Source organism: Eulemur rufifrons, chromosome 16 (assembly GCF_041146395.1).
Source record: "Eulemur rufifrons isolate Redbay chromosome 16, OSU_ERuf_1, whole genome shotgun sequence".
Lineage (NCBI taxonomy): Eukaryota > Metazoa > Chordata > Mammalia > Primates > Lemuridae > Eulemur > Eulemur rufifrons.
Window position 1 is genome coordinate 90,658,335 of NC_090998.1, and position 144,179 is coordinate 90,802,513.

Consider the following 144,179-nt stretch of genomic DNA (forward strand, 5'->3'; position numbering starts at 1 on the left):
AGACCTAGAACAAACACGAGTGCCCTGGCTCAAGTATCATCAGCAAATCAAAAGGAGACAAAAGAATGAAAGGCAAAATGACGAAGCATATTTGCTGTCAGGAAAATATTATATTTTCCTCAAGATACATATTTTTCAAGTTTTGTGGTTTAGCTCTTGACACCTGAAATCTATCAATTTCATTTTAACTGTATCGATGTCAAGGAAAGACCAGAAGAAGAAGCCAATCAGCTCAGAAAGCCCTCATTTCTATGCAGGTCTGTTCAGCTGCCTGAGCATGGTCCCATGGCCAAGCCCACCCACACCTCCATCCTGGCAAAGTGAAATGAGAAATGGACCGCACTACTTGATGCAGCCATTAAAATGAAATTACTCTCCCATTTCTGCAGCCCCAAATTGACGAGCACACAAGAACTCATTTATAATTGCTTATTTCTACTTCACAACATTCCTTCTAGTATTCCTGCCCTCTAAAAAAGCCCATTGACATGGCATTATTTTTTAATAACCTTTAAAATTTATGTTGATTGGAAATATGTCCTCACATCAACTTAAGTAAATCTGACTGTCCCCCTAAACTGGCTGAGGTCCCCCCACCCCATGAGTGGCAGGGTGGAGTCCTGGGTTTTGCTTCGTTTGAAGCTCTGCTGCACAAGCAGCCTGGCCTTCCAGAGGCTGGGAAGGGACAGATCAGGCTTGAGGGCAGCCTCCTCTGCAGCACCAAAGCCACCTTTTGGAAGCCAGACTGGGAGAAAGAAGAGACGCATTCAGTTTATATTACACAAAAAAAGAAACAAGGTTAAAATGAAGTTTATTATTTTTTTGATTTTTTTGTTTTTTGTTTTTTTAAATAAAACTGTTTGTGAAACAGCTATTTTATCCCCATGGCAGAGTGACCCCTGAAAGATGCACTAACCCCTTCTTAAGGCCTTAAGATTTTTTTTGTACTTTTTTCTTCTTTTATTAAAACTCAGATATTTAAAAATTATACAATTTACAAAACAAAACAAAACAACATAAAGAATCATGTAGCATGGGGCTGCCTATGTGACAGGCCTTTTCCTTTATAAAAATAAAAGCAAAAAGGAAAAAGAGTTAAGTGGGTGTTCCTGGTCAGCTTAACCCACACTGATCACACTGACAGTCCCTCCCTGTCACTGCCCACTGCTCATACTGCCTATGCCGGCAGCAGAGGCCTGGGCCGCCTCCTATCCCCGTGGGTCCCTATGGTCAGGGCACAGCTGCCTGGAATGTGCTAAGGACAGAGGGCCCCACAGGCGGCCCCTTGATTTTGCCTGCTGCTGCAAGGCCACTGTGTACACTTGGTGGGACCCTTGGGGTCCTCCCCAGCCACAGTGACCCAGGACATAGCTATGACCTCAGGCATCTGCCAATTTCACCCCCCAAAAAGATAAAAAATAAAAAAAAGATAAAATAAATAGTGTTTCTGGAAATGAAAAAAATTTATTTTTTGTGTTTAGATATCATTCCCCCACTCTTGAAAACATGAACCGTCCCCGTTTCCCTCCCCCTAAAACCTTCCCCTTTTGAAACAAATTAATGACAAAAAGATGGTTCAGGTGTGGTTTGTCTGCTCTTTCAATCCTGGGTCTAGTGTTCTCTGAATTGGCGTGTGACAGGCTAAAGATCAAAGCCACACACACCCTGTCCTTTATGAGATGAGGGTTTGTTCACTTCAATTTCACATTTAATTTTCACTGTCACTGGAAATTTGGAATTCTTTAACTAGATAATTTTAAAATAGAATCAAAAGGGATAGCGCACCTTTCATTTAAACAAAGTCTTTCCAGACTAAAAATAGATTTATATATATATATTTTTATCCCTCCCTTTTAATTCCCCCCGCCCAAACCCATCCTCCCACCCCTCCCCCCTCCCCCCACATTGTCACTATGGAGATTGTGTCCATGGAAACAGCCATTCCGACGTCTTGGGTCTTTCTTTCCTGTGGTGTCACTGGTTTGAATGTGATGTGAGAGCTTAGGAAGGAAGTGCTGGCATGGGCGGGCACGCGGGGCGGGGCAGGGTGGGGCTGCAGGTAGGACCGTTTCCAACACGAGTGTCCACCACCTTCTTTCTCATCTCCACAGTCTCACCTGGAAGACAAGGAACAGACACTGAGGCCCAGGAATTTCCACATGGTATGCTGCCAACAGCCTGTTCCGTGGTGCCCCTGGGATAGGGCTTTCAGCAGGGACCCGGAGCTCAGACCCCTCTATAAATGTGCAGCTGACGAGGGACACATCAAGACCAATGTTGGTGCCACCATGTGGCTTTGGACCTAGAACATGGTTAAAGGGAGCAATGACCTTACTTACGGTGCTGGGGCTGAACTGAGGGCTCCTCAGAGCGTGTCTGCCTTCCCAGTACACAGAAGGAATTGAGACCAGGAGAGGATTCCCTGACCTCGAGTGGGGCAGCTCACGGAGCTTCACCAGAGCATGGTGAGCAGCGCTTGGGACTCCTGCGGTTGTGGTTCAGCACTTAGTGGCAGGGCGTGGTCCTTAGAGGTGGCTGAGAGCATCCAGCCAATGTGTGGAAGGACCTTCTCAAAGTCCAGCTTCTTAGGGCAATTGCCCATCTGCCTCCAGTTGATACAGCAGTTCTTTTACACTTAGCAAAGAATACTCTTCCCATGGCCTGGGACAGGGGAGGACAGGTCTCAGTTTGTTTCCAAGGCTGGCACGGAGCTGGAAGATATTAATCCTTCTGGCTCCCGAGGAACCCGAGGCCCCCCCACCCTGGCTGCCAGGCTTCTCTTGTCTTCCAGCCCAGGTCAGGAAGGTGATTCCAACAACCCATGTAAGGGAGATGGGTTATTCTAAGGGCCTCTGTGGAATGCTCCATGGGCCACCCCATGTGCAAAAGTCTCAAAAAGTTTCCAAGGAATTCAGTTCAGAAAAATTATACTAGGAGCCAGGAGCGGCGGCAGCCTGGCCCTTCACTTGCTTCTGCCAATCACAGTGCTTGTGAGACTGTCACTGGGGCTCACCTTGCTGCTTCCTCAAAGCCCTCTTTGGTGCCCTCTACTGATAAACAAACCCCAGGAAGCCACGCACCACCAACCCATGTCTGCTTCCATAAAGCTCACTCACATGTAGGCAGTTAAGGTGGCTGGGCCTGCGGGAGTGAGGAATGTGTTTTTTTGTTTTTGTTTTTTTCCTTTTTTTGAGACAGAGTCTTGCTCTGTTGCCTGGGCTAGAGTGCCGTGGCGTCAGCCTCGGTCACAGCAACCTCAAATTCCCAGGCTCAAGCAAACAGCCTCCCAAGTAGCTGGGACTACAGGCATGTGCCACCACGCCCGGCTAATTTTTTCTATATATTTTTAGTTGTCCAGATAATTTCTTTCTATTTTTTAGTAGAGACGGGTCTCGAACTCCTGACCTTGAGGGATCCTCCCGCCTCGGCCTCCCAGAGTGCTAGGATTACAGGTGTGAGCCACCGCACCCGGCCAGGAATGTGCTATTATCAAGCACACACACACACACCCTCGCCCAGGGAGGTTCCTGACTGCTTGGCAGAGAACACCAATGAGCAGGAAGACACTCCACAGAAACAGCGCACTGTCACCACACGCATGTAAAGACAGACCCCATAGCTGAGGCTATCCTGACATATTCCCAGTATGTCCATGGCCATGGTGTGGCCTCCCTAGGTCTGAAGGTGGCTGTGGGCCCCAGATGTCACCCATCCCTCACAATCCATGTGTTCTCCTCCTTGGTGGCACAGGGATTCTCCACTGCTCACTATGGTTTTCCCGAGACTAAGGCAGCCAGGAAAGTGAAGAGAAACAGTATTAAACATCAGTTCTTGTGTCATCTCTAATGCCACCCCAGGAACCAAGGGCCCTTTCCAGGGCTGAACTAATGGGCACCTCAACAAATGACCAGAATGGCATCATCTTGCTGGGGACTTGGGCTATCTGTGTGAACCAAGGCCAGATGCCCACGGGCACCCGGCCAGGCTCTGTTCGTGGAGGGAAGGACAGATCAGGGTTTGCTCTCCCTGCCAGCAAGTAGCAGTCTTGGGCCTGCACTCCAGTCTTGCTAATTACTCAGAACAGCAGGCCCCACACCAGCCCCCCACGTCAGAATGAAGCATGCCTGGGCACTTAGGGCCAAGCCTGGCCAGTCAGTTCTGTGCTGCTGACCGTGCACCCCTCTTGGGGGTGCCACACAGCCCAGGCAGTGGCAGTCCTTCAGCACCCCAGCCTGGGCTCTGCCCTCCAGCCTTCCCAACACGGGCTTTCCCCAGGGTCCGGTGACTTGATGACTAGACTGGCCCAAACACATGGTATCCTGAATGTGACAGGACCCCAACTTCTCAAGAGTGACTTTTTAAAAACTGTTTCTTCAGTAGGAAGAATAGAAATAGCCTGTGCCAGGCTCTGTGTTAGAAGCTTTATAGGTGGTATTTCATAATAGCATTGAGACCCTGACCCCTGTGTCTAAGATGAAAAGCTAAAGCCTGGAGAGGTGACACATGTGGCCCAAAGCCACATGACTGGTTAGAGGTAGGACTGGGGCTCATGAATTGCAAAGCTCTTCTGGCTGGGCTGCAGGGACTGTGCATCCCACTGCATGTGACGTGGCTGAGAGGAGAGGGCTGTGCTCCAGGCAGGGAGCCCAGGAGCAGCTGCAGTGGAGCACACTACCTGCCACTCCTGTGCTGAAGGCAGGTAACTCTCTTTAAACAAAGGCATCTTCATGCTCAGCTGCCTGTGTATAGGGCTTCACCCCCCATGCTCCCTAGCTCACTCCCTGCTTTTGACTATACCCCTCTATACTCGTGGTGTGATCCTGGGACACTGTCCTTGTGTCCTTCCACATCAGACTCTAAGCCTGCCTTTCCCAACTGCAGCAAGAATCCATCATCTCAACACCACCTGACCTGGCCAGGATTCACCCAGAGCCCATTTCCTCATCTCTAAAATAGACACGTAATTCCCACCCGGAGAGGGAGGGTGTGGAGGGAAATCTAATTCTGAATCTGTACTGACTTAGGGCATCTGCAATCAAGGTCCAAGAGTCCTTCCTTAGACTCTTGCATTCATCCCTTAACACAGACTCACTCAGCACTACTCTTGAGTCCTGCTCTGGGCCAGGCCAGCACGGTGCAGAGACAGATGCAGTCCCTGCCCTTGAGGGGCCCACAGCCTGGTGGAGAGACAGGCAGTCATCAAGTGAACAAGCTGAACTTGGGATGCTAGGAACAGGTTGCAGAGTGGGGAGAGTGGGGCAATAAAACTTCTCGGAGAAAGTGACACTCAAGCTGAGATGTGGAGATGAAATGGAGGCTGTGACATGGAGATGGGCAGGCAAAATGCTTCTGGCATGGGGAGCTGAGTATGCAAAAGCCAGAGGGAGGAAGCCCAGCCCCTGAGGAGCTGAAGGAGAGACCAGGAGCCTGGAGACCCTTGCCTGAGACTTTCAGAGGCTTTTGGGCCAAGGTTAGGAGTCTGGACTTCATCCTAAATGCGATGAGAACCTGTGAGGTAGAAAGGAGATGGGACAGCAGGGGGGCTTGGTGGAGGCTACGCTCGTTGCTGAGAGGCAGGGCTTTGAGCAGCAGCACGGTGTTGGAAGCAAGGTGCCCTGCAGGAAACTCACGTGCCTGGCCTGGGGATTCTCCTCTGGATATGTAATCCTGGGGCTTCCCCTGGCCCAACCTGGGGGAAGAGGGACTCTAGAAGTGACACTTGTTCTTACATGGATTGGCTATGTGACATCCAGCTCTAGGGGCAGGGAGGCTACTTCTCCCTTTCCTTATCTTGCTCAGCTTTCTTCCATGGCTGTTATGGGTAAGGTGAATGGTCAGGTACCATCTCTGTGCACTCAGGACAGAGCGTCAGCCTGGATGAAGGTTACTGCTTCCTGTCCTGGATCATAGGGCCTGGAAGGGGACGCTGGGGCCTTCTGTTTATGTGACAAGGGGAGCTGGGTATAGGGTCCCGTTGTCAAAGCCCTGCCCACCAGCCACACAGAAGCCATCAAGACAACAATAATCTCAGCACAAGCAAAGAGTGGCACCCACAGGTCTGCCACACCCGTCCTCAGCAATGGGCAGGTCTAAGGACCTTTCCTCTCTGGCATTCCTGACCTGGGAGGGACAAGCGCCAGGTACTCCACACGAGGTGTAGGGGTGGCATCTTTTAACCCCCAGCCTTGGGTATTTTCTGCTAAATGAGGCAGCTGCAGGGTCCAATCTGCAGCCCTGACCCCTCCAGCTCCTGCTAGTAGCAAGGCATAGCCAGGCGTGGCAGACCCGCAGGCTGTGAGGCAGTGTGCCCAGCGTGTCTCTGTGCTGGCATGTTAGACACATTTTCTAACAGAATGCTTCCAAGGCTGGCATTGTTATTCCTCTTTTTAGAAAAGAAACTGAGGCACAGAGACATTAAGTGGCCCGACCTTGGTCACATCGCACTTTCCACACCACTCTGCCTGAGAAGGTGGGGCACCAGGAGGCAGACATACACGCATGTCCACTATCCCCTCCCTGCCTTGTCGGGGCACCCCATAATGGTGACTCTCTGTGCCCAGCATGGACACCAAGACAAGCACTCCTTTAGGGTAGGGGTGTGTTTCTGTCCCCAATCACTGGGGCTCTTGCACAATCCTATGGTGCACCCTGGACCTGAAGGACAGTGACTATCCTCAATGCAACTCTGCTGAACTGAGGAACCAGGAAAGGCCCCCGCCTGGTGGAAACAACACAAGAAGAAAACAGCTTCAGGTGGACAAGACTAGACATAGCATGTCCATCCTTTCCCGCCAAGAGGCGAGTGGTCCAACGTCAACGGACTTGAGACTATCTCCATGATGGGTCTGGCCACTTAATCACTCTATGCTTCAACCTGGGGAGAAGCGGATGCTGAGCTCACTGTTCTGCTCAAGAGCTGAGGGCCCCAACAGGTGGGAGGGCCCATGAAGAAGCAGAGAGGAACAAGACCATGAACAGAATCCCCAAGAGATTTGCCCACCAGGCCTGGGGTCCAAATTTTCCCTTTTTCTCAAACACAAGTTGGAATTCCAGAACAAAACCCAAAAGCACTGAACCACAATGGTTCTTTCCACACCAAGTCTTTCAGTTCACATTCTAGGAACACTCATCGGTCCCTACAGAACTTGACTCCAATATCTGGGCCAGGCACAGAGGCATCGCTGTGAGATAGCAGAGCCTGCCCTGGCACAGCAACACATGCAAGCCAGGGACATGAAGAAGGGCCAACAGAGACGGTACTCTGAAGGTCCACAGGGCTCCACTTGCTCATTTGGTTCCTATGACCCAAGAACACACAGGATGGCACCCAGCCACCTGTCCAGCTTTGTTTTGACCCCACTGTTGTTGCCAAACCTACTCCTTGGAAGAGGACAAGAGCAAAGCAGCACTGCAGGGCACTCCCTGGCACCCCAGCAAGGCAGCACCGGGACCCACCTAAGAAACAAGTGTCTTCTCAGAGCAGGAAAACAGCCACATTCTGAGATGAGTTAGATTTTTTCTTCAAATTACTGCTGGGTATTCCAGAGAGAGGAAACCTCCCGGTTGTAAGGAGGGGGAGGGCACAGTATACAGAGGGCAGTCGGGTGTGGTGCTGCCCGAGGGACAGGTCTGGCGCAGCCAGAGCTGTGTAGGTCAGACGCTGCAGGAGTCCCTTCCTCTGAGAGAAATGATCCCTCAAGGGACATCTCTGAGACAGCTAGTCTCCCCACCCCAACCTGTAGTGCTAGAAGCTACATTTCGGTTTTTCTTCTCTTCGCAACCTATTTCCCCTCACACCTCAGTGACTCCTTGGCAGGCAGGGAGGGCAGAGGAGCAGGTGCACAGCAGTGGAGACCTCGGCTTCTACAGACCCAAGTCCTGTAACACTGTTTTCAGAGACACCTGCTGGACAGCCCCGACCATGACCCACACACTCACAAAAGCACAGCTCAATCTCTTGAGATTTTTTAAAGATAAAATTAAATCAGATGCTAAAGTCTACTAAATCTTTGAGAAGATTTTCCTTTCGTTTGTACTTCTATGAAAAGGAATCCTTCATAGTACTATGAAAAAAAGTATTTCAAATATCAAAACCTGGAGAATTTTGTGTTTTTCGAAGGAAATCATACTATAAGCTTTACAGAAATATAGTGAATTAAAAAGAAGAGACCTCTGGCTAGAACCCTGAGACAGGGAAGAGCAGGAGCTGCTGGCAGAAGCACCCTGCCCTAGAGGGTCCGTCCTAGGAGCTGGTGACATCTGTCTTTAGGAGAGCCACTCACGAGGACCCCTTGCCAGTTCTGTCCTGAACCCGTCAGCAGTGGGCAGTTTTGAAGTCCCCACCACCTTCCCACGGACATTCTGGGAGCTAAGTCACAAATGGGAAAACACTTTATCCACCTGGTGCTGGTAATCCATGTGACTAGACGCTGGTGGTGCAGCCTGGGGTGAGCAGGAGGGCAGAGGCACCAACACCCGCTGGGAGCAGGCAGGTGACGGTGGGAGCCGGGTGGCCCTGACTCACCTGTGCTTGCTGTCCTCTCCATTCCCACGAGCACACGCCCCCCTCACCCCCGCTCCGACTGCTCTGTGCTGAGGCTGCCTTTTGCGGTCTTGTTCTGCAACGGGGGGAGAGGGCACGGAAGGGGAGGCTGCCGCCGGCAAAGCCAAGAGGAGACAAGACAGGAGGGACAGAGGAGAACATGGAATCAGGGAGGGCAGAGGGGACAGGAACAGCACATGGAAAAGGAAAGAAAAGGCAGAGTCAGTACTGACCGACAAACCAGAGACATTCAGACAAGGCTCTCTGAGGCAAAATGTGGTCATTAAAACAGGGGAGCTCCAGAAGTAACAGTTAAATTCAGTGAAAATGAAGAGAATACTCTAACATCGTATGATCCGCTCCTGAAAATAACTTTTTAAGAGAAGCATAAGTAAGGATCTTTCAGGAGTGTTTTAAGAGCAGACCTCTCTCGACCCCTTTGTAGTCCTTGCTGGTCCTACTTGGAGACTAAAGACTGAGAGCGGCCAGTGACCACCAGGTGTCAGTGTGACCTCAGCCGGAGAGTGTGGCCATGGCAGGAAACATCAGGTGGCAGCTGTCTCCATTCAGGTCCTTTCTTGGGGGCCCCTCTCTGTATCCTCCCTTCCCCACACACGTGGTATCTCAAACAGGCTGTTCACCCCTCATCTTCTGCCCTCTCCTAAAAGAGGCAACCATGAGATCACCTCTTAAAGAAACTGGGAAGCGGCGCCGAGGCAGCCCATCCCCTGCGCACCAGCAGGTCACTTGTGCTGAATCACAATCTGGAAGAAAATGTGAGTTTCCCCAAAGCCCTGGAATCAACTCTATTTCTTTTAGTCTGGGAAAATAAATGTCTTTACTTATGTATCAAGGCCTAGAACCAATCTTACCAAATGCCAACCTTGCAACTGGGGTTCTATTAAACCAAAGTGGAAATTAGTAGTTTTACCGAGTTTGATTTCTCATTTCTCTTAGAATACACACAACCCCCATCCCAAAAACTCATTTCTCCCAGCCCCCTCATACGACTCAAGGTGCTGACCCTTTGCCACAGGTTTCCCTACAGCATCATGCTTTTCCATCTTCCCACGGCCAGGAGCAGGCTGGCATCCAAGGCACAAGTGGGGACAGGCATGGATGAGGTCTTCCAATGCCTGGTTTTTAGGTCTTTCAGCCACCCTCGACCCCAGCTCTGCTGGGAACACAGGCTCTTGGGGCCCAACTCACCTTGTGCTTGGGGCACCTCACCGAGAAGTTTTCTTCATGTAGCAAACAATCTGCAAGATAGAATGGACAGTCAGACGGAGACTTCTCGACCTGACACAGCTGGACATGGGGGTGGACATACTGGCTGGAATTGACAAGGTCAGACAGGGAGGTAAGAGGTCCCCATATTGTCATTTCTAATAGGAAAACATTAGACACACCCCAAATAAACTATGATACCTTGACACAATGGAATATCACCCACTTGTATAAATACACTAATTCTATTAAAATGTTTATACATATATATGTGTGTGTAAAAGACTGAAATGTAATTTACCAAAACATAAATAAGTGGTTCTCTTTGGGTAGTTAAGATTACAAGTGATTTTAATTTTTAAAATTTTTTCTGTATTTCCATGATATCATATTATTTTAACAATCAGAGATAATCTCTAATAAATGCTTTTTTTTTTTTTTTTTTTTTTTGAGACAGAGTCTCACTCTGTTGCCCGGGCTAGAGTGAGTGCCGTGGCGTCAGCTTAGCTCACAGCAACCTCAAACTCCTGAGCTCAAGCGATCCTCCTGTCTCAGCCTCCCGAGTAGCTGGGACTACAGGCATGCGCCACCATGCCCGGCTAATTTTTTCTATATATATTTTTAGCTGTCCATATAATTTCTTTCTATTTTTAGTAGAGATGGGGTCTCGCTCTTGCTCAGGCTGGTCTCGAACTCCTGAGCTCAAACGATCCGCCCACCTCGGCCTCCCAGAGTGCTAGGATTACAGGCGTGAGCCACCGCGCCCGGCCAAATGCTATTTTTTAAATCCTTGATTATAGGCTAACTCCATCCCCCAGGCTCAAGCCAAAGCCTCACTGTAAAAACATTTTAAAATCTGGAGGCACTTCTCCTCTGTACAGAGAGAGCCCAGGTGTCTGAGATAGAAAAGAGCCCAGGCCTGAGAGCCCGCCTGTCAACTTTGCCCTACAACTCATGGAGACACAGAAACCCCAGATACAAATCACATAATCCACACTAAACGCTTTGGAGCAAAGTACAATCCCATGAGGGTGCTTTTACTCCCTAGAGGAAAAATGATTCAATTCCAACTTTTAACATGGTGACAGCATCCTCGATGACAGCTAGGACACACTGCCTTCAGGTGAGTTGAGTTCTATGGTGCAAGGGTAGTGCATGGACTGGGGCAAGGAAATCTAATTAATGAGTTCACTCTTTACACCACAGCTCCTGGGGAATGAAAGCCAGGTCACTGGTGCAAGACGTGGTGGCAGAATGTTAATAAATATTGATCACACATCCTCAGAGCTCCCAGATACCATGACAGAAGGCAGCTATGGTACTTATCCTTGTTAAATTTAAACTGAGACCCAGATTAGCAGCCTGTGTACCCACAGATTTCAAATGCAATGGTAATAAGCAAGAAAACACACAAACAAAAACTCTTCAGGTCCCAGTGTCCTAAACAAATAAAAAATGTCCTATTTGGCCAACCTTGGAGTATTGCTCCCTGTCTTTGGCTGGAGTCCTTGAGTATCTAAGAAAGCGAGCGGCAGCCTTCTCTGCTCTGAGGGCCCAAGAGCTCAGCAAGTCATTGCTAACCTCCAACTCCTCCCCCAGCAGCAGCTAGTGGCAGTAAATGAAACACGTTAATTTAAAACGTACAAGTGCACAGGTGACCAAGACTCCTGCTGCTCCAATCATAGAGTCTATGAACAGCAGGACACAGATGACTAGAACTCAAGGGAAGCACATCCTCCTTCCCTGGGCCCTGTTTTGGGCCAAAGAAAAACAACACAGCATGTGTGGGGCTCAGCTACGCTTATGCCACATGGTTTATACACATGAGATCGAGGACCATGTGAGTGGCCAACGGTGCCACTGGAAAGGCACAGATGGCTCAGTTGCCCTCATAGCCATGGAACAGTGACCACCTGTGACAGACCATTGGTAAAATACATCTAAAATTAGGAAATGTATTCCCTCTGAGTTAAAAGCAGGAAAGATGTAAAACAATTTGAGTATCAACTAAAGGCAAACTTGGAACTACTGCCAGATACTTCTGGAAATGGAAGTCTCCTAAAGGAATCTGCCAGAGACAGTGTCCACCTTTGGCAAGGCCTCCTGTGCAGGAACACTTGCAGACAAATGCTCTTGTCTGTTCTTGGATATATCCACAGACTGTCAAGAACTGCAATTCACAATCCTGGCAGGGGTCAGAACCACAGCTTGAGAGCTCAGAAACCTAGAAGGGCACAGGGGAGCCTTTTCTCCAACCGGTCCCAGCTGGGGTGAGTGAAGAGCAAGAAGTGAGGACTCTGAGCAGGCGCCTGGCCCCCACTGACATGGCCAGTCATAGTTTCTCAATTTGTTTTCTTTAAGGCCTGGGCACTGCCCTACACCATCTGAAGGGCCCAGTCAGCATTTCTGCATGGTGAGGCCAAAGTAAACAGCTCACTGTATCATCAAGCAACCTCTGAAAGACAAGGTGGCCTAGTCAATAAGAGGCCTTCCAGACACAAACGTCAACCCCCTGGAAGAGAAGGCTACTTCCAAGGGCAGGCGGACTTGCTGAGCTCCTCACAAGCTCTGTAGCATTTTGGATATATATGGATCTATAGCACCAATGTACCCTCAGCCTGAGGATAGTGAGCTTGAGGAGGGTGCAGGAGAAACAACAAGAGAAGCGCCCAGTGTCTTCTGGATTTGCCAGGCACCAGACACTGTTTCCAGGTCATCTATGATCTGACTCAGCGCTGTCATTCCTAATATTGGCACAAGGCGGGCCTGGGACACAGGAGCCTGCCAGCCCCACACTGCCTTGCCGAGGGGCAGGCTCAGGCTCCTGGGGCATAGGGAGGGGGATAGCGGGGCTCCTGGCACTGAGACTGGTTTCTGTGACGCAGACAGCCGCCCTCTGGGGAGGAGCCAGACCAACAGCATTTCATAATGACCCATACAGGACTCTGACCCCACCACGGCAAGATCAAAGCCTGCAGTAGAGAGCAGCTCTAAAATGCTGCTGTGCAAGGGCAGCTGCATAAAGTGAAATTCTCAGCTGTGTTTCTTCGTGAGAGTAAAAGAAAAATCCCCTCCAGGCAAGATTCTTTACGCACAGTGGAATTATTAATGAGCTACCAAAGCCCTTTTTTCCTTCTGCCTTAACTGTCGTGGCTCATTGTATTAAATACATTCTCTCTCTTTTTTTTAACCAGAGCTCATGTTCTTATTACTGTGTCCCCCATCTGAAGCCAAACCCTGTGCCTGTGACATAACAAGCAGCATAAACAGCTACCGTGTGTCAGAAATGCAGGCAGCATCAGGTAGGGGAAGCTGTAGGAGCCACACAGCCTTGTGAAACAGAGATTCTGTTTCCATGGAGATGTCCCAGTAATAAAACTTTTCCCTGAAACATCAACAGCTCTTTAAAGATCTGGGTGGTTGACGACAAGACAGAGATGAAAATGTTAAACTGCTTCTTACTCCACAGAGAGATTAGGGACTCTTGAAACCAAGGACTTATTTTTGTTATGAACAAAAAGAAAAGTCAATCAATGAAAACCTTTCCTAGATATAAAGATACATCATATATAGAGCAGAATTCCTGATAAGACTGTGTGGAATAAATATGGGCATCCATCCCTGCAGAGTACAGGCCTCTGGGTCATTGTGACTTGGGTCATCAAAAAGACCACAGTGCCCGAGACGTGGCCATCTTGTGAAACTGACCTGGGGCCTCCCTTTCACTAGATACTTGGCCATCAACTTCTGTTAAATAGAGATGTTACCAGCTTAACTGGGCAGGCCACCAAGACAGGCTCAAAAAGAGAAAGTGACAGGTATCATTTACTTATAAACCCTGCTTCCCGGCTAATAAAGAAGGGTTTATAAGTAATAATAAAGAAGCTAATAAAGAAGGCCCTGCTTCGCTGCTGGTGGGGTGGTCTGGGCAAGCTTCCATCAGAGGAAAGGATGTCCCAGTGTCCCATGGCCCTTTTCCAAAGAATCCCAACTACACTGCCTGAACCTGATCAAGGTGACTTTACACCTGTGCTGTTCAGCTACTAGCTATACATGGCCGAACTTTAAATTTTAAAAAATTTTCATTTCCTCAGTCCCAGTAGACAAATTTCACATGCTCGATGGTCACATCTGGCTTGTCGTTACCATACTGGAGAGTGTAGATCTAGAGCATTTCTGTCATTGCAGAAAGTTCCCTTGAGAAGCTGTACCAGGCGGCAGGCTGTGAGCGGGAGCAGACAGCAGCCTCCAAGGTAGGCCCTTGCTGCTGTGAGCCTGTCACTGACAAGGCTGGTGCCCCAGTGTGCACACGGAGTGTGCCTGGGTGGAATGGGGTACCTGCCTGCCTACTCACCCTTATGTTTCTTAGCAGAGCCTCAGTGGGGAAGACTACTTCTTCCCCAACTGGGAGAGCCAGTATCCAGTATTTCCCATGTAAAACTAACAAACCATCAAAAACTTAATACTTAAAAATCCTCATTTAGAGCCAGGCCGGTAGTACCAGCTCCTTGGGAGGCAGAGGTGGGAGGATTGCTTGAGCCCAGAAATTCAAGTTCAGCCTAGGCAACATAGTGAGATCCTGTCTCTTTAAAAAAAAAGAAAAACAAACAAAAACCCCAAAAAACCTCTCGTTTAAAACCACGAAGCTTCAACTAGAAAAAGAAAATAAAACATTCAGATGCAACTAGGGGCAGTATAATGAAAATGAGAAGAGGCAACTGGTTGGCTCTTGAGAGAAAAGGATTTTACAGTTGTACTATAGAATATGCCAGACCATGACCTTAGGTAAATTACAGATTAGACTCAATATGGCAACATTTAGACAAAGGAAGAGAATGGAAGGGACAGACTAAAACCCAAATTCCCTGAACTGACATTTCAAGGCTCTCTACGTCTCACTCCCTGCTCATCCCTCTGGTCAGTGCCCTGGCCACCTAGCTGCTCTCCAGTGCTTGTGTGTGTGTGTGTGTGTGTGTGTGTGTGTGCGCGCGCTCACACACACACACACACACTTATGAGAATCCAACTTTGGCGTAAGCATTATCCTCTGTACCTCTCTTGTTCTTTTTAGCTGTTCTTTCCATAGAAACTTGGAGAGAAAAGAAGAGGGAAGGGGGAAGGAAGGGCAAAGAGAAGGCTGGGAAATGAATGGGGTTGCGCTTACGCAAAAGTTGGGGAGCTGAAGCAACTCCTGCACTGGAAGGAAGGCCGGGAAGGGTGGACCTGAGATCACCTCCATGCCCATGGGAGTGCCTGTTCCCCTCATCTGGTCAGCCATGCCTTGCCCCCTTCCCAGCCAAATCCAAATCAAAGCCCACCTCCTAGAGACAGCAAGGCTGCATCTGTGGACAGCTCTGTTCCTTTCCTCAGAACCCGGGCAGCACACTGATAACAAGCATCATGCTACTTGCTGCATTCTCATTTCTCCATTCTCTTTTCCTTCCAGCCTGACTGCAGGCATTATGGGGGCTGGCTGGGTTAAGGTCTTAGACATATCTAATGCTCAAAACGTAACTAGAGGACATTATGTTAAGTGAAATAAGCCAGGAAAGGAAAGTTAAAGACTGCATGTTCTCGTATGTGGAAGCTAAAAAAAAAAAAAAAGCTGATCTCATAGAAGTACAAAGTAAAACAGAGGATACTAGTGGCTGGGAAGGGTATGGGAAGGGAGAGTTAGGGAGGGATTTCTTTTTTTTTTTTTTTTTTTTGAGACAGAGTCTCACTCTGTTGCCCGGGCTAGAGTGACGTGGCATTTGCCTAGCTCACAGCAACCTCAAACTCTTGGGCTCAAGCAATCCTACTGCCTCAGCCTCCCGAGTAGCTGGGACTACAGGCATGCGCCACCATGCCTGGCTAATTTTTTTTATATATATATATATATATATATATATATGTATATTTTTTAGCTGTCCAAATCATTTCTTTCTATTTTTAGTAGAGATAGGGTCTCGCTCTTGCTCAGGCTGGTCTTGAACGCCTGACCTCGAGCGATCCTCCCGCCTTGGCCTCCCAGAGTGCTAGGATTACAGGCGTGAGCCACTGCGCCTGGCCAGATTTCTTAAAGAATACAAAATTACAGCTAGATAGGAGGCCTAAGTTCTATACCACTGTAGGATAACTATAGTTAATGACAAATTATGTAGTTTCAAATAGCTACAAGGAAGAAATTGAATGTTCCCAACACAAAGAAAGAATAAGTGAGAAGATGTATAGCTAATTACTCTGATCTGATCACTATATATATGGGTACCAAAACATCACTATGTACCCCATGAATACGCACAATTATTTGTCACTTAAAAAAATTAAAGAAAGAATAAACCAAACAAACTGAAATTAACACCCTCCCCCTAAAACAACTGGGAAAAACATCCACTGAAGAGACTGAGGGTGATTTTCCCAAGCTGTTGAAGCTCTGAGTCAGAACTCAAGTCTCCTGAATCACTCACTGGATGGAACTTCTTGGACAGGTTTCCCTTCTCTCAGGTTATCACACAGCAAAACATTGCCCATACCACCTCAACAGACAAAATGCAGCACCTCCTGTAATACTGTGATTAAGAAATACATATCTAGCACATTAATTGAACATGAGGAGGGATTCTTGGGAACCTCGATTGGTAGCTGGTCATTCAGAAGCACAGGTCACCACCTGGGCCTTGAGATTGGCATCTGAAGTGGGAAGCAGTCTTGTGGGGTTGAGTCCTTAATCTGTGGGGTCTGCACTAACTCTGGTTAGTATCAGAATTGAGTTAAACTGTAGGACACCTAATCGGTGTTCCTGGAGAAGTGTTTGGTGTATGTGGGGAAAACTCCTACACATCTGTGTCACAGAAGTGTGGAGTACTGTGTTGAGTGGTGTGAGAATAGAAAAAATAGTATGGTTTTTTTCTAACTCATACACAACCCTCCATGATAAAAACACTAAACAAACTAGGACCAGAAGGGAACTCCCTCAGCTGTATCAAGAACATCTATGAAATACCCATAGCTAATATTTAATGGATCAGGAACAAGACAAGGATGTCAGCTCTGGACACTTCTATCTAATATTTTGCTGGAGGTTCTAGCCAGGGCTATCAGGCAAGAAAAAGAAAAAAAGGCATCAGATTGGGCTGGGCATGGTGGCTCACACCTGTAATCCTAGGACTCTGGGAGGCCAAGGCGGGAGGATCGCTTGAGGTCAGGAGTTCGAGACTAGCCTGAGCAAGAGTGAGACCCCCGTCTCTACTAAAAATAGAAAGAAATTAGCTGGACGACTAAAAATATATAGAAAAAATTAGCCAGGCATGGTGGTGCATGTCTGTAGTCCCAGCTACTCGGGAGGCTGAGGCAGAAGGATTGCTTGAGCCTAGGAGTTTGAGGTTGCTGTGAGCTAGGCTGACACCATGGCACTCTAGCCCTGGCAACAGAGCGAGACTCTGTCTCAAAAAAAAGGGGATCAGATTGGAAACTGTGTATCTATTTGTAGATGACATGATCTTATATATAAAAATACGCTGTAAAACTATCAGAACCAATCAACAAGTTGCAGGATACATGATCAACATACAAAAATCAATTTTGTTTCTATATGCTCATGATGAACTATCCAAAAATTAAAACAAATTCCACTTAGCACTAAATATTAAAAATACTCAGGAATAAGTTTAACAAAAAAAAGGCAAAACTTACATCTGAAAACTACAAAACATTGTTAAAAGAAATTAAAGACCTAAATGCAAAGTCATCCCATGGAAGACATAATATTATTAAGATGACAATACCCCCTAAATTGATCTACAGACTCAATGCAATCTATCAAAATGTCAACAGCCTGTTTTTTTTTTCTTCCAGAAATGGATAAACTGATCCTAAAATTCATATGGGTATAGCAAGGGGCCCAGAATAGTCAAAACCATTTTGAAAAAAAGGAATAAAATTGGAAAACTTACACTTTCCAATTTCAAAACCTACTACAAAGCTACAGTAAACAAGACAGTGCAGTAGTGGAGAGTCCAGAAATAAGTCCATACAACCATGGTCGACTGATTTCTGACAAAGGTGCCAAGATTATCAATGAGGATAGAATGGTCATTTCTATAAATGGTGGTAGGACAACTGGATATCCAGATGCAAAAGAATGAATTTGGACTCCTACTTAACACCATGTACAAAAATTAATTTAAACTGGATGAAAGACCTAAAGGTAAGAGCTAAAATTATAAAAAACATAGGTGTAAATCTTTGTGACTTTGGATTAGGCAATGATTTCTTTGATATGACACCAAAAGCATAAACAATAAAAGAAAAAATAGATAAACTGGACCTTATAAAAATTAAACTTTTTTATTTCAAAGTATGCTATCAGGAAAGTAAAAAGACAACTCACAGAATGGAAGAAAAAAATATTTGCAAGCCATATATCCAGAATTACAAAGAATTCTTAAAACTCAACAATAAAAAGACAACTCAATATAACAATGGGCAAAGGATTTGAATAGCCATTTCTCCCAGGAAGATACACAAATGGCCAATAAACACATAAAAAGATGCTCAACATCATTAGCCATCAGGGAAATACAAATCAAAACCACAATGATATACCATTTTACACTCACTGGAATGACTATAATTAAAAAAAAAAAAAAAAAGACATAACAAGTGTCAGTGAGGATGTGGAGAAACTGGAATCCTCATACACTGCTTGTGGGAATGTAAAATGGTGCATGCAACTTTGGAAAACAGTCTGGCAGTTCCTCAAAAGGTTAAACAGAGTTACCACATAATCAGCAATTCTACTTCTAGGTACATACTCAAGAGAACTGGAAACGTAGCCACACAATGACTTGTATATAAATGTTATACATTACTCATAAAAGTCAAAAAGTCAAAACAACCCAAATGTCCATCAACCAATAAACAGACAGACAAAATATGGTATATTCTTTACAAAAAGATATTGTTTGGCAATAAATACGAAGTACTGATACATGCCACAATATGGATGGACCCTAAAAACATTACTTGAAGTGAAGGAAACTAGTCACAAAAGGCCACATGTTGTATGACTCCATTTATGTGAAATGTACAGAATAGTCAAATCCATAGAGACAGAAAGCAGATTAGTGGCTGCCAGGGGCTGGAGGGAAAGGAAGGAAGGTGACTGACTGCTAATGGGTAGGAGTTTTTTAATGAAGTGATGAAAATGTTCTAAAATCTATTGTGGTGATAGTTGCATAACTCTGTGACTATAGTAAAAACCACTGAATTGTACATTTAACACATTAACTGCCATGTCAGTTGTATTCAACTCATGCTAATTTTGAGCCTGGGGCCTCATGAAGCATACGTAACTCACACATTTCTTCACCTTGAGAGCCTCCAGAACTATTTGTCAAGTCGCATATAACTCACACACAGAAAACAATAAAAAGTAACAAATTTTTCATTAAATTAGAAAGGATCATTTTGTTTTCAAAGTTTTTATTATATTTCATAATAAAACATTGTGGCCCCAAGGAAAAAAATTCTTTTTCTCGTGTGGCAGTCAATGCGTTAATTAGGTGAATCATATGTAAATTAGATGAAACTGTTATCAAAATGCAGAAAGGATAATACAAACAGAACAGGGTCAAGAGAGACAAAACAAAACAAAACAAAACAAAAACTATAAAGAAGGCAAAAAAGGAAGAGAATCAAACTGTATGTCCTAGCCTTTTGGATTCTGTATGTCTTAACCCTTCGGATGCTCTGGACAAAGCTGTGGGGTCCCATCTTACCTGCATCAATGGCACACGGGTAATGGTATCGGAAGGAGCAGCCTTTGTTGTAGCAGCCCAAGGTGGCGCCTGCCTCCTGGCAGTGGGAACATTTCTGAAAGGAAGGAAAAAGTCAGGCATGTCGGTATCCCAGATTCACCCCTCTCCTCCAGGTCCCCATTGGTTAGACCTCAGCAGCACGTGTCTCTGTGGTTAGAGGAATTTGTGGTGGCAGGATAGACTGGTCAATTTCTAACCGCCACTCACTGACCACACCATGGGAAGGGATCCAACAACGATGTTTTAGGCCAGGCCTCACACATGTTGTCAAATCAAACAGAACAACATAGCAGGGTGAGAAAAGCAATCCTACAGTGCATGTGTGAACATGCCAGAAGGTGGGGCATCCAGCCCGGCTCCGGTGTCCCCACCGTCCACATGCTCTGCTGGTCATTTCCTCACTGCTATTGTGAGCTGCATGCAGATCTTCCCTGTTTACTTATGCTGTGAAAATGTGGGGTAGGAGGAAAGGGTAAGGTAGTAGAATTATATATAAATCTTTTAGAATTAAAAGTGGAATCTGGTTTCTAGTTCTTATATTTGTAAGAAGACTTTATTTTATTTTTGATCTACTTACCCCAAATGCCCAATACATTTCCCTTTCAGAAAATATGGGTTCCTGTGTGCAAATGTTATTTTTATACCCGAATCTTATTTTAAATGCACTAGAAGACCTGCCACGAATTTCTAGCTAAGTGAGACATTTTTCTGTAATCCTTATATAGGCAGGTTTTCTTAAAGTGGGGCACATCTCTGTCATCCCTGTGATGTGGCTGCTGTGAGTGCGCATCCTGTCAGTATAAGAAACATGTGTCCTATCAACGACAATCATATTTGTAAAACACAACCACATGTGGCCCTACTGAGGAAGGATGCAGACTCTTCAGGTGGCGGAGGCACACCCAGATAAGACTAACAGGAAGATACAGACACTTGTTTCTGCGCCCATGAAAAATAAAAGTGCTCCCTAAGCAGTTACACCCAAGCTGGCTCAAGTCTCCCTAACGCCGATGCAGACAAAAAAACTACACTAACGCAGGAACTACAGGAACACTGAAGACCAAGTGCTTACCAAGAGTGAGGAGGGCTGCAGCAACTGACCTGGATTAACTCAGCCAGTCCTCTGAACTACCCCACCGGGTAGGTGCTCCTAACATTACAGATGAGATACATGAGGCACCAGAGGGAAAGTAACTTGGTTCCAGGTCAGAGCTAGATTGAGGCTGACCACGCCTGGCACCCTCCAGAGACAAATGGGGGCAGGAACAGGGCTGCAAGTCCTTCAAGAGCTTTGCCCTCCCCTCAGAACACCAAGATCCTTCTGGGTGCTGATAATCAGTAAACGTTTACCATGTGTCCTCACATCCTCGTTAAGAAAGGAGAGATCACTTGGCTTAGAGTAAACCAGGGACAGTTTGCAGCATTTCTGGCAGCCCTAGACTTTATCTACTTTTATTAGTGCCACAAAGCACCTTCAGGAAAAAGAAGAGTTGCCATCAATCTGAGGGAACAAAGTGTGGCCCGTCTACCCCTTTCTTGTTCCGGGAGCCACGGCCACTCTCAGCCATTCACAGGGCGTGCATTCCCAATTCCCTCCACCCTGAGGGGTGAGTCTCATTTAGTGGTGGCCATTTAGGAATGGGTGAGTCAAGCATTTCTGGTAGGAAAGCCTTCAGAGAAAGGGGCTTCTGCAAAAGTTTAGTCCTCTTAAAAAAGGATAAGAAGTCAGCACAGTGGTGTGGGTGCCTATAGTCCTAGCTACTTGGGAGGCTGAGGTGGGAGGATCACTTGAGGCCAGGAGGTTGAGACTAGTCTAGGCAATATAGCGAGACCCTCATCTCTTAATAAAAAAAGGGGGTGGGGTGAAGGGACAAGAGGGACAAACAGAGCATCTTCTCACTCAGCCTCTGTGAGGACTGCATGGTGGGATCTGTAGCAGCCATTGTATCACCACAAGGGGACAGTCTTGAAGACAAAGCCAACATGCTGAGGATGGCAGAGTGACAAGGAGAGACTTGGACCCACCCTACACCACCAAGCACTAAATCACCTGACCCCAGGGCCACCCCATCTCCAGACTTGTTACAGGAAACTTATTAATAAAAAAAGCCCAATAAAACCCATTGCAGTTTAATTTTATAACCTGCAGTCAAATATCCTAATTGATATAGGAAGAGATCTACTATTTGAGACACTGCTGTATAAACATTGAGTACGTAGGCTCTGGAACTTAAATAACTGCCTGGTAAGTGACTCCACCACTTTCTAGCTATACTTTCTTGGCCAAATTCCCAACCTTTGTTTCTTCAACAAAGGGACTCACCTCACAGAAATGTTCTGAGGGTTAAATGCATCAATCCAGGCTTAGAACAGTAGCTGGATCAAAAGTGCCAAGTAAATTTGACTAAAGATGAACACATGCCAGACTCACACCAGACATTCTGCACAGATCATCTTATGAGGAACACCTGTGACCAGACCTTGCCACCACCCTATTTTATAGGAAGGAGGAAAGATATGGAGCTTGGAGCTGAACAACGTCCATTTCCTTCCCACCTCAACTCAGCAACCAAGAAATCACATCTATAATGATGGTTGCTTCTTTCCATTAAAAAGCACGACTAATTTACTATGTTGCTTCCAAAGAAGAAAAACCCTGCTAGGTGTATCAGGGCCTTAGAGGAAGAACCTTTAAGCAGTTTAGTTCAGTGGTTCTCAAAGTGTGGTCCCTGGACCAGCAACATCAGCCTCACCGGAGAACTTGGTAGCAATGCCGACTTTTGGGTCCCACCTCAATCTGTGTTGTAACAAGTCCTCCAGGCCATGCTGATGCAAAGTGCAGTTTGAGAACCACTGGTCTAATTCAACTCCCCAACTTTTTAGATGTGGGAAAGAGACCCAGAGAGATATTATATGATGACTGGCTGAGCTAGGATTCCAGTTTTCCTGAGAGCTATTTAGTGCTTTCTCCACTATACTTCCATCTCCTACAGAGCAATCTATAGATCATGGGGTGTGGTAGGAAGAATTATGGCTTCCCAAAGATGTTCATTCAAATGTCCAGAACCTGTGACCTTAAATGGCAAAATAAAGTCTTCACATGAGATTAAGTTAAGGACCTTGAGATGGAAAGAGCATGCTAGATCATCCAGGTGGGCCAAATCTAATCACACGGGTCCATGAAAGCGAAGAACCTCTCCCAGAGGGAGCCAGTGTCACAGGCCTTAGGAAGATGTGATGATGGGAACAGGGTAGGAGAGATGCAATGCTACTGGCTTCGAAGATTAAAGAAGGCCATGAGCCAAGGAATCACATTCTTCCCTAGGGCCTCCAAAAAGGAACACAGCTCAGCCCACACTTTAGCCCAGTGAGACACCTATGTTGGACTTCTAACCTTCAAAACTGTAAGATAAAACAAGTTTGTGGTAATGTGTTTTAATAATGATAGAAAACTAATACATGGGGATTTCTCAAGAATCTCATAAGAGAAGTGACTGTTCATTCTCCTTTTACATTCTTCAAGGTAACACATTTCTCTCTCATGGAAACACCTACAATTTCATTCACTTTTCTTTCTTTCTTTCTTTTTTTTTTTTTTTGAGAAAGGATCTCACTCATTCTGTTGCCCAGGCTGGAGTGCAGTGGTGTTATTATAGCTCACTGCAACCTCAAACTCCTGGGGCTCAAGCAATCTTCTAGCCTCAGCCTCCCAAGTAGCTGGGACTAGAGGCATGTGCCACCACACTGGGCTAATTTTAAAATTTCTTGTAGAGACAGGGTATTGCGATGTTGCCCAGGCTGGTCTTGAACTCCTGGCCTCAAGGATTCTCCTGCCTCAGCCTCCTGAAGTGCTGGCATTACAGGCGTGAGCCACTGCACCCAGTCTCACTTTTCATTAGGCAAATTTTGACATCACAAGATCACTGAAGAAGGGACTCTGGGTCTGTCTTCAATGTCCTTTTTTTCTAGTTGAAGAAATAGAGGCTAAAGCAAAGGTACCTGCAGAGGATCACATAGGTAGTAACAGAATTTAAAACTTCAGCTTTTTTCTTCTGAACCTCAAGTTCAACATTCTTCATAGCATACTCTGATCCCTTTTAGTCCCCTTCATTCCCTCAACTGCCCAACATTTGAAAAGTACTTCCTAAGTGCCAGGTGCTGAAGACAGACTATAAAAACTTATCTCTATAATATCTTCTCTGTTCTCCTCTTCTATCAAAAAAAATCAATACCTAGGCTAGTACCATTTCCAATTAGATTTTTATTCTTTCCTTTTTGCCTGAAGAAACTATTTATACTAACATTCTCCTATACTGCAAATAATATAATGAAGTCACTGCACAGCTAAATGTCTTTTGTTTTTAACTACACTGTTACTATAGGTTTAGCAATATTCACTCCTAGGAGAGCTAAGTCCACACAACACTACTCCCATGCAAAATGAGACACAGTGGGAGCTTCAAGCATGGTTTTTAAACTAAGATATATTTTTCAAACAAGCAACAGCCCGAACTTCTGATGACAGAATGATCTTTTAATAGTGAATTTTCCATTTATTAAGGAGGGGAATAAAAGCTATTTTTTAAGAAACTCAGACAAGAATCTTGTACTTCTTGGTACTATAAACTTGAGAAATAAATTATAAAATGTATTATTAGTTTTTGGGCATGTTTAAAGTGGCCAGACACCCAACCTGAACCTTTCACCAGTCCCTGTCTCAGAGGCAGGGCTTGATGACTTGAGGTGGCAAACTACAGGGGCTGAATCAACTAAGAGCCTTATTTGAGGGATGCTACAAGGGAGAAGTCTACATGCTTCTTTATTCACAGAAAGGCTCTTTCCTATGAGATGTAACAGGGACCTGAATAATCACTCTGTTTAACGAGCACCTCACAGCAGCCTCAGAGCGCCAAAGCATTTGGGTCAGAGTATTATTGTTGCATCGATGACGATGGGTTCTGTCCAAGCCTTGTAGATCACACACTTTGCCACTGCTGTGCCCTGGATGGCTTTTATCCACCACTGCACACACTTTTGCTCATGCTTACAGTATTTAGTTATTCATGTCCATCCATCTCCCCTAAACTGTGAGATTCATTCTTGCCTCCCCAGGGCCTGGCACACTATAAATGTGGGCTGATGGAATGAATGCAATGTCTGACAAATTTGAGAGCTTGGAGACAACTAATGAGGATACTTTTCAACATGAGTTAAAAAGCTGATGCTGGTAGAGCTTGGAGAATGTGGACAAGACATGTGTTAATTTTTGGCCACCAGCAAGAGATTTTTTTCCCTTTTAATTATGCCTCCTGTATCTAGGACAGAAGCCTCTGCCGTCCTAGCTATGTACGCCAACTATGTGGCAGCAATCAGGTCTATACACAAGGAGCTACTCTTTAAGGGCCTGGGAACGTCTTCCTTTTATGCAACGCTGCATCCTATCAATCTTCTTTCAAGTGCACTTCAAGGTGTTGGTCAAAGCAATACATGTTTTGATCTTTGCTTCCTTAAAGCTAGCCAATCTCCTTATGTTTCCCACGAAAGCTCCTGAAACTGGCTTCATCATTTTGCTGCTTGCCATTCTCACAAAGAATTGGGGGGCAGGCTCTGGCACCAGCCTCTGGGACCTGCACTAGATAGAGACTAGTACCACCGAGGCTTCTCAGCCAACCTCTGAGAGCCAGAGAGATGTCAGTTCTTTTCAGGTCCATTTCTTTCAATGCTACTCAAGGTGTATAGTGCACAGATTTCAAAGCTGCACTTATGTCCCACAGCTGCCCCAGTGCCAATTTTAGATACTAAAACCATGAAATATACATTTTAATAAATTCTGGTGATACCAGCATGAAACATCAGCCAGCCATTAACTAGCTAAAGCCTAATCATGTATACTTAAAGACTCAAGTTCCAGGTTTGACTGGTTTTCAGAATAAATGTGGATGGTCTACTATAAATATTATCCAAGTGTCATGTAGCACATGGCTAATGGGGAAAGAAACTGGGGGTGTCAACACATGCATGAAAGCCGAAAGTTACATCAATTTTATCATCTGTAAAATAGGTATAACAATATTTGCTTTGCCTTCCTCTTAATGTTGTTATATGAAATAACTGTGAAAGTGTTTCATAAACTAGAAAGTTGATTTATGAATTTTTTTTTCCCTCCTGGAATATTGCCTGAAACAAGCAGACCCTAGGTGGGCCTGTCACAGTTGTTTATAGTTCCCCTATGTTTCAATAGCAGTTCATCTCCAAGGGTGTGGATGGTCAGTTCTTGAACAAATCTCCGGACACTTCACCTCTTAGCTACTATTTACCAGTACTTGCACTATATTTTCCCTAGATTCTTCTATCCTTGACCAATGCAGATTAACAGGAACTATTTTTGAAGTTTTCTGACATATTTTGCATTGGGAGGGAAGGTGTTAAATGGGGACTAAAGCTACACATAACTGCATACAAATTAAACACTACCAGGAGTTCAAAAGCATTGAAAATCACTCAAAAAGAGGCATACTGAGCATAACTAGAATGAGAAAAAGTGCCCCAAAGGCTTGCCTACTGCACTCCACAGACACTGCCCTGTATGTTAGGTGGTGAGCAGACTTGGGCATGGTGACTCCTTTGCTGCCTGCAGCAGTCATCTGCCACGTGCTCCTAGCCACGGATCTCCCAACCTGTTCCCACTCACATTAGAATAATCTAAAATAATCGACTGCAGCTGACTCTGGACCCGCTACTGCCACATGGGTTTGAGACCCAGCTGATGGTACTGGTCTTCACAACACACCTAGAGCCTAATAGCACATCATCTTTGCCTCTTGGGACACAGTCATCTGTTTCCCACCGTACTCGCACAAACTTTCTTTAATCTGATCACCTTTCAGATATAATCTGAAATAAAATTGTCCATTTAGACCCCCTTTCTGCTCTCATAAAACCCCCAACCAAAAAGTAGTTCTGCTGTTGACCCTGAGAAGTATCTGTTTCTTGAAAGCCTTTCAAATCACATTATAAATATAACAAGTGTCTCTGTGGCTGAGTGGGGGATGGGTGGTGGCTGGTCCTGGAGAGGTGCAAAATGCACAGAAAGCATGACCAAGGTCAAAATCTCTGAGCACAGCTGCTTTGGCAGCCTCTCCCAGCTGGATCCCTGGCTTCTGTTTTGATCCATGAGGAAAGCCTGTTGCCTTAATTCCCTTCTTAGTGTCTTTGTACCCACAGGTGGGACCAGCCTGCCTTGTAGTTTACAGTGAAGTTATGATGCTCTGAATCAGGTTAGAAGGCTTGGGATTAAATGATTTTTTTCCTTCAGTAATAATGTCCTTCCTTCCTTGTCTTCCTATGCTTCATCTGCCAAACAGAGGACACCAGAATTTAGCCACAACCTTGAGCAGATAAAGAATATATTTAGAATACACATAGCTTTATACAATGGATTTGTTCATTTTATCATTCAGCAAACAAATAATGAAAGGTTAATATGTCTACGACGCAAATGGGAAAGGATTTTTCTCTAAAAGATTCTATTACATACACCTTTTTTATTGTTGCTGCTTTAAAAATTCAGATTTTCACACGTTAGGTATGTTGAAAGTAAGGTACATCTGTTGTACTGTGAAGGCAATCACTCACTAACAAAGGACAAAAAGCCAGGCTGGTGCTTATTTACAGAATCATGAAATCCAGTTCATTCTATTGAACATAAAGAAAGCGTTTTGACTTCCTAATGAGCTGTTTTATGGGACTTTTGATTTGCCTTATTAACATGTCCATTTTGGCTCCATAGCATAAAACTGCAATGTTTAGAAAGTGGAAACAGGGGTTGGACAAAAACTAACAAGAACTCGACCAGTCTGGTCTTTCTCAGCTCAGTTTTCTCCATGTGGGTTTCTCTAAAAGTTGTAAGAGACTGAATGATCAAGGTGCCTTTTATTCTCAATGGTCTTTCTTTTAATATTTAAGTTTTGTCATGAGTTGGTAGCATCAACTTCAGAGTATAATAATCTTTTCTTTTTATTCATTCAACAAATTATTATTGGATGCCTATGTGTAGGGCTGAAACGGGGAGTCAAAGTTCACCTAGTATCTGCCCTCAGGAAACTCACAGAATCTTATGACGGTAAAGCAAAACCTAAACCAAAACCTAAACTGTGATGTAAACAGTACTTCAGAGCTTAGAGGTGATGTCTCCAACCTAGTTACAGAGGTCAGGAAAGCATTCTTGAGGGAGTGTTGCTCTTACCAAGTTGTGAAGAATGAGAGCTACCCAGGGGAAAGGGGAACAAACTGCCTCGTGGAGGGATAAGCACGTGGGGTGCAGGAGACTGACAATGGAGCAGGATTCTGAAGAGGTGGGGAGCCCATGTGCAGGAACCTGGAGTCAACAAAGGCTGTTGTTGGGTTAGGGATGACGGGAAAAGTGTAGGTATTGGTGGATATGCAAACAAGAGGCTGCATTTAGATACTTTGGAGATAAAACTGACAGGACTTCATGACAGACTGCCGTATGATAGGCTGCAATGAGCCACAGTGTCTGGTGGTGTAAATGGGCACAGTGGAAGGGGAGCCCTCTGAGGAGTGGGGAACCTGCAGCCTCAAGGCCACATGTGGCCCTCCAGATCCCCAAGTGCGGCCCCTTGACCGAATCCAAACTTCACAGAACAAATCCCTTTATTAAAAGGATTTTTTGGGTAAAATTTGGATTCACTCAAAAGGCCGCACTCAAGGATCCAGAAGGCCACATGTAGCCCCAAGGCCGCAGGTTCCCCACCCCTGCCAGAGGCTTGGGGTACTAGCACAACAGGATTCTGATGAGGTAAGCACACGTGTCATCTGCTCTAAATGCAACTTTCCCTTAGAAACATTTTATTTGCAGAACAGAATGTTTTGGATTTACAGCAAAATCTGAACTGGCATGGTCAGGAATAAGTTTAATTTCAAATGACATTTTCTGGGTAACTGAAGGTAAAGCTAGAAACTATAAAACAGCTATCCTCCTGTTTCAGTAAATAGCTCAGCATTTTTAATTAAACAGATTATTTCCCATTGCCTTAGAGTTGATTCTATACTAAGAGTATCCTTGTAAGACACTAGAAGAGACTAGGCTTTATCAAAGTAACTCTAGCATACAACCTAGAACTTGCTTTTTACAATAAATCCCTGCTAGCAAGCTTTTCTCCATATCATTTTGTTTCTCCTAAAGCAGAGGGCAGAAAAAAAAATCCAGTCAATGAAGTGTTTGATTTAGTTTAACTGACATTTACTGTATGTGCCTTCTTTATATTCAGAGGGGTATCTTTCTTGGTTTCTACCCCAAAAACATAGGCAGGCTAAAAACAGACACGGACATGAAATGAGAAAAACGGAGAGAAAGCTGAGGTAGAAAGGAAGTTCTCGGAGTTCTTCACTGGAGCACAGCTGTCCATCATACAAGCTGCTGTGGAGGCAGAATAGCAGCAGAGTTGCTCCTGGAGACAGCAAGAGAACCATGCCTGGCTCTAACTAGCACTAGCCACAGGGGTTTGGGCAAGTTAGTTTCTTTTAGTCTTGATTTCCTCAACAGCACAAGGGAATTTAGGGAGTAGTGCTGGCGGGAAAAGGGCAGGGGATCTTTTGTTATTTAAGGATATACCTATGATTGCAAAAACCTGAACATGCTTAACAAAAAAGGAAAAGAGTATTTTTAAAAGGACATTTAGAACATTCCTAAGACACTATAAAAATAGAAGGGAAAAAAGAGTACCAGTAGCAATCCCTAGTCATTTTCTCTTACTTTCCACTCCCACGTGGAATGGACGGTCCCCTGAACTGTAGGCTCTCTGGGCTCATCTGTAAGGCTACAGGCAGCAGCAGAGACATCCAGGAGGAACTAACTTTTAAAACAATCTGCTACTGGTGATTAAACCAAACCCAGCTATGTTGCTGCTTACACTCCTTTTGGATATTTATCATTGTTTATTTAGAGCAATTTTACAGGTCAGGCACAGCATTTAATCATTTATCCCCCACCCTCAGCTATCTGTTTTCATATGCATACTTTACTGACGAAAATGTTCTATCAACATGTGAGAATGTGGCAGGGTACTAGTACTTGCTGTGGGTCTTAAATGTTCTATAATTCCCAAACTCTAATTCTCATGGGTTTTCAGCTTTCAGGTTCAGCAATAATAAATTTAGGGAGACAAAACAAACCAATATAAAGCAACTTAACAAATAAAAACGACCTCCTTGCCACAATTTAAAACTATTCTTCATCCCCCTTCTAGATTATTAAAGCAAAACTCAAGAAGGCTTGGTTTAATCATTTTTCCCTTGCACAAAATGTATACATATTGTTTGTTGTAATGTCAATACATATTCTCATAACTCAGAAAGACAACACAGGTTTCACTAATGATGTTTCTTTGGACTAAGCAGACTTGCTTTTTTTCTCTGAAACAGTGTGCATTTTATCTTATCCAGAGGTGTATACACTCCATTAAAATAATTCTAATCTGAGGGTTTCTTTTACAGCCCCAGAAGAAAACTGTGCGACTTTGCTGAAAACATTATGTATTTTGTCTAAGGAAGTTGTCCATTCTAAGAAGAAAAGGGACTTGTGCCCTTTAAGAAGAAAGGAAGAGTACAGAATGCTAGAGTCCAGGACCAGGTTTAAGCCAGTGATTAGCACTTTTCCTCTGAATAAGAGCAGAGAACCTGAGAAAAGGCTGAACCCAGCAGGAGCCTGAGCCCTGCAGCAGCCTGTGAAAAAGAAAGAGAACAGCTTTTCCTCTAAACACCGACAGATGAAAAATGCTTTATAGACAAGAGTTTAAAACATTGAAATTTAAGTTGCACAAGATCATGTACTGGCTTATTTTTATTTTACCCTTTGCTCAAACAGTGGATTAGCTTACAAAGAGAAATGATTACAATTTGTGCTTTCTGAATCTAAAGAGGCATCTTTTTAAAGAAATTACCCTCCTGGGAAGTGACTCTTGGTATAAGAGCTGCTTCTCTCCATGGCTCATCCTACCCAGGAGTTGGGTCTGTGCTTCCAGAAAGCCAATTACTGGAAGCTGCTTATTCACGAGGCACCCTTACTGAAATGTTTACAGTTTCAGCAGCAGAAATGACAAACTTGCTGCCACAATAGGATTCCTTTAACAAGATTTCAAATCTGTGAAGATCATACTGAAATGGAAATCTTCAAAGCTGTTCCAAATACTTGGCTGTGGAGGTCTTTCTACTGCCATTTGTAAGTTCCCCTTTCTTGCCTAGATCCTCACCAGCCTTCTCATCTGTCCCTCTTCCCAAATAGGTTGTCCAACTCTACTCCTGAGGGTGGTGAGTTTTTCAAGGGCAAGGGCAGCCTGACAAAAGAGATAGCATAGGCATATTTAGGAGGTACAGAAAGGAACTTTAAAAAACCAGGATGTTTTGGCATACTTAAGCTACTGCCAGTGCAACTGTCTACAGGGTCACTGGTCCCTATATCCTAAGACCGTGCCCCCAACACCTCAGCTAGGCTTCAGTGGGGGCCACTTAATGAGGTGATAATGTAGTAAGACACACCCTCACAGCACATGTCAGGTCACTCTCATTCTCATAGATCATGCTTAATCTGGGGCCTTTTCTTCCTGCACACCTTGTACTGGAAGGAAAAACTTGGTCCAAATCTAGAATGAAAATTTTGGCATCCAGATCTATGACTAGCTTATGAACCCTGAGTTTTCAGAGTTGATTTTAGCATTTCACAAAGTATGACTCTATGTCACCTGCACCAGCATCATCCAAAGCTTGTGTTAAAAATGCAGACGGAGGGCACCACTCTAGGAGAGGCTGTGTGGGCAGCATTCCAGGTGTTTCTTATCCTCAAGAAAGTTTAAGAACTATTGGTTCAAACCACCTTTATAGATATGAAAATCTTATTCTTCATTTCTGTCTTAGAAGATTACTGCCAGAGTAGGAAGATACTCAGCAAGAATTCAATCCTTACTTCAACAGAAAAGATAAGGGAGACTTGCAAGTAACATGACCAAGATTAGAAATCTGGAATAATTTCAGTATATCTCCTCCCCCACTTCCAATTTTGTTAGGACAGATCTGTTAGGACAGATCTCATTTATCCACCAACCTGACCAGGTAGTCAGTCAGTTATCATCCCCATTTTATAGGTTAAGAAATTGGGCTGAGAGGCTAAGTAACATTAAAGTTCTCCAAAAAGCCAATACCTACTAAGGTTTGAACAAAGGATAAAACGAGATCTACAAGATTCTGTAATCATTCCCCTTTGCTAACAATCTCAACAATCTCTAGTGTCATCAAAGACCGATGATTAGGTAAACCCAGGAGCCCCCTGTGCTCTCTCCTCATGGTCCTTGTCTCTGGGCAACATGGGCAGTGCATAGTGGTTATGTGATGAAAAGTGGTTCCATCACAGGGGTTTTCTTCCATGAGTGAGATTAGAAAGAAGCCAAAAGCAGAAGATGAGATTAGGGAAATTATCAAAATTGCCTGAAAACATATCAATGACTTTCGAGACCAGCCTGAACAGGAATGAGATCCCCATCTCTACTAAAAATAGAAAAAAATCAGCTGTATGTGGTGGCACGTGTCTGTAGTCCCAGCTACTCAGAAGGCTGAGGCAGGAGAGCCGCTTGAGCTCAGGAGTGTGAGGTTGCAGTGAACTATGATGATGCTACTGCACTCTAGCCTGGGCAACAGAGTAAGACTCTGTCTTGGGGTGGAGGAGGGGGGAAATAAATATATATATGAATATAAACAAATGACTAAGGGATTTCAGAGTTCCCAAGTCAAATTAAGGAGCAGAGGGCAACAATTGGTGTTTGCTGGTCACCCCAGAGCTCCCTGAGGGGCCATGGGGAAAGTGTGTGTGTGTGGCTGGACCATTTCCTGGAGTTTTCTAGAACTAATTTGGAAGGTCTTGAACGTAGGAATCTTCTAAAGCTGAGCAACAAGATCTTGTTAGCATATTCACTTTATATGGAACTCTCTTTTTACCCTAAAGGAGGGATAGGATGAGGTGGGTCTGGGAGAATAGAATGCTGGGTCAGCAATCAGTGAGATGCCACTGCTGCGAGATGATTCTCTTTAATAAGGAGAGTTTTGGCAGCACTGCTAATAGCCTTGTTGGCCAGGAGGTGAAGCTGAAGCACCAGTAGTTTCAGATACCTATCAACAACCATGGCACGCCATGGCTGCCCTGCACGATACCCCGTAGTCTCTACTGTAGATGCTTGACATATAACCACCTACCCTGATGTGCTGCAGTGAAGGATCAAGTCGTCTCTTGGAGGGTACCTGGTCCACAGTGAGTGGACTAAATGACTCTGCTTTCACCTGGAAGGGGTGCAGGGGGAGGGAGGTAGTGCCACTGAGAGAGCCAGGCGAAGGGGCTGTTCAGAGTAGAGAATTAAGAGTGTGCTCTTGGTGGATTTTGAGTTTTAGAGGGCATGGTGGAAGGGCTAAAGGAAGCTGGAAGGTGTGAATCTTGACATGTCATTCACTCTTCAAATCCCCCAAGGCAATCCAATAGTGGCAGATCCCAGTGCTTACACAGACCCACAGCATCCAGAGGCCATGGCCACACAATACTTATACAAGTGCTCATCTAGACTGAGCTAGAGCTGCTCTTAGATGCAAGAAACTACCCACTAGAAATTCGTTCATTCTGAAATGGTTATATTGCACTTGGATGTCTAGGAGGGAAGCATCTTAGACTTAACATGAACAAAATACAACTCCCGTTCTTCCTCTAGGATTTCCTGCCTCAAGAAATGGTACTACATTCATCCAGTGTCGACTCACATTTTTGTCCCAAAAGGCATACACTTAAAATACATGAACAACAAAACCTTGCACAGATGCCCTCTATAATGAAGACAGAACTTGTCCCCAGTATGCTATGCCTCACAAAGAACCACAAGGATAAGGAATTAAGATTATTGCTGGTTGTCCATCTCTCATCCTTTAATTTTTTCCCTCAAACTGTAAAGTTGCATATAGAAATAAATGCCACTCAATTTCATGACCAAAACACATTTTAACATCCCTTCAATTCTTTTACATAGATTAAAATTCTAATCAGCATTTTCACGAATTATTTCCAATATTATACACGTTTAAAAATACGTAATTTAAATGGCATCCAAAGCCCACCTACTACCAGACATTACATTGCTTATGTATCTCTTTAAGAGAGAGTCTACCAGCCACCCTATAGGTTCACCCTATACTGACCACCCCCATGCCAGGCACTAGGGTGAGCCCTTGGGGAGCTAATCTGGTGAGGAAGACCATCAGGTAAGTAGTCGCACTGAGAACAGGTCTAGCTTAGCTCAGATGAGCACCTGTACAAGAACTGAGAGGCCATGGTCTCTGGATGCTGTAGTTCTGTGTAAGCACCAAGAAGTTGCACTTACCTTGGGCAAGGCGAAGGATGAGTCAGTAAGGCCTCAGAGGCCTGCCCTGCCGGGTCATGAGGAAGTTGGACCTGCCACTATTGGAGTGACTTGGGGCACTTGAAGAGTGCATGCTAAGTGGTGTAACAGGTAAAATGGGAGTGCTGGAACAGCACTGGCTGCCTGGGGACAATGGGACAGGTGAGCTGGTTTTAAAATCAACGTGCTTTTCATCAATAATAGTGGATTAAATGCCCAGGCCTGCTGTGAGGAGAAGGGAGGTGCAAAGTCTTGTGCCAGCAAACAAATGCATTTCATTTTTCAAAGCATCAATATATTTTTATTCCTTAGGTAAGGAACTCTGCCTAGAAACAAGCAAAAAGAATCATTTGTCAATTATCCTACTGCTTATCCTAATTAACTACGATATTATCCTAGCAAACCAGCTGTAATTAGTTTTTGTATGGAAAAAACCAAAATAACTTCCAAGCAAACCAGAGGCCTTCTTTACCTGACCCAAATGAATCAAGATTTAAACTTCACAGTTTTCAAAGTCTGGAACCACCTGGCACCTCCAAGGAGCCAGCTACAATGAACATCCCCCTGAGATTTTTTTAAATGAACATGCATTGGCCGGGCGAGGTGGCTCATACCTGTAATCCTAGCACTCTGGGAGGCCGAGGCGGGTGGATCGCTTGAGGTCAGGAGTTTGAGACCAGCCTGAGCAAGAGTGAGACCCCATCTCTACTAAAAATAGAAATTATATGGACAACTAAAATATATATGTACAAAAAATTAGCCAGGCATGGTGGCACATGCCTAGTAGTCCCAGCTACTCGGGAGGCTGAGGCAGTAGGATCGCTTAAGCCCAGGAGTTTGAGGTTGCTGTGAGCTAGACTGACGCCACGGCACTCACTCTAGCCCGGGCAACAGAGTGAGACTCTGTCTCAAAAAAAAAATAAATAAATGAACATGCATTTTACTAGAAACCCTTCCATTAGCTGCTCAGTAAAACATGTAAGAGAGATGAAATGCCTCTAAAGCTCAACAATGTCACTGCAACCAGGTCCCATTCCCATCAGAAGGCACTAGCACCACTTCAGACTTGAGTTGGAAATTTGTTATTCTGTTGACCTTGGTCTTGTCCATCTGCTTACATGGCAGTTCTTCAGTTCTATTTTCATAAGGCACCTTAATTGACAGCAGTATGCTGCCAACATTTTCAAATTAAGTGTTAGCTCAAGTGCATATAGCAAAATGAGTCCACTGTACCTGGTTTACTGGGACAGGGTAATATAGTGCTGAATATTCTCTTCAGTTTGGTTTTTACCCAGTAAGCTTAGTGACAGGAATACATCTTTACTACACCAACATACGAGGACATTTTCTAAGGCTGACACCAGCCAAAATATTTATTTCCTTTAAGACTGTATCAACTCAAAAGCCTCTAGGAGTAGTTTAGTGCCCACCAAGGAGGCTACTTGGTTTCCAGCAGAGTTACTTTTATCCTTAACAGTCCTCTGTCATCGTCCAATCTATAGACAAAAAACTTTAAGAGCTCTACTAATCCTTCATTCAGGGGCACTCTGAAGAAAGGAGGTCTACACATCTGAATTTTCCAGACAAAGTTATTCAGATTAGGAAAAGTATGTACAGAAAAACACAAATTGAGGAGAAATAATTCCAAATTGGTAATTAATGGACATTAAACACAAAATTAACAGGGAATAATATCACTAATAAAAGAAATAAAATTAAAAGAAGAAACATTTAAAAAGAAGATCTAATGCCATCAAAGTTGCAGTAAAATGTAGGCTTCCATGTCCTTATGGATGAGCATACCTTGGTATGACCGTTTTTTGGTTAAACCACAAGACAATGCTTTATCAAAAACCGTAACAATGTTTGCACTTTTTGACCTAGCAGTTCAACAGCTGGAAAATTTTCTCTAAATAAAGGTCCAAGAATAGCCATGTTTAGTGCTGCATAAATAGTAAATTAACTGGAAACAACCTCAAAATTGAGAAGTATGACACTTGGATAAATTGCATTACACCCATATTAAACTAAAAAAAAAATCACAGAATATGAAAATTAAAATTACAAAATGAAGTGAAAGAAGCAACACACAGACTGTATCTATAGTGTAATTAATGATGGAGACTTACTAGGTTTGAGTCCTGGGCAAGTTCCTCTCTGGACCTGTCTCCTCATCTAGAGTGTGATGAGACCCACCACAGAGGGTTGTTTTGAGGTTTAAGTGTGATGATTCATGTACAGTGCTTAGAAAGCACTCAATGTGTGTTAGCAGTCATTAAAGTCATCCCTAGTATCCGTGGGGGATTGGTTCAAGGACCTCCCCTAATACCATACTCCATGGATACTCAAGTCTCTGATATAAAATGGCACAGTATTTGCATATAACCTGTACAACCCCCTGTATACTTTAATCTCTAGATTACCTATAATACTTAACACAAGGTAAATGCTATGCAAATAGCTGTCATATTGTATTGTTTGGGGAAGAGGAAAAAAGTCTGTACATGTTCAATACAGACATAGTATTTTTGATCCTCAGTTGGCTGAATCCACGAACGTGGCATCTATGGCTAGGGAGGGCTAACTGTATTATATAACTGTATCTAGTAAAATAATGATACGGACTAAATCTAGAAAAGAGGCAAATGTGTTGGGTTATCAGGATTGTGACTTTCTTTTACTAACAGTTCCATTAGTTTCACAATATGAATAATATTTTTATTTAATATGTAATTCCTTTATAAAAGATATTTCATCTTTTTTATGACTCAGGAGTACAACCATGAACCTCAACCACCATTACTGGGCCAGGCACCTCATCTAGACCCTACGGCCAAGATGTCTTTTCCCACCTTTCCTGTCACTTCCTGTGAATGGAGTGACAATCTGCACTTCAGAGCCATTTGACTAGAGAGTAAAATGCATGCGTTTTGTCAAGCTTCAATTCAAAGGCCTTAAGCTGCATTTGGAAATTCCGAGAAAATGGGGTGCTACTGTGAACAGTGTTTTTTTTTTTTTAGGCCCATAAAAATGTTTCATATCAGCTCTTTCTTGGTGTAATTAAATGCAGTCTTGGTTTTCTACTATGTTGTCGATATCTTGGGAAAATTAATTAAAGGCAAAACCAGCAAATTAACCCTTCTGTTTCCCCTTCTAATTGTATTTTAGGCAATCATTATAATAATAGCTTAATTTCTTTGATATTTTTTCAAGGTTTTCTGCATGTGATTTTTTAAAAAAACATGACACAAACTTCATGATTTTCTATTTTTCTCTCCATTTTCTTTCAATTTGGATTTAAAGTTTATCAGTTTTACATTTATTTGAAAAGCTGAATAAAAATCATCCAGTCTTTATTTAAAAAAATACTGTACTAGAATCTAGTGCTGACTGACTAAACATGTATATTAGACTGAACTACCTTTACACCTAATATTTTCTTCTGTCTACTACACATTAACTGCAAATCTAAATTTCTTCCTTCCTTCTCTTCCTCAATCCCCTTCTGTCATTGGTGTCTCAACCCCTCTACTCTATCCACTGACTTGCTTGCTGAGCTAGAAACCACAGCTTCATCCTTGACCTACTCCTCTTTTCTCTACCTGTACAACTGATCAGTGTTTAAATCCTGTCAACTATGAAGTCAAAAATAGTTACTCAAATCTGTCCCTCTTTCTGATTCCCTTTTCCATTAGGTACTCAGTCCTTTATCAACTCTTGTACAAATTAATCCCACAGCCTCTAGACTGATCTGCTTGCTTCTCATCTCTCCCTACTTCTTTCCTGAGTTTCCTTTATAAAACACAAATCTGTGTGATTTACATGCTTAGAAACGGCTGGTGGTTTTGCACTGCCCCTAAAGTAAAGACTAAATCCTTCAAATACAATAGAGCACTCTGGAGTTCACATATTCTTTGTATACTAACTATTTGGGGAGGGAAGTAGAGTGCTGTAGGAAAGTATTTGCTGTGGGTGTATAACACAAACTCAGAATTCTTAATTATTGTGGGTCTCCCCTGTAAGTGCAGACCTGTCAAAAAGTTTACTTAAAAAAAAAAAAAACACATTGTACCCCCACAATATGCTGAAGTAAGAATAAAAACACCAACTTTATTTATTTTGAGACAGAGTCTCATTGTGTTGCCCGGGCTAGAGTGAGTGCCGTGGTGTCAGCCTAGCTCACAGCAACCTCAAACTACTGGGCTTAAGCGATCCTACTGCCTCAGCCTCCCAAGTAGCTCTACAGGTATGGCCACCATGCCCAGCTAATTTTTTCTATATATATTTTTAGTTGTCCATATAATTTCTTTCTATTTTTAGTAGAGACGGGGGTCTCACTCTTGCTCAGGCTGGTCTCGAACTCCTGATCCTCCAGCGATCCACCCCCCTCGGCCTCCCAGAGTGCTAGGATTACAGGTGTGAGCCACCGCGCCTGGCCAAAACACCAACTTTATTATTAGGCAGACTCTTAACTTTGGCCTTAACTTTTGACCATCAAAAATTTACCAACTCACAAGACTTTTACTTTATGTGCAAGGCAAATTTTATTCCCTTCCCTTTGCCTTCTCTCCTTTGAATTCCTGAAAGTGTCCACGTTGGCTGATACTATTTCTTAAGACATAAACTAATACTGTACCTGAAATACTCTATACCCTGTCGCCCCTCCCAAACTTGAGTTTCCCACAAGAGTAAAAATAAGGAGAAAATATTTCATATGCAGAACAATTTTTCTATCAAAGAGAGTAAGTTCTGAAAACTCCCGGGAAGATCCACTAACTGCACTAGGATGGAACTATCATACAAGCTACAGCTTCCCGAGTGAGCTTACTAATAAGGAACACATCTTCACTAAGAACGTGTGAGGACACTGTCTGAGGGCAGACACCAGCCCACAGGATACATTTTCCTTTAAAACCACCTCCACTGCTGAAATGAGCCAAACATTTCTCTAAGCACTTTCCAAAGAGTAACTCATTTAATGCTCCTAACAACCCTCTTTACAGTAGGTGCTGTCAGTTTTCCTGTTTTGTAGATGAAGAAAATGAAGCACAGAGGTTAAGTGACTTGAGCAAGTGACCCAGCAAGGAAATGGCCAATGCTGGAATTCACACAAAGCAGTGTCACACCAGGCCTCTCACCCAGGCCTCCACACTGCATAGCTGTAGAACAAAATGGCAAAAAGCCACAGAGGTGAGGAAGACCTTTGAGGCCAAGTATTAAACTGACATGATTTTCCCTTATCATACTTCTTTGCAATAAACGGGAAGATGGGAAGAAATTGGCCTGCAGTTGCAGGCCTTCAGAGTCCCACAAAATTGGCCTTGGGCTGGGGTGAGGAGGAATTTCCATTTTTCTAACAGTATTAGATAAAGGAAGCTGTATCTCCTGGAAAAGTCAAAGCCCTTGCACAGGACCTGTGTTGGGCAAGGTGTTGCCTTCTACACGAATCAAGCAAACTTTCCCACACACAGTCCAGGAGCCTTGACATATGCCTCTCTAGCTACGCACCAGCTACGGGACCTACGGCTTATGCTGGCTCATCCAGGAAGTTCCCGCACAGCACTGTAACTCCAGAACTAGACTGCAGTAAAATTAGAGTCCTTCAATTTGTCATGGTTTATTTTGTAAGGTAATATATGCAAAAAATTCAAAACTTAAAATTTCACTTAAGATTCCTTAGAATTTGGAAAAACAAAATCCTAAAAGAAAAGAAACCCTTCTCTAGAAGTTTAACATTATTTTCATCATGTAGCAATACAAAACAAATACACACATGGTGTTAAGCAAAATAGGTAATGAGATAATTATACAACTTTCTCCCAAACGCTGAAAGTCATGGGAACAGAGTAAGTAAATTAAGGAGGATGCTGGCTTGTTAGATAGGGGAAATAAATAATTATAGTTTAAACTTGTATTAAAAATAAACCTTTTAAGTATAATCTTTAATACACTAATTCAAAAATTAAAAAACATTAACCTGAAACCAGTTCTTTAACATATACTGTCAGGTTAAAAAAAAAAAAAAAAAAAGACTAGCAGTGGCTCATATGTAATCCTAGCACTCCGGGAGGCCAAGCTGGGAAGATGCGTGGGGTTAGAAGTTTAAGACTAGTCTGAGCAAGAGCAAGACTCTGCCTCTAACAAAAATTAGAAAAATTAGCTAGGTGTGGTGGCACGTGCCTGTTGTCACAGCTACTGGGGAGGTTGAGGCAGGAGGATCCATTGAGCCCAGGAGTTTGAGGTTGCAGTGAGGTATGATGACACCACTGCACTCTAGCCCAGGTGACAGAGCAAGACTCTGCCTCAAAAAATAAAAAAATAAAAAGATTAAAAATTCTCTGAAGAGGCTGGCAAGAATGTATTTGGGAGGAGCACCTCCCTGTAGGCAGTGGATGAGGGAAGGGAACAGGCAAAGGCCAGCTTTCCCACCAGTAGGACAGCACTGGGCATGCTGCTTCAAGAGATCTATGGCCACCAGATCCTCATCTTCGGCCACAACCCTGCAAGCCTTCTCATTCCTCAATGTCTCAAATGTGACTTGTATATACCAAGTTATACCTATGCCTGTTGAGAGGCAATTACCTCTGTAACATCACTTACGTCAGAGGTCATTGTGGATTCACATACATGATTATACCCAGGCAAATAAACAGAGCTCAAAGAAGGACAAAAGCAAAGGGGAATGTGCAGAAATGAATGGATTCACATGTCCCACACTCAGAGAAGAAATCAAAGGCCTTTCCCCTCCCCTCCTTCTTTTGAGACAGGGTCTTGCTCTGTCTCCAGGGCTAGACTCCAGCAGTGTCATCATAGCTCACTGCAACTTCAAACTCCCAGGCTGAATGGATTCTCCTGCCTCAGCCTCCCAAGTAGCTGTGATTACAGGCACACACCATCACATGCAGCTAATTTTTCTATTTTTAGTAGAGATGGGGTCTCATTCTTGCTGAGGCTGGTCTTGAACTTCTGGCCTCGAGCAATCCTCCCCACTGGGCCTCCCAGAGCACTAGGATTGTAGGTGTGAGACACTGTGCCTGGCGGAAGGCCATTTTTTTTTTTTTTTTCCATTGGAGACTGGTTTTATTATTCACAAAATGAATAATGTTATGGCCTTCTTATTTCAAATGTCTTTTTTTTTTTTTTCTTCACACTTTTTTTTTTATTCATGATAAATTATTAAGTGAACAGTGCAAGTTAAAAACAATAGTTTCATATTTTTTCCCCACCCCCCGGAAGGCCATTTTTTAATATAGGAATGTTCTGTATTTGTTTTCAGCAATTTTCTGAGTAGTGTGACACTTAAAGGGAAAGGAGCTAGTGTCTCTTGAGAATTTCACATTATTTTGTTATAATATTATGCTTGTCAAAACACCTGATAAATACATAGACCAAAATGGATTTCTAATGAAATATATGTGGCCTTATCTTACATGATAGGATTGCAGGCATGCTCATTAAGCTAGACCAAAATTGAATGCATCTGCTAAAACCCAGGAAGATAAAACTAGACTCAAAGTAACCTTGACAAATTAAAACATCATCTATCAAATTAAATAAAAGAAGGCAAGTTAGTGTAATTTTAATTTGTTGAGTACATTACGAAAAAGAGAATAAAAGCTAGATAAATAAAACAAAAGGATCTTGTAGCCATAGTGAAACATCAGCTTCAAAGAGCCCATAAGTCTAACTTTTGAAATCATCTTTAAATTCAGCACATCACTGGGCTATACTAACTGAGCATATGTCACTAAAGCCAATAAGTCATTTTTTATTCTAAGGGTAATGGAATATGTTCTCCTTCCCTATCTCACTGAGTGGCTTATGAGAATAAAACACATGTACAAGTATTTTGGAAAAGTAAATTCAAAATATAAAGTTAGTATTCTAAGCTTAAAGAGGGGTGTAAAATAGAATAGGATACAGGGGAAAAAGGTTAAAAAAATTCTTAAGGGTATTCACACAGTGGGTACAATATAAGGAAATAAGTTTAAAGCTGCATATAAGATTTATTTAAGATTGGTCAACTGCTTGTGTTCTGAAACCTGTAAAGGAGATGGTGCAATCTACAGGCCCTGATGAGGCAGTGGCAAAGCCTCTACCATACAGCAACAGTGTAGGGTCAAACTTCCTGTTTTTATACCTTTTGGCTTTCAATGAAGCTCTCCATCTTTCATCCCTTAGAGAATATAACGAATTTAAAGCACTTTTGAAATAGCTGAGACAGCAACTAGTATCTTAAAAAACAAAAAATCCAGCCGAGCACCGTGGCTCACGCCTGTAATCCTAGCACTCTGGAAGACCAAGGCGGGAGGATTGCTCAAGGTCAGGAGTTCGAGACCAGCCTGAGCAAGAGCGAGACCCCCATCTCTATTAAAAAATAGAAAGAAATTATCTGGACAACTAAAAATATATAGAAAAAATTAGCCAGGCATGGTGCCGTATGCCTGTAGTCACAGCGACTCGGGAGGCTGAGGCAGAAGGATTGCTTAAGCCCGGGAGTTTGAGGTTGCTGTGAGCTAGGCTGACGCCACCGCACTCTAGCCAGGGCAAAAGAGCAAAACTCTGTCTCCAAAAAACAAAACAAAACAAAACAAAACAAAAACAACAACAAAAAAATCCTTTCAGCGTTCACTACCTGAAGTGTCCTATAGTATTGTGTCCTATGTTATTTTAACCATTCAGTCATTGAAAGCTGTGGCAGGTGGGAAGAGACTGATTTATCTTATTGAGTGTATCTGTTGCAATTATAACATTCCAGATTTTATTTTGGGACCAAATCCGACAAATAGTACACTGAACAGTCAGTTTCTGCAGACATATATTCCTGATTAGGCATTTTAAAAGGCAGGCCCGTGGTTCACCAACCTTTAAGGGGATGGAGTTAGCTGTGATTTAGGGTGGCTGCATCATTATAAGAGCCTTTGGCTTTCTCTGTACTAGACGTGGATTGAGACACAAGATCTAGGGATTTTCTGGGCAGGATTTACCCTAATTACTGGTTACCAATTATTGCTACAGAATGCCCAAAAGTTTACACATAAAAAATTAAATGCTAGGCCAGGCGCAGTGGCTCACGCCTGTAATCCTAGCACTCTGGGAGGCCGAGGCGGGAGGATGGTTTGAGCTCAGGAGTTCGAGACCAGCCTGAGCAAGAGCGAGACCCCGTCTCTACTAAAAATAGAAAGAAATTATCTGGACAGCTAAAATATATATATAAAAAAAATTAGCCGGGCATAGTGGTGCATTGCCTGTAGTCCCAGCTACTTGGGAGGCTGAGGCAGAAGGATCGCTTGAGCCTAGGAGTTTGAGGTTGCTGTGAGCTAGGCTAATGCCGGCAACAGAGTGAGACTCTTGTCTCAAAAAAATAAAAAATAAAAAAATAAAAAATAGAAAATAAAATAAAATGCTGACATAAAGAAAACACTGGCAGATGGTCACACATACACAAATAAGCAAGACAAAAAAAAAAAACTCACCAAATACTGTAACTCTCAGAGGAAAGTCGGGAAGCAGGCAGTCAACTTGGTCAATATGATGATTAATGAATTGTAATAAGTGCTTAGACTATTTAGAGAATTTTGTTCTTTAGGGTCTTCTGTTTTTTTTTTTTTGTTTGTTTGTTTTGTTTTTAAAGACAGAGTCTCACTGTGTTGCCCAGGCTGGAGTGCAATGGTATGATCATAGCTCACTGTAACCTCAAACTCCTGGGCTCAAGTGATCCTCTTGCCTCAGCCTCCTGAGTAGCTGGGACTACAGGCACATGCCACCTAGGATTTTCAATGTTATATCCTTATAGGATGTTTGCATTTTAAGATGTCATTGTTGGCCAGGCACAGTGGCTCACACCTGTAATCCTAGTACTCTGGGAGGCTGAGGAGGGAGGATCACTTGAGCTCAGGGGCTGGAGACCAGCCTTAGCAAGAGCAAGACCCCACCTCTACTAAAAATAGAAAAATTAGCTGAGCACAGCAGTGCATGCCTGTAGTCCCAGCTACTGGGAGGCTGAGATAGGAGGACTGCATGAACCCAGGCGTTTGAGGTTACAGTGAGCTATGATCATACCACTGCACTCTAGCCAGGGCAACAGAGTGAGACCCTGTCTCAAAAAAGTAAAAATAAAAATAAAAAAGTCATTGTGTCTAAATTTCTTACGGAAAGTAAATCTTCTATTTCAAACTTGAGGTTTCAGAGTGATGTTAATATGGAAAGAGGGAGAAACAAAAAACCATGTGGGGGGATCTAAAAGGGAAGGGCAAATTCCTTGTCTGACTGCATTAGAATGTTCTAATTTAAAAAATATATATACATATTCACATTAAATATATATGTATTTTTTTTTTCTTGAGACAAGAGTCTTGCTCTGTCACCTAGCTATAGTGCAGTGGCATCATCACAGCTCACTACAACCTCAAACTCCTGGGCTGAAGTGACCCTCCTGCCCCAGCCTTCCAAGTAGCTAAGACTACAGGCATGCGCCACCATGCCCCGCAAATTTTTCTATTTTTTGTAGAGATGTAGTCCCACTCTTGCTCAGGCTGGTCTTAAACTACTGACCTCAAGCGATCCTCCCACCTTGGCCTCCCAGAGTGCTAGGATTACAGGCACAAGCCATTGCGGCTGGCCCTGTATTTTTCATTATAGTCTATGAGTTCTTTTTTGCCAGACTGTTACAAATTTTAGGAATATACAATGATAAAATATAGTGTTTTGGGTGGAGGTGTGTGAGGAAGGGAGAGTCTAATATGAAGTGTCCAAGAATATCATGATCCTGACTGACAAAATCCTTATTAACTATGATCGAAAGTCATTTATATATTTTTAATATAAATTAATACAAAAACTCTCATCTGATTAAATACAGGAAACTACTGATTTATACATCTGGTCCCTTCCCACAAAAAAAGGGATAAACTTGCAAGATAAACTCATGAGAACATGAAGAATGAGAGAAGAGACAAACAACAGACTAGAGGTACTCAAATTCTGGTAGGTGGGAACAGAATGGATGAAGGTTAACAGTGATTCAGTGCACAGAGGAAGCAGAGAGTGATGAGCACAGTGGAGCAGCCACCAGAAAGCCAATCACCTTATGGCATAGAGCCTGGTTAGGCACCAGTACCTCAGGAAGGGGGAGTGCAAGAGAGGGCTGGAAAATGGAGCACCAGCTTCAAGCCTGAAAGAGGAGTTAAGATCCCTAAGCCCACCCAATTTAACCAAGTAAATGTCCCCATCAGAGGGGCATGCGGTACACTCAAAACAGATGGGAGGACATCAAAGACTACACACTGAATTATAAGACCATACCCCCACCCCAAAACCCTACCATCGCCTTCTCTACTTGGCTTTGAGGATGCTTGCAGCCAAGCTTTTACCTCTAGTTAGAATATGTTGAGATTTTTTTTCTGGGAAAACTGCACTCAGAGAAAAGACCTATAGATGCTAACTGGCCACCTTATCATGCTACAAAAAGGACCACAGGCCAACAAGCCTTACCCATACTATAAGACAGAGCTTCAAATCATTTTTTCGTTTTTAGCATCTGTCTCCTAAAAATATAAGTGGATGAACAAGGAAAACCAGGCATTTGAAGAACCTCTAACAAGAAAGAAGAAATAGGAAACAGACAAGAGGATTTTAAATTACAAAAAACCACATTATAATGTGTACAAAAAGAGAAACTTTACAGCTGTAAACCAGGCTTTAGTTATTTTTAAAAAATGAGTACATTCAGAGAAGAAAAAGCTTTTCAAAATATGAGGGAAAAAAGTAAGTAAAAGGTTAGGTGATATAGTTGAAGAAAGCTTGGAGATATTAGAACAAAAAGACAAAGAGACAGAATACAGAAGAAAAAAGATAAAAAGCCAGAGGATCAATCCAGGAGGTATAATACCTTATTAACAAGAATTACAAAACAGAGAGTAGAGAAAACAGAGGAAAGGAAATTATCAAAGAATTAACACATGACAAATTTCCTAAACTGAAAGATGTGAGCTTACAGATGGGAAGATCTCATAGAGTAGCTAGCACAATGAATGAAAAGAGACCTTCTCAAGACCTACCATTTTGATATCTCAGAGCCTGAGGGAAAACAAGAAGATCCTCAAACTTTCCAGAGGAGAAAAACAGGAAAGAAAGGACTAAAAAATCAGAACGGCTCCAGTCTTCTCAAACACAACACTAGAAGCTAGAAGACAAGCCAGGAGCAATGACTTCAAGACAGTGTGAGAAAATTATTTGAAATCTAGAATTCCATACCCAGCTGACTCCCAATGAAGCGTGAGGGTGGCATAAAGACATGTTCAGATATACAAGATCTCAACACTTTTACTCCCCAATGCACTCTTTCTCATGAAACCACTAAGGGATGATAAGCTCTCCTAAATGAAGGCCCACTTTAAGAAAGGGGAAGACACAGGACTCAGGACACATTCAATAGAGAGAAGAAAATGATGAGGACCACAAGCTGCCCAAAGGATAAAAGCTATCAAACAGACCTGAGGAATAAATAACCTAACCAGACGGAAAGTGTGGATCAGAAAGATGTGGCCCAAGAAACTAAAAAAGCAGTATGAAAACATGAATTACCGATCCTAGAGAAACAAAATGCTTTAAAAGAAATATTAATTACAGTATACTTCATGAGTATTACAGATTTCAAAAAATGAAAAATGATAAAAAGGTCAATAAATAATATAAATAGCAGTAAAAGCTTAAAAACAGAAGAAACTGGCAGGGGAAGCAACTTTTGCCTGTTGACAGTGAATGCCTCTTGGAAATGGAATCAGACTAGAGAAGAAGTAGGGCAGGGACCTTTGTTTTTTTTTAAAAGCTTTACAGATGGGTATGACTTTATAATCTGTGCACATGTATTATTGATGAAACTTAACAGTTAAACAAATGTTCCAAATTACCTACTGCATTTTCTGTCCATCATTTGGGACCAGAGACTTTAATTTGGAGGAATAATCATATAAGAATAAAAAGATGGAAGAAACGGAACCAAAATGAAGTAACAAAAATCCCAAGCTGGTAAGAGATTTCTCCTACTCACCATCTCTCTGGCTATTTCCAGCGCTTCCTGCAGGCCATAGAGCCTGCCACAAACCAGGTAGATTCCATTGGCCCAGAGAATACATCCCTCATGGACCCAAAATTCATTGCTGTCAAGAGGTAGTTCAGGGATTTGTAACTCCAGCTCAGGGCCACCTTCTGAAGTGGTTGGCACGGAGGGCTTTGAGTCCAAAGCAGTCTTTTCGCTGCTGCCCTCGGTGGCTGCTTTTTTACAAGGGAGCCCCCTGGACAGGGACCGAGGGCCTCCACCACAGTCTTCAGAGCGGTGGCGCCGCTTAAACCTGGGATGTGCGGCCAGGCTCCTCTGCTCCTTCTGCTGCTGCTCCTCTTCCTCCTCAGTGTCCGTCTTGGAGCCATTAGAAGCACTTTTGTGCCGTACCTTCACTTTGCTCTGCATTTCCGAGGCTCTCTTAGGAGGTGGATTCTTCGGGAGAGTGGCTGCATAATCCTGGGGATAAAAGGGTCCAAAGAGGTCACCCATGTTCCGGTAACTGGCCCACTTGCCACAGAGACAGCAAACCAGGTGCCCCACAACAGAAGACTCTGTCACAACAGGTCCCTGCAGCATGAAGGATGAAGCTGGGAGTGCCTTGCTTTCAGTGCTGCTGGGTGGAGGGGTCAGTGACCTCTGACCCTTCCGACCTCTCACTAATTTGGTCTGTTCTTCTTCTTCAGCATTGATGATTGTACAAACGGCTCCAAGTTCACACTTATTTACTACATGGATATAAGGGAAAAAAGACTTGTTCTTGGCATCAGTTTTATCCAGTGGCTGGGTGGCATACTTGAGTTTGATCTCAGGTTCTTGGGGTTCTACAATGGGAACTGCTTGTTTGGTTTTTCGCTTCCTTGGCTGGGCCCCAGGCTTTCTTCTCTCCCTCCTTTGCCTCTGTTTTTTTGGCTTTGGCTCTCCATCTGCAGAACCTTCTGGTATCTGAGGGGGCTGAGGGGGTGGAGGTGGTGGCTGCTGTTGTTTCTTTTGCTTATTCACACTACCAATGGGTCTACCCTTCTTCTTTCCTGATGGGAAATATCCTTTTGGAGGAAAACCCTCTTGTTTGGGTGAAACTGTAACCGTATCATTCTCTTTCTCTTCAGCCTTGGGATTTGCCTCAGGGGCCAGTATGCCCACTGGAGGTACATTCTTTGAGTCAGGAAAGATTAAAGGTGCTGTTCCACCCAGGGAACCATCTGGTCTCCCTTGGTTACTACCAGGCTTTTGTGAGGTTGCAGATATCATGACACCAGGGGGTTCCTTTCCGGTAGTAACCGTTTCTGGATGTGTCTCTGTCTTCACTTTGTCATCCCCACCACTACGCCACTCTTCTGAAGACCTTGGAAGAGGTTTCTCAATGTTCAACTCCTGGTTTGATGGACCTACTAGGTCAGATACTACCTCACCTTTTCTCTTCTCCATGTCGGCATCCTGAACAGCAACACTCCCACCTTCTGGAGGACCACTTTTCAAAGACAAGATGTCATCAAGCGTAACCGTGTCTCCCCCAGCCTCTGCACTGTTCGAGGATGCACTCCTCCTAATATTTGGGGACGTGATCTTCTGAACTATAGCTTCCAATTTCAATCCCCGTCCTTTACGTGGGGGCAGTATTTTGGTTTTAGCAGGGCTTGTGAGGGTAACAGCAGGGCAGTTTCTATTATCTGGATTTGGAAGGTCCTTGGAGGAATCTCTCTTAGGGACAGACTTGATGTCCTGACTGTGAGAAAGATGGGCATAGGAATTGAATGCTTTATCAGTGCCTTCTTTTGATGGGTGAAGGAGACGCCCCCTATCTTCAGTGTTGCTGTTCTTTACATCTTGTGACTGTCTCTTACTGGGAATGGGAGAGATAAAAGAACGGACACGCCTCCTCATGATTAAGGGGTTTTGAGAAGAATGATCCTCTTGGCCTGGAAGCCTTAGCATAACATTACTAGGTTTGGATGACTGTGTAGCCTCAGCTAGTCCATGTCCATCAGTCTCATGGGGTGGCCCATACCTTTTTTGACTGGACATTCCTGGAGGACCACTGCTTTTGGCTGGAGAAGTTTGCCGAGAAAGATCCCAACAAGATTCTTGTAACTTCTGGGAGCCATGCTTTAATTCCATGCCTTTGTTAGGCAGACCATCACTGGACATGAGGCAGCGCCCGGCCTCCTGAGCACTGGGGTCATGGTAAGTCCCTACTGGTGGGCCATACATCATACCATCTTTGTCATTTTTAAGAGGACTCCGTACTCTGTCAAGAAACTGCTGCTGCCGTGGGCTCTTCCGGGGCCCCTCCTGCCTGTGCTGTGCTGCAGCAATTACTCCCTGAGCAGAAGTGCTGCTCCAGTCTTTATATTCCTCTTGCTGCTGTTGGTACATCTGTCTCTTATAATGGAGCTGAGAATTCAAACCTGCATTAGGGTCCCCATAAGCATGAGCCCGAGTGTTTGTGTGATAGGCAGAGGCCAGGCTTTCTGAGTTGGGAGAAAATGGAGCATGTAAAGAACTCCTATTGGCCCTCTCTGAAAAGGTCATGTGTGGATTCATGTGATGAGGGTCTCCCCCTGGGCCTCTGCTCCTCCCAGGAGACATCTTCAATTTTTCTGCAAAGTCATGATACTGAGAAGGGGACCGACCTCTCATGCCCTCCCGACCACCAACTCTGCCAGGGACCCGCCGCATTGGTGTGGGTCTGCTGTCTTGTGGGCCATAGTCTGAAAGGGGATCATGGGTTGCTGCTCCGGGGCTGGCATTGCCACGGTAAGACTCGTGCTTGATGCTAGCAGGATGGCAGTGGTCTCCAGATTTCTTGTTGTTGAAACTAGCTTGGGATTTGGATTGTTCAAAGTCTTCTTCTTTTATCTGCCCGCTCTGGGATTTCAGCTTTGTTTCCATGGACACTAAACCACCTGGAAGAATGACCGACTGACTTAAACTTGGATTGAGACGTTCATTCCTCCCAATTCTGGTGTCGGCACCTATGTGTCCCAGTGAGTGAGCCCCCGGGTCCCTGACAATCTGTCTTAATGGAGAAATATCACAGATCACTGATCTTCGTTCAGAGAGGGAACCCCCAGGCTCATGGGCTGATGACTGAGGCTCTATTTCAAACTTTCTAGGAATTGGATAGTCAGCCAAATTGATCTGTTTCATTTCGGGAGCCGTGCTGCTTGATTTCCTTTCCCAGGGGCCCCAATGAGGGTTTTCTAATAGAGACCCAATGCTTTTGTTCAGAAGGCCCCTGCTAGCTAATTCATTGGTCTGACTCACTAAGACATTGGGCCTTGTGGTTCCTTCTAGGCCACTAGCCATCCCCTGATGCTCCTGAGCACTCCTAGAATATCTCCGGTCAGGGTGGTGGTGGTAGCCCTGAAGCACTTCCTGAAGGAGGCTCGGGAACTTCTCATTTCTACCCTTTCGTTCTCCATGGCCAGTGAAATCCCCCTTTTCTTGCCCTGTAGGATACTGAGGAAAGCCACTGACATTTCGTGGCACAGCTGACCCAAAACTATCTTTGTAACTATAGCGTAGGCTTCCAGGAGATTTGCTAGGCTCAGTTCTTCCTGTAAAACCAGGGCCCACCGTGGAGTGGCCACTCTGGCCATTTCCCTCTCCATTATGGTTGGAGTTGCTATCTCCATTCTTGTTTCCTTTGCTCCCTCCTCCTGGAGCCTCTGGCTGTGGAAGTGAGGCATGGCTGGTTTCCTTTGCCCCACCATTGCTAGGTGGCCTTTGAGTGGCTGCAGGATCATCCTCTTGGGAGCCTTTATCTTGTCCACCAGGCTTTTCTACCCGACTTGTCATGGCTTCCCGGGAGACAATCACCCCAACTGTTTTCTCATTGACTTTTGGGTTCCCCTCGGATGACGACGGTGTGTCCTTAGCACCTGGCGAGGTAGCCTCTTCTCTTGCTGCGGGGCTGGCACTGAGTCTGGGGGGTTCATTCTGAGCACCTGGTGCTGGTGAGGAGCCAGCTTTCTCTGAGGCTCCACCCTTGTAGGTGGTGTCAGAGCTAGTGCTCTGGCCACTCAATTGCCGTACTCTCTCACCTTGGTCTTCCGAACTGCTGGAGCAGCCCCCATCCAGTGACTCTGCCATAGGGGACTTCAGTTGTTCTTCAGGCTGTGAGGAACCTTCAGAGTTTGTGCAGCTATCTGCTTTCTTAGAAGATGAGGGCCTCTTGGAGGTCTTCTTCTGAGGTGTCAGGGCATCAGAAAGTAACATGTGTTGGACAGTATTAGGAAGATTAGCCACTTGAGTACTCAGGGCACTCAAACTACTTAAACCAGGATCTGTCAATCGCTTTTCTGGCACCCCTTCTAGTCCAAACCCTTTGAAGCCTGCAGCATGAGAATTAGGACTGGGCAGCATTGATGGAGTTGGACTGAGTTGAGGCATTAACTGTAAAATTCTGTTTCTGGAACCCATGGGCACACTGCCTTGCCCACACTGGAGATTCTCCCCACTCTGCATTAGAGGAGATGGGGTAGAGCTACAGCTTGGGGACTGTACCACAGAGGCAGCTGGAGAAGGGTTAGAAATAGGGCTGAAGTTCTGGTGAAACTGCATGGGGGACCTCACAGGAACTTCGGGCTGGCTGTACTGCCCCACCTGGCTTTGCAGGGGCAGCTTGGTGGCTGCGTTGGTATACTGCATCACATGCTGAGAGGGATGTTGTTGTTGTTGTTGCTGTTGCTGTTGCTGTTGCTGCTGCTGCTGCTGTTGCCCCTGCTGAGTCCCCTGTGGAATCTTTGCCTGTTCAAAATTCTTCATAGATTGAGGCTGATAGCTGTAATTTGATTGTGTGCCGTAAGCCTGTGCATTAGAACCCACATTATGTCCTTCATACTGGGAACCAGCATTCACACTGTAACTGCCATCATAGCTCTGTCCAGACTGGCTAAAACGCTGTGGTGAAGGGAAGGAGGAAGAGGTGGAGGAGGAAGCAGAAGACTGGTAGTGTTGGCCAAACTGACCTACTCTTAACTGGTAACCAGTGGCAGAGGATGGCAGAGTTGAAGGCCGCTGCATTGGCTGGAGATGAGACGAGCCAGACGCTGGCTGGCCAGCAGCTTGTGGCAGAGGCTGATGGGATTGGTAAAGCTGTTGTCTCAACTGCTGTACTTGCTGCTGCTGCTGTTGGCTGGAAGCCTGCTGTTGGTACTGAGCACTCCCTGGAGAGAAAGGCCCCGTGTAATCCTGCTGATAATGAGACACACCACCAAGAGCAGAGTGCTGTGCTTGAAACTGGCCCACATGACCCTCGTTCCCATACTGATTGCCAAAGCTGCTCCCTTGGGGGGGTCCATAGCTCTGCACAGGCCCAGAAGGCCTTCGCTGAGGAGGCTGTGGGGTTCCTGTAGCCACAGGGTCTTTGTTGCCTGCCATATAGTAAAAATCTCCAGCCTCTTTTCTGAAACTCTGGTAACCTTGATGGCCAGAGGTTTCACTAGTCATCGCTGCAGCAGCAGCTGCTGCTCCTCGTCGTCCACCACCACTGCCACTGCCACTGCCGCCACTACTGCCACCTGCACCCCCAAAATTCTGGAACATCTGGGCCTGACGAGGGCTGAACTCTTCTATCCTGGATGAGCCGTGTACCTCCTGTGGGTAGCTCTGCTGGTTTCCGTGGTAACTGCTTTGCTCCCGAAAGGACTGCATACTGTTCAGCAGCACAGCAGCAGGCCAGCAGCCCTCCTAGAAATAGAAGACAAGAAAGAAAAACATTAGACATGCACCTCAGCACAAATAAAATCAAGTCAAGATGATGGGGATAGTCTAGAGGGGATAAGATAATTCAGATACACAGATAAAGTTGAGTGGTTTGAATTTCATCTCTTTTTATTTTTTATCCTGTCCATTTCTGAAAATGCAAATATGCAGAGAAAAACGGCCCAAAGAGTGAAGCAGGAGAGTGTGGTAGAACGAAGAGAAACACTCTGGATGTTTACAAATTCAATATTGTGAAAACGTCATTTTCACAGATAAATAAGCCCCCAAAATTCAACTAGGTTAAAATATGGGGCTGTGTCATTACTGTCCATGAAAGATAGCATTTTTTTTTTTTTTTTTTTTTTTGAGACAGAGTCTCGCTCTGTTGCCCGGGCTAGAGTGCTGTGGCGTCAGCCTAGCTCACAGCAACCTCAAACTCCTGGGCTCAAGCGATCCTCCTGCCTCAGCCTCCCAAGTAGCTGGGACTAAAGGCATGCGCCACTATGCCCGGCTAATTTTTTCTATATATATTTTTTATATATATAATATAATCTATATATATATTTTTTTTCTATATAAATTTTGTCCAACTAATTTCTATTTTTTTTTTAGTAGAGACAGGGTCTCGCTCTTGCTCAGGCTGGTCTCGAACTCCTGACCTCGAACGATCCACCTGTCTCGGCCTCCCAGAGCGCTAGGATTATAGGCGTGAGCCACTGCGCCTAGCTGGAAGATAGCAATTTTTAGTGAGTCTTCCAGTTATGGTAGGGTAGGGGTGAGAAAAACCACTTTCATCTCTTTGCTTTCATGTATTAGACTGATCACTGAGCTGAGTCTCAAATAATGATGAAGCTGTCACTCCACAGGCTGCCCATCTCCAACCCCGACACTAAGAAACAGCTGGCCTGAGGATAGAAGCCAGTTCCTTATGCCCACATGCATATTATTGCAGGTTTACTGTAATCATCAATGACCTGTAATGACTGGTGACCCCAGGACACTCAACCCTTATCACTATATGGATTCCTTATGCTGCAGTCATCCACATAAACTTTGGAGTCAACCTCTTCTCTACACACAATTGTGTCCCAGGCACCCCTTTCAACCACGTACTCTCAATTACCAGGTCCAAAAGGCTAGACATAAGCCAGGGAGTAGCAGTGACTATTCTTCTAGATTCTTTTTGGAGATCTACAAGAAGTTCCCACACCTTTAAGCCCCATGTGGTTTTTTATTTGCCAATCTAGTATTCACAAAGTTATTACTGGCCGTTACTGTGAAAGAAGAAATGGAAACAATCACTTTGGAGTGTAGCAAGAACTAGAGAGGAAAATAAGAATTCATTAAACCCAGGACCCAGACTCTTCCCCAATTTATCCGATCGGGCCACTACTTCGCATTACCTTTGCTAATGAATCATCCTCTTAAACAATTAGTTGATTTTACTTTTCCTTTTTCCTGGGTCTGTCTCCTTCTCAGAGTCAGAGATGAACAGAACAAGGCCAAACCGCTCCAAATGACTTTAAAACCAATTGTTTAAAAAAGAAGTTATGGGCCAGGTGTGGTGGCTCACGCCTGTAATCCTAGCACTCTGGGAGGCTGAAGAGGGAGGATCGAGCAAGGTCCGGAGTTCGAGACCAGCCTAAGCAAGAGCGAGACCTTGTTTCTACTAAATATAGAAAAAAATTAGCTGGGCATGATGGTGCCCACCTGTAGTCCCAGCTACTTGGGAGGCTGAGGCAGGTGGATCACTTGAGCCCAGGAGTTGGAGGTTGCTGTGAGCTAGGCTGATGTCACTGTCCTCTAGCCCCAGTGACAGAGCGAGACTCTGTCTCAAAAAAATAAAAAAACAAAAAAATTAAAAAGGAAGTTATGAGGCCAGGTGCAGTGGCTCACGCCTGTAATCCTAGCACTCTGGGAGGCCGAGGTGTGTGGATCGCTCGAGGTCAGGAGTTTGAGGCCAGCCTGAACAACAGCGAGACCCCGTCTCTACTAAAAATAGAAAGAAATGATTTGGACAGCTAACAATATGTAGAGAAAAAAATTAGCCGGGCATGGTGGCACATGCCTGTAGTCCCAGCTACTCGGGAGGCTGAGACAGAAGGATTGCTTAAGCCCAGGAGTTTGAGGTTGCTGTGAGCTAGGCTGATACCACGGCACTCTAGCCAGGGTAACAGAGCGAGACCCTGTCTCAAACAAAAAAAAAAAAAGGAAGTTATGAAACACATATGAGCTAGGGTTAGGTACTAACAGATAGTTTTCCTACAATGGTTCATGAAGCTAGTTTCTTAGTTCCTCTCAAGGGGAGGTGAAAATGGAGTTGTCTGCAGGAAAGTTAGTGATCCTTTTAAACAGTAAATCGGATTCATGATCTCTAAGCTCAAAGTGCTCCTGTCTCATTCCTTGGGAAGCTGATCTCAGAAGCCCTGCCCCCACCCCATGACCTCTCTGACCTCCTCCCCTACCACCCTCTGCTCTAGCCCCACTGCCTCCTTGCTCCTGGTACAGGCCAACCATATTTCTACACAGGAACTCTGCTCTCACCTGCCCTGTTTTTCCCCCATAGCCACACAGCTTGCCCTTCTCACCTCCTTCCAGTCTCGGGGCAAATGTCACCTATTCCCTGACCATCCTACTAAAACCAGCTAATTCCACACCTCTATCCTGGCTCTCTATCTGTCCCCTGTTTATCTACCTCCCCCCCAATATATGCTACTTGTTTTTCTTTTCTTTTTTTTTTTTTTTTTGAGACAGAGTCTCACTGTGTTGCCTGGGCTAGAGTGAGTGCCATGGCGTCAGCCTAGCTCACAGCAACCTCAAACTCCTGAGCTCAAGCAATCCTACTGCCTCAGCCTCCCGAGTAGCTGGGACTACAGGCATGCACCACCATGCCCAGCTAATTTTTTCTCTATATATATATATTTTATTTGGCCAGATAATTTCTTTCTATTTTTAGTAGAGACGGGGTCTCACTCTTGCTCAGGCTGATCTCGAACTCCTGACCTCGAGAGATCCACCCACCTCGGCCTCCCAGAGTGCTAAGATTACAGGCGTGAACCACCACGCCCAGCCGATGCTACTTGTTTACTGCCTCTCCCCCCTAGAATGTAAACTCGTTAAAAAGCAGGCACTGCCTATTCTTTGCTGTAATCCATGTCATTGAAACACTATGGAACACACAGCAGGCATTCGGTGTGAATGATTAAATGGTATAAGAACTAAGCCTTAGAGAACTAGGCTAGAACTCACATATTCAGAGACTGTGGTCAGAGAATTGCAGGAAGAGAAAATAGAATATGATCAAGCTAAAAGCAGAGCTGGAGGATGCTGCAGACCTTGCCTGTAAAATCCTCAGGGTCTAGTTCTAAGGAAAAAGACTGAGCTTGGGTCTACATGAGAACTGTGACTTCAGAAAGTAAACATGGATCATGGCAGAAAATGGTAATCCCAAACTCTGAAAGCTTGACCCACTTCTTCTTCAGATATCTTAAGTCTAAAATAGCTAGACAAGAGTCTACTTCTTTGATATTAAATTTGATTATACAGTCACATGACCCAAGGCCATCTTAAACATTCACATATAAATAACGTGAGAATCTAAAGGAAACTGCTTCTCCTCCTATTCAAAACGCCTCTGCAGCAGACTGTTATTTCTGTGATCCAATGACTCTGTTGGGCAACAGGTAATAGTTATTTAAACATTACAATACATGACACTGTTCTAGCACTTGACATGCACTAACTCATTGAATCCTCACAACACCAATATCCTCATTTTACAGATGAGAAAATGGAAGCAGAGTTTACATTGCTCCTATGCAGCAGGAACAAGGGCCCAGCACGGCCACCCCCACGGGCCATATTCTTAACATGAGACTGCTCAGAGGATCTTCCACACAGTCAGTACAGATGCCACTAGTCCCACCAAAGGTGGGCCTTAAAAGTGCCTGGCCACCAACAATGCTTTTAGGTAAGTCCCTTTTCTGCTGCCCTCTCACAAGAACCTCCATGCTGTTCCAGCTGGTTCTTCATCATTTCTAGGACTCTGAAGAACAATTCTGTCCATGCATGTATTTTTCCTGTTTGTGATGTGCTTCTACTCTAGTTCTTGGTGTCAATGGCCTTCTCCAGATGATAAAACAAGGCTGAATGGGGGCTAAATTAAACAAAAAACACTAAATCTGGCAGTTTAAACTAATGAAAAGCTTCCTCAAGAGATGTTCTCTCTATAAATAAACACTTTACATGTTGTTTAATTAATCCTTCTGGAAATAAAATCAGGCTTCTGAGTGTATAAACAATGCTGCCGCTTGTACCATATTTTTCCTAAATAGGAGCCACCAAGAGCTAAAGACCACTTTAAACATCAGCACATCCGGCCTCAGGCTGTCTGCCTACTGAGAGAACCCTGTCTCCAAACAGGGAAACAGATATGGGAACATTTCCTTCTCAGACCTGTTCTCAGTCCTTTCCTGTAGATTCCTTGTCCTGTATGATGCCCTTCTCCCTATTGTTATTATTTTATGGACCAGAAGGAAAAAAAAAATCCACAGCCAAATACCTCCTACAGGGTACCAGTCAAGCTAAATATTTTTAGTATTGAAGTATTTGAGTACCAAGTGGTTGCAAGTTTCTTTTTTAGGAGCTCCAAGTAAACCAATTAGGAAAACCAAGTATTAATAGTACATTACCAGCAATATAAAATGTAAACCTAGACTTTGTAATTTTACCATTAGCATATAAAATAAGCTAACAATAGAGATCATTCCAATACTATCCTATTGTTTTAGAAAAAGCATCAGTGTAATCAGTTATAATTAAAAAAATTTTTTTTTCATTTTTTATTTTGTAGAGATGGGACTTACCACATTGCCTAGACTGCTCTTGAACTTCTGGCCTCAAGTGATCCTCCTGCCTAGGCCTCCCAAAGTGCTGTGATTACAGGTGTGAGCCACTATGTCTGGCCCTATAACTTTTTTTTTTTAATTTAGAGACACGGTCTCATTCTGTTATCCAGGCTTGAGTGCAGTGCCATGATCATAGCTGACCGCAGCCTCGAACTCCTGGGTTCAAGCAATCCTCCCACCTCAGCCTCGTGAGTAGCTAGGACTATAGGCACGTACCACCACACCTGGCCAATTGTTTTTTAAGTTTTCTTTTGTAGAGATGGGGTCTCACTATGTTGTCCAGGTTGGTCTTGAATTCCTGGCCTCAAGTGATCCTCTCGCCCTGGCCCCCCAACGTGCTGGGTTTACAGGTGTTAGCCACAGTGCCCAGCCAATGTAATCAGTTTTAAAGTGTTGTGATTGGTAGCTACAGATACCTGAATTCCCTTGTTTGAATGAATACAAATATGTTGTAAAGAAAATCTGATATCCCAAGGGAATTAAGTCACCCCCCCCCCCCAGGAACTTGCATACATACTCTGAAAAAGTTATTTACCAATGTACTTTCCATCCCGACTTTCCCTCTCCTGATTTTCCTATGTATTCCTAACTTTCTGAATGGTTTCAGAGGGGCTGTGGAGGTGTGCTAGCTAGGTCCAGAACTTCAGGCCTGTATGTTCCAGAGTCCTCATGTCGACCTCACTTACAACCACTGTCTCCCAGCTGCGGCTGCATTCTGCATCCTGTTGGAGGGTGGACAATCTTGCTTGCTGTCTTACAGAAAATCAACCTCAGCTTTCTTTGGCCTGCCTTCCTCCACATGTCCAACATCATCCCACTCCCCAGTCCATTCTCTTCTTCCCAAAGTTCTCCAAACTGTCTCCAAGACCGTTTCCTCTCATCTTTTCAAGTGCCTTAGTCCTCTTTCATTTCGGGTTTAACCACTGATTTTCTCCTTAATCCTTTCTTGCCTTTAAATCCTCAAGACACTGACATATACAAATCTAGTCAAAGCCCTGGTGTGGGGGATTATTGTTTGCCCCCAGGGTTACTCCTTAGCCATCTCCACCTTACTCTATGCCCTGGGAGGGGCATTGTAGGGACTATTGACAGGCCCTGCCACCCCTGACTTCTGGCCCAGTTTGGCTGGTAAGAGGCGGGAGGAAAGTAAGACAGAGGAACTGACTCTCCTGGCTCCCACCTGTGGTTACTAAGGCTGGCTGAGACTCTCCACCAATGGCTGCAGCTCCACTGGGCAACCTGAACATTTAGCCACTTTCTCCATGCTCCAGGAACCACTTCCTCCTCTGCCCTTTAGGACTAAGAGGTAAAAACTCCCTGCTACTGCCAGCCCACAAGACTACATGTTTCCTGTTGGTGTTCCCAAATCCTGCTCACTCTTTGTGAATGGTTCTGGGTACAGTTTGCAAAGAGAAACACAAGAGATATTTGGAAGGTAGAAGAAAGGAAAGATAGTTACAGCAGACATGGATTCAGAGCTCAGGGAGAGCCACCCTGTGATGCTTCAGCTGGAGATTGATTGGGAGCATCCTGCTTGACCTTTCCAATCCAGTTCTTCCAAAGGTTGGACAAAGCTTCAATTCCTGTATCAAAACCCTTCATACCTGGAATAGAAAGCTTCTCTTTTCCCAATTGAGTCAATTAAATGCTCCTCAAATTACTCAGTTTGAGTGTGCCATCTGTTTCCTACTGGGACCCTGACTGATACAGTTTTTCTTGTATTCTTACGATTTCAGAGTAGACTATTATCACTTGGGGAGTGAGAGGCTTCTGTTTTATGCAATATGGCATACAACAGGGACTAAAATTCCTCCCTCAACCAAACACCTAGAAATGTCAGACAAAATGCACAGTTAAGCTGCAGGAAAGTTAAGAAATGCCCAGGGTTAAAAACTGGATGGGATATTATAAATAGAGTAACAAGCAGGTGCTGGGTTCTGAACACCAGGGATGAGGTGGGGTCTCTGTAGGACTTACTAATCATACAGCAAAGGCTTTGATGACCATGCAGAGACAGACACAGAGACAAGGCCCCAGGCCCTCTCTAGTTGGTAGTAGGGAGATAGTCACTTCTGCACATAAGGACTCTGGCCAGTGTCACCTGTGGCTGAAATAATTTCTATAAAGATGACAACAAAACATTTATTCTTAGGCAGTCACCAATTCATTTTCAATGACAAAGATAATGCCATTCTTTCATCAATTGACCCAACTTTCTGTTGTCAAGGAAAACCACAATCATCCCAAGCAAGAAGCTTTAGAATAACTTCAAGCTCTATCTCTCACTTTAACGCTCCGATAACTCACGATGTCACCTAATCATGACACTGCTCTTCCCTGTATTTACCTTTTTCCACTCCATCCTCCTCACTGCTCTCATCTTTCTTGGGCTGGAATAACACCTCCAGAAATTCTCTTTCCCAGCACCTTCTTCCCCTGCCTTCTTATTGCCCTCTTCATGGGCCTTGAAGCCCTCTGGCATCTTCCCAACAGTTTCCGCTCCTCCCCACCCTCTCAAACAAGCCTTCCCAGTCCCCTCTGTGCTCTCTCACTTTCACCTTGGTCTCAACTTGGAGCTTTCTCTGAAGCATCCATACGTCTATAAATTCCTTCATGTCATGTCAGGTCATACGGCCCTCAGAATCTGAAGAGCTCTTGAAATCATCTTTTCTACAAATCTTCCTTAAAGCTGAGAATTTGTTGGCTTTACCTCGCTTAGTAAAAACAAACTTAGTAAAGTGCATTTACCTTTAACCAGTAACTAAGGTATGCACTATTAATGTAATAATTACCATTTATTAAGCAATTTCTATGTGTCTGCCACTGTGTGGTTTTACATATTATCTCAATTAATGAATGGGGGGGAAACCCAGATAAATTATGTAATTTTCCAAGTCACTCTTCTAGGATAAGCTGGAGCTGATTTTTTTTTTTTTTTTTTAAGAGACAGAGTCTCTGTTGCCCAGGCTGGAGTACAATGGCACGATCATAGATCACTGTAGCCTCAAATTCCTGGGCTCAAGTGATCCAAACTGATATTCTATAACTCTAATTCTTTTGACTGTAAAATCCATGATTGTTTCCTTCACTGCACCACAAACTGAGCAAGGAGCACCTAAATCCATGTTTTTGAAAATCCTGACACTTGCATCAGACCTATAATAGCTGTAGTTATTGCTTATTTAGTGCACGCTTAACACATGCCACACACTCTACCACCAGGTGTTTTACATAAATGTTAATGTATTTAATCCTCGCCATGACCTAAGAAGTGTTGGTACTTCTTTTTGTAAACCGAGACTCAGAGAAGTTAAATAAGCAAAACATTCAAAGTAAATAAAGAGGTAGAATATGGAATGCCCACCCCAGAACTTAGTCTATATTGTTGGCAGAAGCCTTCCTTGAACCAGCAGCAAGACAAGTTGCTACTCGCACAGATTGGGAAGCATTTTAGAAAGGACTCTTGAAGTTTTCTAGAATTGAATTGACTGCTTGTACCTGGATATATCTGAATCATTTCTTTTATGTGTGCACAAATGTGGGATCTTCCTAAGTATATCAGGCACACAGATCGACCCAGTGACTTGATCTGATATTTCATATTCTGTTTATACATGGGCATAGCCTAGATTTTTCTCAATATAATTAGGCCTTTAGAATCAGATGATGTGCTGAGAGTTCCGGCCTGTCCCCTATTTGGGAGCCCAGAATGGAGCCTGAAATCAACTTAAGGAAACAACTCAGTCAGAATTTGCAATATTGTCTAGAGGAAAAGAAACCCACCAGAATGCTGCAGATCTAAGTCTGCTCTCTGAGGGTCAAAACTCTTTTTATGTTAGCCATGTGAGCTGTTAAGAAATATCCACCTTCAACCATGACCAAATATACCTGCAAGGGAAAAGTGAGAGCACAAATTCATAACCATTAAATTTTCCAAAAAAATTTAGGAGATGATATCCAATCTGGTGAGATTAGGCTCAAGCTGGTATGAAAAATAACAAAACAGCATAAATTATCACGATTCTTTGGAAAAGCAAATTGGTAATAAAAATCTCAAAACAACCAACCAAACCAAACAAAATACCAAAAAATTCACTCCAGTGATATCTATTAGAAGGAAAAACTGGCAACAACCTCAATCATTTGAAAATGATTAAGCATATTATGGTATATCCACACAAAGAAATAGTACATAATCACTAAAAATAATTGCAAAGATTCTTGAACCATGGAAAATGCTTATTCTGTAACATCAAATACAGGAGCATATAAACTTATACCTGTGCTATGATTACAACTATCTTGAAACAAGGTATTCATTTAGTCCTGGGCCAAAGGGAATAATAAGGAAAAATGAAAACCTTCTGACTGTCCATGGTGGCAGGATTATAGATATATTTTCTCCCTTTTGATTTCTATAATATTTATGTTAATATTTGTGTAGAAATTAATCACTTAAAAAATTATACCCCTTACAACAGCTCAACAGTACCTATGCTATCTGTTCCTGCTGAGAGTAAAGTGCTGCTCTGCCCAAGGGCTGAAGAAAGGGAGGCACAGGAAATCCCACAGGCCCAGAGGCAGGAGGCAGAAGGAAGAACTTGCCAGACAGAACCTCTGCTCCAGGAAACCTGAAGCCAACACCACACAGAATATTGGATGCCAGGGTGCCCAAGCAAGTGTACATACAGAATCACTGGCTTGGAGTTATTTTTCAGAATCAGGCCTAAAACCAGCTGAATTTCACCCCATGGTGGGTAGGCCTATTTTTAGACATAATCTCAAACAGCCAAGACGCTGCAGCATCCGATCAACCAAATGCTTCTCTAACTCTGCAAGGAGGGCCATAAATCTGCTCTTGAACCAGACCAATGGAGTCTGGGCCCCATTCCACTTGATGGCTACCTGTCTTATATTCACAGGGACATCCCAAGATCACTTCAGATGACCTCATTTGTGATCAGGAAGGTCAAATAGTTTCCAAAAAGTGGGCAAGAGAAGGGTGGGCCAGTGGCATCTCTGGGGCTCTCTGAGGGTTTTTCTTAACTGCGGAGCTTAAGGGCTTTTGAGATGTCATTGAATATTTTTTCTCACTTAAAGGGTGTATGAATACATAATTTCTAAACCTTCAAGACAAAAGGATCACAGAAAGTAATTAGTGTTGCCACTTACAGGCAAAAAGGGCGTTCATTATCTAATTTATTCAAATATAATTTTGAATTAAAATTCCAAAGATACCAATGATCAATCCAAAGTAGAGTGGGCAAAACGTATATGACGAAAATTTTAAATTTTACTGAAGGATCCAAGAGCTTAAAGCAAAACAAAATAAACCAGAAGAACACACAGTGTAGCCAGACAACAAAGGCTAGTATTATAAAGAGGTTAAGTCTCCACATATTATTTTATAAAACTCTAACAGAGTTCCAATCAAAATATTGATAGGGCATTAAAAATTTTTTTCAAATTATTTCAAATGTTCAGGAAAGTGCAAGAATAGTTCAAAGTGCTCAGATATCCCTTTCAACAAGATTCCCCAACTGACATTGTTTTATATCATTTGCTTCACTACCTTTTCCTGACCCTTTGCGAGCAAGCTGCCCCTAAATATGCCAGTGAATATTTCCAAAAACAAGGACACTCTCCTACATAACCAGCATACAAGCCTCCACATCAGGAAATCAACATTGATACTACACTATCAATCCAATCCACAGACCTCATTTGAATTTTGTCAACTGTCCCAACAATGTCACTTTTCTTTGTGGTCCAGGATTCCAACCAGGAATGTCTCACCAGTGTCTGTCAATCTGGAATAGTTCCTCAGTCTTTCCTGACTTCCAAGTCCCTGCCAGAATATGGTCCTTTCATTTTGTAGGATGACCCTGAGCCTGAGTCTAGTCTATGCTTCCTCATGACCAGACTCAGGTCATGCTTTCTGGGCAGTAACTCCAGACACATGGTGCAGTGCTCTTCCCAGTGCATGGCATTGGAAGAGGACTAATGGAGACCAAGCCACCACTGATGATGTTAACTACATTCATCTGGTCAAGCCCATGTTTACCAGGTTTCTTCACTGTAATATTATCGTTTTCCTCTGTGTAACTGGTATTTTGTTGGAGAAATTCTGAGATTATACCAATATCCTGTTCTTTGTCAAACATCCACCCACCATCAGCATCCATCGATGACTCCCATGCAAATCAATCATCTCTACGATGATTGCCAAATGGTGACACTCTTTATCATTCTTCCAAATCTATTAGCAGGCAGAGCTTCTCCTCCTCACCCATTAATTAATTCATTTATTTGATGCTCACATTGTCCCAGATTTGGCCAGTGGGAACCTTCAAACTGGCTTCTGTGCCCTGTTGACACATTCCAGTCTTTGAGCATTCTCTTACTTCCTGGCACAAGATGCTTCAGATTCATCTTATACTTTCCCTGCCCCAACTCCTAAAACCAATCATTAACCAGCCATTTCTCCAAGAACACCTGATTCGTTTTAGAGGAGGATAATATTTACAAACAAAGATCCCGGTGCTAGGATCGCTCATTACTGCTAAGATGTCACTGCTTCTAGCTAGAAAATACACAAAACTTCCACACCTATAACTACTTCTGTATATATGGTGTATATGTTAAAGAACTATGAATTCACACTGATACCTCCAATTCTAGTCCAAAACCTCAGGGTTCCTGGCAGCCTTCCTCCTTTCCCTATCTGTAATTCCTTCCTCAGACAGGAAGAAACCTGGCTCCTGTTATCTCAATGTATGCTTACCTGCTTGCTAAATGTAACCAACCTCCTCAGCTCTTCAGTCACACCCCTCACACCCCTCACCATCACCTCCTCGGCCATGGGACTCACCACTTTCTCTGTGTGGCACGCGCCCATCAGGTTTTGATAAACTAATTCTAAAGTTCATCTAAACAAAATCTAAGGAAAATGTGTAAAACTAGTCAAAAAAACTTTGGAAAACTAAGAAAAGTCAGGAGATATTAGCCCTACTATATAGCGAACTTAAAATAAATCAAAGGGTGTTAGGATAACATGCTACCTTTCTGGGAGAAAAATATTTGTGTTAGATCCCACTTGACGATATCCATAAAGATAAACTTCCAGGTGAATTAAAGAACTAAACATCACCATAAAAAGCATAGTAATTTTAGAAGAAAACACAAAACACTTAATCCTAAGTACCAAGATGGCACTCAATTTTGGGTTTCTATATACCATTTTGTACTAAATAGAACATGGGCTTCTTGGAAAAATGGCTGGTCTTCCAAAGGGTAGGCAAAGTACAAGGTATAAGCCTGTAATACTTTACTGAGCCAGAAAGCCAGGATATGCTTCCAGTCTGATGGAGACAGAGCAAACCAGCCTGAGGGGGAAATTGTGATTTTGTAGGACCAGGTTTGTGTGTGTGGTGTTTCTTTTTTTAACTGTAATAGATTGAATTTATAATGGAAATTTTCCAAACCAGCTCTCTAGCTCTGTGTGCATGAAGAAGGATAAATCTTATAAACAATGTAAGTGAAAAAAACATGGTGTCTGGAAGAGTGGATCTGACCAGGAGGGGAGGAAGGTGTTTAGGAGGCTCTACCTGTGACATCTGTTAAATCTGGGTAACAGGTACATAAGTGCCATTAATCTCTGTGCTTTTCTGTATGTTTGACATATTTTGCAAAAAAAAAAAAAAACAAAAAAAAACCAAAAAACAAAATTCTGGCTCCCCATTTAACCAGTTTGAGAAAATACCAGCGGTCACAGCATGGAATTTAAGACCCCTCAGCTTCTGACACCAGCAGAATTTCCACCTTCACCTCTCATGACTTCACTTAATACCTCCTGCTCCAGTGACATCAAACTTCTCTCCGTTCCCCAAATGTGCTTCAGACCTCTAGATCTTTGCCCATGCTGTTACCCATGTGTGGCATGCTAGTGTACCGTGCCCACTCTCATCATATGATTAACCCAGACTCTTCTGTGAAGACCTACTCAAATGCCCCTTCTTTCGGGAGCCTTCTTCCAGTGAGTTAATCACTCCTGTCTCAGTCCTCAAGGCTCCCAGCAGCATGGAGTCGTGGAAAGGGTGTGCACAGACTTTGAACCCAGACACATTCAAAGTCCGAATTGGCTTTTGCAGCTCACTGCTAGGTGAGATCTTCAGCAAATTATTCAGTTTCCTCAACCATAAAAGAGAAATGCCTGTGTCGTTAAGGCTAATGATACATTGCACTGTTCTGCTGAGACTTCTCATGATCCTGGAAGCAAGCTCTATATTTTCTTCTGTTACTGGTAACTTTCAAAACAATGAGTAAATCCAGAAATGGATGGGAAGGATACATAACAAAACTTTAACTCAGAGTGGGATAACTTTTTACTTGTTTCATTTTGTAAAAATGAAACTGTAGTCATGTATTACCTATGTAAAATTTTTAAAAAGAAAAACTAAAGAAGATTTATACAAAGCCCCTAACAGAATAGCCTGACAAACAACAGCTAACAATCAGTGAGGGCTGCAGCAAAGAGGATGAAGGGGGCTGGGAAAGGACCAAAGTTAGGATTCAGGCTAAATATCTGAAATGCAAAAAAAAAAAAAAAGGAGCCCCCTGTCTAACAGGGAACACATCCATACACATGTAATTTGTCACTCAATATATTTTTGAGCAAATACTACATTCCAGGCACTGATTTTAGGTTCTGGGGATACAGTTGTGAACAAGACTGTCACAAAATTCCAATAGCCAGTTCTATGAAAATATAATAGCATTCAAATAGAGACAAAACAATTACCAAATAAACATACACTAGCGACTTAAGAAATGCTCAAAGAGAGACCTAAAGGAGGCTAACTGGACAGAGAGAGAGGTCAAGGTCACCAGCAAGTCACACATACGGTACTGCTTGAAAAGTATTGGTGAAGGGCCTTGTAAAAGTTAAGGGCCACATGGGAAGTCTGGATTTTATTAGAAGCCTTTGGAGGGTTTTGAGCCAGAGTGGCATGCTCTGGTTTCAGTTCTCAAATGGCTGCTCTGGCTGTTTTGTAGAAAACAGACTCAGGGCAGAACAGGGAGTGAGTGGAGAGCTATTTTGGTAGCCTGGGTAGAGGATGTTGGCTGCATGCGTGAATGGGGTGTTGTTGATAGAGGTGGTGATGTGTGGTCAATAAAGGACACATTTTGAAGTTAGAGCCAACATAAATTGCTAATGGATCAGAAGTGGATGCAAGGGACACAACAATGATGACAAACAGCAGCAGTCAACCCTAACTAGCTGAGTATAACACCAGCCACATGCCAGTCACCACTCCATGTCCGTTAGTGGTAGAAATTCATTCAATCTTCACAGTAATCCCATGAGGTAGATAGAGCTGACAACCCCATTTTATTAAAATGGAGACAATGAGGCAGAGAGCAGTTTAGTAATTGCCCAAGGCCTCAAAGCTGGTCATGGAATCTGAGGCCAGGCAGGGGGCTTCGGAGCTTGCACTCCAGCACCAATGCCTTGTGGAGCAGCTGAGAACATGGCATCATTTGTGAAGGGATGATGACAGTAAAGGAAATGGAGAGTGTTTTGCCGCACAGGCTAAATCTGAGACACCTACTGGACATCCAGGTGGAGACGTCAGGTAGACAGCTAGCGTGACTGGATCTCAGGGGAAAGGTGGGGTGGAGATAAAAAAAGGGAAGGTCATCAGCAAAGAGATAGTATTTAAAGCCAAAGGAGTAAATGAGATCACTTAGAGCACTTTTTCAAACTGCAGGCTATGAAATCAATTTAGTGGGTCATGAACAGCACTTAAAAAAAAAAGAAAGAAATAGAGCAGAATGGAAAATAACTGAGTACATGGCTCATAGTAAGATGAAATATAAGAACTGTTTTACGAAATTTTTGTTTCAGTTGTGTCTGTGTGCATATGCTGGTGTAATGTGTTTGTACTAGGCTGGCATTTGGTATAGCTGAAAAAAGGTTTAAAGTTACTGGTTTAGGGATTAAGTATAGGATTGATCCCCAAATCACTCCAACATTTAGAGATTGGGAAAGAGGAAAAGTAGCCAGAAGATGAGAAGGAAGAAAAGTTAGTGAGGAAGGAAGAAAGGCAATGTGGGGCCTTAGAGCCAGCCGAGTGAATGTGACATGCTGGTCAGAGTCATGCAGCATGACCACAAGAGAGCTGTACGTAATTATGGATGGCAAGAACACAGCTTGGGAGCAATGGGGAGGGTGACCTGTTTAAATTGAGCACAGAATGAAAAGGGGAAGGAGAAAGCTGAGATTAGGATTTTAATTTAGACCTAGGTTTGAGGGGGCAGCAGGATATCCAGTCTCTAACTTACATAAAAATCCAATCATTTGATATTTTTTAACATTTACTGTGTGCTGGGCCCTAAGACACTGTTCTGTCCTGAAAGACTCACACTCTGCAAAAGGCACACGGATTGCAATACAGTGAGATCAGGGTCACAAGACAGAGTGTGTAACAGGTTTGGCCAAGATACTGGTTACTTTTCTTTCCAACCATACTGCTCACTACTGGCCAACCCAAACCCACCTCTCCATACAGACCATGTACTCTTTTACACCTGCACTCCTACCTCTTGACCTGTCCTTGGCCCCTCCCAAAAATGTTCCCCAAGCTGAGTCATTCTTCAAGGCCATTTGGCCTCCTCTCTGAAGCCTCCAGGAAACTGCTCAGCTTGGTGATCTTGCCTTCCCTAAACAGCGTTTCTCATCCATACACCTACCTGGTGCCTTGTCCCCTTGTCCTTACTTCCCTTTGTATAAACGCTTCATCCTCCCAACTAGGCCATACGTTGAAGGTGCCCAACAAACATGTCTAACATCTACAAGGTTACCTCTAATGGTAGCCAAGCGAATACCTGTTTGCCCTCCCATAAGACTTATCCACAAACCAACTTACATTTTGGCACCTTACTGAAACCAGTCTGATGAATTCACCCCTTGACCATTTAAAACTGTCACTGGCTCCTAATTATTAGCACAGCACGCAGACTGCTCAAGCCTTATTTTCCAGGCATGCCACACAGCCTTCTCCCTTTCCCTGCCTCCCAAACTCTCTAAAGCTGGGGCAATGGCAATGAAAACAAACAGTCACGCACTGCTTAAAAACTTTTGGTCAACAATGGTCCAACTACACAATGGTGGTCACATAAGATTATAATGGTGCTGAAAAATTCTTAACACTCACTTAGTGACCTCATAACCATCATAATGCAACACATCATTACCATGTTTGTGGTGATGCTGATATAAACAAACCTACCATGCTGCCAGTGGTATAAAAGTCTAGCACATACAATTATGTATAGTACATAATACTTGATAATAAACAATATTACTGGTTTATGTACTCTATGTATTCTACATGGATTTCTATGTATTCTATGTTTACGTATACTATATATTCTACTTATAAAAAACAGTTAACTGAAGCTGGCACAGTAGCTGGTAGAGCATGCCTATAGTTCCAGCTACTCAGAGGAGGTAGAGACAGAAGGATTACTTGAGCCCAGGAGTTTGAGGCCAGCCTGGGCAACATAGCGAGACCCTATCTCTTTAAAAAAAAAAAAAAAAGGTTAATTGTAAAAGAGCCTCAGGCAGGTCTTTCAGGAGGTATTCCAGAAGAAAGCACTGTTATCATAGAAGATGACAGCTCCAGGCATGTACTGCCCTGAAGACAGTGAAATGTATATGTTTGTGTCTTTGTTTTCAACAAAAAACTTTAAAAAATAAAATAAAAAAGCTTATAGACTAATAGGATATAAAGAAAGAAAATATTTTTGTACAGCTGTACAATCTGTGGGTTAAGCTGTTATTACAAAAGAGTCAAATTTTAAAAAATAAAGAAGTTTATAAAGTAAAAAAAGTTACAGTAAGGTTAATTTATTATTGAAAACATAAGAAATTTTTAAATCTAGTATAGCCTAAGTATACAGTGTTTATAAAGTCTACAGTAGTGTACAGTAATGTCCTAATGTCCTAGACCTTCAAAGTCACTCACCATTCACTCACTGATTCATCCAGAGCAATCTCCAGGCCTGCAAGCTCCATTCATGTAAGTATCCTACACAGGTATATCATTTTTTTATCTTTTATACTAAATTTTTACTGTACCTTTTCTATATTTAGGTATATCTGGATACACAAATACCATTGTGTTATAACTGCCCACAGTTTTCAGTTGCCTAATATGCTGTACAGGTTTATAGTCTAAGAGCAATAGGCTATACCATATAGCTTAGGTGTGTAGCAGGCTATACTATCTAGGTGTGTGTAAGTCCACCATAAGACATTCAAACAATGACGAAACTGCCTAATGATGTATTTCTCAGAATGCGTCCTCGTTGTTAAGGCATAACTGAAACAAAAAAAATAAAGATGCATAGAGATGAAAATAAAAAAGAGACCGATATTCATTAATCTATTGACAACAGATGAATGTGCTCCTAACCTCCACTGTTCTTAGTAATGTTTTATGTATTTACCAGCATACCCAGCAGGCACTATTTGCAGCCTGTCCCTTGCTTGAGCTGGTCCTTCTATCTCTATCTGAATATTAGCTTTGCTGACATACCACTCGTCTTTCAAGTACAGTGCAATCCCACATTTCCCCTAACATCTGTCTCCCTGCAGCACAAACCATGGTCAGCATTATCAAGAGTTACTGACCCTTTTATTTCCACCACAGCGTGGGGCCTTGGTCCTTAGTTCTCCTACTGCCACGTATGTAGCAAACATTCAAACGCTGGATGAATGAGGTTGACAATACAAATTCTCCTTTTGACAAAAGTAAAGAAAACAGATGAAGACCAAAAGTTTTCATCTATGAGGGAAATTCATACCAAGAAAGGGTTTCTATAATCCCTCTCCCCTCATTCTCTGCTTTGAACCTTGCCTTTCATTAAAGCATAACCAGAGCCAAGTTAATTTTCACCTCTTCCACAAAGTGATCGAGCATAACAGATCACCACTTTCGATGAATAAAAGCTACTTAACTTGCTATTAAAAATGTAAATAATGTGAATCAAAAGGTTTCTTTAAGGCTTTTTAAAGAGTATCGAAAATTAGTTACTTTGCAAAGCCTCACCCTTGAAAGAAAGCATTTAACTTTAGTATGACAAAATATAAAAATACCAAAAGTTATTTTACATATACATAAACACAGAACCAGTGAAAGAGGTATGTTTAAAATTCAAAGAGCTCTTTTAACATCAACTGACCACATTTGAATTTATGAGCAAAAGTTGAATCAAAACAAATAACATACTATAAAACAAAAGTGCAGGCAACAACCTTAAAAAGGAAATACAGAATGGGACAAACACATTTTAATGCGTCTTTGGCCTTCTTGGGCAAAGCAATGAGAAAAGCAGTCAACCAAAGCATTTAGACTTGATTTTATTGGAAGTACCAACATCATAGGTCAACCTGTCAAATGAAGCAAAAGGCAGAACTGAGTTCTATGGGTACAGTCCACTTCAGATAAAAGCCAATGGACCTTTTTACAGTTTATAGGGTCCTCTCCGTATGGCTGGAGATGTAGGCATGGGAGGAATATTGTCTGGACGATTAAATCCTGTGAAATGAATATAGGAGTTAGGAAGATTGCAGGTGCGTGGACACTCTGCAACTTCCACTTGTTGCCTCAAACTCACCACAATTCCAAAATACTGAGAAACAACATGTTGGTTCTAGTTCTGTAGACAACATCCTATACGCTAAAAGTCCTTCTAAAGATTGAGCTGCCTGCTTAAAAAACAAAATAAAACCTAAAAAAGCAAAAGTCCACACCTATAAATAGTTCAAAGAATTGTTTCAAACATGTTACAAAATGAAAAATCCAACTCCAAACTAAGGAGAAATAGTCACCTCTAAGTATCCAAGAAGAGCATCAAGAATTAGCAAATTAATTTGGAGTCAGAAGATCTTAAAGAAACAAAAAGGCAGATCATTTAGTAGCATAAGATCTTTATGAATGGCCTTAGCTCTAGCTCTATTTTAGGTTCTCATTTCATTTTATTAAAGGGGGGGCTAGGAGGGAACAAGCCATAACTGTAACAAGAAGAGTGCCACGTATGAATACAACAGACACTGAGACAAAAGAAAACTACTCCTGACCACTGTCTCTTGTCTTTCCCAAGAGATTTGAGGAGCAATAACCACAAAACCTTCCTCCTCCCTCCTCAACTGGGGGCTCCTTCGATGTAATATAGTGCAGAGACTACTATATTGGTACCAACCATTACATAACATCTCTCTCCTTAAGGGACAGAAAGAGCATGGGCATTCCTGTTTTGCCTACAAACTAAATGACATGAAGAAAGAGACCAAGAAAAACATGTTTAAAAAATCATCTAGAAATAAAATTTTATTTTAGCAAGCAAAACGAGCAAAAATACAATTTTATTTTAGCATGGTACAATTGCTTCCCCTATTAAGCTTGTTTTCTATTGATTCTCCTGGGTGATTCATTGGAAAAGTACTATATTTAGAATCAGGAAACCTAAGTTTAAATACTAGTTTTACCACTTGTTCTGTGACTTAGGCAAGTCATTTAACCCACATGTCCCACTTTCCTCATTTGCAAAAATGGAGTTAACCATGCCACCTCACAGGAATGTTCCATGATAAATTTGTAAACTGCTAAGTACATATAAATTAAAATTATCATTATTAATATTACAACCCTCTTCCCCTCTCCCAGGTAAAAATCTGAACCAATGACAAATAGGCAAAAGACAAGAAACAAGGAGAAAAACTGAAAAAGAGACTGGCTACCAGTCAAACAAACAAAACAAAACAATAAACCCTAAAAAACACAATAAATAACTACTGATTGGTAGAACCACTCTGTGACAGGTAACTTTTATGTCATTCTCTAAGAAAGCTTACACACCCTAGGATCTATAGCCCATTCATAAAAATCACCGCAGGGTTAAATCCTCATTAACCCTCTAATTCATAATCAAGAATGCCGAGAGCACATTCTTTTTTTTTTTTTTTTTGTTGAGACAGAGTCTCACTTTGTTGCCCAGGCTAGAGTGAGTGCCGTGGCGTCAGCTTAGCTCACAGCAACCTCAGACTCCTCGGCTTAAGCGATCCTACTGCCTCAGCCTCCCGAGTAGCTGGCACTACAGGCATGCGCCACTATGCCCGGCTAATTTTTTCTATATAGATTTTTAGTTGTCCATATAATGTCTTTCTATTTTTTTAGTAGAGACGGGGTCTCGCTCTTGCTCAGGCTGGTCTCGAACTCCTGACCTCGAGCGATCCACCCGCCTCGGCCTCCCAGAGTGCTAGGATTACAGGCGTGAGCCACCGCGTCGGCCGAGAGCACATTCTTATTCTACATGGCAAGAGCCACAAGACCAATCCCCACCCTCCCCACAGAGGGACCACTGCCTGACTGCTGGAGCCCCACTTGGAGGCAGACAGCCTTTAAAGTGCAAGAGTTTCTCTTCCTTCCCCAACCACTAGCATGAATAATTAGCAAACACCCTAACTTCAGTCATTCTGAAATAAGCCCACAGAGAAGAGGTAGCTAATGAGAGGGTATCATCATCTGCAATCCTAAATTTCTAAAATAAAAGAGCCAAAAAAGACAAAAACATTTTATGGAAAATCAGCCACAGGCATACTCAAACCACCACAAGTCATACAAAATAGTTGAAATGACTCCTTCATTCATGGGCTACAGAAGAGATGTTCTGTTAGCAGGCATGAAAAAAACATTAATTTCTTTGTACATTCCCATTAGAGCACTTGAGTGATCAGGTGCATTGTCAGTGAGTGGTGATATTTTGAAAGAAATCTTTCTTGCTGAGCAGTAGGTCTCAACAGTGGGCTTAAAATACTCAGTAAACCATGTTGTAAAAAGATACGCTGTCATCCACGCTTTGCTGTTCCACTGACAGAGCACAAGCAGAGTAGATCTGACATAATTCTTAAGGGGCCCTAGGATTTTTGGAATGGCAAATGAGCATTAGCTTCAACTTAAAGGCACCAGGTGTTTAGTCCCTAACAAGAGAGTCTGCCTGTCCTTTGGAGCCAGACATTGACTCCCCGCCCCCAGCTATGAAAGTTCTAGATGGCATCTTCTTCCAATAGAAAGCTGTTTCACTTACACTGAAATCCGTTCTTTAGTGTAGTCACCTTCATTAATGATCTTAGCTAGAGATCTTCTGGATAACTTGCCACTTCACTTTGCACTTGTATGTTATGGAAATGACTTCTTTCCTTAAACTTCATGAACTAATCTGTGCTAGCTTCAAACTTTTCTTCTGCAGCTTTCTCACCTCTCCCAGCCTTCATAGAACTGAAGAGAGTTAAGGTCTGGCTTTGGCTTAAGGGAATGTTGTGGCACGTTTGATCTTCCATCTAGACCACTTAAACTTTGTCTGTAGCAGCAATAAGGCTGTTTTGCTTTCTTATCATTCACGTGTTCACTGGAGTGGTACTTTTAATTTCCTTCAAAAACTTTTCCTTTGCATTTACACCTTGGAAAACTGGTTCAAGAGGCCGAGCTTTTGACCTACTTCAGCTTTTGACATGCCTTCCTCACTAAGCTTAATCATTTCTAACTTTTGATTTAATGTAAGAGACATGTAACCCTTCCTTTCATTTGAACACTTGAGGCCACTGTAGGGTTATTAATTGGGTTGATTCTAATATTGTTGTGTCTCAGGGAATAGGGAGGCCCGAGTGGAGGGAGAGAGAGGGAACAGTGCAGTGAACAGTCAGAACACACAAAACATTAATCAGTTCACTGTCTTAGGCGGGCGTGGTTTGTGGCACCTCAAAACAATTACAAAAGTAACATCAAAGATCACTGATCTTCATAACAGATATAATAATGACAAAGTTTGAAATTGGGAGAATTAACAAAATGTGACACAGAAACATGTGAGTCGGTGTTATTGGAAAAATGGTGCCAATAGATGTGCTCAATGTTGATTGTCACAAATCTTTAATTTGTTTAAAGAAAAAAAAAAGGGGGGGGGAAAGGGGGGGGGGGGAAAGGGGGCCAGGCAAGGTTGCTAACGCCTATAATCCTAGCACTTTGGGTAGCTGAGGTGGGAGGATTGCTTGAGGCCAGCCTGAGCAACACAGCAAGACTTCGTCTCCATAAAAAAAAAAAAAAAAGAAAAGAAAAGAAAAGAAAATTAGCCGGGTGTGGTGGCGTGCACCTGTATGTAGTCCCAGCTACTCAGGAGGCTGAGGCAGAACTGCTTGAGCTCAGCGGTTCAAGGTTGCAGTGACTGCACTCCACTTCAACAGAGGAGAGGAGAGGGGAGGGGAGAGCAGGGGAGGGCAAGGGAGGGCAGGGCAGGGAAGGGAAGGAAAAAGGGGAAAGGAGAAAGGAAAAAGGGGAAAGGAGAAAGGAAAAAGGAGAAAGGAAAGGAAAGGAAATACAGTATCTGCAAAGCACAGTAAAGTGCCATAAAATAAGGTATGCCTGTATTTCCAAAGTTTCTAGGTGGTAATAATAACAGCTAAAATATATCTAGTGATTACTATTGAGTCAGACAATGTTCTAATAAAAGCTTTAGTAGCCAGGCATGGTGGTGCACACCTGTAGTCCCAGCTACTCAGGAAACTTAAGCGGGAGGATTGCTTGAGCCCACGAGTTCAAGGCTGTAACGCACTATGATCACATCTGTGAAGAGCCATTGCACTTCAGCCTAGGCAACACAGCAGGACCCCATCTCTAAAATAAAATAAACAAATAAAGCTTTAGTTATGAACTAATTTAATTGGCAAAAACACTCCACAAGGTAAGTACAATTATTATTTCCATTTTCTAGATGAGGAAACAGAGACAAAGAATAGTTAAGTTATTCGCTTAAGGTCACACTGCAAATAAGCGAGAGAGCTGGGATTAAAAAAACTGGCTGCAGGCTGGGCGCAGTGGCTCATGCCTGTAATCCTAGCACTCTGGGAGGCCGAGGCGGGAGGATCGTTTGAGCTCAGGAGTTTGAGACCAGCCTGAGCAAGAGCAAGACCCCATCTCTACTAAAAAATAAATAAATAAATAAATAAATTAGATGGACAACTAAAACCAAATAGAAAAAATTTGCCAGGCATGGTGGTGCATGCCTGCAGTCCCAGCTACTCGGGAGGCTGAGGCAGAAGGATTGCTTAAGCCCAGGAGTTTGAGGTTGCTGTGAGGTAGGCTGATGCCACGGCACTCTAGCCTGGGCAACAGAGTGAGACTCTGCCTCAAAAAAAAAAAAAAAAAAAAAAAAAAAAAAAAAAAAGCTGGCTGCAAAGACCATGCTCTAGACAGTGAATCTCGGAGCATCCTCCAACCAACACCACATGGTTTTACCCAACAAATTTAGCCATCTCTTAATGTTACAGTGAGACACAAATGAGAATATACTGTAGTACATCTCACCCTATGGTCACTTATTTCAAGAAGGTTAATGTTAGAATAACATGAGTCCATGAAAAAATGATCTCATTTTGTTTCCAAAAATACGAACTAAATAATTTGACAAAAAACTGAATAAAATATGTCTTTTTAACAGTAACAAAAAGCTAACAAGATAGTGAGGTATTACCTAATTAATATTCTGGGAAGAATGGAAATCCAAAGAAAGAGGCAAGACCAGGGGGTATTTGTTGATTTGCCAGGTGGACTAGAGGCCCAGGAAGTGTCTGGCCCCTCCAGCACCCTGCACAGGGAGACACTCAGTAACCTGTCCCCCAACAAACCTGTCAACTGAGGTCTCAAGGGCTGCATCCTAGGAGTAAGGATGAACTAGGCCGGGCATGGTGGCTCACGCCTGTAATCCTAGCACTTTGGGAGGCCGAGGTGGGCGGGTCGTTTGAGCTCAGGAGTTCGAGACCAGCCTGAGCAAGAGCGAGACCCCATCTCTACTAAAAATAGAAAGAAATTATCTGACCAACTAAAAATATATATAGAAAAAATTAGCTGGGCATGGTGGCGCAGGCCCGTAGTCCCAGTTACTTGGGAGGCTGAGGCAGTAGGATCGCTTAAGCCCAGGAGTTTGAGGTTGCTGTTAGCTAGGCTGACGCCATGGCACTCACTCTAGCCCGGGCAACAAAGCGAGACTCTGTCTCTAAAAAAAAGAATGAACTGGACTCAGCTTCAAATCGTCTGGATAGTCCAGAAAACCTCAAATCTTCAACTTAAAGTGATCTTGGTTTGCTAGGGCCCTCAGGCACCTGGAAAAAGACATCATCACCCAAGCCCTCTAATTATTTCTATAAATAATGTTTCAAATACCAACACACAAACATATGAATACGCAAAACACCATGAGTGAGAACCATTATAAACAAAGATCCAAAGCATGCCAGATGCCGGTATTATCAGAAGATTATTAAAAATACTATATTTACTATGTTCTAGGAAATAAAAGTCAACCTTGAAAAATTTAACAGGGAACAGGAATCCATAAAAAGCAACACAGCAGATCTGAAAAAACCCAAAACTTAAAAATATAATAAACCCCTACATTGAGTTCTTTATTTAAATTAAAAGCAGATTAGTCAAAGAGAGAACTGGTTAACTGGAAGATGGGTGGTCAAAATAAGCTACCCAGGATGAAAAACAGAAAGGATAAAAAAATACAGAAGAGAAGGTATCTAAAAGAATACAGTGAGATCTAACATATCCCTGTACAGCGGAGTCTCAGAATGAGAAGGGAATGGGGCAAGGCAATATGTTAAGAGAACTACTGGGAATTTTCCAGAACAAACAAGAGATACCAAGCCACAAACTCAAGGAGCTTAGTGATGTCAGGCACAGTGGCTCAAGCCTGTAATCCTAGCACTTGGGAGCCTGAGACCAGAGGTCCACTTAAGGCTGGGAGTCTGAGACCTGCCTGAGCAACATAGTGAGACCCCATCGTCTCTACAAAAAAGAAAAAAAACTAGCCAGGTGTGGTGGTGCGTGCCTGTAATCCCAGCTACTTGGGAGGCTGAGGCAGGAGGATCGCTGTTGTCCAGGAGTTTGAGGTTGCAGTGAGCTATGATGACACCACTGCACTCTAGGCCAGGTAACAAAGCCAGACCCTATCTCAAAAAAAAAAAAAAAAAAAAAGAAAAGAAAAAAGAAAAGGCAGCTTAGAGAACACAAAATAAGTGATCTGTTATCCTCAAATGTCTTCTAAAAATGACATGAACCTATTCTGTAAATACAGCATCAGTTATTAATAATTAAACATGTATCTATTGTGATCCTACTCTATAGACAAATTTATAATGCTCCCAGTATATAAGAAGCTCAAAATCAAACACTTAGAAGAAACTACAACAATCTTCTTACCATTGTGCAACCAAAAGTAAAAAGAAAAAATCAGGAACAAAATGCTAGAATGAAGTATTTAAAAGGAAAAGGGGTTAACCTTAAAAAGCCATAAACTAAAAGGCACCTGTACGAGTAACAGTAGAGATACTGAAAAGTTATCCAAAGGTCCAGAACTAGAAGCTATAATATATGCATCCCTTTCATTATGCTAAGTATACCCAACAATCTCACCTGAAAGTCCTCGGCATGAGAAACTCAAAGAAGGACCTTTTCTTTATATTTTTCCCATCCATAACTAATAAAGGATGAAAAAAAATCTAGCCAGGCTCACACCTGTAATCCTAGCACTCTGGGTGGCAGAGGCAAGAGGACTGCCTGAGGTTTTAGGAACAAAGTAGCTTATAAATTTTTATGTATGCTGGGACTGGCTTTCAAACCTTGGTTTTTCCAGATCTTATGGGCCTTATGAGCTGTATAAGTTTCAAAGAGATGGGGGGGGGGGGCTGGGGGGCAGATACAATGACCAAAAAAAGGCACCTAACAAGTTTCAAAATCATTTAGAATTTCTTCTAGCCCTGGGATTCCACTTCTGTCCAAACTCACATAAGACTTATTCATACATAAAGTAACTTGTTCGAATGATACCAGCAGAAAAGAATTCCAAATTCCCAGATAATGCAAATCATATAGCTGACATCTGATAAGGGTCTAGCACCCAGAATATATAAAGAACTCGTATAATTCAACAACAAAAAGACAACCAAATTTTAGAAATAGGCAAAGGACTTAAATATACATTTCTCTGAAGATGACACACAAATGTCCAACAAGCACATGAAAAGATGTCAACATCTTTACTTGCTAAGCAAATACAAATCAAAACCACAATGAGATACTACTTCACATCTAGGAGAAGAATTACAATTAAAAAGTGGAAACTAGTGTTGACAAGGATGTAAAGAAGCCAAAATTCTCATGCACTACTGGTAGGGACTTGAAATGGTGCAACCACTTTGGAAAACAGTTTAGCAGTTCCTCAAAAGGTTAAACATAGAATTACCACATGACCAGGAATTCTACTCCAGGTTTATACCCCAAAGAAATGAAAACAGAGTCAAACAGATACTTGTATGCCAATGTTTATTGCAGCCAAACGCTCTCTTTTTCTATCCTCAGGAAGTGTTTTTAGGTATTTTTTGTATGTGTGGCATACTTCACCAGCAAAGCATTCCTGGGGATTTCTTTTGGAATGATTTTTGCCAACTATTCAACTTCATCATGGAGAACACTGTGGCACATTTATGTCTTTCTTTTATTCTATCTTTTTTAGTAAGACTTCTAGGAATTTTCCTATTATCTCCTAAATTTCTAAATGTATTGGCATAATACATAATAGCATCTCTTTTAATATTTGCAGCTTTTCTATTGTAATTCTTTAAACATTTTCTAACTCTGATATTTTGGGGCCTTCCTTTTACAGAATGGTCCAGTCTCACTAGAGGTTTCTTGGTTTTATTATCCTTTTCAAAGAACTGACATTTGATTTTGTTTTTCATTTCCATCTTTTAGTTGTTTTCTGGGACTTTCTGCTTTTAACTGTATCAATTCCATTTGTTTCCATTTTAGGATTTACTTTGCTATTCTTTTACTAATGTCATTGTTTTCTGGTTCTTAACTAGTCTTCGTATTTATATAATGGACTTTCCATGACAGGTTTTTATAATAGAGTTTTCTATCAGTAAGTGGTTAACTGGAAGTACATTTCTTAAATTTTAACATATTGAGAGATGAGTTAATTTTTCTTTTTTTTTTTTTTCTTTTGAGACAGAGTCTTGCTCTGTTGTCCAGGCTGGAGTGCAGGGGTGTAATCATAGCTCACTGCAAGCTCAAACTCCTGGGCTAAAGGGATCCTCCTGCCTCAGCTTCCCAAGTAGCCTGGACTACAGGCATGTGCCATCCCACCTGGCTAATTTTTCTATTATTAGTAGAGACAGGGTCTCGCTCTTGCTCAGGCTAGTCTCAAACTCTTGTGTTCAAGCGATCCTCCTGCCTCAGCCTCATGAGTAGCTGGGACTACAGGTGTGAGCCACCGGGCCTGGCTAATTTTTCTATTTTTAGTAGAGATGGGGGGTCTCACTCTTGCTCAGGCTGGTCTTGAACTCCTGACCTCAAGCAATCCTCCCACCTCGGCCTCCCAGAGTGCTAGGATTACAGGCGTGAGCCACAGTGCCTGGCTAAGTTAATTTTTCTTATTCAATTATTTAGTTTTGGTTTTATTATAACTCACTATAACTGTATTCAGATAATTTAGTTTGTGAATTAAACTCTTGACCTTTGCTGACACTCAAAAAAAAGAAAAAAAAAGGCCATAACATGACCCAAGTGTACATCAACAAATGAATGGATAAACAAATTTGGTGTATGCTACAACATGGATGAACCCTGAAAACATGCTAAGTGAAATAAGCCAGACATAAAATAAAAGGACAAATAGTGTATGATTCTACTTATGTGAAAATTTTAAAATATGCAAATTCATAGAGACAGAAAGCAGATAAAAGGTTACAAGGCACTAGGGGAGGAGGGAATGGGGAGTTATGGCTTAATGGGTAGGGTTTCTGTTTGAGTTGATAAAAAGGTTTTTGGAAACAGTGGTGTTGGTTCAAGAACATTGTGAATGTAATCAATCAATGCAACTTAATTGTACACTTAAAAATGGCTAAAATGGCAATTGCTACGTTATTTGTGTGTATATATATTTTTCTCACACACACACACATACACACATGCACACAAGTTAGTGTATAGCCACTTTGGAAGACAGTTTGTCAGTTTCTTACAAAGCTAAGTCTTATATAATCCAGCAATGTGCTTCCAGATATTTACTCAAATGAGTTGAAAACTTATAACACAAAAACCTGTACATTAACATTTATGGCAGCTTTATTTGTAACTACTAGAAGTTAAAAGTAACAGAGATGTCTTTCAATAGATAAATGAATAAACAAACTGTGGTACATGTAGACAACTCAATATTATTCAGTGATTTAAAAAAGATATGAGCTAATGAACCACAAGAAGATATGGAGGAACCTTAAGTGCATATTACTAAGTGGAAGAAGCCAGTCTGAAAAGACTACACGATTCCACCTGTATGACATTCTGGAAAAGGCAAAAGCATAGAGACAGTAAGAAGATCAGTGGTTGCCAAGAACCCGAGGGGAGAGACAGAGGAATGAATAAGGTGGAGACCACAGGGGACTTTTAGGATAGTCAAACTATTCTGTATGATTCTGTAATGGTGAGTACGTGACATGATGCATTTGTCAAAATCCACAGAATGTACAACAAAGAGTAAACTCAAACATGAACTATGAACTTAATGATAAGGTTCCAATACTGGTTCATTAATTGTAGCAAATGCATCACACTAATGTGAGATATTAATAATAGGGGAAACTATGGTTGGGGTTAGGGGAGGTATAAATAGGAACTCTCTGTACTTCCCATTTTTTCTGTCAACCCAAAGCTGCTCTCAGAAATAGTTTATTAATTTTTTTAAAAAGTTAATATATTAGAAAAAAAGAACCACAATGAGATATCACTTCATACTTACTAGGATGGCTGTAATAAAGAAAACAAAAAATTACAAGTGTTGGTGAGGATGTGAAGAAATTGGAACCCTCATATATTACTAGTGGGAATATAAAATAGTTCAGCCACTGAGAAAGTCTGCTGATTCCTCAGAAGGTTGAATATAGAATTACTATGACCCAGTAATGCTACTCCTACGTATATACCCCAAGTAAGTGAAAACATATTTAAACAAGTATATGTACACACGTTTATAGTAACACTATTCAAAATAGCCAAAAGGTGTAAACAACACAAATGTCCATCGAACAGTGAATGGATAAACATTGTAGTATATACATACAATGGAATACTATCCAGCCATAAAAAGGAACAAAGTACTCATACACACTAAAATGTGGATGGACCTCAAAACACTATGCTGTCATGAAAGGTCTCATGTTATATGATTCCATTTATATGAAATACCCAAAATAAGTAAATCTGCAGATAGAAAGCAGAACAGTGGTTGCCAAGGACTGAGAGAAGGGGAGAAAAGAAGAGTTAACTGCTCAATGGGTACCAGGTTTATTGTAGGGATGATGAAAATGTTTTGGAACTAGACAGAGGTTGTGGGTGCATGCATTGTTAATGTACTAAATGCCACCCAACTGTTCACTTAAAAATGGTTAATTCTGTTGTATGAATTTCATATCAATAAAAAAGAAAAAGATCTCCAAAAAGATATTTTAATCAAGAAGAGCCCAGGACTTCCCAAGAGTGAGTAATTACTCGGTTTCCTTCTTTAGCTATCTCCCTTACTCCTGGCTTCATTCCCATGACGGTTAAGCTCAGCCCTGCAAACACATGAAGAATAAGATGCTACATGGGTTTCAAACACTAACTTCACCATTGTTTCTTTGAACACTGATCTACTTCTCCCTTAAGATCTGAGTGCAAATACTAAAAACTAACTTTTCACTATCATCTCCCTAAAATATCCTTGTGATACTTTCTGTGATGCCCATTTAAGAGAGACAGGACAATTCATGTCTTGACCCTAAGACAGCCTCCTCCTGCATGCCAACTTTTCTGCACACCTACTCAGGACTTCAACCTTGCTAAGATCATTAGCTCTTACTCTTACCACTTTTCTCAAGTTAACCAATGTTTTTTCTAGCACCTTCCCAAATTTTTACAATGCATTAGCACTGATCTAGTTGTTTGTTTCCTGCACTATACCGCTGAACACCCTGAGAAGTTGTGGGACTCATCCCTGAACTGTGAAAAATGATGCTCCTCACCTAGTCATTTCCTCATCTGGTTTCTTGTCTTCTACTTTAAAATGCTAGACCTAAATATATACTTCATTCTTTACCTAAATTTTTTTTTCCCCTGGCTTTTCTTCAAAAAGGTTCCTGACCACCAAAACAATCCTTGGCTAAGGATCAGCCTTCCCTGTGCCCAAACTAGATACCATTAATATTGTCTTTTTTTCTACATTTGTTCTCTACCTCAAAAATTATTCATTTTTTTCATGTATTCAATGCACTGCAAAGGATACAGGGAGTGATAATGCCACAATCTTGCCCTCAAAGAGGACTGGGGAAGGAGAGCAAGAACGTATTTAGAAAGGCATAATAAAAAGTGAAGATTAAAGGTATGTAAGAATATTACAAAATGCCAGGAGAAAAACATCCAGTTAAGGGATGTTAGGTTTCATGGAAGAAAGACCATTTTGGAAAAGCCTGAAAGATAATGATCTCAAAAGATGGAGAATGGGAATAGAGAGCAAAGAACTCATGCCTGGAAATGAGACACCTCTACGGGCAGAGGGCTGCAGTGGAGGATACATGTGAGGAAACTGGGAGATGGGGCTGGACAGAAGGACAGGGTCCTGCTGTGGAACACTGAATGGTAAGGCAAGGCATCAATACTTAATTCAGTACACAAATGGGAGGGATACAACAAGAGTGTATATTAGAACATTTTAGCTAGGAAGAGACTAGAGCAGGAAATGGGAAAGAAGGGTTACTATTCACGAGGCTACAGTAATAGCTTGGGCAGGTCTACCCCCATGCTCATCCAAACCACTTCCAACCTCTACAACAGCCTCCAGTGAGACCCTGTCTCTACTAAAAACAGAAAAATTAGCCAGGAAAGGTGGCGTGCACCTGTAGTCCCAGCTATTCGGGAGGCTGAGGCAAGAGGATCACTTGAGCCCAGAAGTTTGAAGTTGCTGTGAGCTAGGCTGACACCCAGGCAACAGAGTGAGACTCTGTCTCAAAAAGAAGAAAAGAAAGAAAGAAAAAAGAAAAGAAGTTGATTTTTTTAAATCCAGAAAATAGGAGAGTGAGCCAACATCTTTTGAAAGCTGAGCAAGATACAAGCAAGTAATAAACTCATGGATCTCATTAATTCAGAAAGGATCCTAAACAGTGAACCAAAGGGAAAAAAAGCAATTGAAGTTTCCATGGCATATTTCTAGAGAGCTAGCAGCAAAAGTGTATGTTTTGATTCACTCAAAAATATTTGTCGAGCACTAACTACATACCAAGCACCATTCTATTAATAGATACTGGGGACATGATGGGCAACAGACAAGTCCTTGCCCTTACATAGCTGATATTCTCCCAAGTAGGCTCCAGAAAGGCAATTCTTGGGCTCCATCCTACTCTTTGTATAATCTAAAATCAAACTCTTCCCCTTCAAAGGTGGTACAAACTTATCCTGCAAGTTGTCTTCCAGCTCATTTAAATTACACAGATTCGACTGGGTACAGATTAAGGGCACAAAGTCCAGAACCAGGTTACCTGATTCCAAATCCTAGCTCTGCCACTTACTAGTTGCTGGACCTTCTATAAGTCACTTAACTTTCTGTGATTCAGTTTTCTCATCTGAAAAATGGAGGTAATAACATTATCTCATAATTCTTATAAGAACTGAGTTCATATCTGGCAAGTGTTTAGAGCAATGTCTTGCACTTAGAATATATTATTTGTATAAAAATATTTATTTATATCATGTATTATTATTAAAGCTTTTGATAGATAAAATATCTTTGTCTGTTTTGGAATCAAAGTGGGTTGATGCCAAAATTTCCTGTAAATCCATTTTATTTAAACCAATTGCTAAATGTTACGGCTCCTTCTTAAGTACACTAGGGCTTTGGCCATAGGAAAACCAGAACAGGAAGAGGCAAAGATGAACAATTCATCATTCGGGTCCACTCCTCCTCATCAGAACAATCCTCTCAACCTTGTATCACACACCTCTTTTCACAAAATCTTGTTGTGTTTATGAGACTCAAGTGCCCTAGCCCCAGGTTCAAGACCCATCACCAAGCTATTCCCACCCCGCCCTCGTACTATTTGATCCAAGCTCCCTTCTGACCTTTCCCTTCCTGTCATCTCCAGGCCCCCTAAGAGCCCATGCTTTGCTAGGTAATATGCCACATCAATACTTTGGAGCCTTGGTTCCTGAAGGACCTCTCCTTAGAATGCTCCTTCCCCATTCTTCCACTTGGCTCTCTCCTACCAATCCATCAAGTCTACCCAGATGTCCCCTTCTCCACAGCCTTCTCCAATATTCTTCCCATACATAATCAGGAGTAATGGCTTCTTCCCTAATTCTCCTCAGCACTCTGGGTACACCACTATTATAGCCCTATAGATCCTTTATAGGGTTGATAAATGTTAGTTTTCTATGTCTGACTCTCCAACAGACACTGAACTCTAGGCAAAGGGAAGATGTTTTATTTATTTTTGTCTTTCTTGTGTCTACCATGGTATCTACTTAGCAGTCTTAGCTGAATTGAAATAGAAATTTTTTTTTATCTGCTTTGATGTACTTCATTCCCATAGGCTTCATTTGGCCTGTGTCCCTTATGTTTAGGGGAAGCCAACTTTTAGCACACGTGCTAGCCAATGTAGCAAAGTTTGTTTTTTTTTTTTTTAAAGGGACATTTAACAAATTATGAAGGCTGTGATGTCCTTCACTCCAACTCAAATTTCTACTATTCAGTATGCTAGAACTTAAGTCCACTTCCACAAGGTCTGCTTCAACTGAGAGAAGATGAAAGTCCCACTCTCATTATGTTTAGACTCATATGTCCACTAGGAAAAAACAAAACAAAACAGCAGCACCAAATTCAATGCAATGTTTATCCTTTCATTTATTGCCTGTTCACTAATGTACAAGTACTGGTAAACCTGTTTAGATTCATTTACACTGCGTATGTTGAGTTCCTAGGAGTCATTTGGCTGGAATCTTGAGGGCATTTCTCCATACTTTTGCCATCAAGTAGGAATTACTGAACACAAATGAGTCTATTCTATTGTTCTAAACCTCTGAAGCAGGAGAAACTCCCAATGCTCCTCACAGGGCAAGGGGTTCTCCAGGTTCTTCACTTAAACCACTAATACTCCATCTAACCCCATTTGCTATTTTCCAGAGCTGAGGAACAGTTTGCAACGGCTCATTAACACACCCTGAGATCAAGACCCTCATAAACTCATTGCTTAGAGTACTTTATTAGGCTAAATTAACTCAGTTCTTTGGCTTTTATTTCTTCTATATTTTCCCCATTCTTTACCAATTTTAGTTACTCTTATGAGCACTCTGCAAGTTTTCTACAATGAATCCAAATTCAACATTATTTTAATACCTATTATGTCGTGAGGACATAAGGATTAACAAGGCATGGTGGGCCGGGCGTGGTGGCTCACGCCTGTAATCCTAACACTCTGGGAGGCCGAGGCGGGTGGATGGTTCGAGCTCAGGAGTTCGAGACCAGCCTGAGCAAGAGCCAGACCCCGTCTCTACTAAAAAAATAGAAAGAAATTATATGGACACCTAAAAATATATATAGAAAAATTAGCCGGGCATGGTGGCACATGCCTGTAGTCCCAGCTACTCGGGAGGCTGAGGCAGGAGGATCATTTGAGCCCAGGAGTTTGAGGTTGCTGTGAGCTAGGCTGACGCCACGGCACTCACTCTAGCCTGGGCAACAGAGTAAGACTCTGTCTCAAAAAAAAAAAAAAAACAAAAACAAGGCATGGTGGTCATCTAAGAATATACATACTCGTGAAATAGACACATAGACACATTCTATATTAACTGTAATACATATGACATTCATTAAATGTAATACATGGGTAGAGATAGGGGAGGAGGGCAGGGCATTACAAAGCAGAGGCTCAGAGGAAAAATGGGACACTCACTTTCAATGCACTGACAGGCAACGATGCAGATGTGGGACTATAAAATAAAGCAAAGCACGGCCCTAACTCTAAGGATCCTAGAGCCCAGTGAAGTGGTGTTTGAAAATATTTTGCAAGTCTTTTTTTTTTTTTTTTTTTGCAAAACTCTTACACTGATATGCCCAAAAGATAAGAGAGATGATGAGAGTTGCTGTAGCCGGAGTTGGGAAGAGAATGACCCTCATTTCTGCCCCAGCCAGCCCCCCTGGGCCCCCAAGATGCCTCTGCAGACCTGGGGCAGCCCAGCACCAAAGGGATGAGAGTATGTGTCTCCCCCACCACCCCCTGTGCCTTATTGTGATGTTTTGATACAACACTTAGCACACTGGCACCTACTTACACAGCTAGTGCTATATAAGTATTTGTTAAAGAAAACATGAGGGCTCTGGAGTAATTTGCAAGTCACTGGTCTAACGAATGGGAATGGCAGAGGTATACAGGGAAGGAGAACTGCCAGACACAAGGCACAAAACGCTAGGTCCAAATTACCAGAATCCAAAACTAGACAAGGAATTACAAAGGTCTGACCAGTTTCTCCAAAATCCCATGAGATAAAAAGCTCATCTTAACTACTTTTTACTTTACCCCTGCAATTCTTGTTTCAGATAGTCAGCTCTGCTTGCCACAGCAGTTTCTTCAAATCTTTCCTGCTTCTTCAAAATTCCAACTCTCCACCTCCCCCTTCACTCTCAGCATGCAGAGGACCTTAGCAGCACACAGAGAAAAGCACTCCTTACATTCCTGCCCCCATGTGCATACTGTTTCCTGCCCACACACCTCTGCTTTCCTCTGGGATGGGGGTATTACCATCCAAAGCCAATCGCCCTGGATCACGCTGGGTCTTGAGTGCCACGGAGGGTTCTCAGTCCAACGCATTCTCTCCTGCATCTTCAACACTGTCCTCTGTGCTCGCTCCTCATCAGGATTTACACTGCTCCAGTTTGTCATATACAGGTGGTCCTTGGCTTAAGATGGTTCAACTTATGCTTTTCACTTTACAATGGTGTGAAAGCGACACGCATTCATCCACTAGAAACCGTACTGAGTACCCATACAACCATTCTGTTTTTCACTTTTAGTACAGTATTCAATAAATTACATGTGATATTCAACACTTTATTCTAAAATAAGCTTCACGTTTGGTGATTTTGTTCAACTGTAAGCTAATGTAAGTGTTCTGAGCACTTTTAAGGTAGGCTAGGCTAAGCTATGATGTTCAGTAGGTTAGGGGTATTAAATGTACTTTGGACTCATGACAGGTTTTTCAGAATGTAATTCCATCATAAGTTGAGGAGCATCTGTATTTAAAACAACAACAACCAAAAGAAGTCTTCTCTTGTTCTCAGATTCTCCCTACATCTATTTTTTACTTTCCTTTAACAGTCAAACTTTTGGAAGATTTGAATCCAAATTTACTGTCTCCACTTCTTCACTTCTCTCATTAATACATGACAATCTGTCTTTAGTTACCATCCCTCAGAAGCCTACCCCGCCTCCCCATACAACTGACATTTCTCAGTAACTGTGTCCACTGCCTCTGACGTGAAACACTGCTCATTCCATGCACTCTGCGGTTTCCTCCTACCTGTCTGGTTGCATCCTTTCTGCTCTTTGGGAACCACCACACTCCCTCAAATGTTTGCATTCCTCAGAGTTTTATCCTGGGCCTTTGAGCACTTGTCATTGTTAGTAACAATAACATAACTCCCAGGGGTGGGGGGGGGGGTCTAAAACTACAAAACCTTCTAGGGGCAGAGCTCTGATGATAAGTTCCTATTACTAGCAGGAGATGCCCATCACTCCAGCAGGAAACAAGGAAGGAACCACTTCTCTACATACTCACATCTCCTTATTTGCCCCTGAGAATAATCTCATCTACGTCTAGGCTAGAATTACTACACACATGCTAACCTCCAAGTCTTAATTACAGCCCAGTTCCTTCTCCTAAACATCAGATCTGGGCTCAAATACATGATGCTTTACAAGCATCTCCACTTAAGTTCAAAACTAAATTCATCACTTTATAACCCACCCCAATCTTCTCTTTCTCAATTGTTTTCTATTTCAATGAGTGGCACCCCCCCATCACCTAGTCGCCCAAGCCTGAAGTTTACCCTTCCTCATCAATCCACCTTCAACAGCTATCATCCCATCACCACCATCTTCAACAGCTTCACTTCAACAACACATCTGGCCCAGTGTGTGTCAAATACTGTCGCACACAGGGTGGTGAAGGAGACAAGCTGAATCCTAGAGGGAGGCGGCAGGTAAACAAATAAATAGATGGACAAGATAAATTGAGACTGTGATAAAAGCTATGAACAAAACAAAGCTATGTGATGGGGGCACTACTTTAGATGGGGATGGCCACAGAAAACTTCTCAGAGAAAGCTACATTTAAGCTGTATCGGAATGACAAACAGAAACAAGTCTCACAAAGATTTAAGAGGCTGAGTGTTTGAGACAAAGCAGCCAAGTGTAAAGGTCCTAAGGTAGACATGAGCTTGAGATGTTCAAGAAATATAGAGAAGGCCAACGAGGCTGGGAGAGGCTGGGACGTTGGAAGCAAGGAGGAGAACAAGTCAAACGGGCTCAGAGGGAGGCAAAGGTCAGATAGGACTGCAGTCCCCAAGCCCCCAGGGGCTGTACAAACCTGGCTGCCTGGCTGCACAGCAGGAGGTGCGTGGCAGGGGGAAGCTTCATCTGTATTTATAGCTGCTCCCCCATTACTCACATCACCGCCTCCCATCATATCAGCAGCAGCATTAGATTCTCATAGGAGCACAAACCCTACTGTAAACTGTACATATGAGGGGTCTGGGTTGAGGCTCCTTATGAGAACCTAATGCCTGATGATCTGAGGTGGAGCTGAGGCGGTGATGCCAGCGCTGGGGAGCGGCTGCAAATACAGATCATCATTAGCAGAGAGATTAGACTGCATAATAAATGTAATGCACTTGAATCATCCTGAAACCAACCCCCCACCTTCCCACCCCCATCCATGGAAAACTGTCTTCCATGAATCCTGTCCCTGGTGACAAAAAGGTTGGGGACCGCTGAGACAGGACCTTGCTGGCCACCATGACAGCAATGAAAAGCCATTGGAGCACTTCAGGAAGGCAACTAACACAATACAATTTGAATTTTTAAATGATCACTTGAGCTCAGAAGTGGAAAAAATGGTTTGGGAGGGGGCAAAAACAGACAGTAGGAAAACTGGTCAGCAGCCTAATAATACAGTAGTCCAAATAAGAGGGGATGGTTCTTGAGATGGGAGGGAATAAATTCAGGATATATCTTGGATATAAAGTGAACAGAACTCGCTGGCAGATTAGATGTTGAAAGTGGGGGGTGGGGGAAAAGGGATCAAGAACAATTCTCCTAGATTGTTTTTAGGTATAATTTATATATAGCAAAATTTCATACAGTGTATGATTTAATCAGTATGGTGAATGCCTATCGAGACCCAGAACATTTCCATCACTCTAAACATTCTCTCAACCGGGCACGGTGGCTCACGCCTGTAATCCTGGCACTCTGGGAGGCCGAGGCGGGTGGATTGTTTGAGCTCAGGAGTTCGAGACCAGCCTGAGCCAGAGTGAGACCCCGACTCTACTAAAAATAGAAAGAAATGATTTGGATAGCCAAAAATATACTTATATAGAAAAAAATTAGCCAGGCATGGTGGCACATGCCTGTAGTCCCAGCTACTCGGGAGGCTGAGGCAGAAGGATTGCTTGAGCCCAGGAGTTTGAGGTTGCTGTGAACTAGGCTGACACCATGGCACTCTAGCCAGGGCAAAAGAGTGAGACTCTATCTCAAAAAAAAAATAAAATAAAAATAAAAAGTTCTCTCATGTACCCTCCCAGTCAATCCCCTTCCACCCAAGAAGCAACACTGATCTAATTTCTACTACTATACAGAGGTTACTTCTCTTTATTCTGGAATGTCTTATAAATGGGATCATCCATTATGTACTATTTTTGTGCCTGGCTTTTCACTCAGCATATCTGAGATTAATCCTTATTACATGTATCAATAGTTTGTTTCTTTTCATTGTGGTCTTCCATTGTATGAGCATACCAGTATGTTAATCCATTCTCTTGCTGACAGATATCTGGACTGTTTACAGTATTTGGTTATTATGAATACAACCGCTATGAACATTCTTACATGAGCTTATTTGTGGACATTTTCATTTCTCTTAGATAAATACCTAGAAAAGAAACTGCTGGGTCATAGGATAGATATATGTTCAATCTTTTTTTTTTTTTTTTTTGAGACAGAGTTTCACTCTGTTGCCCAGGCTAGAGTGCCATGGCGTCAAGCCTAGCTCATAGCAACCTCAAACTCCTGGGCTCAAGCAATCCTGCTGCCTCAGCCTCCCGAGTAGCTGGGACTACAGGCATGCGCCACCATGCCCGGCTAATTTTTCTATATATATTTTTATCTGTCCATATAATTTCTTTCTATTTTTAGTAGAGACGGGGTCTCGCTCTTGCTCAGGCTGGTCTCGAACTCCTCAGCTCAAGCAATCCTCCCACTTCGGCCTCCCAGAGTGTTAAGATTACAGGCATGAGCCACCATGCCCAGCTTATGTTCAACTTTTTAAGGAATTGCCAAACAGTTTTCCCAAGCGGGTGCATCATTTTATACTCCCATCAGCAGTGTACTCAAGTTTCAGCTGCCTGACTCCTAGGTGTTTTGCTTGAATAACCCCATCTATGCCACAATCAAACTCACATTCTTTCAGCTTCAAACACACTTCTTTCTACACCTTTTTTTTTTTTTTTTAAGACCTGTAGATGCACTCCAAGGACACTTTCCTCCTCACCCCATCCCTTTTGCTGCCTATCTCATGCTATTTATTCATTCAACAAATACCCTGAAGGATGAGAAAAGACAGGGCTGACCAGAATGTTCTGGATAGAGGAAGCAGCACATAAAAAAGTTCGGAGGGGGGAAAACCTTGCCACCTTCAGAGGACTTAAGAAAGTGAATGTGGGCCGGGAGCGGTGGCTCATGCCTGTAATCCTAGCACTCTCGGAGGCTGAGGCGGGTGGACTGCTTGAGGTCAGGAGTTCGAGACCAGCCTGAGCAAGAGCAAGACCCCGTCTCTTCTACTAAAAATAGAAAGAAAGTATCTGGCCAAATAAAATATATATAGAAAAAATTAGCTGGGCATGGTGGTGCATGCCTGTAGTCCCAGCTACTCGGGAGGCTGAGGCAGTAGGATCGCTTAAGCCCAGGAGTTTGAGGTTGCTGTTAGCTAGGCTGACGCCACAGCACTCACTCTAGCCCGGGCAACAAAGCGAGACTCTGTCTCAAAAAAAATAAAAGAAAAGAAAAGAAAAGAAAGAAAGAAAGTGAATGTGACTGGAGGATAGGGAACAAAAGTAGCAGGAGAGGTAGGCAGGAGCAAGGCTCTTCAGGGCCTTGTGAATCATGGGGAGGAGTCTGGATTCTCTTTAGAGTGCTATGGGAAACCATTAAAAAGATTTGACATAGGGGAGAGCCAGATGACTCCTGACTGCTCTGGGCAAAGTGAATAGAGGCAGACAGGAATAGAAATGGGGAGGCCATCACAGTGTCCCGGGTAGGAGATGGTGGTGGCTCAGAGGGTAGTGGCAGCGGAGGTGAAAGAAGTGTCATATTATGGAAGTCGTATTACGGAAACAGTACTGGCAGTACCTTGGTGATGGATTAGAGAGTGGTGAGAGAAAAGGAAGAATCTGATCTGAGAAACTGGCATACCCAACAGCCCAGAGGAAGGTGCATCTCCACTGTACAGATGAGGAAACGATAGCTCAGGCAAAATGTCCAGAGTCACTCATACTAAGTGATGGAACCAGAATGAGGTCACACATTCTCTTTCATATGCTCTGCTGCCTCCATAAAGCCCACCACATGGACTTTCTACAGCAATGATGCTCTCACTCACGTTACTGCTAAAGGGTATGGCATCTGTCCCCAGGTAATTGGCCTGCCATAGCACTGAGTCAGGGAAAAGCACAGGCAAGTACACTAAGTGAATTCACTAGTACACAGAAGCTTCCTTCCTTTCTCTACTCGGGAGCCACTGTGAACCATCAATCCTCTGGTGAGGGCATGGGGTATAGCTGGCAAAGAACAGGGTTCCACCCTTGCTTCTGTCAACATAAAGCTACATAACTTTGCTCAAGTCACCACCCTCTCAGCAACTTTCTTGAGTTGTAAAGCCAAAGGGTTAGACTAGGCAACTTCTTAGGTTTCTCCCACCTCTAAAATTCTATAATCAGAGAGTATGGAAAGGTTGGGTGAAGGCACGCTGGATGCCAGCTGGCTGAGAAAGACTATGAAGATGAGCCCTCCTGGCTATCAGACCTGTACTGTTCCCTCCCCTTCCAGAGCCTCTGCTTGGAGCTATCCTTGCTTCTCTTGACATCCCCACACCCAAGTTCCACTCAGTCACTTGGGATTCTCTATTTGAAGCAATACCTTGCAAAATGCCCTACATACCGAATTCACTAATACTTGCTGGCTAGCTTCATTTGAAGCATTAACAAAGTACAATGATTCTAACACCCTAATCCAACTCCCCAACAAAGTAACTTAAACACAACCAAAGAATATTTCCCATATTGCCTAGTACTCACCAATATTATAACACATCTCTACATTTTTTTATCAGGATGATTTTTTAAAAAGCAGACAACATTCCTCTTTCTTAGCCTTCACAAGGTACCACTAATGATCTCCCTAAAGCTATTTTGAATGAGGTCCCTATTCACAAAGCATAAAGGTATTATATAAACACAGGAAAGACCAGCCCACTTCCATCCTTTGCATTAAATTCTCAAGATGTTCAAGGCTAAATCAAATTATTTACTTAGTTTAATGCCATTTTCATCCATCCCACAGATCAAGTTCGACTGCCCTCCTGGCAGAAAAGGCTTCAGAACAGGGAATATCTTTGTGACCACTCTAAAGTAGCACCCCTAAGTCACTATCCCATTGTTTTTTTATTCTCTTCACAGCTATTATCACCACCTAACATTTTTATTTACTTACTGTTTACAGTCTCTAAAGTAGGCTCTTTCTTGCCCACCACTGCATCTCCTAAGCTTAAAACAGTGCCTGTAAACACTTGAAAATTAAAAAACACACAGGAGGACCTTAATCCACATTCAGGGATGTGATGTTCAAATGTGGAAACCATCTTCCAATCAACCTGACATTCAAGTGTTCAATGAATTTCTACTCTTTCCTATAGGATAGAACTGCAATAAGGATATTTTCCCCAGTAGCTAATGTCTTCTTTTTCTTAATTCCCCACAACGAAGCATCAGATAATAAGCCACAGATTTACCAATAACTCTTGTTATAGTTCATCTTCCTGCTGGTTTGTATGCATTACCTACAAAGCAAACATAGCTGTAATGCAGAAAGGTACTGATTGTGTTTATTACTGTGAGAACCCTTTCATCCATACTTGCAGGTACCATGGGTATTAAAGGACGTTCAACAGCCTAACCAATAACCAGACTACCCAGTGCAATGTGACCACATTATGCTCTAACTATGAAAGCTCTGATTTCAGTATATTGTATTCCAAATGTGTAAGTCTGATGTACTGTTTTATTCCAATAATATAGGGCTTTATTGTTTTGCTTTATTTTGTTACTTTTTTATACCTCAAAAAACAAAAACAAAATAAAAGTTCCAGAGTCAGAAGCCCTGGACAGATCAAACGAATACTAAGGTGCCTTGACCACAACCCCACCTTGAGGAAGGGTGCTTAAGCGATATTGGGGAAGAATTGTGTTTGGTAATTATATCTTTTGAGTCTCACCTGGTCAAACTGAAAGCAGTCACCATAATGATTCCTGTGCATTGTAAACCAGTAAAAGACAGGAAGAGATGGCCCTTTATGTATTTATATCATTCTCTGAGCGGATACAAAAGTTCTCAGCTCAAGACATAACACCAGAATTGGGTATGAAAGATTTATAGATTAAATCTCAGGTACACTAGCAAAACTGACCAGGTAAGGAGAAAGTAAAACTTAAGAAAATTCCTAGGGTCACAAAAGCACAAGCAGCCACAAAAACCATGCTTTCCAGTATTTTACCTGAATCCAGATTTCAGCTTTAAAAAAATAAAAAGGGGCACAACAGGAAGCTATGGATTCCAGGGCCACATCTACCAATAGCTGTTTTGTGCATTGAGCAGGAAGTGAGCTGTTAATAGACCTAGGACAGTACAGGGTTTGGAGTCAAGGGGAGGAGTCACATCCAAACCCTGACTCTCACTAGCTCTATGACCTCTCAGGGAAAGGAAAGATGATCTACCTCTCAGGTCTGCTGGGTAGATGTTGTTAAGACAATTTAAAATGCTTTGGACAGAATGTAGCATAAAGGGTTGTTTTTTATACAAACGCTAGCATCCTTTCCCTTCTACAAGAAGAGTAGGCTGAACTCACCAGTAGTAGTCCTTTTCTAATTCCTTGGTATAAACAGATGTGATCATTTCAATTACATTCCATCTTATTTTGTAGAGTTAAAAAAAAAGAATACCACTAAAAGGCTGTGGAACCTAAAAGCCATGTCTCCTGACATCTTATCAATTTTGCCAACTTTCTCTCACAGAAATACACACACACAAATTACCTCAGTAGAATAAAAGTTTTATAATGCTATTTTTCTCATAAGTTACAAGACAAGCATAATATACTTTGAGTGGGATAACTGCTTACAATTCGAGTAACTAGGGTTTTTAAAATCCCACACTGAACACAAGATCGTAACTCAAATCCTAATATAGAAGAAATGCTTATTTCAGGAAACTCCAAATAATCTGTGTAGCTATATAAAAGTGTCTATCTATGTAAAAGGCCTGATGTTAACATACAAGAAAACTTCCACCAAACCATCTCCAAAGTCAACGTTATGAGCAAAACGCCCTGACCTCTTGGGGACCCTTTTGGAAATTGTGTTTGAAAAGACTGAACAAAAAAGTGACCTAAGAATGATAGACATATTATACCACATTGGGCACATGTCTCTCAAACATCACAGTACTAGAAATTTAAGACAAATTCTGAGGTTGGTCTAGAAATACTCACCAGTCAAAAGCATGGCCTAAGGCTTTCCTACACCATAAAAATCAGTGAAACTAATTGGGGTTCTTCAGCATCTGAGCGGAGCATCCAGCTACCATTAAGGAATAAGTTGAGGATGCAGATAATTAGTGCACCCTGAGGTGACAGTTAATTCCACTGGCGCACCATCTCACAGGACATATGGCATTCCACTCATCTCCCTACTTTGAGAATACTGAAGCTGGAAATTTCAAAAGTTAGCTAAATGTCCCTTAAAAGAACTTTTAATAAGATCCCTCCACAATCTCCGGTATAGGAAGATGTTGGAACTCCTCTGAGCCAAGCAGCAGACACAGACTTAATCAAAAGTTACCCACATTGGCTGGGCTAGGTGGCTCATGCCTGTAATCCTAGCACTCTGGGAGGCCAGGAATTCGAGACCAGCCTGAGCAAGAGCAAGACCAGTCTCTACAAAAAACAGAAAAATTAGCGGCCATCCTGGTACACACCTGTAGTCCCAGCTACTTGGGAGGCTGAAGCAGGAGGATCGGTTGAGCCCAGGGGTTTGAGGTTGCAGTGAGCTATGATCAAGCCACTGCATTCTACCCAGGGCAACAGAGCGAGACTCTGTCTCAAAGAAAAAAAAAAAAAAAAAAAAAAGTTACCCACATCTCCCAAGAGGCCATACATTCTCTGAAGTCTTTTTTCTGATAATTTCTTCCACAAAGACAAAAAAATAAATAATTAATAATAAGGTGTATTCCACATAGGCTAAAATGATATATACAGTCTGTTCTGAAGCACAGAACAGCACCTGGAATTTCACGGAAGACCATACCCTGACCAAGTTTTATGCTCTGTTGGAGAAGGAAGAGGCTAGAAACTAGAAGATAGGCTTTTAAAAGTCATCTCAGCTAAAGTACAGCCTGCACTTCCCAAGAAAGTTGCCTATAGCTAAAATGAGAGCACAACATGGGAGAGACAAAACAAAACAAAACCACAGCTCCTGTAATGTTTGACCTGGCAGGAGTCCTCATTTACACATGAGGAAATTGGGGCATTGAGAGGGTAGGTAACTTGCCCAGAGCTGTAGATTATTTGGTGGCAAAGCTGCAAGTAGATTCCTGATCTCCTGGGTCGGAATTCAGTGCAGTTTCCCCATCCACCAAGCTGCTACCCCTTGTAAGATGTTTTACAAAACTCTTTACTCTTCACTGAGGCTGTTAACATAAGGGTCCAATTATCATTCAAAGATCAGCCTGTTAGATAATAGCTCGAAAATTCCATCCATCTTTGAGGGGAAAAAAGCCAAGAAGAGGAAAAAAATCCTCATTTTGACCTGACCCCTAACGTCAAACTGAAGGTTTGAATACAGACTAGGCTAGTATTCACAACCACAAAAACAGACAACAATCCCCACCCACAAACCGAGGAAGGCGGCCGCTCCTCGGCACCGCCCCCCCCCCCCCCCCCAACTCACTAAATTCCACTCCCATCCCAGCGCACAGAAGACACTGCACCTACCGCCGCAGCCGGGGAAGAATCGGCCGGATCCGTAAACCACCTTCAACCACCACTCCCCTACGTCCCCCCAAAAAGGATGAGAAGGTTAGAGCCTCAGGTCTCCAAACGAACGCTCCCTCGCGCACGGAGACCGCCGTATCCCACACCCCGCCCGGCTCACCGCGGCGGGGGAGGGGAGAAAGCCCCACACAGGAAACGTGTCCCATGCTCCGCTCCCCGCGCCGAGACCTTGCGCGCTGCCAGCGGGTGCGTGCCCTCCGCCTCCAACAAGCGAGAAGTAGCCGCGTCCACATGGCTTCAGGTGTTCACATGGCAATAAACGGCCCCGTCCCTCCCGCGGCCTGGGGCGCGCTCCGACTCCAGGGCGCCCCAGCGCGGCTCCCTCCAGCCCGGCCCTCCGCCCCGCTGGCCTCGCCTCCAGCCCGCAGCGAAGAGAAGAGCGTCGTCAGTCCCCCGGGGCTGCTAAGGGACCCGGGGCAGGCGGCGCTGACTCCGCTCACACCCGCCGCCTTTGCACTCAAGGCCGCGACGAGCAGGTACCTCTCCCCGGACCCTCAAGCTAGGACCGGACTCCCAGGCCGGACCGAGACACCTCAGCCCTCTGACGCCAAGCCGGACCCCTTCGCCTCAGCACCCCTAGGCCAGGCCAGGCCCAGGACCCCGCCCCGCACTCCTGGGTCTGGCCGGGCAAGAACATTCTCCTCAGCACCTTAAGCCCCGGCTCGGAGTCCAGGAGGCTCAGTACTCGCAGGTTGGGCCGGGACCTCTGCTCCCAGCCCCCCAGGCCAGACACCCCGGACTGACCCCAAACCCCCAGGCTCGACCCTTCCCCTCCCCGTTCAGGCCCGTGCGGCGGTTACCTGCTGAAGCCCCCCGCCCCGTCCCTCGGCCTCCGCCGGGGGCGGGAGGGGAGGGAGCGGCGGCGGCTGGCGGCGCTGCGCGGGGTGGGGGTGGGGGTGGCTCCGCCGCCTCCAGCTCTGGCGCCCCGGCCGGCGGCGGGCGGGCCGGGGCCGCTGCCCCTCGAGGCTCGCTCCGGCCCGCGCGCTCGTTCCCCAGTCGGGCGCGCCTCAGGGAGGGCTCCCCTGGCGGAGGCCGCGGCCGCCTCGCAGGGGCCGAAAGCCGCTCGGTTCGGGGTTTTTTCTCTCCATTCTCCCAACACACAGGAAATAACAGAGCGTCAGGTGACGGCGCGCGGCCAATGGGGAGGCTCCGGGCCGCGGCGCGCGGGCGGGCGGGAGGGCGCGCAGCGGGGCGGTGCGCGCGGCGGGGGCGGGGCGGCAGGGGGCGGGGCCGGGCGCGCGCGTGCCCACCCGCGTGCGACGGCGTCGAGGCCAGAGCGCGCCGGGCCCTGGCCGCGGAGACCCCAGCTCAGCGGCCGGGGCCCGCGGGGTTCCTCTCAGCAGCCGCTGGGCGCAGCACGCCGCCCGCCCAGTGCCGTGTCGGCCCGCTCCTGGGACTGTCTTGGGGGTGGCCACAAGCCAACTTTTTGGGGAGTTGGTGGCCCGGAATCTCTCACTGAGATTTCTGGAGTTCCCTGGAGCCTCCAATGCCAGAATCGCGCCTCTGACAGCCCAGAGAGCCTGCAGGCGAGGGCCCGGCCTCCTCCTGGTGGCCTTTTTAGTCGGGCCGGGCATGGGGGAGACTCTTGCCCGCCAAGACCCATCTGGGCCCCTGGTTCCGCCCAGTGTCCTTGGATGCACGACTCGGTTTTCCTCAGAGCCTCAGTTTCCTCAGCAATAGTAAACGTTGAGGAGGGAGGCCTGCCTATCTCACGTGTAAAATAGACGCTCCACAAACGTCAGTTGAATTTCTGCAGCTGCATTAAGAAGCTGCAATGCTTGGCTGCCAGGATCCAGGGTCCAGAATTAATTTGGAGATAAGGCAGAGGATTTGCGGTGCCAAGGCTTCAGCCCGGTCCCAGGCTTCCTTTGCAAACCTGATACATTTATAGAATAAAGGAAAGGCTTGACTTTTTTTTTTTTTTTTTTTTTTTAACAAAAGCTCAGTTATAGAACCACCACTGTGTGAATGTTGGTGCCATGTAGCTCACTGCCATCAAAAGTAAGAAAGGGCCAGGTGCGTTGGCTCAGGCCTATAATCCCAGCACTTTGGGAGGCCCACTTGGGAGGATTGCTTGAGGCCAGGAGTTCAAGACCAGCCTGCACAACATAGCAAGGCCCCAGTCTCTGCATTCCAGCCTGGGCAACAGAGCAAGACCCTGTCCCCCAACCCCCACCCCCCCAAAAAAAAATTAGTGAGAAGACCAGCGAGGGTAGAATGTGTTTGGAGTGTTTGTGATCCTACCTCTGAACTTTGACCTGGCCAAATTCTTTCCCCACTTTGGGCCTCAGTTTCCTGTTGGTGAGGAGAATTGGATTAGATGTCCCTAATGTTGGCTAAAATTGCTGATTCTAAATTAGGCTCCCATCTGTCCTAGATGTTAGGGGAGCATGTAGCTTTCTCTCCTGAAGCACCACCCAACTTGAAAGTAAATTGGGATGGGAAAAGTGTTTTAGGCAGCAGGTGGAGATTGACAGGAACCAGGTGTGGCCTGGGGCCCAGATTTCAGTATATTTGAGGAACACAACTCCCCAGGGCCTGGCTTTACCCGTTCACCTTTCACCCCACCTAGCCAGAGGCATTAATACTTTGCCTCATCTCAGGCCACCCAAGGAGGGTCCCAGGATCCCAGGCAGGGGCTGAGGTGGTTCTGGGACGCTGGGAGGAGGATGTGGTTGGGGAAGGCAGTGATTTCGCCTGGCTTCTGTCCAATCTTTTAAAGTGGGGACCGCTGCAATGCGAGTCAGGACTATTCCTGGGGACCTGAGTCCTCAACACCTCCTGCAGGCCAGGCAGGGTGCCAGGCTCTTCCGGGGCAGAGCTGAGCAGGCTACGAGGCCCTGCCCTCTGGCTGTTCCATTGTTCTTCTAACTGTGAGTTTCATTTTCAAATTCTCAGGCCCCAAGACTTTTAAAAACCCAGTGCCTGGGTTCTGCTTAGTTCAGGGCTGCAGGATAGAGGGGCTCTTGGCACAGATCCATGTTTTCTGGACAAAAATGGGAGAATGCAGGGGAGCTTCCTGAATACTGCTGGGGGTACTTTCAATTTCTTGAAGAGAATTCATGAAGAAAAGGGAAGCCCTTTTCTTTATAGTCTCCTGCCCCATCATTTCTCCCTTCTTCCCCTTCTTCCTGAGCTCACTCATGTCTCAGATTGGGGGGCTGGGAGGATGGTGACAATCTGTGGCAGAACTGCATTTAAAAGGAAAAGAATGCAGACAGATAACTGGAGTCTAGGCTCTTGTCAGCTCCTACCTCTCATGACCCTACAGCTCCCTCCCCATCCTTTCAGATCCTGCTGGAACATTGCCTGTCTGACCTCCACCTAGAAATTTCTCCAATCCTAGGACCAGGCCAGCCGGGCCTCTTTGGCCCTCTGGCCTGTTACTTTCCCTTTTGGTGCCATTCAGAAAAAGAACATGCATGGGTGTTGTGGCCAACAGACAGATTTGGGTTACTCTTATTCTGTGTGGCCTTGGACAAGTCACTTCCTCTCTCTGAACCTTGGCTTCTTCAGCTGTAAAATGGACATAATATAACCTTACTCATACGGTGGTGTAGCAATCTAGAGAGAGCTGCATAAAGAATTCGGGACAGTACTAGGCACACATTAACACCAGCTACCCTTCTATGATGTGGACACAAAAATGACACGTAAGCAGACTGCGGCTCTGAAACCGGAAGTTACTGCCCAAGATCCCACGGTGGCAGGAGCTTAATGACTAGATGCCCCTTCCTCTTTGATCACATTAGTATCTTGTATTGTTCTCACATTGCCTCAAATGCACAGATCCTATTTTTCCTACCACACTTGAGCTCTTTAAGGAAAGGACAGTAGACCAATTGGGGTTTTCTTCCCTCTCTCCTAACCCAGTCTACTCAAAAAATACTTATTGAACTGAATCAGTGTATCAATTCCAGAAGCAAAATTAATCCTTTCCCTTCTCTCTGGCTCAAAGATGGCTTTTGGAAACCCTGTGTCACTCCTTTTATTACAAACTCCTCTGCCCTCCTCCAGGCGCCTGGGCCACTCCGGGATTACAAATGGAGCCTCTGCCTCTAGGTCACTGATTCCGCTACCATCTGTCAGCATGGATTGATTGAGGAGACTGGCCCTGCTCAGCAGATCAGTGACTTGTGCGAAGTGAGCCGGGTGTCGGTGCCTTCAGCAGCAGGCAGATGTCCTTTCTCTCTCTTGCTGACTCTCTTGAGCACACGTACAGCCCTCACCTTTATCCTTCAACAAGCCCCAGCTCTCCTTCCTCTTTGGGAAGGGCTGCCTGCCAACTCTGGCACACCAGGAGGAGGGAGGCCTGGAATTCCTGCTCACAAGCTGAGGGCTCAGTCTTCCAGGAGGCAATGTACAAAAGCCTCTGGTTAACAGACAGGGAGACTCTCCACAGCATCCCACTGAGCCCTTCCCCAAGCTGGGCACCTCCCCGATGCAAAGCACAAGGATGCTGAGAGTACACAAACCGTAGAGGGGGAATCCTTTGGGGGCAGGCCTCCATTCCACATAGAGCCCCCCTGCTGCGTGCAAGGCCTAGGGGCTTAGAACAATTCTTTCTGGGGCAAGGTCAGGGAAGGCTCTACAGCTAAGAGAAGGCCAGGAAATGCCAAGACTTAGGGGGTGTGGGGAAGAGCCACCTACTGTGCCCAGGAGGGCTGTGCACAATGTGGGGCAAGGGGAGGAGGGCTGAGGCTACAGAGTTGAGCAAGGGTGGGATCCTACAGGGCTTTTTATCTGTGACAGGCTTGGCATGAATTTGTTTCACAGAGTCTCACAGTGACCTCTGCGCACCAAGTTTGCCCCTCCACTCTGCCCTCCAGGGTGCAAGTTGTGGCTCTTTCATCTGAGCTCCCACTGGTCACACTGGGCTATTTGTGAATGTGTCCATCTGTCCCATTGGACTGTGAGCATCTGCAGGGCAGAGAGACCTCTGCTTCCCTTGGGTCTCCAGCATCCTATGCAGGTGGGGTACCATGTCCCCCAAAATCATGTTAATCATGGTGATACAGCCTAGAGGAATCCAAGCCTACCATGAACCAGTCACTGTGCAGATTTTCCTTTATCATCCTATTTAATATTTGCAACAACCTGATGAGGTTGGTACTGTTATCACCCCCATTTTACAGACGGGACCACAAAGAGTTTAACTTATCCCAGGTCACGTGGCTGGTATTTGAACCCAGGTCTTCAGAGGCTGCACACTTAACAACCAAGCTTCCCAGCACTCGGTAAGCAATGGAAAGATGGCTATGGACATAGAAAATCAGTGGGTCCAAGAGTCTAAAGGCAGATAGGGAAATAAACGTTAGAGCACAGTAGGGTCAGTGCCAGCCTCTCCCACCAGGGGCAGTTGGGGGCCTCAGACCCCATGCCTGGAAGGCCACGGCCTGCTGACCAAGCAGCAGCTACTGTGTATCAGCTCACTCATCTTCCCACAGATGAGCAGAGATAACACCGAGGAGACACCAAGCCCCTGCAGGCTGGTCGCCCAGATCACCCTGCAGCACCACCCCCACACTCACTGCCCCTGGATTCTCACTGGCAGCCACTAGCATGGTGGTGCCAGCACAGGTCATTAAGTTGGGGGCCAGCCTGGTCTCACCAATGTGTGTCCTTCAGCAAATCGTCCAATGGCTCTGAGTCTCAATTCCTTCATCTGTAAATTGGGACAGGTAGGGGGAGGGGCTGAGTAATCTGCCTGCCTCCAGGGAGTCAGGCTGTACCTGGGTGCTCATTCATGCCTCACAACAACCCTATGAGGCAAGGATGGTCATCTTCATTGTACAGAGCAAGAAATGGGTACACAGACAGGTTAAGAGACTTGCCCAGGTCACACAGCTAGCAAGAGGCAGACTGGGATTTGAACTCAGCCTTCTGGCTCCTGAGCCCCCACTGAGTCACTCGGCACTACAAAAAGTTAAAGTGAAGAAGAAATGATCTAACAATAGGAGTGACAAAGGCATGTTCTAAGCCCTTTACCTGCATGAACTCGCTTAATCTTCACAACAACCCTATGAAATAGGTACTATTCTTACCTCATTTTGCAGATGAGGAAACTGAGGCACAGAGCAGGTAGGAGGGGGCAGAGCTGGAATTTCTCAGGCTACAGAGCCCTTGCCTCGCTTTATCACGAGATAACAATAGGGAGGTTCCTTTCCATTGGGATTATTTCTGCTTGAAAGCTCAAGACTTTTAGCCACATCATTGTTTGAGCTCCACAGGAAAGCAGTGCCACATGCTGAGGCATGCTGGGAAAAGACTTTGTTCCATCCTGTTTTGTTGACATGCTCTTCATTTTTAAGCCTGAAACCCAAGCTTCCTGCCATGAATTCAAACCGTGGAGAAAAATGCAGCCATGATAACAGCCACGACATCCTGAGCCTCCAGTGTTCCTGGTGTTTGGGGCTCCGTATGTGTCTTCTAACCTTAACCTACACAACACCAGAGCAGCCCCCATTTCACAGCTAAAGAAACTGAAGCCCAGAGTTGCTAAGAAGATGCCCAAAGGTACACAGCTGTTAAGTGGTGGATTGGGATTTGTCCTCAGGTCCTCGAGAATCCTGACTCTTGACCATATCTGCTGCCTCCCCAGAGGCACGGAAGGAAATGTTTCTGCTCATCTTCTGCCATGGACTGGCCCTTCAGTGTCAAGATTCCTGGGCCACTCAGAAGGCACCAGAACGCAGAGCTGGATGCTGCCCTCTCACAAGGGAAGCTGAGAAATGCGGACAGACGCTCCACTCTGTCTCTCCCTCCAGTGACTTGGGAATGGCTGCTCTGCCACCAAGGCAGTTGTCTTCTGGAAGCAGCCACACTTGTGAGGTTCCTCACCACTGCCCTGCATCTCCCTGTGAGCTCTCGAGGATAACTGCCAAAGCACGTGTGATCCCCAGGGAACAGAAAGCAGCAGGAGCCATGGAGTCTGCAACTCTCAACTGGTTCTCTTGACTGCAGCCTCTTTTCTGGCCCAGCTATCCCTGCAGACTCATTACAGTTATCCAAAGCCAGTTTCGACCTCACTCTCCCTGGCTCAAAAGTCTTCAGTGGGTCCTGAGTGGCTTCAGAATTCAAGTTTATTTCCATCCACCTGGAATACAAAGCCCTCATCTGGCTCTGCTCACCTTTCCAACCTTCTCTCCCATGTCTCCTTCTGCCTCTCTCTGCCAAACCTAATGAGTTGTTTTCCTGTCTTGTGCCTGTCTGTTCCCCAAAGCAAGAATGCCCTTCCCACTTCCCTAAAGATGGACATTATGCCCTCTTTCATGTCTTACCCAAACACCATCTCCTCCACAAAGTCTTACCTTAATACTCATCATAGATTCATTCAACAAACATTGATTGATCCCTTATCATATGACAGGCACTGATCCAAGGGTCCCTATTGTCATGGAGCTTATGATCCCATGGGGTGATTAGAGAGAAAAAGAATCATCAAATCAATAATCATTTGATTATAGCCCTGATATGCATTAGTAAGAAATATGGCAGGTGCACAGGTATATAATTGGGGCCCGAGTCTTTAGGATCCAGGACATTTGGGGTGAGACCTGAAGGACAGATAGGAAATAGCCACATGATGAGGCTGGAAGAGAGCTCCAGGCAGAGGGTGCGTCATGGCAAAGGCCCTGAGGCAGGAGGGAGCAAGCAGGTTTCCAGGAAGGGGAAGAAGGGTAACTTAAATGAAATGAGAAAGTTGGAGATGCAGCTGCAGCAAGATGGTACTGGCCACAAGAGGCTTTGGGACTTCATCCTGGGGCAAAAGGAGGAGCTGGTGAAGGATTCCGAGCAGAGGACACAAGCCAATGTTCATTTGTAAGGTATCTTGCCTGGTGGCTGTCCCTCTTCTGAGAAGCCCAGGCCCGGCATCAAGTCACCCATGAACCTTAGTCATTTGGTGGTTTGGGTGTGAGTCTTCGCATCCCCTCCCCCTAGACTGAGCCCTCAGAGGCAGGCTGACCACCAGCCCTCTGGCCTCACCCCATCGGCCAGCCCAGGGCTCAACACACGGAGTTGCTTCAGAAATGTGCAGGATGAACTAATGAACGGGACAAGACACTGGCATGTCTCCTAGAAGGGGCAAGGGTTTTAGTGAGGCCACAACTCAGGGAGCAGAGCCACTGTCCCATCAACATCCATGCCCAGAGTCAGCACACGGCATGACAGTGCAAAGGCAGCTGCCTGTGGCCGTCTTGTGAATGACCAGAAACAACCAAAAGCTCTCAACAGCTGCAAGGTGCTCTCGAGTTTACAAAGCATATTTCACATGCGCAGTCTCACATAGCCCTCCGACGGGGGTAGAGTTACTGCCCCACTTTACAGATGAGGAAACTACGGCCCAGGAAAGAGAGGGTCTCCAGCAAGTCATGGCAAAACCAAGACCAGAACCTGACCAAAGTTCAGGCTACGGATGGCCCCCATAGTGTTAAAAGAGCATTCCAGAAATTTTGTTCAGAACTATTTTAAACTGACATATTTCCTCAGAATGTCTGTCACGCCAGCAGTGGGAGCCAACACACCAATTCTCAGAGGCTGTTCCCTCTGCGAGTCAGCCCCACTCACTCGGCTCCCAGGCCCTGAGGCTGGCGGCTGGGCCCAGGGCGCAGGAGGGGGCTGCCTAGGCTTGGTGCTGAGTAAATGCTGAGGGAGCGAGGGGAAGCTGAGCTGATTCGAGAGGATAACAACAGAGAACATTCCCATAGCTTTCCTGTGTGCTGGACATTACCTGCACAAGCTCACATCCCTACAATGCTGAGTACAAGAACTGTCCCCATTTACGGGTGTGGAAACTGAGGCTCGGGGCAATAAATAATTAGCCTGAGACCACACAGCTAGTGACGGCAAAGCCAGAATCTGAACCTGTGCAGTGCCCGTAAGCAACCCCACACTCCAGCTGAGCGAGGGGGAGCAGAGGGGCTTGTGCAGAGGGAACAGCGACCGTGTGTTCCTCACGGGTCATGACGGTGCAGGGCCCACCCCGCCCCCCGCCCCCTGCAGACCCGATGACCACCCTTCCCATTATGAATACATCCCTCTGTGAGCAAATAATGACAGGCCTGTGTGATAACCTCCCCACCATTCTGGTCACCAGGCCATTACCATGTGTCTCCCCAGCCTCCTCCCCCAGGGGTCTCTGGACTCCCTTTCCCCGTCCTGCTCACCCCACCCAGGCTCCCAACATTATAATCTGCTGGTAGTAGGAGGGTGTAAAACAGCAAGGAAGGGCAGAGGGCGCTGCGACCTTGAGCAAGCTCCCTAAGCTCTTGGAGCCTCAGCCTTTTCACCTATAGAACGGGGACATTAGCATCGCCCACCACAAAAGCTGCATCCACACACACGCTGCATCAGCAACTGCACACCTAAATGCCACCTCCGTTATTCCAGCCTGAGGTGTCCCATGAGGTGGGATCATTCACCCTACGGGCAAATGGGCTCAGGGGAGTGAGGTGCCCGAGATGGCCCAGCACAGCCAAGGCAGAGCAAGGAGTGAGCCGGGTCTGTCCGATTCCAAAGCTTGTGCTGAGGGAAGGAAGGGAGAGTAATGAGCCGCTCGGGTCCTCCCTGGCAGTCAGCCTCACGAAGCCAGGTGCGGGCTGGATGTGGCGCCCCAGCCCTGCAGACACCACCCGTGTGCACTCCCTGCACGAGGTGCATTGCTTGGTGTTAGGCAACCCTGCTGGACCCTCTCGGTCCCCTAGCCCAGACCAGGTGAGGACGGGAGGGGCAGTGGGAAGGCTAGGCAGAGGTCAGTCATCTGTGGGCTGACTACAGAATGGAGGGGTGGGGAGAAGGCATCTTTTCTGAAAAAAAATTAATGGGCAGATGATACCACCCAAGTCACAACCTACATGGAAACCATCTAAGAAAATCAAAGCAACAAGAGAATCACAGCCCCTTAGAGAAGCGGTAGACTGCTGAGAGGTGAGCAGACACCGAGGTCCAGGATGGTGGCTGTGATTTGCTCAAGGCGCCGCAGTGTGTAGGTGGCTCTGCCATGTGTGAGGGTGTCCAGCCCCAGGAGGCCCAGGTGCAGTAGTGGGTGGGCCCTTGCTGGTCTTCAGCCTCACACTCAGCCATCCACTTCCCTCTGGTCTTGCCTACACTGACCAAGGGGGCTGGTTCGGCCTCATCCAGAAAATGCCAAATCTCTGGGGCTCTTCCTTGCACACTTTTGTCTTCTGGGATGCCTGGGCCCCCACCCTGCCCCCACATGTAGCTCAGAGTGGGGAGAGGCTGTATTAAATAAGCTAATACAGGCCGGCGCGGTGGCTCACGCCTGTAATCCTAGCACTCTGGGAGGCCGAGGTGGGCGGATCGTTTGAGCTCAGGAGTTCGAGACCAGCCTGAGCAAGAGCGAGACCCCATCTCTACTAAAAATAGAAAGAAATTATATGGCCAGCTAAAAATATATATAGAAAAAATTAGCCGGGCATGGTGGTGCATGCCTGTAGTCCCAACTACTTGGGAGGCTGAGACAGGAGGATCCCTTGAGCTCAGGAGTTTGAGGTTGCTGTGAGCTAGGCTGACACCACGGCACTCACTCTAGCCTGGGCAACAGAGGGAGACTCTGTCTCAAAAAAATAAATAAATAAATAAATAAGCTAATACATGGTTAGGCAATTAGAACAGAGCACTCACCATAAGTGCTCTTCAGTCTTGGCCATTATTACCAGCCACAATTAGCATCTCCATTTTACAGTTAGGGAAACTAAGGAATTAAGTGATTAGCCCACAGATACTAGGTGCTAGAGCCTTCACTCTGCTGGGCTGTTTTTAAGCTAACAATTATTGAGTACCCCTGGGATCCAGGCTCTGGGCTGACTACTTTGTGAGAATTATCTCATGAAATCTTCACCACAGTCCTGCAATGCAGCCATTATTGTTGCCCAAGAACACAAAGACTCAGAGAGGGCAAGTGACTCGCCTAATGCCACACAGCTGGCAAATGACAGAGACAGGATAGAACCCGGACTGTCTGGCCCCAAGCCCTTAACCACCCCTCTGTGCTCCATTGGGAATGGGTCTGATGGACTAGCCACCCCAGCCTCCTGCAGGAGCTTCCAGTCATCTCAGGGTCCCAGGCTGGAGAAGCTGCCCCAGGACCCCTCTTCCAAGTCAGGGACTTGACTGGGCGTCCAAACTGCTTCCCCGGCAGCGTTGGCTCCAGCTCAGAATGTGGCCTGGGCTGGTCCTGGGCCCCAGAAGTCCTGCAACTCCAAGTTAAAGGAAGACCCAAGCTGGTCCTTAAAGTCAAATATGAGGCCATCTGGGAATCCCAACACTACAAGGCGGCCTGAAAGGCCTGGCTTAGGAGGAGCTAGAACAAGCCAGCTTTGCAAGATCCTGGAGATTGTCTGAAGTGCTAAGACATAAACACATGCAGAAGGCACGTATGCAATGACTGAGATGTTTGTGTGGAACCTGCCCAGTCTGTCACCAGGTCAGGTTCTTCCTTGAGAACGGGCTCCCACTGCCAAGGGAAACAGGGCCCCTCTTCCCTTCTGTGGGCTTCAGCCACGCGGTGTAACCTGCCTCTTACACCCCAGAAGCTCTGTTCTCACACTTCCCTACACCCTCCCCTGCCTTAGCCTGGCAAACTCCTACTCACTCGTCAAGGCCTTCAAATGCCATCACCTCTGCGAAGCCTCTCTTGATTGCCCTGTCAGAACGCACAGAACTCACCCAAGGAGAACTTTTTCCATCATGCCTCAGCGTTTCTGGCATAGCCAGCTCCCTCATAACCACAGCTGCCATTAAATGAGCACCTGCTATGCGCAGATGATGCACCTGCAGTCTCCTTAATCCTCGTAATAAGCCTGCAGGAAAGGATTACTGCTCCTAGGTTCACTGCCTTTTAAAACTGTGGCTCTGCGAGACTAAGTAACTTGTGCAGGGTCACACAGCTAGAGCGTGTCTATGAAGCCTGCATGGCCAGGAAAGCTACAACTCAGGACTGCCTGACTCTCAACCCTGTGGGGGCCATCAGATTGGGGGTGTCTGGAGGGAGGGGGTGTGTTATGATTCTCCCATCTCTGCCAGGGGCCAGGAGAGTGCCGGCTCCAAGGGGGCTGGCACTATGAACCTGAGCTGGGTGGAGCAGGCTGCCAGGGACCAGCAGGCCCCTCGCTGTAGCTGCCCAGCCTGGTGCTCCCAGGAGGGTCTTGAGCCCAGGGCCTGGAATGGACCAAATATCTTGGCCTTGGGGAGAGCCTGTCCACTCTTCCCTCCTTGTCTATCTGGCACATGGAGCTCCAGGGGTCAGCAGAGCCCTGTAGGCCCTCAGGGTGGCTCAGCCCCAAGGCCAAGGCTGCAAAGGCAAGCAGCTGCTCCTCACAAACAGCCCCCAGTGCCCCAGCTCAGGGCAGATGTCCTCCCTTACAGGCATGGCTATGGCTCAGCTTGTCCCCCATGCCAGGCTCCTTGGGGAGAAATCCCCTTGCAGTGGGGCTGCCCAAAAAAAGTGAGCCCATCACACCATCTAGGATGTGGGGAAGGAGAGGCTGTTCCATCCTCGTGGTCCCACTTCCTGGAGGATCTGAGTCTGGGTCTGTTCCTCTGAGCTCTGGGAACAAACCCCTCTATGCTCAGCTCTGGGAAGGCAGCAGGGATGCAGAGGGGCTGCCTTAAAAGTCCTGGTACCCAAGGATGCCCACCCAAGCTCTGCACCCAAATGCCTACAGTGGGTCAGGGCTGTGAGAGGTCACGGCGTGGGCACAGGACAGGCCCCAAGCCCACCCAAGCAAGGGAGGCTGCCTGCAGGAGGTGAACTGAGTCCAGAGAACTTGACCAGGCAAAAGAGGAGGTGGTGAGGTCCAGGCAAAGGACCAGCTCCAAGGCAAGAGAGACTAGAAGGAAGGCCACAGCCTGAGGCCCAGCCTTCCCCTGACCCTCCACCTATAAACAGTCCTGCCGTGGCTTCTCAGCTCAGAACTCTCAGTCCCCACTGGGGCCTGAGCTATATAGCCTGGTCCTGGTAAAATCCACCCCACCCCGAGTTCTTTGGGGAAGCCTGCTCCAAACACACTAACCACCTGTGTCCATGTCACTGCACCTGCCTAAGCCCTGTGGTAGCCCAGAGCCTTGGGCTGTGGCTGCTTCCTGGCCCAAGACAGGCTCAAGTTCCCTGCCCTCAGGGACCTGTCAGAGGAGTCAAAGTCCCAGGACACTTTACCAACACCCCCTGGCTGCAAGGCTCTTTGCCAGCCTCCTGGCAGGCAGGGCCGGGACTGTAGCCGGGGTGTGCCCAGTCCTGGCCTTCATTCTGCAAAGCCCTATCTCAGCCTCAGCCCCGGGCTCTCCCTCTCTGGTTGCCCACGGGAAGCAGCTGTGGGCAGAAGTAGCCTTGAGAGAGCTCAGGCCGCCAAGGTAAGTGAACGATGCAAGCGTGACCCTGGCTGGGGGCAGAGACCTGGGAGGGAGGCTGGGAGCTGCCTGGGGCTCCTGCAGGGGGAGGTGAGGAGGGGCTGGCATGCCAGGAGGAGGGGGCTCAGCTCCTCCTGCCATGCCGGCCTGTCTCCAGCTCTTCACTGTAAAACAAATGGAAGAAGCACACGCCAGACAGAAAAAAAGGGAGGAACAAATAAAGCCCCAAACTGCCCCACACGGGCTCTCCCGGTGGGTCTGGGCCAAGGCCTGAGCCTGGGTTCCTTGCTGCTGCTTTTCCCGGGAAACCACTGGTGCCAAATCTGCATTTACCACAAACAGAGACAACACAATGTCATAATCCTTCTCCTGTCATTCTCCCCTCTCTTCCTCCTCCCACCTCAGACACACACACGCTAACACAAAATGACGGCTCCCTCGACAGCCGGAATGAGCAGAGCCCTCGGTCTGCCTCTTCATTGTCGGCTTTCCCTCCAGCCCTTGCTCCGTGCCCATCGCCCAACTCGCAGCAGACCCCCCACTGCCCCTCCTTTGTCCCGCATCACCGCTGACAAATGGCCTGCTGGAGGGGGGAGAATATGCCTGGAAACCAGGAGGGTGGGAGGGAGAAGCCAGCCCCCCCTCCCCGCCGCCTCTGCACCCTCCCGGCTGGGGTCCCAGCCACGGACAGCGGCTGGACCAGGGGGACAGGGACGCGGGACAAGACTCAGCCCCTGGGACTCTGACCCAGGGCCCAGCCCTCCACACCCCTGCTGCTGCCGCTCCAAGCAGCGCCCTCGCCCTCGCCCCTCCTCCTCTCACAGCCACCCTCCCGGGCACTGCTCTGAACGTCCCTGCGCTCCCCGCCCTCCATCGCTCTTTATGGCAGTTTCAAAGCTGCAGCCGCCACTTGAGCAGCTGTGGCCTTTGATGGGGACAAGGCAGTGAAGGCCGCCCAGGAGGCCCCTGCCAGCCCTGCCCTGGCCCACCCGGCCCCTGCCCGCCCCCCAGGAGCTTCAGGCCGGGGCAGCGCGGCGCAGGGAGCACCCAGCGGGCACGCCTCGCACGCCAGAGCAAACTTTCACGACCGACCGCGGGAGAGGCACCACGCACACCGTTACCTTTGCAGCGGCATCCTTCCCGGCACTTGCCCCAGACCCCCTGATAGCCCGGCGACCACCAGGGAGGAAAACAAGTCCTGAGCCAAGCTGGGGAGGAGGGGAAGGGGAAGGGAGAAGGAAAAGGAAGGGGGTTAGTTTCCCAGCTCTCAGCCTCCTCACAGCTTCTCCTGCCCAAGCCCACAAGTGAAGTCACAGGGCCGGGCGGTGACATCAGCTGAGCCTCTGACATCACGGCCCCTGCCGCTCTCACCTCTGCAGGGTGGAGATGGAGGAGCAGCAGGGAGGAGTGGGGATGGATAGAGGAGGGAGGGGAGCACCGGATCCCTCCGTCGGATCCCTCCGTCGCCTTCAACTGCGGAGAGCGCGTGCCAGCGTGGGGGGGTGGGTAGAGGAGGGGCGGGCTCATCTGAAGAATACGTTTTATCTCTATAGATAGGGGCAATTATGTGTCTAAAATTTGTAATTGGCCCCAGAGTGAATGGCTTAAAAGGGGTGAACGCCCACCACGGGTGAGAATTGCAGCTCACTGCTGCTCTTGGACATTGTGGGGTAAAGGCAAGCATGACCGGTCACAGAGCACCTACTGTGCCCTGGGGACTCACACCCAGCACCATGGGTGGTTGTCACAAAGACCAGAGAGGGCTCTATTTCACCTGGTGAGACTTGGAGAAGGAAGGCGATCCCTGAGGCTGCATAGCCAGAAAATGAGCTGGGATTTGAGGCCAGGAGTCACAAAGTGGGTGGGAAACGGCTGGTCGGGGCCAGCAAAGGACCCCAGAGCCTAAAGGGCCAGCTGGGCAGCCTCAGGGCTTTTCAAAACCTTCGTGGGCCATGCAGTGAGGCCTGGGATCTGACAACTCAGCCCAGGCCACCTCCGCAAAGAGAGGCTACAGCAGGGACAGGGCAGGGCAGGGCAGAGCAGCCCCATCCACCCTTTGCACCTCAAATCCCATCTCAGGGAGGCTGCAGCAAGAGGGGGACTGGCTTGGAGTCCTGGTTCTGCCCCTCAGAGTAGAGAGCATCCCTAGTTCTGAGGGACTGAGCGCTTACTATGTGCAGACCCAGCACCACGCACCTCACACTCCCCTCCTTACTCCCAGGAAACGCCTGAGCCGTAAGCACCAGTGCCCCAGTCAAGATGGGGAAACCAAGGCCCAGGAAGCAGTGGGACAAAATAGACCCAGGTGCCCAGCGCCTGGACTCAAGACCGTGGCCAGATCCTTGGCCCTGCAATGACCTCACCTGGAGCCTTTACTCTGCAGCTGCTTGAGCCAACTTTAGCCTGGCGGGGCCTCCCCAGTCCAAGGCCCCCCTCCTCTCAGAAAGCTCTGGTGCTCCAGCCTCTGCCCTCCGATGGGAGGCCACGCGGCTCATTCTGCCATGCTCGCTTCAGCCTAAGGCCCCAGTCTGGCCTGGGGACCCTCCAGACTCTTCTCCACCAGCTCCACGGTGGCACCTTTCCCCTCTTCCCTGGTGCCACGAGGCATATGGGCTGCTGACCACTGGCTGCCCCAAACTTGGCACATGTCTGCAGCTGGGTTCCTCATTTCATCCTTCCCAGGTTCAAGATGTCAGGGTTACAGGTGAGGACACGAGGCTGCTCCCCCTGTCTGGAAAGTATTTCCACTCCCCTTGGTCCTTTGTGGCTACTGGAGCAAGTGTTCCTGCCTCAGTCCTTGGGACTCCAACCATGCTTTCCACCAGCTCCTCTCCCCACCAAGGGCTGGGACTATGTTTAAGACCTAAGGTGGTGCAGAATCCACACCAGGCACTCAGGAAACCTTGCTCTATAAATTTCCACTCAGGGAAGATGTGCCTCCAACTGCCAAGTGCCACTGAGCAAACCTAGAACAAACACCTTCATCCAGTTTTCTAAACACCCTCTCTCTTGCCTCTGGGCCTTTGACATGCTGTTCCCTCTACCTGGAACACCTTCTCACCCTACTCCCACCCCATCTAAGTGGAGACCCTTAAACATCACTTCCTCGAAGTCCACTTAGATATCACTGCCTCTGAGAAGCTGACCCCCCAGTCCAAGTTAGGTGCCACTTCCCATGTTTCCCCAGATTGCAGCTCACGCTCAGTGTCCTGGAAGGCAGGAAGATGTAGAGGACGGGGGCTCTGAGGCAGGCTGCTGGGGTGCAGATCCTTGCTCCCTGGTGCTCTCACCGCGTGATCTCAGACAAGCCCCTTGGCCCCTCTGAGGCCGTCTGACCCTATGTGAAGTTGGGATCAATAACAACAGTGTCCCTAGGAGGATCTCAGCACAGTGTAGACCTTCATCAGATCCCAGCAGAAATGTACCTGCCCGTTCATCTGCCTGTCCCCCACCCCACTGTGGGGCTTCCAGTTGGCTGAGGACATGGGTCTGTCTTGTCCTCTGACCCTTGGCACAGTGCCTAGACACAGCAAACACTCAAGAAATAAGCACTGAGGATCCTAGGCGAGGTTGCTTGAAGTAGTGGATTGGAGAATTTTAATTCAATTTGGCAGGCGCCTACATCAGGCTGTCTGGTTTTAGAGCTTGGCTCTACCAATTCCTTCCTGTGTGACCCTGGGCAAGTTACATAACTTCTCTGAGCTACCTATGCTGCACCTATAAAATGGGGATAAGAATATAAGATACCTTATTGGGTAGTTGTAAGATTATGGGAGATAAGGGATGCAAGCTTCTTAGACTCCCAGCAAGAGCCAGATCCCGGTGAGCTTCCATCGTCACTACTTTATCTGGTCAGGGTACACAAGGGGCCTCAGAGGACAGAGCAAAGGCTGACAGATGCTGTGGGGTGGTGGGAAGGAAGTGAGCTCTAGGGCATCAGAGACTGGGCTCCAACATAACCTTTCCAAGCCTCAATCTCCCCCTCTTGGAGGGTAACACTCTTTACTTCACTGAGACTTTCAGTGGGTAATTCCAGACAAAGAAGACAAATGTGTCTACTAGCACAGGGCCAGGCACTTAGTAGATTCGCAATAAAGGTAGGTTTCCTTCAATCCTCTTGAACGATGGAGGACATCAATAACTTCTCACAAACACCCAACGTGGGTGAGGTGGGATCACAAGGCAAGAGCAGAAGATGCAGAGAAGGGCTTAGAAGGGAGTGCGGCTGGCGGGGAGGCATCAGGAAAGGCTTCTTGGAGGTGTGTAAGCTGGGTCAGGACCTCTTGGGGGAAGGGAGGAAGGAGCAAATGCATGGACAGGAGGGTATGGGCACCCAACTCCCAAAGGCAAAATGCACATTTCCAAGGTGGCAACTCCCAGGCACACTTGGGTAGAGAGGTCCTGTTGCCTCCATTTGGGAGCACAGGTTTTTGGGAGGCTGGTGGCTGAGCTGGAGGGATCAGGGAGCACCAAGCCTCTGTTCTAGGCACATTAGTGTTGGGGATAAAGGGCAATAACACAGAGACCAGAACAACGGAGTTAGGAGGGAGGCTGGAATCATCTGGTCCATTTTACAGATGAGCAAACTGAGGCCCAGGGAACTGAATTGAGTTGCCCAAAGTCACACAACTAATAAAGAGCAGAGCCAGGATTCAACTCCAGGCTGTTTAGCTTGAGTCTGGGCTTTTAACCAACACACTCTACTGCTTCTCATCATAGCATGTATCCATCCCATCATGCATGCACGCACCCATCCATCCCATCATGCATGCACGCACCCATGCATCCCATCATGCATGCATACACCCATCCATCCCATCATGCATGCACGCACTCAGGCAGTGTTGATTTGAGCTCCTACTGTTTTAGGCACCGAGGATTCAGCAGTGAATGAAGTCAAACCCACGGAGCCTCACCTGCCTCTCCCTGACCTGGCTGCCTTGCACTGTGTCCAGCTGTTTCAGGGCTCACTAAAATCAGTCCTCCTGAAAAGCCCAGCTGCAAATTTAGCTGCTCAAGACCATAGACCACGGTACTGCTGGGAAACCACACCAACCGCCTTTCAAAGGCCATTACGTCGCTTGTGTGGGAAAGAGGGAGTGAAGACAATTGATCCAGTATCCATTTCTGGGCAGAATGGTGAGTTGCATAGAGATCTGAGGCCTCACTAGCCAAAAGAAAAAAAAAAAAAAAAAAATCCTGCAAATCATATCTGGAAACATTCAGCCCACAGAGCTTGAAGCAATTGAGTGAAAAAGTGCAATGGTTGAGTTCCTTCACCACAAGAGCTTTCGGCAAATCCACCCCCAGGGAAAAGAGGAGGCAGGCCAGTCATATGTGCTGGGCACCCTTCAGAAAGCCCTCTGGGACTGCCAAGAGAACCAGACCTTTTCCTGCTAGGAGAGCAGTACACTATTCCACCCCAAAAGGCTGGCGCAACTGTCCCATTCTGCAGATAAGGAAACTGAGGCTCAGAGAAAGACTTGCCCAAGGTCGATGCAGGCAGGACTGTTTCCAAAGACTGTGTTCCTCCCTCAACATCACCACTTTGGTGCAGCCTTGGGCAGGCCTCGTTCCTTCTCCAGGACCCAGTTTCCTATCCTTAAAATGAGACATTGGGGAAGCTGATCACGAAGTTCCCTTCCAGCCCTGGCATTCGGTGCTTCCATCTGACGAGGGGCCAGGCTGGAGTTGGGGAATGAGAGGAAGGCCAGGCAGACAGACGTCCCCTGACCCACACTGCCACCAGTTTCATCTTGCCTCCACCAGTGCTCTAGTTAGACTGTAAAACATCCCGAGAATGAAGATCTTCAAACAGGAAATCAGCTTTTCTGGCTTGGGCCCCTATTTCAGGGAGGTGAGGTATTTTATACCCATTTTACAGATGGAGCCATAGATTTAAATCTATAAGATAATCAGAACTCTCTCCCTGCCACTACATTCGCCAACACACTCCAGAAGGTTCCAAACACCAGATCTGCCATTGCCCAAAGAGCAGAGACAAAGCGAGAGGAGCTGGTGGCTTCTGAAATCAAGTTGTTAGTAGAATTATTAACAATAATCCCCAACATCTGCATAGTACAGTGCCACTCCTGGCTGTGCAAAATGCTCACAGCCTGTCTCCCCCTCCATAAAATGGGAAAAATAAGTTATTTTCCCCTGAGATGGCAGAGCAGGAATCACGCATCCTGTTTTACAGATGAGGAAACTGAGGCCCAGAAAGGTGGCAGGAAGTGTGCAGTGAAGCTACAACTCGAACACGAGTCTGGGACACTGAGCGCAGGAGGCTAAAGGGGGAGAGAGGCTGAGGGCGAATACCGGGTGGGCTGAGATCCTGAACCACACATACTTCTATCTGCTGGCAGTCTGCCCGTGGCCACAAACAAGGGATGATCTGCCCACCCGGGGCCACCAGGAGCCTGCAGCCTGCCCCGGGCACAGCTGCCACCTTGGCAGACCCCCAAAGAGCCCCCCAAAGAATAGCTGCACTCCCAAGCTTTTTTCCCATTCCAAACATGCCAGAGCCCTGCGGACCCCGGAGGCTGCTACTTAGCGCCAGATTAATCACACCGAATTCTCCATCCAGATATTGCGTGCAGGCCGAACTCCCACCGCTAATCGCCGTAATATTCTCCTCGGCGTGTGCAGGCGGCCGGGGCGATGTTCCAGGAATATTAATTCTCCACAGCCGGCTCACTCCCGCCGCACGCATGCGCCCCCCGCACCGCCGCTGCTGCTCGGGGAGCCAGGGCGGCCCCGGGACGGAGGGCGGCGGGAGGCAGGGCCAGGCCCCAACCCTCCCTGGGGGCCAGGCCCAGCCAGGCAGGGAGCCAGAGGTGGGCTTGTGCCTGCAGCAGGGCCTGACCCCTCATCTACTCTCCTCCCAGTCCTGCCCTGAGCCCTCTGCCCCAGGACCTGCAGGAGGATCGGGGCTCCCCAGCAGCGGCACAGCACAGGCCCTCTGATGGCCTCTCCACACAGCAGAGCTTTGAGAAACCGGCAGCCAGAGACCAGCTAATCCTAGCCAAAAAAATTAAAAAACAACAACAGCAGAAACCACACACACACACACACACACACACACGCACACACACGCCCAAATGAAAATCTTTCATCTATTCAAATATAAAAATGTAGGTGGCAGAGGGACCCTGGTGAAGGCAGCTGGGGGCTCAGCTGTGAGGGGCAGGCTGGGTGCATGGAGCCGGCCTCCCTTCCTGACCCTCTCCCCAGTGTGGTCAGTAACCTCGGGAGCCCAGGGAAAGCCAGGCGGGGAAGGCTTCTGGTTTCCGGAGGGTCCCACGCCCACCGGCTCTGGCTGAAGTGCACACCTGTCCCTCCAGCTGTCCGCTCCGGGGCTCACACTACGTGCCTGGGGAATAAGGCAGGGCGAGGCACTGACCTGTACTCAGGGAGCTCCTAGCAAGCCTGGTGATTCAGTTCCCAGTACAACCATGGGAGGCAGCTTTAACATGCCCGATTACAAACAAGGAAACTGAGGCACAGAGCCGTGAAGTAAGTGGCCCAGCCGGATCAGTTCCCAGGCTGACAGAATGAGAACCCAGGGCCCTCTCCTCTGGACTGTGCAGCCTGCCCCACACTCCTCTCTGGAGGGAACCCCATCTCTTCTCTGAAGTGGTCTTTAAAGTCCTAGCAGTTCCCACAAACTGTCCAATAAGCACAAACATTTATTGAGCACCTACTGTGTGCCCAGCCCAGGGGTCCAGAAATGCATAATGTTCCTCAAGGAGCTCACAGTCTGGTGGGGAAAAAAATAAGTAAAAAAATGCCCACAGTCCAGCCTGAGGCCCAGGAGAGGGTCTCTCTCCACGACCGTGGGAGGTAGAAAGGGATCCCGGGAGGAGGCAGTCACTGAGAAGCCAGTGTGTGGAGGGGAAGGGGTATCCACACTAGACTCTGGACCAGAGTGGACAGAGCAGTGTCCTAAGCCTGCTGCCACCTACAGGCCTCAGGGCTCGAGTCGACTGGCCAGGTCCCCAGGCTGCCCCTCGGCAAAGCGGCCCAATGATCCAGACCCTCAGCCCTGGAGTAGCAGTCCCAGCGCCGGTGCCACCCCTGGGCATCTGCCAAGAGAGTGGTTTTCCTGAGTGGTGCGTGCACTGGAGGCGGCCTCTGCGTGGGGAGTCAGAAGTGAGCGGGAAGGGTGTGGCCGAGAGCAGGACTGTTCGCTGGGTGGGGCAGGGCCTGGTGTGACGGGAGGGACGCAGGGCTGGTGTGGACCCAGGTCAGCTGAGCTGGCCCCTGACCCCGCTGCCTGCGCTGGCCCAGGCCAGGTGAAGCTGGCGCCCTGGGGCCACAGCGGACCAAGGAGGGGGCCTCCTGAACCCGGGTCTCCTGATCCTGGTCCAGAGCTCTGCCTGGGAGGCCAAACACACACAAAGGTGGGCCCAGCCTAAAGAAGTAGCGGAAGGGGGCTGTGTGAAGATTTGGGGCACAACCCAATTCCTTTCCAGCACAGATTAGGAGAGTGGAAGTTTAATCCACAGAAGTGAGGAAGGGAGGTCAGGCCCCTGGCTCCACGACCCTCCCCCACAGCAACCAGTGCCTGTCCAGGCTGAGAGACACCAGCTGTCCCCGTGCCCCTGCAGACCTGAGGTGACCAACCTGGGCAAGTGGCAGGCTCCTCTCACATGAGCATCAGATGGGCCCTCTCTCCTGCTTCTCAGATAAAGAGGCTGGGACTTAGAGACAACCCACAGACATTCATGGGGACCTGCCATGCTGGGCTCTCTGCCCATAATCTCCCAGGGGCGGGGCGGGTCAAGACTCTCATTTCAAAAGGAGGGGGCTCACCCAGGTCCCACAGGCAGGAGAAGCCTGGGCCTGGGTATTCAGCAACCTGCTCCCCAAGGCCCCAGTACTCAGGTCAGAACATACGCACAGGTCTGAGGGTGCAGCACAAGAAGCCCTTTCTGTGGTCCCCAAGCACTAGTTCTATGCCTTGGACTTGCTTTACAGACAAGGAATCCAAGGTAGAGCTGGGATTTAGCTGGAACCTGGCAGATACTCTGAGACTGGGGACACAACCAGGGCTCACCCCTGCCTTCAGGGAGGTAATGTCCCAGTGTCTCAGTGATAACCAAAGTGGGCTGTGAGACCCCAGGAGAGTGGGCAGCACATTGGCCTGGAAAGACCCCAGAAGACTTCCCAGAGAGGAGGTGTTTTGGCAGGAACTTGGAGGACAAGTTCCTTTGAGCTGCAAAGCGCCACACACGTGAGACAGGGCCCTGTGACAAAGGAGACAGGCCCAGCTTGGACTCTCAGGTGTCTTTGCTCCAGGCCAGCCCTTCTGTGCCTCCAGAGCTTGTGTGCCTGTGGCCTGTCCCAGCGCAGGCCCAGGCCAGGACAGCCCTACTGAGCATCTGGTCTGAGCATGGGTGACACAGACACACAGCTGGTGTCCTCTTTCCCTTCTCCCCAGCCCTGGGCTCCAGATGTCACATCCCCTCTCCCACTCTGCGCTGCCTGCCAGGATTGGCAGGACGTGGATCTCAGGAGCTGGGCCTTGCAGGCAAGACACAAAGGCCAAGGACCAGGGCCTGGCTCTGGAGCAAGACAGGTGCAAGACACAAAGCCTGGGTGAACCAGGAGCCAGGCCCTCAGCAGGAGGCCTCCTGACCAGGCCTGAGCCCCGGAGGAAGCTGACCAGAGTCCTTCCATGGCATCTTCTCCCAGAGATTCCATGGTGTTAGTGTTGGCCGCCCAGCTCCTTGAACAGAAGGAAGACCCAGATCGGGACCCAGCCTCTCCACTCCTGTCTGTGACTGAGCAAACCACCTCCCTGCTCCGAGCCTCAGTTTGCTCATCTGAAACATGAGTGAACCACACATCTAGCTTACAGGTTACTGCCAGGATTCAGGGTTGTCACAAAGTGATTGACAAACAGAGGGGTAAATGTTGGCTCCTTCTCTAGGGCTGTGCAGTTAGACCCAGAGGAATAAAAACAGGTCTGCTCCAAGATAAGGGAGTTCACATTTTACTTCCTTTACTGCCCATGACCACCTGGAGAGGGAGGGGCTACTGTTCCAGTTTTATGAATGAGAACCTTAGGGCAGATCGGTGAGGTACCTGGCCCAAGGTCACAGAGCTCCAAATCCCAGGTGTGCCTTACCTGACTCTGGAAGGGGGCGCTTGCAGGCTATGGGAAGGGGTGGGCACAGAGGAAGCCCAGGGTACCAAAAACTAACCCAATCAACCGCAACCTGAGGGCCAGACCGGGGAGGCAAGAGGCTTAGCCCGGCCCCAAAGCACAGCTCAGTCAGAAAAGAGACCCTCAGCCCATCTCCCCATCTTGGGCTGTGGCAGGGGCTTGTTCTGAAAGCCAGGAGCCCATTGAGCCCTAGGACCGGAGCCAGGAAGAGCCTGGGAAGTGGGAACATCCCTGTGGGGCCAGCCTCCCAGTGGGGAATCACCCCCCTCCGTCCGGCAGCCCTGCTCCCCTCTGGCCACCCCCCACACCACCTGCAGTGCCCCGCATTAACCGACCACAGACTGCATGCACCGCACCAGCAGGCACCTGCCAATCTCAGCCCACGACCCCGCCCCAGCCCCCTCTCCCGGAGGACAGATAATTCTCTCGCTCTCCCAGCCTGACAAAATAACTAATGCTAACTCAATAAAGTCCCCCTTGAAGGTTTTTAATTACCAGACTGTGCTGAAGACTAAAGACTCCAGGAGCGGGAGGGAGGCCAGGGGAGGCTGCTGGGGGTTGGCGTGGCAGAGGCAGGGAAGTCAGGCGGGCATTGCTTCCAGGCGGGCAGGTTGGGAAAGGGACCTCCCTTCCAACTCGGGAGAGGGCAGGGCCAGGCTGTTGCTGTCCAGGGTGCTGGGCCCAGCGGTCATAAGGATTTAGGACTCATATAGCAACAGCGGCCACTGATGGAGGCCAGGCTAGATTCCTGGCAGGGACTTGACAAGGATTATCTTGTTTAAGCCTCACAGCCAACCACAAGGGAGATGCTGACATTCCCACTGTACAGACAGGGACAATGAGGCTCAGAGCAGGGCAGTGGCTTGCTGTGGCCACACAGCCAAGCCTGAGTTGTCCAGTTACACCCGGCAGCAGGCAGAGTGCACAGCTGCCTGCAGCAGGAAACAGGAACCAGTGGGGCCCAAAGGCACAGGCATGTCCCCCTTAGGGTCCAAAAGTGCTCGATGGCTTCTGTGCAGGGAGATGTGCAGGCTCCAGAACACAGCACAGCCTGGCACTGGCCGGACTGAGGCTGCCCAGACACGACGAGCTGTGGGGCAAGGGGACCCAGGGACCTTGCGACAAACCCCCATTACCACTGAGGGAGATGACTTGGGGCCGGCGTGAGGAGGGGACAGCAGGAGAGGGTGTGACACAGCCTGGCACCTAAGCCTCCTAACCCCAGCCTGGCACTCCCTCCTTGACGGCGAGAAGACACCATCTGAAGTGAAGCGAGGGGCTGCCTCTGCCCCGGAGCAACCCGAACTTCCCTCTCACAGCCCGGCCCTCAGCCCCACTCACCCTACACTCCCAACCACCGGCCTTTCCTTCCAACACACCACGCCTGTTTCTGCCTCAGGACCTTTGCCCTGGCCGTTCCCTCCCCAGGATGCTCTTCCCTCACGTTTTCACACATGGCTCACGTCCTTCAGACTGCAGCCCAGACGGCACCTCCTCAGAGAAGCCTTCCTAGAACTCCTACCTCAGCCTTCCCTGTCAGAGCCCCCCGAGTGGCTGCGGCAGAACCCCTGTGCAGCTTCCTCCCCTCCCCAGCAGGCCTCCCTCGCCGCTGGCACGGCCAGCCCCCCAATGCGGTACCAGCCCCCCACGCGGTACAGCACGCGCCAGCCTGCTGGGGCTCGGATATTGCCTTGGCCATTGACCAGCTGCAAGTGAATCTATTTGCTCATCTATAAAATGGGAACAAGAGCAGTCCTCACTTCACGGGAGTTCTCTGGGGACCACCAAGCAAGCGAATTTTTGTAAGGACTTGGCACAGCGCTGGCGGGTGAGCGCCTGGCGGTGTGGTCTCGTTCTCACGGCCACAGTCGTGGCCCCCAGCAGCAGCCTGGGTTCCCCTGGCCTTCCTCAGCTAACAGGAAGCCACAACCTTTGTCCCTGGCACAGGCCCTGGACACGTGGCCACCCAGCAAGCGCTGGTTCAATGTCTGACCCTGTGAGACAAGCCATGGGGGCACGAGCCGGCCCCACCTTCTGGATGAGGACACCGAGGCCACAGAGGCGCAGCTCTGCACTGTGGACCCACTACCCTGGCTGTGCTCTTTCCACTGTTGCTTCTGCAAATCTGCTCTTCCCAGCTCTGCGAAGGTGCCAACTTGGGGGCGGTGTCGAGAGTTGGTGCAGCTGTGCCCGGCTCCCCAAGGGCCGTGAGGGGCGGCTGGAGGCACCAACACCCAGCCCTGCCTGGAGTCTTCTGGCTGGGATCACAGCCCTGCGGCGTTCGAGCTGCTGCCCACCAGCCGGCCCGCTGGCAGCAGGCCCGGGATGCCAGCCAGCTGGGAGAGGAAGCAGCTTGGCTGGCAGCCAGCTCACGGTGCCCGAGCTGTCAGCCGGGAGGCAGGCCAGGCAGGGCTGAGACCCCTGTCCTCGAATGGGGCCCTGGCCAGGCCACCAGGACAGAGCCATGTTTCTCCTCACCGCCAGAGCCACAAGGGGGCCCTGCTGACGCCAGCCCCGAGCAGAACTCAGGGACGTGACCTTGCCGGGTGGGGACCCAGGAGACCCCATCCCCATTTATTCAGCTTTTCAAGAATGAGGAAGCAGCACATGGAGCAGGAGATTTTCAAGTCAAATAATAATAAAAACAGCAACTATACCTGCCATTCAACAAGCACTCACCCTGTGTCAGACTCCTCCTGCAGGGAGATGCTGTCATCATCCCCTCTCTACAGACATGGCATGTGAGCTCAGAGAGGTGTGATAACTCACCCAGAACCACACAGCACACTGGAGGAGAAGTCAACTTAAACTTGGGCTCCAGAACCTTTAACCCAACCGCTGTGCTCCAGGGGCTCAGACAGGCCTAGTACCCACACCCACATTGATGGCCAGGCAGGTGGCCTTGGGCAAGGAAGTTACCCATCTGCAAAATGGGCACAATCAGAGAGGGCTTTGCTGTAGAACTGACTAGAGGCTGAAGACAGAAAACAGGCAAGGAGCCGAGGCCTGCCACCGCCAGGCCTGGGCAGAGGACATGTTCCTGAAATACAGTTGAGGGTTGGCCATACTGATGGAGCTGCAGGAATGAGGGGTGGGCCCCAGGGCCAGGTGGGCTAGTCAGAGCCTCTCGCACCCTGCCCCCACCCCCACAGCCTCCTGAGTGCCCTCCCTGGGCACAGCTGGAGGGGCCTCCATGGCAGGGCTAGAGGGACCAGGCACTGGGGAGGGCCCGTTCCCACGGCCAACCTTGGACCCCTCGATGCCAGGGCCTCGAGGCTCAGCCCCCAGGAGCTCCCCCTTCATAACCCCCCTCCTGATGCCCAGATAAGGCAGACCCACGAAAAACTGCCCAGAGAGAATCTCAAGCCAAGTATTTCAGATGAACGTGTGTGGACCACTCCCTTGCCCTGCAGTCCACAGGTCACGACAGAAAGGCTCAGGTCTGTCCCCCCAGCAGCCGGGGCCCCTGTCGGGCAGGGCCCATGATTCCTGGATGCTGGGGAGGCGCCTGAGCCCAGGGTGGGAGGGGATTGCCAAGGGCTCAAGGCAAGGTTTGTGTCACTGGCACCCACACAGAGTGGTCACGGGTGAGCATGTGCTGGGTTCAGGGCTTGGCCCTGGGGTGCCACGGTGGCCACTCAGCCCAGCTGCTCACATCTCTACAAAGTGCTAGGGGCTTTTCACCATCCATCTTCTCAAATCTATTTAAAACAAGCCCATGAGAGAGAAGGTACTGCCATTGTCTCCATTTTTCACATGCCCAGATAGGGCTAGTGACTTGCCCAATGTCACACAGCTGGTTAGGATGCAAAACAGGGCCCCAGGGCTCCTGGCACTCCTGTCAGCAGGTCCCCTAGCCCCGGGGATGTCCAAACCCGCAGTCTGAGTCAAGGCTCAGCTCCCAGAAAAAACGAATCCAGGGGCTGAGGGGAGAGGGGATGGATGGGGACAGATAGGTCTGGATGTGTGAAGGTCCTTCTGGAGAGACGGGAGGGTCGTCACAGGGGCGGTTAAACTGAGAGACTAACTCTGGCGGGGAGCACCCAGTGGGTGTGCCCATGGCAGCTGCCGCTGAGAAGGCACCCAGAGAGACAGGAGCCAGCCGGAGCCCCACTAAGGCTGCAAGGAGAGAAACGGGCACCAAACCCAGGAGCTGCAGCAGCTCTCAGAGCCTGGGCTCCTCCTCCATGCAGGGACAGTGCTGGGGGAGGGGGCAGCAGGACAGATAATACCCTCCTGTCTCCTGTGAATGGCTGGGCACACAGTAGGCCTACCAGCTGGTGTGGTCACAATCCTGCCCTAATTGCCTCCGTTTGGGCAATTACCTGCCTTTCGTGGGTATGCCTGGCAGGACAAACCGGACCACAGAAAGCAGAGAAGGGACAGGTCAGAGGGACAGCCCCTCCCCACGGCGTGGGGCCCACCGGGCCCTCCCCAGGCCAGACTGGATGAGCCTGCCCCATGCCCTGGACTCCCCATGCCATCCCTGAGGCCAGTGGTGGAGGACCAGCGGGCCAGGGCAGGCAGGCCCTGGGCACCGTGGCTACACAGAGGAGGGACGACCCACTGGTGTGCTCTCAGCCTCAGGGAGGGGGACAGGTGGGCACAGTGAATGACCGCAGCAGCGAACAGCAGACGCCAGGGGATTCCACACCCACCGCCTGCCCTCTGGAGGGAACAGACTCAGAGGGGTCACCAGACCAATCTGGACATGGCCCTGAAGATCCCAGCCTTTGGAAGGCATGGGGGTGACGCAGTGGGGGACAACCTACCAGAGGTCCCAGGGCCAACCCTCTCCCGCGCTCTAATGGGGGGTCCTGCCCCAGTCCCTCTCCTGTCCCCAGCACCCCCATTAGCTGCTCACCTACCAGCTCCCCACAGCCCCTGTGCTGCCCACTCCCCCACTCCTCACCTTGCTCTCCCCCTTGTTTCTCCCTCCCCCTCTCTCCTGCTAGCCAGCCTCCAATGCCTGAGGCCTCAGTTTCCCCCTACAGGACAAAAGGGCTGAAGCCCTGAACTGGGTAGCCCTGGTCTCAGGGCCTCACGAATCAAACATGCTGGCAGTGGTCAGTCACCCAGGAACCCCGTGGGATGGGGGTAGTGGGTGGAGGATGTGGCTCCTCCCAGGCAGGCATAACCCCCTTTGGTCAGCAGTCCCTCTTCCCCTTCTCTTCCAGCCAGAAACTCCAACTCTGCACCTCTCCCCTCACGACGGGCGCCCCCAGCACTTCAACCTCCTAGGGGTGACCTGGCCTGGGGTCTCATAGAGCCAGGTAAGTAACAGCAGGAGCGGGAGTAATTAGCAGGTAGCTGGAGCTGGAGGGGGAGAGAACAGTGGAGGAGGAGGAGGAGGAAGTGGAGGGGAAGAGAGAAAGGGGGAGGGGAAAGCAGAGGGGGTGGAGGAGGAGGGGGAACCAGCAGAGGAAGAAAGGAGGGGAGGGGAGGAGAGAAAGGCAGAGGGGGAAGGGCGGGGAGGGGGAGGGGCGCTCTGAAATCACCCGCAACATCAAAGCCTTCCCCAGCCGCAGAGCACAGTCACGTGCGGCCTGGTTCCTTTCGTTCCTTTGCTGGGAGAAGCTGCTGGGCCTGGGGCTGCTGAGGGAATGTTAAAACAAGGCAGACTGAATATTGGGGGGTTGTGGGGATGCAGGTTTCTCTCAAGGCAGGGGACGGGGAGGCAGGTTTTGAGACCTGTGCCCTCACAGAGCGTGTCCAAGCAGAAGGGGCCTCTGCTCTGCAGCTGGGCAGGTGGCCAAGAGCGAGGACCACCCAGCTACCCCCGTGGTGAGAGCCTGTGGCTGGGCCAGCCCAGTTATCAAGCGAAGCCAGAAATCTGGAGTTTTATGTGAAAGCTTCCCTATTTTAATATTGGCTCAAACAACAACAACACGGGCCAAATAGAGCATGCCCTGATTTGGGGCAGGACCTCTGTGGGTCTAACACTTCTATGGGCTCCACCCCACTTCTCTCACCGGCCCAGAGAGGGGAAGGGGCTTAGTCAAGGTCACAGGTGGGCACTCAGGGATCACGGCTGGAACCTGGGGTCTCAAGACTCCCAGGCTGTGACTGCTGGGGAAAGGGAGGTGTGGGCAGGTTAGTGGCAGGGGAGGGTCTGAGGGCCACTCCCACCGCGTCCAGCCCAGGCCAACATGCCCACCACTCAGCCCCGTTCCTCACGCCTGAACCCGGGCCTGCCTCTCTGCAGCCACCCTGCTCAGCCCGTCCTCCCTGCCCACCTCTCACATTCCACCCTGACCTCACCAAGTCTCGGGCAGCGTCCACGCCTCTGAACCCACCTGGAGCAAGCACCGTTACAGTCATTCACCCACCCACTCATTCTCCCGTTCACTCCCCAAGGCCCTCAATCAGCCTTGGCCCCATCTAAAAGGCCGGGCAGGGGATGGGGCTGCTCCATGATTGGATACAGCAGCGTGACCTGTAAGGACAGAGCAGCTGCCTCTGCGGGGTGATGGCACGGGGTATCTCCAAAGGAAATTCCAGGGCAGGGCACAGAGAATTCAACTGCGTTCACCAGGCTGGGGTGTCAATGGCTGCTGGTGGCCAGAGGCAAGGCTGGGTGGGAGGCAGATGTGGGGAGCCTTGAAAACCAGACTCAGAAGCTTGGGATATTTATCTGGAGGGCACTTGGGAGCCCCTGGAGGCATTTGAGCAGGAGAGAGGTCAGCTCAGATCCTCACTAGGGGGGTCAGGACATGGGGCTGGAGTCACTGGCTCCTTCAACAAGTATTTGCTGAGCATGTGTTCTGTGCCGGGCCCCAGGGCGACAGAGGTGAGCCAGACAGACAAGGTGCCCACCTCTAGGTGGCTGGGGCAGCAGACATGACCACCACACACACCACCACAGGGTAAGGGCTGTGATGGCACCTAGACTGGACAAGGCAGGCACCTGGTCCCTCCAAAGAGGAATCCACCTGCAAGGTGGGGACAGGAAGGGAACTGTTCCCAGCAGAGGCCCAGAGGTGAGAGGAAGAACGGTCTTTATGTAAAAGTGGCAAGAGCCATGTCATGGGGTGACAGAGCTTCCTGACTGTACCTCACAGGCAATGGAGACCTTGGAGAGGGATAGGGGGAGTGAGGGAGGGAACATAGGAACAGACGTTCCCGGGGTGGGAGGACCTGGCTGAGTCCCTGGGTTCTCTGAAGGCTGTCATGGGGGCAGGGGGACTCCCTTCCTCCCTGCCAACGGGCAGAACCTGAGCAGATGGGTAGCCATTCCCCTGGCAGATTGCAGTTCCAGTCAAGGAAGAGCATTCCAGCGAACAGAGCCCCTCGGCTGGGCAGCCACACGGGTTGGTGCAAGCAAGACTCGGGGCTGGCAGACCTGAATTCCAGGCCCAGGGCCCTCAGCTACAGTCGGACGAACTCAGGCAGGTCCCTCAACCTGAGCCCCCACGGAAAGGCCCCTGTGTCAGAGCCACTGGGGGCCCTCAGAGAGAACCCCCATAATATGTCGGCACAGCACTGACCCGCTCCTTACCCTGGAGCAGAGCCGGCACCGGAGGAGCATCTAACAGGACAGAAGGGAAAGGGGTCATGCTTGAGGGTATCAAGGGGGCACCCCTCACTGATGCTACCAATAACGGCACTCTCGGGTATTATGAGCCCCATTCTCCAGATGCAGAAACTGAGACCAGGGCTCCCATGGCAGAGTCAGGGCTGACACCAGATGGCACTCAGGCTGGTGAAGGCTGCAGTCTGTGGTCTCTGGGACAAAGTCGAAGGTCTTGGGAAGTGGGGGATGGCAGAGTGGGTGGCCTTCACTCTCAGTCCTGGCCACGGACAGCTGAGGGTGGGGACGGAGGGAGACGACACAGGTAGCCTGGGCTGGGGTGAGAGGCTCATGAGGCATCTCCGTGCTCAAAGAGGTCCCACCCACCCACTAGCCTCCGAGCCATGTGGGGAGGCCACTAACGGTGCCCGTTTCACAGATGAAGAAACCAAGGCCAGGACAGGAGGGTTTGCCGAGGTCCCCAGCCAGTGAGTGGCAGAGATGGGGCCCTTTTCTTCCAAGTCCTTGACTGGTGGGATTCCTGGATGCCTCGTATGGTGGGTGAGGACAAAAAAGGAGAGGAAAAAGGAAGGAAACTGGCCTGGCCATGCTTGCCCCAGCAGCGCTTACCCAGGACCCCCACCCACCGTACTCACAGGTCACACAGAGCCCTCCACTTTGGAGCTCTGGAACGACTCATCCCCTGAATGTGTGCTCCACCTGCCTGCGTGCAACTTCAGGCTGGGGCCCCACCTGGCTCAAGGAGAGCCCCCAGCCCTGGCACACAGTTGGGTTTTAACAGACATGGGGTGGATTATTCATGAGAACTACCACTGCGGCCATCTATCGGCTGCCCCCTTGTGCCAGGTTCTGTAATGCATGCTCTTGTTTAATCCTCACCACTCCCACCCTATAAGCTAGGGGTTAGTCATGCTGTCGTGCAGAGGAGGAAACTGAGGCTGAGCAGTCCAGCCCCTTGACCTAGATCAGATGGAAACAGCTAATCCTAGCCAACACTCACAGAGCGGTTGCTCAGTGCAGGGCACAACACCCTACAGGCAGCTATTACATGCCCCCATTTCCCAGATGAGGGTATGAATGCGCAGAGAATCTAAGTAACTTCCTGATAAGCACAAAAACTGGGAACCAATTCCAGGTTGTCTGGCCCCACGTTTAACCACCTTTTCAAGATGCTCAGCAAACCAGGTGAGAAAGGAAGTCATACTCCCACCCAGGGCTGGTCCCTGCAGCCTGTGCCCTTTCCATGCATTCACTGAGGGACCCGCCAGGAGGACAGGAGATGGGTCTGTGGATGGCAAGGTGTGCGCAGCTTAGAGATGGCTCAGGCCAAAGGGAGGAGGAGGAAGAGAGGAGAGGGGAGAGGCAGAGGACTGGGGAGGGGAAGGCGGAGGAGGGGCTGTGGAAAAGGAAAGGGGTGGGGGAGGAGGGCAGGGGAGGGAGGGGGAGAGGGAGGGGAAGAGAGTGAGGAGGGGGCCACTCTCTCCCAGGTGCCTGGCAGACCACATTCCAGTCCAGCTGGGGCCAAGGCTGCAGCCCTGTCTGTGCCAGGGAAGATCTGCCCCGCCCCTGCTACGAGAACATCAAAGCTGGTCCCCAGCCAGCCCAAAGGTAGCGTCCTTTGAGGTTTGGCGGTGATGGGGCCATATTTCAGGCTGATATGAAGCAGGCTGTGCCCCACCCCCTCCCACTGGGAGATCCCCATCTGGGCTGTCTACTTAATACCCCATTAAGGGAGAAAATATACAGCCAGCTCCCCCCCTTCAGCTGCCCATTCCACGGAAAAGATCAAAGCTGTGCTAGATTCCCGCCTAGAAACTCCATAAATAGAACACAGACTGGGGGAGAGCAGGTAGAGCCCAGTAGGGAGGTGACCATGGGGAGGTGCGGAGGCTGGGCTGGGTGCAGGAGGGACCAGGCTCCTGGATGGGTGCTGGGGGCCGGGCCAGGATGGGGAGAGCCCTGGGCCTGGGAGGGGAGGCACACAGCCCAGCGTGAGCCTTGGGCACCCAACCTCACCCTCACAGCCCTGCCCTGCCCCACAAGCCCTCCCAACTCACCGGGAGGACTAGGCACCATCCCCTGGGCTCCCCAAGCCTGTTGCACTGTGTCCGTGCACTGTCACTCGGAGAACTTCCACGTCCTGGGAGGTGTGCGTGGCGGGGATCAATCTGTGTCTATTCTGTCAGGCAGGCACTCTGCTGAACACTTAAGTCTCACAACAACCTTGTGAAGTGGGCAGAATCACCTCATTTTATAGCTGGGGAAACTGAGGCACAGAGGAGTTGAGTGAATTGCCCAGGGTGGGGAGGAGCCCTGGGGTCTGGCTGCCCAGTGTCCACTCCTCTGTACTGAGGTGCTTGACTAACATCAGGGCATGCCCCTGCTGCACGGGTGGTCTTGGTGGGAGGTGAACCAGGTGTCAGTCTCCCCCAGGGGGAGGGGAGAGCCTGGGGTAGGCACTGGACCCTCTTCTAGGCTGAGGACCGGAGGCCCCAGGGTCTAACAGCGGCCCATGCTCTGGAGTCTGTCTCCACAGCCCAAGTTCTTTCCAAACTGGGAAACAGGTTCAGAGAGGCTCAGAGACCCTCGGCACACAGCAGACCCGCTCCCTCATCGCCCACAGAGGAGACAACGGGACCTGAACCAAATACCCACTGGAATCCCCCATGCAGTCCCCAGCACTGTAAACACCACCCTCGTAAATGTCAGACCTGCCTCACCAGTGCTGCCTCCTGGTCCCCAAGGCTGCTGGTGAGAATCAGTTAAGGAGCCAGCCAGATTCCCTAATTCATACTGCGTGGTGACTGACTACTTCCTCTTGATGAGGACTGTCTTCCTCCCCCACCAGTCTCCCTGGCCCTCCTCAGGGAATGGCACTGTCACCCTGCTGGGGCTGGAACCTTGGGGCCATCCCACCCCCTCAACCCCTAGCATTCTTCCTGGGCATCCTGGGCCCCCTCCCAAACACTCCCCACACTGACCACTCCAGGGGTCTCCCTAAACTGCAGATCTGGCCAAGCCTCTCCCAGTCCCCAGGGGAGCCTGGCCCTGGGTACCTGGTTCACCCCGTAAGTCCACACCGCAATCTCCCAAGCAGCTGCTTAACTGATGGCTATGGGATGAATGGAAGAAGTTGCTGTTCCTTGGAACACGCTGTTCCAGGATCAGGGACCTCTTTCCCGCCCAACTCCCATCCATCCTTCTGGACTCTGGCCTCCCCAGGCCACCCACGCTCTGCTCTCCAGGCCCCCTGGCCTGTCCGACAGTGAGCCCTGGCTGGGCCTCATCAGGGCGCCCACCTGCCTCCCCGCGGCTGGGAGCTGCCTGAGACACCACAGGCCTGGCCCTGAGGCTCTTGGTGCTGGGAGGCGGAAAAAGCCCCTCAGGAGTCACGCACTGGCAGCCCCGGAGGGCAGCGGCGCCTGTGGGGGCTTGGAGACCTCTGCCGCCTTCACGGTACTGAAGGCTGACCCTGACGGGTCCCACCCCCGCCTCCTCTCCGCATCACGGAGGGAGCAGCAGGCGCAGGGCACAAGCAATTTTCTGGACCTATCGGGGCTCGAAAAGGCAATCTGCACGCAGTCTGAACCCCTGGCCTCTGCGAGGGGCACGGCAAACAGTGTGGGCACAGCGGCTGCCTCACCCTCACCGCCACCCCCCACCTCCAGCTGACGCATGGCTGGGCTGGAGATGCCGCGCACGCCTGCCAACTCCCCGCCCCAGCAGAACGCCTCCATTTTGCAGGGAGAAATTAATGAAAGGGAGAAGCCTGGGAAATTATGAGTTGCCACCTGCAATTTCTCCTTCCCAGGAAAGTGGCGCGATGGCTGATTAAAGCTGCAGCCGTCCTGCCAGGCTGGGCCAGCAGCTGAGGACCTCATCCGCCTGCAAGGGGGACCCCTAGGCATAGGCAGCCCCTCGCGGGGACCTCTACACGGGGGAGAAGCCTCCAGTGGAGAAACTCCATTTGCCCTCCATTACCTTTGATCGACGGGCAGTTAGTGGGCCTCCGCTGTGACCCAGGGAGCCACGCGGGTTACAGGGCACGAGCCGCACCACATGTCGGCTTCCTCGGAGGCCGGTGGGAGAAACGGCACTACGGGAGCTTTACCCATGCCTGGGCTATGCTGGGTGCCTTCACCCAGTGCATCCTCATGCCACTGGGCTGAAGCCGTCACAGCCATTTTACTGACCAGGAATGGAGGCTCAAGAGGGCAACACTTGCTCAAAACTGAGGCGAGGGAGAGCCAGGAATGGCACCAAACCAAGCCATCTGGTGGCAACAGTGGGGTTCTGGCAACAGCACACCATGGACATGAGGGTGGAACTTTGGTCACCACCCTAAGCCTCTCCTTCCCCAATCAAGCCAAGTGTCCCAATTCCCAGCCTTCCATCTGCGCTCAGGCCTAGGGTCATGCGGAGCTGGGAAGGGTGACTCTGGAGCCGCTGCTCTGAGTCCCACTGCCCCACCTACCCTGACTGGAGCCGGACCATTCTCTCCTTTCAACAGCCCACTGATCTCTAGCTCCCTCAGATCTTGGCCCTCACCGGGACACAAATTCAGACTAAAAAGTGAATGACTGATACCAGCTTCATACCTCCTCCTCTGGGTTTCTATATTCTGAGGCACTAAACTGACTTCCCAACTGTGAAGATGGCAATTTACAGGAGTGAGGAGCTGAGTGAACAGCCCCCTAGGATGTGAGTCTGGATGTTCTGGCCCCAGCATCAAGCATTGAGCGCAACCATCCAAGTAGAAGACCAGGCTTCTCATGCCAGCTCACACCCCTTTGGCTGTGCATCTTAAGGTAAGCACACTGACCTCTCTGAGCTTTGGTCTCTACATATTTTCTCTCCTATCCAGCTGTGTGACCCCAGGCAGGTCCCTCGGGCTCTCTGGGCTCCAGCATGGACAGCTGGGAAGCAGCCTGCCGTGGTATCCTCCAGAAGGCAAACTCTGAGACACTGCTATCTCCCAGCTCCTCGGCCCTGGCTGTATATTATTATAATGGCCTTGGCCAATAGGGGCGCAGGCTATTAGAATGAGTTAAGACCAGATTAATCTGCTTAAAAAAATATGCCTGGTTTTTACACTGTGCATTCCCTCCTAACAACTCAGGCTCCTTCCAGGCCATTATCTCGTTTTATCGTTAATTCAATTCCATAAACATGTATTAAGTGTCTATTATGTGTGGAGCCCTGGTCTGATGGGGAGAGGGGGGCATGGGGGGCAGCCCCAGCCCCCAAGGTGCCTATAGTCATGCAGGGGACCTGCCTGACCCTCAGACCCCACTACTGGGACATGAGGCAAGTGAGACAGAGCTCAAAGGAGGAAGACGTTCACCCGCCTAGAGGGTTTGGGGGTGCTGCTTGGAGAAGGGGGCCCATGAACACTGGGAATGGAGACGGTAAGGTGACGCAGACAGAGAGCTTACTGGGTGCCAGGTACTGCTCTCAGCACTCTTTGTACACAGATTCACTTAATCCTCCCAACCACCCAGGGGCAGGCACTGTTATCCCCATTTTACAAATGAAGAAACTGAGGCTCAAGGAAGTAATTTACTGAAGGTCCCAAAGCACCCTGCGTAAAGCCATGAAATCCAAGCCCCGAGTCTGGGCTTCACCTGTGTAGGGTCCCCAGTGCCTAGAAGGGTACCTGGTGGGCACAAGATGTCTGGGAATGAACACTAAGCCTCTCCCACATGCCAGAACAGAGTTGGTCCTTCCGAGGGGGACCTGGAAGGATGGCTGGCTTTTGGTGAGCAGAGGTGAGGTAAGGACAGGGGAAGGAGAGCCACCTGGGTAGGCCAGGGACAGGAGTAGGACCATGGTGTCGGCTAGCCCTGGGTGCAAATGCTGGCTCTCCTCGCTGGCCAGGTGATCACACGCTATTATTTAACCTCTCTGAGACTCAGTCTCCATCACTGCAGAAATAGTGGGATAACACCTGCCTTGCTAAGGATGAAACGGGCTGGGCCTGCCCACAGCCAGCCTGGGGCGTGCCTACTGGGTCCACACAGGCCTCAAGATCAATGCTTACCGAGGGCAGAGGGGCGCTGGGCACCCAGGGTGGACGCTGGTGCCTGCAGCCTGGTGTGGAGGCCTGACAGGGCACACGGGCAGGGAGGCCATGTGAGAAGCATGGACAGCGGGCCACAGAGGCTGACCTGGGGGGGCGGCGTCACATGCCCACTCTGCAAATGAGGAGACAGATAAGAAAGGGGCCCGACAATCCCCAGGGGACAGTCACTGGGCTCCTCCTCATATTCTTCCCCAGGGATTTAGAGACAGCAAATGCCCCCCAGGGCCTTCCCCACAGGCAAATACCAGCAGCCCCCACATGTCCTATCCGTCTGGAGGGGACACTGCCTAAGGGAACAAGGCAGACTGGACAAGCAAGAACAAGGGACTACAGAGCCAGAAGCTGCCACATGACAGGACTCTAAATCCATCACCAAGTCCCCACCAGGCCCCGATGTCCTGGGCCTCCGCACCCTGGGCTGGCCTCCTCCCCAGCCTCCCGCCTCCCCCAGCTGCCCCAGGCTCCTGGGCCTCCACGCTCGCCCCTCTCACATGCAAGACCCACCCCCCACCTACACCTTCTGCCACCCCAACCCTGCCCGCTCCACACCTTTGCCCGCACAGTTCCCAAATCCCCCCTTGCCTAGAAAACGTGATTCTCTCGCAGTCTCAGCTTAGACATGTTTCCCTCTGAAACCTTCTCTGTGACGCCCCTGCCACACAGACTGCGCCGCTGCCCTCCGCATTCCACAGCCCTCACAACCCCTCAACCGAGGCAGGGCAGCGAGTGACAGAGAACGCAGCTCCGAGTTCAAGTCCAGCTTCTCATGAACTAGCTGCACGTTACGTCACCTCCCTAAGCCTTGCTGCCCTCATCTGTAGAACGGGGGTGACACCAGCACCTCACAGTCTTCTGGTGAGGATGAAATAAGAAAAACTTAAGGAAACTGCTTGGGAAATTGCTTCCATCATCATCACCCTCGGGACGCCCTGAGGCTGCTGTCCCTGGGGCTATCTCCACGCTGGTCCTGCTCTCCATCCTCCCAGCCCATCTACCCAGGCCCCTGCACAGGGCCTGGTGCCCAGCAGCTGCCGAATTAGGGGGCAGAACAGCCAGCTCTGCCTGGAGCATCCAGGAAGGCTTCACAGAAAAGGTGGTGTCTATTCAGGCCTTGAAGGATGCGTAGGAGTTCACCAGATGAGGAGGAAACTCCAGGAAGGGGGAATTGTTTCAGTTGGACCCTGCAGGCCGTGAATGCCACACAGAGGAACATGGACTTCATCCCAGGGCGGGTAGGAACTGGAAAGTTTTTAACTCGGGCAATGATAGTCACATGATACTCATTCATCAAACACTTGCTGAAAGCTTACTATGTGCCAGGTGCTGGGGATACAGTTGGCAACAAGAGGAACAATTGCTGGGGCCACAGAGCCAGTGTTCCAGTGGGGGGGCAGTGAGGGACCCTCACCACGCACTCACGGGTTCGGCTCTCGGGAGGGTTCGGCAGGAGAGGCAGGCGGTGCTGCGAGGCCACTGACCTGTTCAGAACTCCAGCCTGTGTGCGTGAGCTCAGAGGACGTGGCATTTCAGCCAGGCCTGGGTGACAGGGCACGAAGAGAACATTCAGGCGAAGCCCTGAGGAAGGAAGGAGTGTGGCTCATGGGAGGAAGCAGCGGCCTGCCTGGCTGGAACCCAACACAGGGGCCCCGTGTGACAGTGGAGTGCAGAGGGACAGGCCCAAGGGCCCCGTGAGCAGCTTGGATTTTATCTCCCAGGCAACGGGTGGCCAGGCCAGGAGCCTGGGACTGGAGGTTGCCAGACCCTGGCCACCCTGCGAACTGCTGGACAGGGAGCCAGCCCCAGCAGGTGGATCCCGACAGGTAGCTCTGCGGTTTGAGCAGAGCACCATGGGAGCCCAGCCCCACCCCTGCACACAGCTTGCCGCTCGCCCTCCTCCCCAGCAGGGCGCGGGCTGCCTGCGGGCAGAGTGAGGAGGCCAGGCCGATCCCTCTTGAGTGGAGCCCAGCTTCTGGCTGAGTCTCCGGTGACGATGGCTCATCAATACCCAAGAAAATACAGCCTGCAGGGTGGACCAAGTAGGACCAGCATGGTCGGCCCAGGGCCGGCCAGGGCAGCAGCCATGGGTCAGTCCCCTCAGTGCTCCCCTCGGGAAGACGGACACGCAAGTCAGGAATGGGGGGCACTGAGCTGCCCCGCACCTGCAGCCGCCCTGCGCAGGGCCCGCACACCAGCCTCCCACCTGCGGCAGCTCTGGGCAGGGGTCCCAGCAGGGCTCGGGGAGGCAGCAGGGGCTGCGTGAGTGCCCCATCTCCTGGCACTAAGACTAGGCCTGAGACCTTTCCCAGCCTGTTCTGGGGGTTGGGGGGCACTGCATGGTACGTCGTAGAGTGGCTGCTCTCCATGCCTCAGTTTCTTCATCAGAGAAATGGGGACATTTTTGCCTCAGAAGGTGACTTGAGGCTCAACCAGGCTCTAGATGTGATCAACTTTCAAAAGTACCAAGGGCTGTGAGGCCCAGGCCCTCACTGAGCAGCCGTAAACCCAGAGGGACTGCCCGCATGCCCTGTGGGGGGCACACCAGTGTCGCACATCCATGCTGGCAGGAGCAAGGCATAGCCGAAGGGGATGGACAGGAGCCCCACAGATCCCAGCCCCGGCCCCATCCCCTCCCAGCTGGGAAACCTGCTGGGCGCCTCAGTTCCCTCCACTGCAAAATGCGGATAAAAACACCCTCAGCCCAGGGCTGCGGTGACGATAAGTGCAATAACAGTGTAATCCCAGGCACCCTGCAGGCACACAGATCTGCCATTTGTGCTCCTGACTCTGCCTGTTTTCCTTGTGTCTTCCACAAACCCTTGCACCAGAGCCCTGTGTACTCAAGATAGCCTTGACCTCCTAGGCACATGGGTTACCCACCTGGAAGGGGTACTGAGACTCTAGCTGGACTGGGCAATAGTTATGCCAAAGGAATGAATCACAAATGGTAAAATTTCTTCCAACAAGCAATAGGCACAAGAGGAAGACACTGACAGCAGAGGGTCCTTCCCAGAACTTTGAAATCCCCTTGCAGAGATGGGCAGTATCTATAGGATATGTACCATGTGGCTAACATACCAGATGCAGGGACCACAGACCAAGGGGAATCTCCAATGCCTAGAAGGTGCCATCATGAATGAATGAATGAGCGAGCAATTCCTGGTTGGTCTCCTACTGGTCAAAGCGGCCAGTGCCTGGCACCAGGACAGCCCACATAGCCGTGGGCCTGTCTTGTGTAGCCCAGCTTCTGCTGGGAACTGGATCTTCATAGGCGCAGCAAGACAGACGGGTTCCCTGACTGGACTTGACCTTATGGAGGAGGTGTGATGGGGCCAGGTCAGGTAGAGCCCAGGCCTCAGAGGAACCCATGAAAGGAGCTGTGCAAGTGGGCAGGGAGGAACAGAGGTTGGGGAGCTTGGATTTTGGAATCCACACTCCCTGCAAAACTGTCAACACCAAGGCCTAAGGCGATGGCCCATGCTCACAGCCACCTCCACCATGGCCCATTCCCCAGTGTGTGGAGTGGGCTGAGGCCCTGGTCACCTCCCACCCCTGCTCAGCCTCAGGCTGCTTGTCTAGAACATGTGGATGGTCATCCCTCCATGAAAAACCAGGCGTGCAGGCCACTGGAACCTCAGACAGCTTCGTCCCTCCATTCCCCAAGCGGTCGGGGAAAACGTGGGGCATCCAGCTTCTAGCCTCCAACCTTCCCGTGCCCTTGCTCCACGTGCCTGACACCCAGGCCTCAGGGCCCACATCTGCATTGCCCAGGGAAGGGTGCCCAGAGGAGCACAGCTGGAGCCTGGGGAGCTGGCGTGGGTGCTGGGCATGGTTCACCGTTCCCTGTCCAGGAGTGTTCAGGGCAACCAGGTTCTTGCAACTTTCCCGTGCAGGCTGCCTATCCGGCTCACACCGTCACCGTGCTGTGGCCCTGGACAAGCCCCCAGCCTCTCTGGGCCTCAGCTTCTCCACGTGGGAGTACAGATGCTAATGCTCACCTGTGGGCTTGTCACGTAACATATCGAGAGCTTCTTCAGCGCCTAGCACTTAGTAGGCCTGCAGTGAACAAAAACACCCTCGTGCACAGCAGAATTCAACCCAATACTGCTGACCCCACAGCACTGACGAGGGGAGGTCACCAAAGGCCTCTGAGTACCCAGGGTGGCCTAAACTCCTCCAACCCGATCTGGTGTCCTCTCCACAGGTCAGGGGAGGACCCCACAGCTGCCAGCAGAGCCCGGCCTGGTGTGCTCTGTCGTTCTCCCCGTCTAGGGCTAGGCCTTCCTTCGCCTTGCAACTGCCTCCCTCCCCATACCTAACTCCCCCAGGCAAAATCCTGCCCCCTCATGGCTCACACCCAACACTACCTCCTCCAGGGGTCTCCGTGATCATCTTCCAGAACCACCTCACCTCCCTCTGACACCTCCAGGACCCTGTTGGGCCCCTGGCTCTGCCCCCATGACTTCCCTAAACAGCCTGCACAGAATTCTTCCCATTCCATCAACACAGGGGCTCAACCCCACCTCCGGCCCTTTGCACAGGCTGCTCCCGCTGCCTGGAACACTCTTTCCCAAGATCTCTGCACGGCTGGCTCCTTCCTGTCATTCACCTCAGGGCAACGGCAGGGCTCTGTCTGCTGCGTCCAGTGCTGCATCCTTCACGCCCAGACAGTGCCTGCAACCAGGCAGATGTGGGGACAGCATGGAACCCCATTCTTGAGGGCCCACAGGCTCCTGCTGGGGCTGTCCTTCCTACAGGGGCCTCGCATGGCCACCCCAGGACAGGGAGAAGACATCTCCACTAACCCAAGGACCTGGAGATGAACTTGGAGGTGATGCGGTGCGTGTCCAGAACTGGCCAGAATCCATCCCTTCTGGACGTGTGTTCTGGGGCAGGCCCCTAATGCGAATCGCTTCTGTCGTGAGGACACCCAGGGGCTTGACGCGGCCCAGCTGCTGCCGCCGAGGGACAGGCTCCAGCACGCCGATGGGCTCTCAGCAAAATTGATGGCCGCTGTCAGAAAACGATTTCCCCACGGCCACGTCGCAGGCCCTCGGAGGAGCTCAAATCCCAGGCAGCGACGCCTCCTGCGGCAGGCAGCCAGGCGGGCGGGCAGGCAGCCCACACCTGGCCCAGCTGCTTCCCAGGGCTGGGAGCTGGCAATTACCAGGCAGGAAGAGGAGCCTGCGGGGCCTGCACCCAGGAGGCCAGAGCCAAGGGGCTGAGGGACGGCAGGGAGCCCTGCCTCCCCCAGGCTGCAGTGGGGGACCCTGTCCTGTGCCCCTTCTATCCGCTCTATACCCCAAGCCCAGTGCAGGGCTGGCACAGCACAAGCACCCAGTGAACGCTGGCTGAATGAATGAACAGATAATTCTAGAAAGCTTCAGAGAGGACTCCAGAGGAGCATCTGGAGAAGGGATTCACCAAACAGAGAAGAAGGGCGAGGGGCACAGGATTCTGGGCGCCATCGCCCGCCCATCCACCCCTGCCCGGGGAGGGCGGGGCGGCTGAATGGGGGTGGCAGAACGGGACCCCTTCTCTACCCAGCGCAGGCCAGGACCCACCTCCCATCCTCCTGGCCCAAAGTCTTCAGCTCACACCACAGTAGGAGTTGTTAAACTGGCCGTGCTCCTTTTAAACATAAAAGGCGGCAGGAAATTGGATCTGATGACACAAAGCCAGTTTCCACATAATTTTTCCCAAACCCCAGGAATCGAGGAGTGGCCTGAGGAGACCTGGGGGCAGATGCGAGGCTGTGGGCACCTCCAGAGACTCCTGCAAGACACAGTCCTGCCTGAGAGGGAAGGTTCTGGAGCGGTTCAGTCCATCAGTGATCACCAACCACCCAAAGGGGCCTGAGGCACTGGAAAGTGGGAGAAGTCAGCTGGGGCCTCAAGGTGCCCACACTGAGCTGGGGGAACAGGGGGGAGCCCTGGCAGGCTCTGCCCGAGGGCCTCGTGGGAGGGGGGCCAAAGGTGAGGACAGGCTCAGAGAGGAGGGACTCTCTGGGGGGAGGCGTCTCGAAGCCGTGACATCCAGGCCAGGAGCAAAGGACAAGGGAGGAGGGCGAAGGCAGCCCAGGCACGAGGGATGGGTTGGACAAAGGCAACAAGAGTAACAGCCACTCATTCACTTATTCACTCAACACTCGCTCACTGACTCCACCTCTGGCCAAGCTCCTGGGCTGGCCATGGGGCCAAAACTGAATGAGACTCCCCCACCCTCAAGGGTTGCTCCATGGGTTGGTGGCAGAGGCAGGGCCAGGAGCTGGTGGCTACAAGATGTAGGCAAGAGGAGAGCCTAGGGGCTGGGTGAGGGGCACATAAATGATGGGGCTGGTCAGGGAGGACTCCCCAGAGGAGGTGTCAACAAAGAGTGGCAGATAAGCCAGAGGCAGCCAGGTGGAAGAGAGAGGAAAAGCATCCAGGCAGAGGGAACACCATGACAAAGATATGAAGACAAGAGGCCACATCAAGGCACTCAGACTTTATCCAAGTACCAGGGAGCCCTGGCAGGTTCTGAGAGGGGAGTGACCCAGCCATGTGTTCAGGCGCCATGTCTGGAAGGTCAGGAAGGTCACCAGGAACAGAGACTACAAGTGCCATGTAGGCTTCTGGGGTCAGAGTAGTGGCGAGGAGATGCCCCCAAATGCTGACTCTGTGAAAATGCAACGTCCAGAAGGCATGAGTGTGGGGGTCTCTGCTCGGCTCAGTCCCCTGGGATCCCAGGGCCTTCGCTTCATCCACCCAGCAGGGCACACCACGTGCACTCAACGAAGACAGACTGGCCCATGGGTTGACCTGTCAGAGCCAGGAGGCCCAGAGGAGGTGGGAGGGCGAGGGGGCAGAGGCTCCCTTGCCCTGCCCTGGCCAAAGCCAAACCCCCAGTGGCTGCGCTGCTGCTATGCCTCCTGTCTGGCCAATTCTTCCCTCAAGACTCAGCCCCAGATGTCCCCAGCTCCAGGAAGCCTCCCCAGACCCCAGGGCTGGGTAGGCCTCTGGGGGCTTCCACAGCCCTTGGTGCCCACCCCACCCCAGCACTGACCCCCAGATAGGGTCATTATTCATGTATGCACCTCCAGCCCTGCAGATGAGCCCCTCAAGGGCAGGGCCACAGCTGGCCATCACCGGATGCCCAGGGCCCTGTCCAACCCTGGCACCAAGCAGGGGCTCCGAAACTGTGAGCCAGGAGGGAACGGGGTCTGTGGAGAGGAAAGGAGAGGTCACCCAGGTCTTCACATCTCCAGCTCGAGGTACCTGTGGGGGAGCAAGGCCTGTTGCAGGAACTGCCAGGGGCCAAGTAGACCAAATCGCTAGGCTAGCTCCTAGCGATTCCTGAGGCTGCAGAAAGGTCACTGGGCACACAGGGGCCCCTTTCCTGCCCCTTCCAGCCCCACTGCCAGGATACCAGTTTCATTCTTGGATGACAATGGTGGCGCAGCCTCCAGGAGTGTCAGGGCAGCCCAGGCAGAATTATTCTGCCCCTCAAACATAAAACCACACCTGTGCCAGGGCCAGAACACAACCAGAGGCCCCCAGCAGGGAATCACCACCCCTACCCATCTCTGCTGTCCCTCTTTCCAGAATACATGCAGCAGTGGCCCTTTCCTCCCAACGCTCCCCACTGATCCCGGCGCCCAGGAGAACAAATGCTCACATTTATTGCCCTAAGAGCTTTACGTACAGACACCTTGTACTATCATTGACCCCTTTGACCGTTGGGGAAACGGAGGCCCAAAGACAAAGCATCTTTCCTGATCCTTTGCCCATGGAAGGAGGAACTCTAGGATCCCCACAGGGACCAGAACTAGTTTTCCTGCTGTTAACGCCATCACACGACCACTACCACCTCCATCTGAGCTGCGCCGTGCCCGGCCCTCTCCAGCCCACCTCTTCTTTCTGAGGCCGGGATCTGATCACATCACTCCCCTGCTCAAGCGCCATCAATGGCTCCCACTGCCGCCTGGATCACATTCAAGCTCCTTGGTTTCCAGCCCCTCTGAAGCCACTGGAGCCAGAACTTTCTGGTCTCATCTCCATCACTTTACTCCAGCCAAGTGTTCCCCTTCCTCCAAATGCCAGGTGTCTGTTCCCGTCTCTGAGCCTCTGAGCCTACCTCCTTCTCTCCCTGGAATGCCCTTCTCTGGCCCTGTGGCTGCCAAGTGGACTCTGGCTTGCCCGTATGGCACTACTCAAAGGTCCCATGTCCCCAACAATCTTCCCACATACTCCGAGTCCCCCAGAGAGCACTGGCTACACTGTCTACCTCCCCCTGCAGGCTGAGCGCACCGTGTGCTTGGCCCTGTCTGACTCACCACCCCCCACCCGCTCTCACTCGGCACACCCTCAACATTTGCTGGAATGAATAAATTATCTCATTTAGCCACAGAGCACACCCAGCTTGACTGTCGGTGGTTCAGCCAAGAGCCCTCGCGTGGGAATCACCACGATGAAGGTGGCAATATTTCACCTCGGCCAGAAATTTACTGCAAGTTCTTGCATCTCACCAGAGCGTGTGTGTGTGTGTGTGTGTGTGTGTGTGTGTGGTGGGGAGGAGGGCGGTGCTGGGTGACTGGAGCTTAGATTTACACACAGTGTGTCTGGCCCACCAAGCTCACCCACGTCCTTCTCAGGTGTCACCCCATTAACCCCTCACCACCCTGTGAGGTACATGGGCAGGGAAAATACCCCCATTTCACTGAGGTGAAAAGGGAGGCTCAGAGAAGCCAAGAGACCAGCCAAAGGCAGCACCACAGGTCAGGGCAGAGTCAACCCACAGACCAAGGCTCTGCCTGTCCGTCCCCGCTGGCGGCTGGGTAGGAAGAGGGTGTTGGACTCAGTGGCAGAACAGCTGGAGGGCAGGGGGTTCTGAGGGCCTTTCCCCCAGCCCAGGAGTGGGGAGGCTGGAGGACGGGAGCCCAGGTGGGCACAGGGCGCTCCCTCCCTCCCAGAGCTGGAGAGAAAAATGGCAGCCAGCCAGCAGGGCCCAATTAGGTAGTTGGCTTCAAAGGCACCCGTGAGCCAAGAAGAGCCAGATCCCACTCCAGCCCGGGCAGGGAACCACCGGGCTCCTTGCCATGCATGCCCGTCCATTCCCTGGCAGCCCTGCTGGCGACACTCCCAGAGCCCCCTGGGGCAGGCAGGCCCAGGCAGCCCAGGCCCCTCGCTGGAGGCCCCGACAGGCTGCAGCACATGGGTGTGTGCCACGGGCGGCCTGGGCCCTGACCCCACCAGCACCCCCAGCCCGCTTACCTGCCAGCGGCCCTGGCCATGGCCACAGGCCCTGCTGGGCCATCCCAGGCCCCACCCTGCTCGCCAGGTCTGATTTGCATATGCTAATTAGCCGCACATCCCTTGCTCCCCCTTGGAGCCAGCTTGTTTGGGGAACGGCTGGATCTGGCTATACCTGTACCGTGCTGATGTCACGCCGAGCTATTTCCAGCCCAGTTGCCATGGAAACCACAAGGCCTCAGCTCCAGTTAGGAGTTCAATATATAATTTACTTACTCCCCCATCCCCCCAGCCCCACCCCAAAGAGA

The 144,179-nt window shown here is 47.7% G+C and overlaps 1 protein-coding gene and 1 pseudogene across 3 annotated transcripts; one reads left to right on the forward strand and one right to left on the reverse strand.

The window, feature by feature from the left end:
* Positions 1 to 1,907: 1,907 nt before the first annotated feature.
* TCF20 (transcription factor 20) lies at positions 1,908 to 98,430 on the reverse strand. Of its 3 annotated transcripts, XM_069491482.1 has the most exons (6): positions 98,293 to 98,430; positions 47,065 to 52,767; positions 19,531 to 19,624; positions 9,752 to 9,801; positions 8,525 to 8,651; positions 1,908 to 2,117 (listed from the first exon to the last, which is right to left on the reverse strand). In XM_069491482.1, the coding sequence occupies exons 2-5, from the start codon at positions 52,729 to 52,731 to the stop codon at positions 8,568 to 8,570; spliced, it is 5,895 nt and encodes a 1,964-aa protein (XP_069347583.1). In that variant the 5' UTR covers positions 52,732 to 52,767; positions 98,293 to 98,430; the 3' UTR covers positions 1,908 to 2,117; positions 8,525 to 8,567. The 3 variants fall into 3 exon arrangements, with proteins under 3 accessions (XP_069347583.1, XP_069347585.1, XP_069347582.1); XM_069491484.1 differs by lacking the exon at positions 8,525 to 8,651; XM_069491481.1 differs by lacking the exons at positions 1,908 to 2,117; positions 8,525 to 8,651 and adding an exon at positions 2,134 to 2,661.
* On the forward strand, positions 94,248 to 101,955 carry LOC138397347 (uncharacterized; annotated as a pseudogene).
* The last annotated feature ends 42,224 nt before the right edge of the window (positions 101,956 to 144,179 follow it).

Excerpts from the sequence above, each read along its gene's own strand:
- TCF20 (XM_069491481.1), bottom strand. The coding sequence starts at position 52,731 with ATGCAGTCCTTTCGGGAGCAAAGCAGTTACCACGGAAACCAGCAGAGC. Across the intron at positions 19,625-47,064 it reads TGGAAATAGCCAGAGAGATG|AAATGTTCCCACTGCCAGGA; the intron begins GTGAGTAGGAGA and ends CCTTCCTTTCAG. Across the intron at positions 2,662-9,751 it reads TGAGGTGCCCCAAGCACAAG|GCCATGGGAAGAGTATTCTT; the intron begins GTGAGTTGGGCC and ends CCCCTGTCCCAG.